Here is a 144,179-nt window from a genome sequence, read left to right on the forward strand (position 1 = left end):
TAAGATGTGTGCCTGTTTTAAAAGAGTTCATCCTTGTTAGCCAGAATTCGATAAGGGATATTATGTAATGTGTTACCTTTTTTGTTTCCAGTAAAGAAACTACTTTGTCAACCTTATCTTGTCATGCTTCTCTCAATAACCTCAAATGCGGAAAGAGTACTGTTTTCGGAAGACAGGTCACAAGAAAAAGCAGAAAGCTAGGTACAAACAAAGGCTGATTAGATAAGGATTACGGTGCAGCAGTGATTTTTACGATACATGTATTGTACGAAGAAATGCGAACAATAATCGATTTTTCGTCTTTTCGTGCTGGCATTCTGCCGTTCGGCAGCCCATGCAAACTTTCGTTTCTCGTCATTTACATTGTTTTAAATTCCATGCACAGCGTCTTATTATAACGAAGCCCATTTGTTCGCGTAGAGTGTTTTATTATCCGGGGGCCCAATATCATTAGTGACAATTTGTTTCCTTTAGAAAGCACTTCATTTAGGTGCTTCATTTAGCACTTCATTTATTTGCGCAAAGAGAAATATCGTGTTCTTAACTTCCGGTTTTTGCCATTACAATCAATGGCAAACACCAACCTCACTTTCCTTTACAGTTTCTCCAATGCCTCGAAAGTATTTTCAGCATTTTAACTGCATCGTCATTATCAGGGATTCCTCAATTTCAGGTTGCTGACTCGTTGAAAATGCACAGGTGCAACTACCCTTGACTGCAACATGTCATTTGCGATTTTGAAACCAACATTGGTCTCGCAAAATTATTTTATCTCCGCCCCGAAAGCCCCAGTGTCTTCACGAATGCCCGCAACTCCATCGCATATGTTTCTGATCAAGATACAAAACTATCATTTACCTCTGTCAGCTCAGTTCTCATGTCATGATTATAAATTACAGGTTTCAGCTCTAGTTACTTTAGATATTGCCAAGGCATACGACAGCGTAGAATACAGCATTTTGCTTCATAAGCTAGCTGGTCTACATCCTCCATTATCCATCTTTGCGTGGATTAGGGAATTTTTAAAGGATAGATCATTCTTCTGCAAAAAGAATGCATTAAATTCCAACACTTACACCCAGTCAAGAGGTGTACCCCAGGGAGCAGTCCTGTCGCCGTTATTGTTCAATATAATAATGCGTGACATTCCTATTCACCCGGCCGTCAAAGTTTATGTGTATGCAGACGATATAGCTTTTTTTTTTTTGCTTCTGCCACAAATATTCTAACTCTATATCATTTGTTGCAAGGTTATCTACATGCCCTGGAGGTCTGGCTGTACAGCCTAAGCCTAACTTTAAAGGTCAACAAATGTGCCATCCTTGTATACCACAGACAACCCCCGTTAACATTTCCTTGTCTATCATTCTGTCCTAATCCCGCAGGTTGATTCTATTAAATATTTGGGTGTATTATATACGACCCACAGTTAGACTGGAGGCCTCAAATTAGAAGCCTTGTGCTTAAAGGTGAACGTGACCTTGGCCGGTTGATAAAAATAAGCAGTAAGAAATATGGTATGCGTCGGGACACTCTGCTCTTGCTTTATAAGACCTATGTACGACCAATACTTGAATTCGGCTCCATTCTTTTTTCTGGGTGCCCAAGGTACAAGCTTGAGCCCCTGTTTGTTTTGGAACGACGAGCTCTGCGCCTTTGTTTAGGTGTGCCCAAATCAGTGGCCAATGCTTTGCTATACTTGGAAGCTCGGATACCTAACCTAATTTCGCGGTTTCAGCTTCTAACTGTGCGAACATATTTAAGGTCTTTGGAGCCAGTCCCTGGAGTGGCTATTTTACTTCAATCCCATCATACTTCTTTGATAATATTTGGCCTAGGTGTAAGCTCCCACAGGTTGTGTTTACTAATTCCGTGCTGTCTAAACTTTCAGTATCAGTAAACTCTTTAGTACAAGTTGACCACCGGCGGCCTGATACTATAATCTCATTTGATGACACCCTCCCAGGGCAGGCTAAGCATTTGTCTGCCAATGTATTAAATGCCCTTATAGAGGATTACCTAGACAATTTTCCGAGCCATATTGCCATTTTTACAGATGCGTCTCAGCAGGATGAAAAAGCAGCTATTGGCATATACTCTCAGGCTCTTGACTGGAGTTATTCATTTCGGGTCCCAGACAGTACACCAATTTTCGCTGCTGAGTTTCTGGCCATTGAGTTGGCCTTGACTAAAATTTCTAGTAATATTTATATTTATAAGGTTATTTTTCTTTCTGACAGCCTGTCCGTGCTGTCATCGCTCGAAAATTCGAAGGACACTCTGCTTTGCGTTTCCTTTATTTTTTTCTTCCTCCTCACATTTCAGATTTGCGTTTTCAATGAGTCCCTGGCCACTGTGGTATTACATATATTGAAAGGGCAGATTTTTTAGCGAAATTCGATCTTAGTGGACCTCTTGTTCCATTCATACCTAATACCGTTTACTTAACTTTAGCACGATTTCAAAATTTCCAACGTCTCCATCACCTCAGTAACGAGCCTCTCCTTTCCGCACTATGATTACCAACACCTGAGATGGCCTTAGCGTGGCCGCATGTGTGTTTCAAGGCTATGTGAAGTGTCTATGACTCTCTTGCGGTGCAGATTACTGAAACTAAATCTGTATTTATGTCGTTCGGGGCTATCCGCTACTAACCTCTGTGAGCCTTGCAAAGAAATTGAATCGATCATTTTTTTCTCTTCTGCCGGAGGTTCGCATCTCTCCGCAAAATTTGCTTAGCAACTCCCCTTTCGAGATTAGGCCTTCCACTAACCATTCCAGTTCTCCTCTCCTTCGGGGCAAGCGTCAAAAGATACGCCTTAAAACCAGTGTACGGTTTTATTCATGATTACATAATTTCCATAGGTAGATTCCTATGCTAGGTACGATTTCATTACCTTTTTTTTTTATTTTTTCCAAATTCCAGTTAAACATTCATATTTATCTGAATACTCCAGTCCTTGAAAATAAATATTTACAATCTACAATGCACCCTGGCCAATCCCCCGCCGTGGGTATGTGCCATTTTGTCTGAGGTCATCATCATATCATCACTGGCGAACAAAGAATGCTCTTTTGCTACGTTGACCCCTAAAGTGTTTATTTGGGCTAGCTGGCGTTGGCTTCCTAAATTCATTATTAATAAAGAAGTGGCAGACTTGGGCAAGAACTGGCCAAGCATGCGGCGGCCTTGTCGTTTTGGGCACTGTCGGCGCCCACAATTATGATATCAATCAATAATTTAGGATGCTGCTTTGGAACTGAATAAATTCGAGGTCCAATACATTCTACCTAGTTTAATTTCTGCTGTCAAAATAGGGAAGAAAATAAGGGTGTCACATCTGCTCTTGTGATGGAAGCCTCTTATCCATATTTATTCAATTGATTTTACTGGTGAAGTACGGCAGTGCCCCTTATTGCTTACTTGTTTCTTGCTCATTTCACAGAATAATAATTTTAAGCATTATTTTAATTAATAGGGAATGAATTATTTGATATAAGTTCTTTTTCTGAGCGAAACTGGGATATAATCAGAATTTAACGCCGAAACGAGCCAAATCGAAGTTTTACATCTTAATACAGTTAAAATTATATGCATAATTTTTCAGTACGGGCTGGTTTAGGGTTGCCCTAACTTAAAGTATATCACATAACGGTTTCAATGGCCCGAAAATTTCCGCGCACAATAAATTTAAGCTTTTTTTGAGTTCCCATTTAAATGGATTCGGCCAAATTAAAAAAAAAAAAAGAGTCCATATATTACAGTGTGGCACCACACAGCGATGCGAGCTGTCCCTTTGTTCCCCAGCATCACCTTTTCCTAGCGCTGTTTATTTGTCACTGCAACTCCTAAGCCTGAAATATTGACGAATTTCCGTGTACTGGAGTTTAGTTTCAATAAAAGGAAACGTGAAAAAGAAAACACATTCAAGTACTTCTGGCGATGAGTGGCTGTTTTTTGGGAGTTGAATGCATCACCTGCTACCCCACCGCCAGTTCTAAGCTGCCGATGTACGCAAACGTGAGGCGTATGACTTTCTGTTGCCAGTAGAGAAAAGGTAAATGTGAAAAGTTTTACGCGCGTGCGCGCGCTTTCGCCTCGCACGCGTTCCCGCGTCCAAAGAGAGAAAGAGAGATAGAAAGAGAGGGAAGGAGTCTCGGCAGGGGGAAGGGGGGAAGGTTGGGGACATTGGCTGCTTTCTCCCGGCGCGCTCGCCACGAGAATGTCTTCCTAGACAAGCCACGTGACTAGCTGGGCAGGCCACTAGGTCATGCGAGCACCGGTCGTATAAAACCCACTTGCGACTGGGGCAACCTTCCTTTAGCGCGTACCCGACTCTCGGCAGCAGCAGGGCGGCGTTTTTGTGTTGTCCGTCGCCTGCCACCAACCGACGCTGCAGCCGCCGCCGCCGCCGCCGCCGCAAGCGTGCGATTTTGCGAGACCGTTCGGCGCTTAATTTGCATACCACAAGCCCGGACTGAAATAGAATCCGCCACCACCGTTCGGCCCACTTTCCCTCTCTTTATGGTCCTCCTCCCACCACCTTCCTGCACCCCTTCCTCCTCGCCCTTTTATCCGCAACCACCAGTAACAGCCTGTGACGTGTCGACTTGATTCCTCTCCTCGCCCTCTCCATCCTTCCTTTGTGGATTGACGTGGCCCACGGCACAGTCGTCGTCGTCGGCAACGCAAGAACCATGGTGAGTGGAGCTGCTGTGCACCGCTGCTTTCGCTGTCCGTGATCACTATCGCCAATCCGCCGGTTCCTCTTCCTGCACTTGCCGCGTTCACTTCCTCGCATTACGCCGACGCAGGACCCCCGCTGCCACCTTCTCTGGTTACCGTAGTTCCACCTGGCGTACGTTCGGCGCCTGCAGACTGAAGATACCCAGCTGTGCTTATTATGGACGGTGCAGGGAAAGCAACATTTGACGATATTGTCCGAGAACATTTGTCGTGACGAAATGTAAGCTCGGTTTACTGCGCATAGTATTGGTTCAACAATGCATTTCATGTTCTTACAAGGTGAAGCGCTTGATAATCACCTAAGACATTAGTTGCATTAGTCGTATTGCCTATCTGAGATCATCTGCAAGCTGGAAGGAACACCTCTATGGGATTCATGTGTACATTTCCCACCCTTTGGTTTTGAAGTGGTTAGGAAATGGTAAATTGGGCTATCTGCGGAAATATGTTTAGATGGATATACCTTCCTCACTCCTGGATGATTCCGTCGTTGGTGACTTGTTGCAGAGTGGAGAGTCCTTTCTATGGCACATGGATTGTGCAGACTGTGAAACTTAACATTATTCTTCCATTATATTATAGCCATTTGTTGCATTCCCACATATAGATGTGAATGTAATTAACGACCACTCCCCCGGGAATGTCAAACGCAGTATATGGTTTACACATAATTCCTGTTGTGCGATGTTATGTACAAACTCATTCTTTGACGTTTGATGACGCTCCCCTTCAGTACCACGCCCATTCATGACATGTACTTACTCAGGCGAAAAGGGTGTACATGTCATCAAGCTAAGACACCGGGAGTGTGATAATCTATTTCTGTAAATGTTTCCTTCTTCCCCACGCACATAAAATATAATAAAAATCTTGGACTTAACGCACAGTAAACACGACTATCGAAAATGTGTATTGCGTGACTGCGGATATAGCTGAAAGCAAACACAGGCTCTCCTCAATCGTTCATCATTATCAGTGTTATATAACGCGCTGCGCGAACTGCCTGTTTTTCTTTTTTACATATCACATTGCGCTGTGACGGGCGTGGTTGCTTTCATTCGACCGCTGGAAACAAAATTATCGAAACTACAGTTTATATTGAATGCTGTTAAAAGTACAAGCGACATTACGCACATATCTCGTAGTAATTCCACTACTTAGAAATTAGTCCCAGTATTATACAGAGAGTTTTTTGAAGCATTCATCCCAGTTTTATCACCTGGTTAAGTAGCTTCTGAGCGCTTTTGAACAGTTTTCTTCTTCGTTCTTACCTAATTATTACGTTCGATAAAATAGAGCACGTAATGGCATGTCAGTAGAGTTAAAGTGCTACAGAAGAAGAATATTTTTTGCGTGCCCCGTTACTTATGGCCGAAGAACGCAGGATGCTTGTACTAATTAGAACAAAACAGTGGTCTGCGTGGGAACCTCGAAGCAGTCAAATTTATTAATAATTAGCACAAGGTTCCGCTTTATACTATCCCACAACACATCAAAATGATGACACAAGGTGTGCAACGTCCGGTTTAATTCAAAATGGTATCCTGAGAGCCGCTGCTACACGACGTAGCATTTAAAGAAACATTCTTGTTTTGAGGCCTGTCATTAAGCACATGAAGCTGAACTGCCAAGTTGTCTAAACCCCTAATGGCGCACGCCATTAAAATATCTTATTTTGGAATGTATCAGGCGTATAACCTAACTTTCTAGGCAAGATATTAGAAAGCAGCATGGTGTTCTAGAAATACTTAGTAATGCTATGAAGTGTCTGGAAACTAAGGGCAACGCCATCGAGGGGTGTAAACAAATTCTTTTGTTTTGTACCTTAACACAGTGAACAAAAATAACTCACCATGTTGTTGTCGCATGCATTGGAATCCTTACATTCTTCGAATGGTTTGTAAAGACGTCTGATATTGAGTGAGTCGTACTAGCACCCATATATCACAAGTAATATATACAAAATAATTTGTTATTCTTATTCAATTTCTGCGTTTTTATGTTCACTTGTTTATGCATGACTATATATTCATATTATTGTCTCCCCCCCCCCCCCCCCCCCTTGTGTATTTTACCTGTAGGACCTTTAAGGGATCAATAAATGATAATGATAGTATTCCCTAACACAAAAAATGGCTCTGCGCCGAGAATGACCCGAGAACGACGTATACTACGGTCACAGCTACTGTTATGTGCTGAAAGATAAAGTATTGCTGGCGAACAGTATTTCACTGAGCACTGATACCTTCGTTTGCAAGCGAAGGCAACAAAGCTGTTCCCTTAGATACGGCTTTAAAAACAGTGCCGATTGCATTAATGGCAGCAGCAAAAATAGCGCGTAGGTAGTATCACTCCGTGAAGCGTTTTTCGCGTAATGCATGGGAGAAGCATGAAGGCAAAGTTGGAGCAGCCGCAGCGTGAACTTTTCCGCGTGATAGGCTCCGAAGGCGCCGGTAGTAGCGGCGACCGTTATGGCCAGCAGCTTTTTTTCCCGTTATGCAAGAAGCAACCGACCACGTCGTCGTTCGTCGTTCGCCGCCGCCGCCTGGCTGCAGATTGTCTTAAGATAACTGCGAGGCAGTCGTCATTCAAGGCCGTCGTTACGACGCACAGCACATGTAGACATTTCGGTTTTAGTTTTTCCCTCATGTCGCCTTTTACACGCAACGAGTGGTTCTGGGTCACACTATAGCGGGAAAGGCTCTCTGTTTACTCGACGTTTTGAGTTATTTTTTTTTTTTTTCTGTTATCCCTCCTTGCCATCGGGCTGCCAGTGGTACCAAACGAGAGACTTTACCAAGACCGATAAGCTCTCAATTTGCATTCATCCAAGGGTGCATTCCACTTTGGCACATTTCGTGCGCTCCTGACTTCTGATTTTATTTATTTATAATTGCCATGACACGTGTATCACCCTTGCATGTTTTTTTTTTTTTTTTTCGTGATAGCTTCTGGTGGCGTCACGAAGTTGGATGTGCAAATCACTTTCGTGGCAAAAAATAGCGCCGGAGGGGGTAAAAAAAAGCCCTTTTTCCCTAGCGTAGGGTGTAAAAAGAAAGTCTGAATACGCGGTAACCATGAACGTTCTAATTAAGAAAAACAGCTAGGTGTTCTGCTTTGCTTTGCTGGCTCTGAAACGTGAAATGTAACTTTTTTTTATAATGCGATTGTTGAAAAACGGTTAGACTTGAGCAAATGGTATCCCTGCCTGTTGCCATCTTCACAAATTGCTGCATTTAATCAAAGTAAGCGCAGATATGTGATTGCTATTTAACGCGCAGTGCTAAAAGGCACGTTCTCCACAGCGACGTCGGCGTTGTCGATGCTGTGAACAAAAAATCACAAGCTTGTCTCTGGCAGGCAGTTGTTGGCAGGAGACTTGACAGGCCAGTTATTCATCGGCGGTTTGTGTGAGTGTGGCTTGGGATCAAATCCATCCGGACCCTTTGTTTATGAGTCAGGCATGCGACTCCCTGGTCTGTCACGTTTGTACGGCTACGTTATAGCGAGGCTGCATATTTATGTCGGGGGGTGTTTCACATAATTTGGTTGCTGACGAATGTATGCTAATGATCACGTGCTAGATACCGGAGGCACAAACTAAATAATTGGTGGTTAAGGAAGAAGCAAAATGGCATTTACGCTAACGAGGGTCCTCAAGGGGAGCTGTAGAAGGTAGTTTTTAACGCTATCGCGTCACCCTCTTGAAGGCGGAGCTTAAGAGTTCCCCCAATTTTATCTTCTCAAGAAAGCAATGCACCGAAACAGAAAACGCTTCGTATTATCATCCAATGCTTGTGTTTTTTTGTTCCGTATTCAAAAGCGTAAAGAAAAGCAAAAAGTGAGCATATCTCCTTGTAGAGAGAGAGAGAGAGAGAGAACGCTTATTTGTCAAACAGAGTGATTTTATCCCGTGCTTCGGGGGGATCCAGAAGGTGGGACAGTCGCCTTAGCTGTAGGCCGGTAGATCTTGGATCCCGGCGGCAACTTCAACCAGTCGAACAATTTCTCGTTAGGTTCTTGGGTCTGAGCTTCCCAGAAGGGTCTCCCAGGTGTTTTTTGTAATATTTTAGTCCTGTCTGGAGACTTTGCACATTCCCATTATATGTGATATAGCGATACCCTTTCCTTACATAATGAACATCGGTCTGAACTTATTTCCGGCAGTATATGGTTGACCAGAACTGGGTTCGGATATGTGTTTGTCTGTAGCTTTCTCCACGTTAATGCTTCTTTTTTTTTTTTAGCTTTGGTTCTGGTATTGGTACGACCCTCCTGTATAGTCTACAGTGCGTTGTTATTTCGGTATAATTGGTCAGATCCTGTTGTTTGTCTTGCCTCTGTGGCACCCCTCCAGCCTGGTGGGTAAGATCTCGGGTTAGTTTGTGTGCCGCCTCGTTTCCTGACACGCCTGCGTGGGCTGGCTTCAGCGCCTGCATTATTTGCTTTTGAAACGATTCATGATCACAAAGTTTCGAAGGAAGACTTCAGTGCAACATTTGTAACACACTTCCGGGCTGCCTGGTCTCCCGATTCATATTGCACATTATTTTATGGATGTCACAGTTCGAATTTTAAGTCGACTGGGCTATGTGTTAAAACCTTGTTAGTGACCCACATTTTTGCATGTCCATAGTGTTCAATGGTTCTTTTCTGTTAAGGTACAGTGTTTTGTAGGATTCGTGACCGAAAAACAAGACTGACCTCCTGGGAGCGATAGTAAAGAATCTGAATCTTTTCCGATATAATTTATGTCGCCAAAAACCTAATAAAGCGAAAAACTGCGGTTCTTTTTAGGTCTTATATGGCAGGTTTGAAATGGGAAACCGATTAAAGCAAGGTAATAGGATTGCTTGACCTTATTTTGGGCACAAATCAAATTGGATTTTGTCAACGGATCAAATTGGATTTTGTCAACCTCAGAAAAACTGCAACGCATTATAAAAGTGATAAAATACAAAAGTAGGATTTGGTTCTAGCTCTTGCGCGCGCGAAGGCAGGCAGCCAGTCACATTAACGTAACTAAAAAAATTGCTCAGCTATAAATGTGCAAGAGTAGTCTTGGAACAAGAAACGAAAGGGAATCATTCTTCTTTAATGACGTTCACCAAGGCATGCGGTGAAAGGAAAATTTAAACGCGCGCCGTTAAATAAGTTGGAAAAGATGTCTTAATCGATTGATATATGCTCCCTCTACTTCTTTTCATAATCTCAGTCAAGGTTTGCTTTTTGAGACTGCTTATGCAACTTTCCTGAGTTGCGCCAACTGAGGTCCATGGATATCAAATAATGCTACTTGTATGAGAAGTTGACATAAGCGAGAAGTTCTCACTAGTGCTTATTGAGTTGTCACTGCAGAGGTCGTTCTAATTAGTTTGAGATAACATTTGCACTTTTCTGCAAGTGTGTGACTTACCGTCTCTTCTTTTCCTCTTTTTCTTTTTTTTTTTTTTTTTTTTTTGCTTTAAGGTAGTGGAGGAGTTTTCTGTAAATCCCTTTTTAAGAGTAGATATTCGGCTGCCAGAGAATTGCCTTTAGTACAGCATTACATAAGGAGACAAGAGCGTGGAACTATGGAATTTGGGCTGAAATTCGAAACTGTGAGCTATTATTCTTTATTCTTGCTGAAAAGAAGAATGAGAACTTGCGTGAGCGTGCGCCGAGCAAAGAACTACTCTCCACCGATAAACTGGCTCTCCCTTTCGAGGTCACTTGAAAACCTGCCAACCATTCACCTACACGAAGACAATGCAACCTTTCCCTTTCGTACGTAGACTCTGCACACTAAGAAGTACTGAGGATGTACACCTGTTCCTACGGGGCATGGCCCTGGTCGGGGTAAGAAAGGGAGGGAAAAAAAGCAAAAAAGAACAGCAAACCGGACAGCCTTCAATAGTTCCCGTCAGCGCACCGATCCATCAGCTGATTGCGCAATCGAGAAATTCCGAGCCAGAAGTGTTTGCGTACCGGTCCTTCCTCCCTCTCCTTTCCAACAGCCCACTTGGCATGTTCTGACCCTTCGAGATCTTCGGCAGCAATGCCGTGACCGCATTGTAGCCTCGGTGCAGCGCGCGGGATGGGGCGCCTGCAAATTCTCAACGGCTCGCTCGTGGCTCTTCCGAGGCTGCGGCAGCGCCGCCGCCGCGGTGTTGCAAGCAGCGCTGTGCTGCGAGCGCCGTAACTCGACTTTACGCGTGCGCGAAACCGGCCACAGCCAGCGAGGGAAGCCGGCAATCCGCCGATGACACCCTTTGCTCGTGGCTGCTGCAGCCACGATCGAGGCGAGCTGCGGCGAGAGCCGAGTGGTAGTGGTCGCGTGGCGTAAGTGGCACGCGTTCTTCTTTCCCCGATGAAACAATTTGCGGGGAAAAGAAAAAGAAGCGACGAACGTCGTTCTTTTTCACAATGATTAATGCCGCGGCCGGACCGCAGCGGGCTCAGCGGCGGGCCAAAGGTGACGCAACGGTACCCGAGCTGAGGAACTAGTCTGGTGAGGAGAGGCGTCGCTGCAGGAAGCGCCGCTGCATGGTCGTCTTTCTTTCTTCCTCTCGAGCTGTGTGTGTGTACCGTTCGTTCCGTTCCCATGCTGGTCTGTGCATGTAGTCGATTGGCGCAGCTCGCAGAGCTTCTTCCCTTCTCTTCATTTTTTTTTTTTGTTCCTTCCTTTTGTTCTGTTCTTTTATTCACATCGCGATGCTTTACATCTCCAGTCGCCATCCAGCGTGACCCAAAGTTCTTCGAACAACGCCGCTCACGTCCTGCGAGCATACATATGCATTGATGGTGCCGGGAGCGTCTGGCTACGCGATCGGGGGTCGTGAGACGGATGCTAAAGCGGGCCTCTCCTCTTCTGCTGTTGCTTTGCGATCGGGGCTGTTCTTCGAAGTAGACGGAAATTGTAAGCCGGCCAAGTTATGGCCGGCCAGTGCGAGTACGAGCCGTATTCACGACCTCGTGGTAAGGAAACGAGGATGGTGCTCCCTCTGATCTTTGCTTTGAGAGGCTTTGGCAGGAACGAAGGATTGAAGTAGTGAAGTATCAAGTGGGGAAGCATTCGTTCTCTTTGCATACGCCTTTAAAAGGTATATCCAATCGCACTCAAACTACGGAGAACCTCCGGACGCGGCGTTCCCGCTGCCCAACGATGTCCAAGGACGACACGTCCCAATACAATAATGGATTACTATCGGTATACAGATTTCGCGAATTGCTTAACCCTTTTTTTTTTTTTTTTTTTTTTTGCGTTAACCGTGCCGTTACGTAAATGAACACCCGTACGTGTCGGTGACTGCACTCCGAATGGAGCGTGGTAGATGGTTCTCAGAATGCATCGAATTTTCATTCGGAAATAGCTCAAAATTTGCAAAAAGGTTGCCCGTTTGTTTATGCAAGCTGTAGCTTACTGGACGTTAAGGACTCCTGCACTAATGACGACACTTGTTTCGTGCGCTAACTTCTGCATAATTTCTTTTGTTCTCATAAACGTTTCTGCTACAGTTCTAAAGGACGATGAACTGTCGATTTATATATTATTCATGAGCAGTTCGATTACAGCTGGCTTCAGATGAAAAGGTAAGGATCTGCTCATGATATCGAAGTTTTTCTGCGTGGCTTAGGGAAATAAAGCTAATATAGCTGGGTAACCGTGAGGTACGCGTAGAAGAATTGACAAGAGAGTTGTTATGCTTCAGGGTCTGTCCATGATATCGAAGGTTTTATGCGTGACTTAGGAAAATAAAGCAAATTTATCTCGGTAACCGTAAGGTAAGCGTAGCAGAATTGATAACAGTGGTATCTGCACTCATTAATTTCAGTTTTATTTCTATACTTTTGTATAAATAACCGAACATTGTTGACAATTTCCTTGTGAAGATGCGATCGGCTTTTCAGCGAACAATGCTTTGCGTTTAGTTACCATGAGAAACTATATTGACTTATTATTTTATAAGCACATTGTCAAGGTTTTTTTTTAATTCCCATACACTAATATAAGGACGGCACTATTGCAATATGGGCGAAAGTCTTACTGCGGAAATAGAAATTAGATGCTTAAAAAATTAATTGCCGGTGCAGTTCACTAGTGTGATATATGTCAGGCAAAGAAGAACATTAGAGGTATGTTTTTGATTGCTGGTTTTTTCATAATTACAATGAAACACGAAATCTGCGAGCAGCCAATATCTCAGGATATATTACATGCATAAGCGATCGCAATTGTGCGCATTCTAGACAGTTATTATTTCGGTGCCACATTTTTTTGGCAAGGACCACATTGGAACCATTCCTGCTTTTCTTCCGAACGCCGTAATCTATGCAGCACATTTACCTCGCTAATGTGCAAAGCTGAATATCTTAAGCAACACTTCTGAATTATTGTAAAGACCTCTAAACGCGCCTTGAAGAGATGAAATATTGTTGAAATAGCATTGCAAATGCTCTCGTATACTACAAAAGGCGTAAAAACTCGCGCCTCAATTTGTTTTTCTTACACAGATGAATGAAAGAAAAAAATTGCATATTACACCCACAGACTGACAGACGAGTCGGCACAGTGGCTTTCTGAAGAATGAGTGCAAACTGATAGAAAGCAGGCTAAAAAACAAAATAGCGCATGCCAAATGCCGAAGAACGCTCCTAAGAACCTAGCACTTCGCGCGCATGCCCCTTGAGCCTACACCTTGTCTCGCTTTTAGAAGCAAGAGTATTACTCATGGTGCTACTTTCTGTCGCGTAGTTATGCAAATATGGCACACGAACGTTTCCTTCCATCAGTTACCGCTTATTTTTTCGCTTTATTTGCTTTGCTCCGTCTTCTCTACGGTCCGACTCACGCCAGCAGCTTTGTCTGCCGGTCTCCATCCCACCACCGGGTTCATCATCGTTTCCAGGTTACTGCAAATAGCGCCTGGCCGCTGCCTTTTGACAGTTCCTTTCTCTAGGGTGGCTCCCAAAGAGAAGCGTGGCCCCTCTCTTTCTCTGCCCAGGCACTTCCGCGACTCACGTAACTGTCTGGCGACTCCGCTTCTTCTCCACAAAGGGTCTAACGTTCGTTTCGTTTTTTAACACCTTTCAAAGCCAGCCAGGAACGGCCCCGCTGGCTAGAAAAGAGATAGATTTTCACACGCTAAGGCAGATGACACTCTCCTGGACAGCCGCAATTTAATGCCTGTCCTCTGCATACACTGAAATGGCTCGTGCAGTGTCGGCGAGCAACCGGTAGCGAAGAGCTGCTAATAAAAAAGAATACAAAAGGGAAATTGGGTACACTGGGTGCGCTCAGCGGAACAGCGTGTAGAGCACCCTAGGCAAACTCGCAGCGCGGCCAAAGAGGGCTGCCATATCAAACTTTGTTGGCGGTGCACTGATGTCTTTGACTGGCGCGAAAGGAGATTTGGGCTGGCGGCCCGGAGCAGCGCTCGGCAAAGAATCGTCTGAGGGGAAGAAAGAGAGTGGAATGAAGAAGCAGAAGAAACTGGCTGTTTTGGTGTCGTTTCCGGGGTTGCATAAGGGGTGAGGGCGTTCGAGGAAGTGGTTGCCGAGTTGGGCAGTCTTGCAGGAAAAGCAGCCCGCGTCCGGCTCTCAAAGGACACTGTCGAAAGGGAAACACTACAGGTTTTCGATGAGTTTGGCATTGTGCGCCCGGCTGGCGCACCGCTCCGCACCGTCGGCGCAGGCAATTTATGCGTCCTCTGTATGTGGGCACTTTACTGTTCCTTCCATTTCAATTTCTGCCTCCTTATTTCCTTTTGTGGCTGCGCAGGATGCTGTAATGTCAAAAATTCAGATAGTCGTCGCCGTTTCCTCGTCGTGGCCGTCAATTTGAATTAGGCGCTTTCTCTTCTTGGCTTTCTTTTTTTTTCTCTGTGTGTGTGTGTGTGTGTGTGTGTGTGTGTGTGTGTGTGTGTGTGTGTGTGTGTGTGTGTGTGTGTGTGTGTGTGTGTGTGTGTGTGTGTGTGTGTGTGTGTGTGTGTGTGTGTGTGTGTGTGTGTGTGTGTGTGTGTGTGTGTGTGTGTGTGTGTGTGTGTGTGTGTGTGTGTGTGTGTGTGTGTGTGTGTGTGTGTGTGTGTGTGTGTGTGTGTGTGTGTGTGTGTGTGTGCGTGCGTGTGTGTGTGTGTGTGTGTGTGTGTGTGTGTGTGTGTGTGTGTGTGTGTGTGTGTGTGTGTGTGTGTGTGTGTGTGTGTGTGTGTGTGTGTGTGTGTGTGTTTTATGCCGGATGCGTCGCCCGCAGTTGCGCTTTTGGAACTTCGTATGCGCCCTGAATCCATATACTGTTTGAAGAATGCGTTGGACAAGGCGAATGGTGTCAACACTTCATAAAAATGAGATTCAAAGACGGATTCAATAGAATATGCTTACGATATTGTCACTTCATCAAGTAATCAGCGTAAAGACTAGCAGTTACAAATAGCTCAACCTCATACAACGTCTCGGGAATCGGTGGTTAGTACTAACCATGTCCTTGGCGCTCTTAGTCCACAGCTGCCTTCGCGGCATAACATTCGTCTCCGTAGTAACCGTTAGTTGACGTTAACGAACCAAAAGAGAGCGTTTTGGAAAAAGAGCATAAAATAAAAGCCGTGCCATTGGTTGAAAACGGAGTGTCCCGGAATGTTCAAAACAGTATTGCGGGCGTATTCTGATCAGCCAGTATTTAGATGTTTAGGCTTTTTTTTTTTTTGCGTTATTTATTGGTTCAGCACATAGCACATAAAGGGTTTGCTGATTTCAAAACAAAATGAGAGTGCTAAATACATGAAACTCTTGAGAGACACTTAGGCACCGCCTAAGAATTCATGGCGTACGTGTTTTTCCGACACTTTTCGCGATTATTGGTGCGATGCCAGTTCACGGCAACGGCGCTCTTTCCGCAGAAGGAGCTGTGTATGCTATCGTGTAAAATTAGCTGTGGTAGTGGCTTGGCTTCGACGAGTAGGATGCGTGAAAGCATTATTTGGCATGATTTGGCTTAGTTTTGGTTGGCGGCATGGTATTCAGTGAATAGCACAGAGTTTGGAAAATGTTCAAGTGTTAAACACGTACTGATTTTGGGGAAGGAAAGGTGCGGTATCTGTCTCACTTGTGAGCACCCACACTTGCAATTAACGGCACGTAACTGGAGGTACATAAGTCGTTGGTTCGAATCCCCTATCGCCTCCAACTTGGCTACCAGATGAATGCTAACCATGAAGTGAAATGGTATGACATTAACCTAAATGATATACAATAAACGGCTGTGTCACAGATTCGATACTAAGTAACGTGCGTATTTTTTCCCGACATTTTTGAAACGATGACAAGCTGTTTTAAGTTTACGGCGAACCTTTCGACGGAAGGAGCTTTATACGCTATAGCATATTGAAATGCTTGCCGTTTTAATAAAGTCGTGAAGGAACGATGATGTGATCGCCGCGTCCAAGCAGTATATGAGAAATCGTTGTTCTGACGGAGACCCGCTGCTGTGCGATTCTTCTTGGTTTTAGCGCCAGATTATGCCACAGCGTGTGGCGAATATATTTCGCAGTAGTAATCTATGGTATTGAAAGCAGCGAAATAAAACAGAGCAGCCGTTTTTTAGACAGCTACAGGCTTATCGCAAATGCCGTAATAAATATCTCTGTAATTCTCCGTATCACCGTAAACTAGGGTAATATGTGCGCTCAAATTGTAGACGGAAAGTGAACTACGCGTTTTGAATTAATTGTTTTCTAATTTAAGCTCATGTAGTTCACACGATCTTGCCAATAAAAACGTGAAAATGTGCACTGGACCTACTTTTCTAAGGTCGCACTTGCAGCTGCTGCTTCATTTTGTGTAAAACTTTAACGATTAAATATAAGATAATGTCTGAAAACAATGCAGCTGACTCGGTGTTTTGTAATCTACTTTATTATTGTCCATCGGCGTAGCAGTGGGTAGACCATTTTCGAAATTATAGTCTGTTGACATGCACGCTGATGCACCCACAAAAACAGGCAGCGAATTGCACTACACATCTTCGCTCCGTCAAGGATCAGATGGGAACTGCGGCAAAATTGCATCCCGTTCATGAGCCTTGATGGCACAGTTTACAGGCATGCAGACCGTGCTGTCCTATGCATTCAAGCGCAGTTCTGCTGCCACCATTACAGAACTCGGACCTCAGTGATTCCAAGGCGGCCTGCTAGCTAGACGTCGGGGCGCCCTTACATCGGCAGTGTCCTTGACACCTTCCGGGGAGTTGGGTAAGGGGCCTTGTCAGATAACGTTAGAGTCAGGTTAGCGGGGATCAACCGGCAATCTTTGGCGGTTCTTTTGCTTAATGCTGTCTTTCCCAGGGTCGCTGGTTTAGGTGCATTACCATTCAATCAGGTTGCGAAAACGCTTGTACTACATCCCGGCTGCACGCGAGCCTTTGTTGCTCGGAGTTCATTGCCATTGAAGCGGCACAACACTCGCAAGCAGTTCGTTGCATGTATTCTCACAGTCATTGTCCACACTTTGGCTCTGATTGAAGAGTTTGCTAGAGCTTCTACGCTGTGATATGCAAGGAGAAAAAAAAAAGAACCAGGAACATACGGAAAAATAACCTCAACATTTTGGTGCTGCATGCACACAGCGCAGTTACCAGGCATAGTCGTGACTGGCATCAGGAGTGCAAGAAAGAGAAGGAATATTTATTCAAAATAAAGGCAGAGAGATCGGAAAGCGGCGACGTATTGTTTTGAAGACCTGTGAACGTGCGTTATCTGACCCTTGAGTTCAGCCATGTCGTGCGTTTATCGATTTTCTTTCCCCATTACCCTATTTGCTGCACATATATGACATACCTATGCAGAATACTTTCGTTATTCAGTCGCTCTTACAGCTGTGGCCATGAGAAGCAGCCTTGTGACGTAAAGTTCGATTATATCTGCAGTGTGGCCTTGTACGGTACGCGCGCATCATTGTTAGCAAGAACCGTTGTGCAGCCTAATTTACTGGTATTTTCCCAAATCACCAAGGCAAGCAGTTAAAGCACCCAATTAATTATTTCGTATAATTATTTTAGCCTACCTACTCGCACTTTTTGAAGCCGTCACAAAAAGGTTTCATTTGTTGAACCTATCGCGAACCATATCTTCACGCATATTTCCATGCAAACATTCCAGCATCTTGGAGTAAAATATCCCATATGGCACTTATTTTGCTGGAGAGCGCGTACAAACGACCTCCAGAAGTTTGTGATAAGCGCAAGAAAAATTACATGGTCTCATAGATGTCTCTCAAGAGGAGAATGGCGAAAGCCTACCCTTCCTCTCCTATCATATGCCTCTCATCGTTTGCCCCTTATCGGCGTTCGTTGCAGTGCTGCATATACTTATTATTGGTTTACAGGAAAGGAAAGGCGCAGTATCTGTCACACTTTCTCCGGCAAGTGTGAGTTTGGAAGGTACACCATCGCTCCTGTCGCGTGGCGTTCCTTGGTGGTGGTAGTGGTGAAAATGGTTATTGAATCTTGAGCCTTATTGACCGTTTTGATGGGTCGGCTCGATATGGCACGCTTTCAAGTGCGGGTTTGCAGATGGCAGGGATGCTAGACTAAAACTAATCTCGCGGAACCTCACGGAATATGACAGATCTCGCGCAAACTCTCGGACACGGGATTTCGTTCCATGAGCCTAGAAAGGTTTTCACCTTAATAAACAACAGGCGCGTTGATGGCTTGATATGTGGACCGGCAATGAACGTGGAAACTATACGGCGGTGTCGGCGGCCGTGTGAAGCCTGTTTCATGGCAGGTGTTTCTGCTGATTTCCCTCTTTTAACTTGTAGGGAAGAAAATTGAGCGGCCAGAATAAGATTGTTCATATTGGTGGGATTTAACGTCCCAAAGCAACTCAGGCTATATGAGATGACGTATAGAAGGGCCCAGAAATTTCGACTACCTGAGTTTCTTTAACGTGCAGTGACATCGCACAGCAAACGGGGGCCTTGCATTTCGCCTCCATCGAAAAGCGGCCGTCGCGTGCGGAATGCGATCAACTGCGCAGAAATGAATATATGAAGGGAATACTCATAAAAATAGGGTAAGAATAGAATCAAGATTGGAATTGGATCCCAACTGGAATAGAATCAGAATTATGACATATTGATGAGTGAAACAAGGGAAGCAGAAAGGGGATAGATTGCAGAAGTTAAAATAGATGATACGGCATGTGCTCTGCATTGAGCCAATTTACTACCTCCAAAGGTTCTGAAATAAACGCCGAAAAAGCTGCTCGTGGACATCTTCCCCTTTTATTACTGAGATGTTATCTTTTTATTCTCGACAAAGATAATGAGGTTCGAATGGAGTTGAGTGTTGTCGTCCGTAATAAATGGTTACATTTATTGCTCTTCTCGTCACCCGCAGCTTGACTGAGCAGCACTGTCAAAGACTAACATTGCTTGCAACCTCAAGAAGATGCAGAAACTGCACCAAGGCTCTTAATTCTAGATGAATCTGTAACACTTTTTATGTTCTTACTCTGGAAAAAGTTGGAAACTATTTTTTCACGACAGCGCTGAACACACCAGAATCGCATGTGCGTAAGAGTAGACACTGCCGCCGGGTTGTAACTTAAAACCGACTATAAGCTTCGACATGGAATTCAAAATTCCGGTTGCGTACGTTAAAACTTCCAGTGCTTTGCTAATGCGGGAACTTTGTTATTCAGATTCTCGCTAGAACGTACTTTGGCGACGATTTACGCGGAAAAAATATTTATGTGGATTTACACGAGATTAATTAATTTCGACTACCAATATGGGACATGTAGTAGCATGGAAGCTCTGTAGCTGCATCACAGCCCCTTCTAATGTCTCGTAGCCCCTGACCTTAGTAAACAAATTAGTATCAAATGTACTGGCAACATATACTGGTAAAACTATATTGCTAAAAAAAAATTCAGTTATAAACGATGACAAGGCCATTGCGACCATTTTTTAGAAATTGGATTAATGCTGTAATAACAATAGTTACCTTAATGAAGCTGGACTTTCGGAAGCCAACTAAGGGCTGCTAACATTTTTCCCGGCGTTCTGCAATGGTATAGACTCCCATTACCTAGTGGCACCAATTAAGTGCAAATCTTGACATGTCCGCAGAGCACCGGGAATTCTCAAAGCAAGCAATAAATGAATTGAGGATTCGCGTTTATTGCCCCATGAATATTTTAAAAATATGAATAATGTTACTTTTTTTTATTTCGCTCGAAACTGATATATTCATTTGCCAATCACGTTTTTTCTGTCGTGTTTGGTCATTTTTACTCACCCTACATACCCTACATTTGTTTATGTTTTTTGAGGAGGCCTTACTTTGATCTACCCCTTCTAAATGCTCATGTTCAGTTCTTAATGCACGTTAGCAAATTCATATATATATATATATATATATATATATATATATATATATATATATATATATATATATATATATATATATATGTGTGTGTGTGTGTGTGTGTGCATTAAAAGAAAAAAAGGCAGACCTGGTGAAGAAATAGAGTGTATTGACGTTTCGACCGCGGGACCGGCCTTCGTTGGAAGAAGGCCTGTCCGGAGGCCGAAACGTCACTTCCACGTCTGACTTTTTTTTTTAACGTGGTGACAACCAAACCCAAAGAATCATCCTCTTTTCCTATATATATATATATATATATATATATATATATATATATATATATATATATATATATATATATATATATATATATATATATATATATATATATATATATATATATATATCTGTACACATCATAGCAGTCGTACGTACTATAACATGACGTATACAATAATGTATGATTGGTCTGGTTTGGTTTTGTAAGCTTTAACGTCCCAAAGCGGTTCAGGCTGGAAGAGACGCTGTAGTGGAGGGCTTCGGAAATTTCGTTCAACTGGGGTTCTTCAAAGTGAAGTGACATTATACCGTACACAAGCGTCTTGCATTTCGCTCCAATCGAAAAGCGGCCGCCGCGTCCAGGATTCGATCCCGCGTCCTTGGGTTCAATAGTCGAGTGCCCTATAACCACTGACCCATCGCGGCGGAGCATAGTAACATATGAATACGTGGTGCTATACGCATCAGGCTTGAATTATTGAGGATGTATTCTTGCTTGATATTTCCAAAATTTTTTAACCGCGTTAATATCTAGAAGAGGTAGGTTATTAAGACGAGAGAACCGCATATCAATGTTGGTGGGACGGAGCCCGCTGTCACACATAACTTATTCCTAGTTTTGATTTAGATCTGTGCTACAGTGTTTCTACCATCTCTGTCAGAAGTTACCAGACTGTGTGGTTTTCCTCTCACTCGTATCATGAAGCTCTTGTAGGCTTCCTAAATATTAAAATGTCTCAAGGTGTGACTAGGCTTCTCCCTACTTTACACAGATTTAGCGTTTGAAGGACGGCAGATAGAGGTGCTTCAACTAGACAACTTAGAAGCAAATCATGCAGTCTCATTACTTTCGATAAAGACGACACAGAGCCGATCATGCTCGTCTATATTAGATCGACAGAGATTCGAACTTGGCGAATGCGTGCGACGCCTGACGGTAGTCAGCGGGTTTGAGATCACTTGGCCAATACGGAAAAAATTGCCCGGTCACTGGGATAATTAACAGATTGAGAGTTGAGAGCTCTTTCTTGATTCGACGGACGGTGGTGCATGGCCATTCTCAGTCGGTGGTTAATTGGTTTTACGAGCGAGACTCTTGCCTACCAATTGGTGCGGGGTTCCCATCACCTTAAACCTTCTGAGAGGGCAAGCGGCTCCCATAGCCACACGACACAGAGCAATAACAGGTCTGTGATGCCCTTTGATGTCCGGGGCCACACTCGCGCTACACTGAAGGAAGAACCATGTCATCATCCCTGTCTGAAAAGACTGGGTAACCCAGACAAATTCGCGCAGTGGCTATCGATATTCCGTAGCGGTGGCCTTGTGGTAGAGCATCTGCCAGCCTCGATCCCTGGTGCCGCCGAGTACGCACAGGTTTTCCAATGAGTACAAGAGTTTCCCTGACCTGGTGCCCGGCTTTTCTGGGGTGAAAGGCTTCAGAAAAGAGTGATCGACAAAAAAAGAAGGCTACATTTTAGTTTCTACCGTACGAGGCGGACTCACGGTTGTCTGATGGTGGAACGATTCACTGAAGCGGACCGAAACGGTGGCCTTGTGATAGAGAATCTGCCTCGCATTCAGGAGGTACCAATTCAGGAGGTACCAGGAGGTATACCTGGTGACGGCGAGTACCCACAGGCTTGGGAGAATTGAAAAGTTAAGAGCTCTTTCTTAATTTGGTGGATGGCGGTGCCTGACAGTTTTTAGCTGGGGGAGCGATTTATCTTAAGACAAATCCTTCCGATGAGGAAGAAGGAACAGCCAGAGGGCTCCTGGACTAATAGTTTCTCCTGGAAGTGTTTACATTTTTGTTATTTAAATAAAGTTTTTCCTCCTCCTCCTCCTCCTCCTCCTCCGATAACGAACGAGTTTCTAGCCTATTGCATAGGTGTGGTGTTCCCAGTGCCTTACAATCTTCTTCAAGCGGCTCCTAGCCGCACGAAATTCAGCAATGACAGTTGTGTAGTGTCCTTAGGTGTTCAGGGCTGCACGCTACACTGAAGGAAGCAGGGTGTTGTTGCTCCTCTCTGAAGACTTGGTCACCTGTGCAGCTTGTTTCATGATGGAGGCATGGACCTGTAATTTTTACCTTTTAAAAGAGGAATTTCCAGTAAGCGCTAGCCGTAAGTTCGCTTTGATTAAGCACCCGCCCTATGTACACACCATTCGTTCCTTCTAATGCCACAGCGTAGACGTTATCACATTCGCGTCCGACCGAGATAGAAGCGTATGTGATTAGCGAAGTAGTGGGCACCATCTCTCTATAACTAAAATAACCCTATAAGCTGCGGTGCAAAGGTGTCCGCGTTTTCGACGTGTTAGTCGCGGTGTCTCGTGACTTCGGACATGTCCGATAACGCCTGGAACGTGCCATGTGTTCGTACCTCTTCTGAATCTTTCTTCTGAATTCATGCTTCTACAATCGCCAGTGATCTCCAAGTAATACAGAGCCGGCGCTCCCGGCCCAAAAATCACGCCAGATTGCATATTAGTCGGCCTTGAATTTAGCAGCATCTGTGGCGCTCTTGGCCATGAGATATCGAACTCGGTTCCTGCCGACAGGCACCGCTCGCGCAGTTTGGAGTTCCAGTCGGACAACTCTCCTATAATGTTACCTAGTTTATCCTAGCAGATACCCACCCAGTGCCCTTTCTTCAGTAACAACTCACACTATATCACTTTACGTAGGCTTGTCAAGATAGCCTACACCTCCCACCACAAGGTCGACATCAAAACCGAGCGGAAACGATTTGGGATAGAGCACTCGGCAGCACGAACTGCGAGGGCCAGCAATAGTTGATCGCCTGTAAGCACTGCGCAGCCGAGTCCTGTGGACGGAGGGCCACTCGGCCAGGAGGGGATACAGCTATAAAATGTAACGCCTCCTTCGGTCAGTAAAGTATTCAGCCGCAAAAACAACACTCTCGATAAGTGTGATCAGCTCCGCACGTACAACTGCCCATAAAATTTTCTGAGCACTAAGTCGTAAAACACCGCAGCCTCTTCACTGACCACGACCGCAGCCAGACATTGGTACAGTGCAGCTGTGCTGGAATGTTCAAAGCACACCTTTCTGCTTTTGGGTGTATTCTCAGCCTACGCCCTTATTATTGCGTCTTTTTTGTTCCAAAGTCTTTTCGCCAGCATCCTCGTACTTATTAAAACAATGGAAGGTATTGTCCTACTTACAACAATTGCGGAGATTTGTCCTGACTAAAGTGCTCCTTTTTTATTATTTTTTTTTTTTTGAACGTGGCTATACGGTCATAAGGACGTTTCTTGTCTATGCAAGCTTCTCGCTCGTTTTCAGTCTCTACCTGGAGCCGATAAGGCTTTCTCTTCGCTGCTGTTCTGTATCTGCTGGATGATCGGATTCAGGCTGCCGCCTACCCCGTAGCGTTTACATTACACACTCGCACCAGCACGTACCCCAATCGTGGCGAGACTGAGCACCATAGCACCACAGAAGCAGTTGTTAACCCCCCTGCCTAGTCACGTGGTATCACATTGGAGAGCCTCCGTGCCCACAATCTGGACGATCGCTCGGGTGTCCTCGGGTAGTGCTACGGACGAGGAAGACAAAGGAGCGGACAGTGGCGTGGGCAGGAGCGCTTGCGCTATAGGCCCGATCCGGCGGGCCAAGATCAAGCGTGCAAGTGTTACTGACCTTGAGAGTTTCAGTGCGAAGAGCAGAGCTACGCGCTAAAAAGGCAAGCCCACTGCCTGATTTATGCGATCTTGCACAAACACACATAGATATGATACTAAGGTGCGTGCGCTCATGTATTTTTTTAGAGCGCAGCTCTTTGGCGCCCGTTCCTGCGTTCCTGCGTTTCGCGTCGTCGTCGTCGCCGTCGCCGTTGTCCCTCGTAACCAGCTCCGCAGCGCGTGATCTTGCCGCATGCCGCTCAGCATTTCGATAAGTTTCCTCGGCTCGCGAACTGAGTCTCCCCCTCTATCCTTGTCTACATCTTTTTCAGTGCTCATTCATACTACCAAAATCAGAATACATGAAAGCTGCCGCTCCTAATAATGAAGAACGTGTGATCAACTCTCTCCTATGTATGAAGCTTCGTAAGTCTTAGCCGATCAAGAAACTTTGAAACTCAGCAAAGGCAGTATTGCATTCATTTCTGTCACTTGCACTGCGTTTGAGAAAATTTCAGCATGTATACGAATTGTTGCGCAAACGTCTATGAATCGGACGGGAAAATTTTATGCGCCGCTAGGTGTTACGACACAGCTAGGTGCCTTGCGAAAAAACTGGATTAAAGTAAAATAAGGGGTAACCTTGATCCGCTTACTCGCAGCTTTCACGTTTATCCACGTGCGGCTTTCTTTTTCTTGTTTCAATCGCCTACGTCATATCGTCTGAAAAAAAAAAAAAAAAAAGAAAAAAAAAAAAGAAAGAAAGAAAAGAAAAGGCTTCGAAGACAGTTCTTCGTACGTACTGATCAGTGCAGTTTTCTAAGAAAGTCATTGTTCGTATTCCCCTTGGAAGTAGCGAAACGTGCCACGAAACGTAAGCAGATGTGGAAATATTTTTCCTCAATTTACTGGATGACGTTTTAAAGGTGCTCTGGGTTTCGGATAAAAAAGTTTCTTGCTAGTGACTTTGCATACCAAGTTCAACGTAATGCACCTGAACGCAAGTGTTTGTCTCGCAAATGTGCAGATGCGCACCAGTATCAGAAAGAGAGAGAGAGAAAAAAAAAAGCAGACTAATTATTTTTCTCAGTATTATTGAGCAGCCATGAAGTGAAGCGTTTGTTGAGTAACGCAGCACGTGGCTTGCACAGGGCTCACTTTAGGTGCAAGGGTACTTTTCCAGTCAGCGAGAAAGATAAGCTTTTTTTGTTTGTGTGGATTCTGCGTTTCGAACAATTTTGCGGCCTCCTATGCGCACGCTTTCGAAGGGATCTTTGCTTTGCATAGAAGCGAAATTGCTCCTGTCATTTTCCAGGTGAATGCTTATAACTTCTCATCACGCAATCAACCGTGCGCTTGTGAAGAGAGCAGCATATCTACAAACACAGATTTATATTTTTGGGTGCTTGCCATCATAATTGACATTGCTTCTTATGTCACCCCATTAATATCAGAGCACGAAATTCACGAGCGTATTAGCGCTTTCTTGCCATCCCCCCACTGGTTCTCAAGTCTCCACCGACTTCTTTGTAGATTACGAAAACGGCAGAGGCTTGACTGTCGATGTTAGCTCGGTCAGTGCCAGTGTTTGGTATAATCCACATTATCGACGATAATTAGCAACACATCTGCGCTCTGCAAGTCTCTGTACTGGTCAAGACAGATAACTACCGTTAGTACAGGCGAGCACAGGAAACACAACCGGCTTAAGATACTGTAAAAAATGCGATCATATTGGCCCGACTATAATGGGAGAACGAGGACGAATTTATCTCTGTCTCACTGTCTTAGTCTGAACTGGGCCTTATGTTCTGTAGAATAAAGTATAGAGCTCTAGTCACGGGAGTCCGATGTGTCTTGAAACAGAAATGTTTCAAAGCTTTGAATTTTAGCGCCTAAACAAGGATAACGAAAAAACAATTCATGAATAGCTTCAACCTTCGCCTTCTCTTTCTACTTTACCCAACCTTTTTCCTAGCCAACCAGAACAGTCCTTTTGTTAGCCTTCTTGCCTTTCCTTCTGTTTTTCTCTAGCTGCTGTTGTTGCCTAGAGGTAAAAATAAAATAGGGCTAAAAGCGTTTGCAGGATGTATATACTTAGAGTTTCCAAATGGCATCAGGGGTTTAGGAGGTTGGAAATAAAAAAGAATTTGCAGGTCTTACTATCAACAGCAAATGAAACGCAAACGAGACCGTTGAAAAGCTAAAAGCAAAACGATAAGATATTTACCTGGGGAAGCTCAATGGTAGTTCATCATTTATTTCTCTTGGGAGGCTCGAAAATTGTACTTTAGAAGTGTTTTGAGCATTTCTTATTTCGTCTTAGTTTGTTTTCTGTTGGCAGCTCAGTTTGTTTGTTCGCAGTGCATTTGTTGCTGATACACCGGCGAAACAGGATTTGACCCGACACCGTATACTGGGAAAATAATATACTGGTTTATATTAAGAAAATAATATATTGGACAATGACAATCTTGATATGATATAATCGTCATATGAACATTTCATGGGGTATAAATTGTTGACACTGCACTCCCTGGTTGCTACTGTAAATTTAGAGTGAATTTAGCGAATAATGCGATACTTCATTTCAAGAAGCAAAGACTGGGGGATGACAATTTATGTAACAGTAGTCTGAACCGCAGCATTTCTTTAGGCTCATCGGCACTGTAGTAATTGTATAGGGCATCGGAATATATTAAGCATTATTATGAAACTAACTATGTGAAATAATTTTATTTACATGAGAGTGCGCTCGCAAGCTTTAGCCATACATGCTCCATTTTGTTCTCGTGCACGAAAGCCGCAAATAATGTTTTTTTTTTTTCGTATTCGTGCAAGGCAATAATACGGGACTTTTCTGTTTTTTTTTTTTTTTCCGGGGAACGGGGAGGAAGGGGTTATACGAGACTGAAGGGACAAAGGCAGGAAACTGCCTGATGAGGTTACGCCACTCTGGGGAAAACAGGAGACTGCGATCAACGCTGATGGCCGCTTCATTGTCCCCGGGATTTACTGGCATGTAATTAACTAACAAAAATAAATCACTTCCGTTTTATAGCAGCAACGTAAACAAGCCTTAAATGTGATTAATCAAGTTCAGTGCCTAATCGCATAACTTGAATATTCTCTGTGTTCATATCACACTAGAGTTGAGACCAGGAAATAAAAAAAAAGACTAATGAATTTCTTACCGCTACCATTTGTTTTTCAGACTAGCACGGCACAGCGATATTACATAATGCAAATGATTATTCAGGCTAAAATACTGCGGTTTTCTATCTCTGCGGACCTTCCCATTGTCCTCCAGGCTTTTCGTGTGGAAGTGTAAAGATCAGGAATTCCACAACATTTAGTTCCGTAGATATAGTCATTATAAGTTTCGATTTGTGGCACCACTTTCACAACCTTTCAGAACGGAAGAAAGGTGAAATGTTCGGCAGTTTTATATCTCTAGCTCGTGGATGGGGCTTGCTTTAAGAAATGGCGACCAACGGAACCCGACGCTGCCTAGGACGTCTCTGGCATTCGGCAGCATTGTTTTGCGCGTAGGTGTTAAGAGGGGCGATAAAGAAGGAAAAAGGAGGAGTGCTGAAGCATCATTTTCACTCCATATATAATAACAGGTAATAGAATAACCTTCTAGAAAAAGTGCGCTCTGCTGCGCCTTCAAGTGAGCTGACTGCAATACAGGAGGACAGCAACGGAGGTGGTTTAGCCAACGTTCACCTATTTAAAATGTGGCTATTCTTATAAAGGTACGCCGAGGAAAACTCGATACAATGTTCTCGGTAAAAATCGCTTCTGCGAAACTTTGTCTTCTTCTATGTGTGTCTAGCAGGGCAAGGTGCATTTGTTGCTTTCATATATTTTTTTTTATTTGTGAAGTCTCCCCCACTCGATTCTAACTCCTGATGTCTGCGCTAAAAAGTGATCCACGACCTCCTTGTTTTCAAGTGAATAGCCGTGAATCCTGGCCTCTAGGAGCTGGCCACAACGGACTGTGTCGACGCACTGCAGTTTACATGAAATATCGGCGCCAACATTTTTTTTTTTTTTCCGTTTTATAGGTCACAAAAGTTCCAGTTATAGCTAAAGCAACGCCTTTGTCGTTATAGTGTTGTAGTCTAAGTACACGCAGGTCAGTTTAAATAGTTATTCGCAGTGTCACTTTACTGTTTTGCCGGTTGTTGTTGTTGCTTTATCGAAATGAGAAGTGGCATGTGGCCCGGGATGAACAGAGTGGGACGCTTTAAAGGGGAATGTGGGGCTAAAGGGTCAACTTTTGAACAGTTTCACAATTTCGATAAAATCATCAGGGACGCCTTAACTTCCTTTTATTAAAATATATTCTGAGTTTCATCAACATAGCTCTAAAATAGACTTAACTGTCATAATGAGTAATTAAGCGTGTCAGCCTAGGAAAACTATCATTTCATAACTGAGAAAGATGTACTAATCGTTCGTGCTTAGATAATGTTTTGTAGTTCATTGTGCAAGATAAAGCCAATTGTAGGTTCTTTGCAACATTTTTGTAAAAATCTGATAACTTTAAGCTTCAATTTTTTTATGTTGCCATTATATGCCAAATGTTTGATCAATTTTTTATCTTGGAGAATACTTAGGAATCCAAAGGGTACCTTACCTTGTTCCCAACAAAGTTAAGTGTAGAAACCACCTTGAAAGCACTCTTTGACGAAAGAGTTCGGAAGTGGTAATTTTCCTAACGGTATTTTGCAAAATGTGCGAGCTGAGAAAAATGAGTTCAAAGACGTCGGAACATGCATTGAAATTTATGGCCTAAATTAATAAATCGCAGTTGCCTGGTGCATAATTTGGAACGTCATTTCCAGCACGATACTGCTCTGTGGCGATAGCTTTCAGTTGCCTCATTTTTTTTTTTCCCCATCTTTACAGCTGTCCAGCACCCTTTTCCCTCGCGAAATACTTTCCTTGGTTGCTTGCTGAACGTGCCTCTTCGTCTAGGCTCCATATTCTATCACCAGCTTGTCGAGCGCATTGGCTAGCCTGGTTCCCAGTGGTGTGAAAACGTCGTTCGAAAGATACGGGCTGCGTTTCGATCAATGCAAGTTTCGATTTCGGCTTACCAGCCAATCCGCTGTTGCCACTGCCCAAAAGTTTCCTCTTATTTCTGTTTTTATTCTTAGTTATCTGCTATACTCTCGATGGCATGTCCTTTTTGGATAGAGAGCGTGAAAAATAAGTATTCCAACTTGTAGACGCACTCCGTGTTCAGTTTCTTGTCAGCGTTGAAATCAGCGTTGATAGGTGCTTTCGGTGGTGAGTGTACCCAAATTCACAAAAAAAAAAAATAATTTCCACTCTGCAGATGGCAACCAAGCCTGCTGACAAGTTTCTTTAATATATGCACAGTCCAAAACAACGCAAATGTAATGACATTTTTTTTAAATGAAAATTGGGATTTTAGGCCCGCAGCCCCCTTATAAATATGTTGCACTTGATTGTTCATTGGATGCTGTAGATTGCGAAATTTTCCCAGCCGGATTTTGGGTATTGTCAGTTCGTTATATTGCATACATTTGCGCCGTGCCCGGCAATTAAATAACTGGTGCGAGTGTTTCACTAGTAAGTGGCTTAACGGTGGTTAGTGAAGCAGACATTAGCATGATAAACATAATGTGAAGCTTCAGCCTAGTTATGGTTCTGTGTATGTCAGTTTTTCGAAAAATGGCGCGGCATGCTTTGAGAAAATGTCGAGCTTGAAGAAAGAACAAGCCACCTCTCATGCATACTTGTTATTAGAACTGTGCTTCGCTCTTTCTTTTTTTTTTTTTTTTACGTATGTACGTACAGCTCTTCAACGATTATTCAAGCAAGACGTACCATATGTCTTAAACATCTCTATAAATTTTTCGAAAGCACGTGCTTCATGTGCACTCAGCTAGAAACCGAAACTGCTTCCATAGTCGCCGAGGCTAACAAGAGGCTTAAGGAAGTTGCGTGCGGTTAGTCTTGAGCAAAGGTCACGCAAAGAATAAACAAGTGCTCCGACAGCCGCTTAGCGATCCTCTCTGCGCACTCAGGGAGTGCGAGTTCACGCTGCGGCCGTCATGTGCGGAAGTTATCTCGGTTTCACTGCGTACACGCAATGAGCAAAATGATGGAGAGTTTCGTTTCGAGTCGTAGGAGTGGGCTCGCCGTCCAAGGAGACGAGCCTCCTTCACAACCATCTCGCAGTTCCGCTTGACGTAACCGCAGCAGCGCCCACATTCCCGCCTCAGGGCGTCGCGCGCACGTAGTACTTCTTCGGGTACGCTCGAAAACGCCTCCGCCGTCTTTCTGCGGGCTTCGCCAAGGAGCGGTGACGCTTGCGAACCATCCCGCTCACTCGGTCGGGAAAACTTGCACGTCGGGAACACAGCGACAAAAACAAAGAACCGAACGCGAGGCACCCATTTCGGGTGACAAACTAAAACGAGCTCGCGATGCAGCCGCTTCGACATAGAGCGCGATGACGTTGAATGGTGGGATGAAGGGGGGGGGGGGGGGGGGGGGGAGACATCTCGAGTCTGCACGTGCTCTTGCTCGCGAGGTGCGTGCAGCGTCGCGAGCAAGTAAAGTCAAAAGCCGAAGCAAGGCAGCCGCCGGGCGACAGAAGGGAGGCAGATGAGGCCGGTTGCCGTGAAGGGTGAGACCTATACCGCTCACGACTGGCCTACATCGTGCAGCGGCGGCTGTCTGACGTCGTCGGGCGGGCAGGTCTAATGCCCCCGCTCTCGGCGCCAGCAACGGCAAGCTGGGCCTCCCATCCAAGGGGATAAGGACTCGCCGTACTTGCTACACCCACACGCCGCCCCGCCAGGCTTTTGTTTAGCGGAGGCCCGGGGTTTCGCGCGCTTGGAATCCGGCGGGACCACGTTTCCGACGGCGAGTGACGACGCCCCCACGTCCGGAGAAAACCCCGCAACGCTGCCGCCGACCCACTTTGGCTACGCGCTTTGTCGCTGCTGCAGCGGCAGCAGCAGCAGCCTTTGCTGGTTCGGTCACGCTGAAGGAATGCCCGTGAGAAGAAAAACAAACCACTTTTCTTGCGTGCTGCTCAGAGGTTTGTTCTGGCTTGGGGAACGCGTTCATTGCGCTTTTCTTTCGTTCTTCCTTTCCCGGAGTATTGTTGCTCAGCCGCTACGCCTTTCGTCGTGACAAGCAAGGTGATGTAACAAAAGACTCGCGCCGTAACGCCGTTGTGTTATTGCGACTGCGAGTGCAATACCCGTTCGTGTGCAATACCCATTCACTGCTTTCGGTAACTGTCTGTTATTGGATGAAAATGTCGTCGCGCTGAATGGGCCAGTCTTTGAATGGAAAAGAATGTGTGTGAAAGTGCCCATCGATTGGCTGCACCATGCTGCAATTTGAGATGCATAGATCTAATACACAAACTCTAGAGGGAAAGCTGAGCAGGGAACGCTCTTCCCACCGGTTCGCCGCCACCATCAAACTCATCATTGTGGCAAGCCCAGTTTCTGCTCGCTGCTTGAAAAATGAATAAAGGTTTGAACAAAAGTTTTAAAATCCGCTGCAGATAACACAACTGTTGGAAATTTCTATACATTGTTTTCAAGTTTCAAGCATAATAAATAATCTTTCAGGCATGTTCTTGGTCGTAAAGGAATGGTGCAGAACGATTGGAAACCATGCTTGCGAGCAGGTGTAGCAGATCAACAGTAAACACACACGAGCACCCTTTGACGTTTACTGTATGCAGAATTAGCCATCCCGGATAGACCAAGAAGGACTATTGCTGTGGAATTCGTCACTGTTGTTTTCTTTCAATATACTGTGGTCGTCGTCTTGCGTCAAAGCAAATTTCTGACATGTTTTCAGGTGATCTGGCACAGAGATCTCGCATCTGTGCTCGACAGACGAAATGCATGCGAAGCGCGTAACAATCGCAGGGATAGCCGTCCTTACTATAACAACTCAGAAGAAGCAGGACACCTAGGTGATGTTACAGTAGGTACGCGACGCAAAATACCACCAGAAATGCTCCAGACGTGACGATTCTGCCATTGTTTACAGCGCTTACTGTACAGTAGCCGCCGGTGAACTGCACGTCGCCATCTTCCCACGATCTACGTTGCCAGCTTCAAACCATCTTCATGTGCCAGATTTAGCAAGTAAAAATCATCTGGCAACCATTAAACAGTATGATGATGGCGGCAATCACGCGGTCACCACTCGAATGCATTGGCTGAACGGGCAGCTTTCCTTCTAGAGCCTTTTTATTAGCTTTATGTTGAGATGGAAAGCAGCCTCTTTTGCATACTTGAAATAGTGTTACCTTCCGGAGCTGGTGTCTACTATTTAATAGGCATGCGAGTTAAAATACGGCTTACTTTGGTTATTTCTGGTGTGTCGTACCCTAAGCAAACATTGTAGTGCTGTATACTGACCTCCTGCAAGCAGCTTCCTATTATTTCTCGAACTTATACTTTCGAACCCCTCCGCGCGCTAGGATTCTTTGCGACAAGCATAGCCTTTGTTGTTTATTTACTTTGCCTGTATCGCCTTGGTGGCAGTAAGACCCTGACCACGGTTTGGGGGGGGGGGGGGGGGGGTGTAGATATAGGTGCATTGCGGTAATACAGAAGAGAGTCTTATACAGAAGCAATATTTGTGCACAAATTGGTACATTAAGCTCACAGCACGTGGAAATATTAGCTGTTTGACGAGATTGAGGAAATTCCAGGCAATATCTGCCTGCACACACAAACCAAAAATGCATGAAAAGTTTCACTCCTAAATGGAAACGCGCCTTGACGTTGTCCCGTGGTTCCTATTCTATGATATAAATGTTGGTAATTTTATACTGATCTTCATCTGCAGAGGTGTATTTGTTTGGCAATGGGAAGTGCTTGGAGAAAGCACTAGGCCACCCGAGTACTCGTTTATCAGTTCAGTTCAGTCGTTCAGTCGTGTCCGACTCTTCGTGACCCTATGGACCATTTCATGCCACGCTTCCCGGTCTCTCACTATCTTCCTAAGATCACATAACTTCATCTGCAGCGCCTCGAGGATGCCATCTAACCATCGCGTTCGCTGCCTACCCCTTCTCCGGTGACCCTCAACCTTTCCCAACATCAAATCTTTCTCCAGCGACTCCTCTCTTCTCATCAGATGACCAAAGTAGCTGAGCTTTAACTTTAGAATTTGACCCTCCAATGAGCAGTCAGGGTTTATGGTCGACAATATCGACTGATTTGATCTTCTGGCAGTCCAAGGAACTCTCAAGAGTCTTCGCCAGCACCACAATTCAAACGCGTCAATTCTTCGGCGCTCAGCCTTTTTCATAGTCCAACTCTCGCATCCATACATCACAACTGGAAAGACCATAGCACGAGTTATACGGATCTTGGTTGGCAGACTAATGTCTCTGCTCTTTACTAGGCGGTCAAGGCTAACCATTGCTCTCTTTCCCAGAAGCAGGCGTCTCCTAATTTCGTGGCTGCAGTCTCCTTCCGAGGTAATCTTGGAGCCCAAGAAGAGAAAATCTGTCACAGCTTTTACTTCTTGTCCATTGATGCTCCGTTTATACAATCATAATTAGGTGCCTGGCATAATTACAAGCTCCAAGCAAGCTGCCAGGTTTCGAAGCTTTTTGAGGGTACAATTTTCTTTCTTGTATGGGTCCCAGTCAACGCAGGCGTATTTAAGCACTTATCTTGCGTATGTAAACATAACTGATGTTTCAAGTTACTGGGGATATATTGGAAACTGCTCCGCAAGAAGGAAGTTGTAACTTCTTTATTCGCAATATAACTTACGTGTTAGTCCAACGTAAGTTTGTGTTACAACAGAATACTTAAACTCTATGGCTTCATGTAAGATAACATTATTTATCCTACGCCGCCTGATTCCGAGCCTTGTAATAGGGCTAAGGTATATCATCCGTGTAGGCCTTGATGATGGCAGGCAAGATAACGCTAGCTCTTCTCACGTCCAAGGCATCTCGAATTCTGGTGGGCTCACAATGAAACCGCTTGGGCTGTTTACTTTTGGCAAAGACTGTACCTGTTCAATGGCTACATCGGCGCATCGGCGCATTTTTTCCCCTGCTGATGTGTGTGGTTTGATTCTACCAGATGAATATACGAAAGTGTTTCCTTCTGTAGAACGGCACTGAATAGATTCCACGGATGCGTTTATCAGATTCTTGGACTCATTTCTTGTCCTGTGAATTAGACAGCATGACCTTGTGCACGTCTGTAAGAGCAGCTTCGACCCCCTTTTTTCATTTTTTTGGCAGTGAAGTTTCAGTGCGGGATTACAGGTGCGCTTTTAATGCTGCATCGACGCGTTTTATGCCAGAATTCCGTGTGCCGGCACATGCCCACGGAGATTTGACATCGTATCTTTTTTCTTTTTTTTTTTTTTTATGCGCGAAATTGAGAGTGAGCGATCTGTGGTCAGACGGCCAGTATGTTTCCAGGGCATAGGCGCGCAACGGGGATAAGATTGAGGGAGGGGGGGGGGGGATACTCACACCGCTCAGGAAAGCGTTTCCAGTGTCTAGTATTTTGATTTAGGATAACCAGGGAGTAGGAGCTCTCAGCGGGAATGGATGGTGGGAAAATTGCTGTAGTCGCGAATAACGTGCCTCTAAAACGTATCAGCCAGCCACAAATCTCGTCCACATCGGCTCACAACACGCTGAACTTTTTAACGCACATTCAGCCAAGCCCGCTGGTATCATTCGAACCTAATGGATGCAGTGGACATGGCATGAAGTTTTAATGGTAAACATTAGAGGTTTCGTTGTGATGAACACACCTTAAATAAACTAAAATAACTGAGGACTATTGTGTTAAGTAAACCTATTTTAGCCGAAGTCACTATGACGCGTATGAGAGAACCGCATGTTGGTTGGTCTTAAATGATAAAATTCAGGCATTCTTTGCTGGGTGACAAGAACTGCATACATGTGTTTTATTTCACACCAACTATTACACCTAACCGTGTAGGCGTGTTTCGATAGCTGCCTTATGAGTGTCCTAAAGATAGAGAATTTCTAATGTCAAGTTGTTCAAGAGCTGTGCCTTCTCTTGTACTGCATAAAATGAAAGACGTTGATATGTTTAAAAAGCACCATTCTCTTTTAAGCGATTACGTTATGACGATTATGTCCACATTCGCTTGCATCTGTTAATAATACAAGCACGGTACAGCTATGCCTTCCATCCCATACCTTCCTGCACTGACTATGAATACCTTTAGCAGTTGAGGTATTCTAATAGGCTGGGGTGTTTGCTTTGAGAAATGTACCATAGTCTGGTTTCATACTTAAAAAAAAATTAACCACAGTTCCCTTCTGAAACTCAGTAAGCATCTTTTTAAATGTTATCATCAGATTTCACGCACATTCATGCACTAGTAGACAACTCTTTGTCTTAACCCGTCTCTTCCCTGCTATCCTTTCGCAGAGGACACCGGTCCTGCTGCTGTGGGCAGTGGTGGCGCTGGCCGTCATCCTTCCCGCCGTCCGCGCGCAGAGGAGCCGCGGACAGAGTCAGGCCCGGCGACCGAGCACCGAGGCGCCGTCGTACGATGACTACTACTACGACGAAGAAGGCGCCGATGAAGAGGCCGCCGCCAAAAAGCCCGAGAAATCTTCGTCGTCCCAGAGCTCGTCCCGCGGTGGCAGCTCGAGTGGAAGCAGCGTGAGCTCGCGTGGAGGGAAGCCCGAGCCTCCGGCTGAAGACGACTACGACGCTCCACCGCCATCCTCCAAGTCATCGTCGTCATCGACGGCCAAGCCTTCCCCATCATCTAAGCTGAAGTCCGGATCGAGCGCTGACTCAAAGCCTCCGCCTGCTGCCGCACCCTCCGACGCCGGCAGTGAGCCCGAGGGTGATGAACCACCCAAAAAGACCGGTCCGATCTCTCCTTCAGCCCTGTTCCTCACGCCGCGAAAGAACAGGCTGCACCGTCCCAACGTTCACTTCGCAGCGAGACCTCGACCCACTCTTCCCAGCTTCATCAAGCACCCACCTCCACTCGGTGCCATTTCGACAACGGTGACACCAAAGCCGCGTTCGGCGGCGGTCGCAGTCACCGAGGAGCCCAAGGCCTCCCGGTCCACGGCCAAGCCGAAGAGTACATCGGCATCTTCCAAACGAGCATCCAGCTTCAGTGGTGGTGCCTCTGGGAGGAAACGCGACCGCAGCACGACGGAGTCACCAGCTTCGACCGAAGGTGAACGAAGTAACAGGAGGTTCGGGGGCACCGGCAAGAAAAATACGGCCAGGCCCAGGTTTCGCGCTGGAGCAAACTCATAGGCTGTGAGGAGAGATGACCCGAGCATTGCTTACGGAGATGTCTGCTGTTTTTCCTTACCCGAAAGCCAGCCGGGAGAGCAAGACACCTTCTAGGGATCGACGCTATGGTCTCCCGAACGACGTTCCGTTTTCTTTTTTTTTTTTTTTTTTTTTTTGCATGGTATAAGACTGTTTGTGTGTGCCCGGTACGTGGAAAGGTTTTGGGTAGGGAATACGTTCCTGCCTGTCCTCCGGAAGAATTGCTTGCGTGCGCCCATGGCGACGAGGATACGCGACAGCCAATAAAAGTGTTGCAGCTGTTTTTTCATCGCGGCATCGGCTTTTGTAGGTGCCGGGTACAGGTGTCGTGAAATGCCTTCATGAAACGCCTCATACAAAACCGCATTGTGATTTGTTTCTCGTATGCACGTGAGCATGCTACATGAAACGATTGTCAGCTTAGCACGCCGACAGAACATGTTCTGCACCTGCCTCAACTTTTCAGCCTGCTCGTTCGTCCTGCTTCTCGACCTTAGGAATGCCGTCATCTGACACAGAATGGAAGTCGCGGTAAAAAAGCACTGCTTTCCGTTCGAAGCGTTTGTACTTTTTGTGTTTTTATGTGACATTCATTAAACTTTAAATACACTTCAAATGCTGTTTCTAAGCGCTGCTACTTGCAAAAGACACGAGCACGTGCTCTCAGACGTTCATAATTTCTTCCGATCCTTCTGACATGTACGATCAACAGGCAGCTGCATGGTTGAAAACACCATACGCTAACTAGACCAACTCACAAGGGGTTAGAACGCATAAGCGAAGCTCGGAACTGCGCTGAACGGCACCGAACAGCAACAAGTGTATGCGGAATCGACCAATTCCAGTTTTCTCGATAACGGACACCATGGGTCGTAAGTTGATCTGTAGAAGAAGGTAAGTTATATTAAATTGTAAGAAGGTGAAGTTTCAAGGTCAACAGAAACAGGTAAGTTGATTTATCCATACAAGGTCAGCACGGTAGGTTTTTCTATTCGCGCTGTATTATTTCTTTACAGTTCTTAAACTTTAAAATCTGCGAATATTTTAGTGCGAATTAAAGGAGGAGCGAAGAAAAAGGAAGGATGGGCTCTTTAGTGGGCATTGGAGGAGTTAGCATGCTGCATTAAACGAGGTCGAAGATGAATTCTCTGGCTCACGAACGCACGCGGCACATACACTGATTGGGAAGATGAGATTTGCCAAGTTTTCTTTAAAAATGCATGATGTATTAGATAGAGGTTGTGTAATGACGACCCATTTGCTGCGCCAGTATATGTTTACATATTGCCATCAAGACCTCTATATATGTATGAATTTAGAGTCAGTGTTCACAGCGTTCCGATTGTAAGAATGACGTAAAACGAAGCGTTCTAGTGCTTGATATTGCACGTCAGATGTGCATGCGATATTTACCCCTGCCGATATCGTTATCCTTGCACGCATGCTCAAATATATAAGAAGGATATTGGCTGCTATTGATAGAGTGTCATTACGATCACAATTAAAGCCTCTCACAAAGGGGCAAAAGGCAGGGCTCTATAGTTTTCGGTGTATTATTACATTTCTCTGAAAGGTATTTAACATATATGAAATAAGAGTAAGAAGATATTACAAATACCTTTTGAAGCTGGAATCGTTTATAAAATAGAAACAAAGACAAAGTCATAGGAGTAGAATGAATATAAAATGAGAAATGTAAGTACAGGGGCCGTATTACGGACCACTCTATAATAGAGAGCGCTCTAAAACGCCCGCTCCTATTGGTCGCCGTCGCCATCTTGAAAAGTTGCGTCACGGGATGCTGCGATTGCGTCGCGGAGGCGAAAAAACAGATGACGTCGCGCACCTAATTATGCCCGTGGTTTTAGACTATTTTTGTAGAGCGCGGTGAGACGGTCTAAAACGTTTTAGAGCGAGTTATAGAGCGAAAATGGCGGCGGCGTCCGCGGTGGAGTGGTGTGAGTGGTGGCTGCGGCGCTGAAGCGGCAACGCCGGCGCGAGCAACGACGGAGGGCGGTGTGTGAGAATGCGTTCTACTTGTTCGGCGAGTTGTTCCGACGCCTATTTCGACTTGAAAATGCGAAAGCGGAATGGTGCGATGAATGCGCCGATGAACTGTGATGAAGCTCGCAGTCGACCGCTCTTGACGGTGCGGCTGTCATGCGTGCTTCGATCTTTTTTTCTTTTTTTTTTTTTTTTGCCTCCGGAGGATTTCGTCTCCACAGGTAGTCGGCCTCTCATAACTGACGGTGAGCAAGTGCGTGCGTCAAATGGCTGAACTCAACTACTGCAAAGTTGGCGCTGAAGGGTGGTTGGGCTCCGCAGTGCGCCCAAAGCAAAAGGTGGAGGCGAAGGCGACATACAGTGCAAAACGAATGAAAACGAGCGAGGTTGGTAGTGTACGCTCATCCGCGTTGCTTTTCCCCGTGCTCGTTCTAACTGAAGCATTTGTGTGTGAGACGTTCGTGTGGACATAAAAGTTTATTTTGCCTGTGCTCCGCGATCGATCTTTCTTTTGTTTCTGTTTCCTAAAGAAAAATAAACAAAGCCCCGATTACACTGTTTTCGATATGATTTATCCGCGAATTTAGGACCATCACACAGTACCTTGACATCAGACGATGCGCAAAAGCCGGCACTATGGCCGTGGAATCAGCTGTTTTACTGAAAATCGCCATTTTTACGGTTTGTTTACCTCTGCCAGCGCGCCCTCGCGGCAAAAGAAGCTACCCACGAGAGCGTTTAATTGCAAAACTGTAGCTGCTTCTTGATTTTTTTTTATAACATTGAACTTTAAATGCGGCTTCTTGAAAATATAAAACTTTAGTTAATTTATTCACACGCTATATCTATAAAAAAGTTAGCAAACGGCTCCTTGACGTGCGAATAAACCTGTTGCCGTGAAAATAAGCGGCCCGGGGCGGCACCCTGGCGATCATTGGTTGATTCCGATTTTCGTCACGCGTTGACGTCTCGCCGAGACGTCACGGCGTCGTCATTTTGACGTCACGCTCTATAACTTTAGAGCGAGAACGAACCGTAATTCGGCCCCAGGTCTTTGTCATATACAGTCAGTTGGGTTTCCTTATAAGAGCTACAAAAAGAGTCACTGAGCAACAGCAGCGTTCGCAATCTCCCAGATGATGAGAAATATTGTCCTCACCCTTCTCGAGCTTAGGTATCCTATGCAGGAATGCTTAGTTCACTATATCGACGAGCATCGTTAAGGGGCTTAAAACCAAACCGCTTGAGCTGTATGTTCCTGACAAAGTTTTTACATTCTCTAGCGGACATACATGTTAATCCTAGAGCGGGAATTGAAGTAAACGTATGAGTAGTTATGAAACGCATAATTTCATTAATCTTAGATGTTTCGAGAGTCCGTGTACAACTTCCCTGCATGGCAAAACTAACGGCACCTATCGGCCGACCGACAATACCGAACACTGCTAAAATGAACGAGCATTTTTCCTTTGTAATTTAGAAGGCCGAAGCCCTCTTTAAAAGTATGCATGAAGAAATTATACTAATTACTTACTTTTCCGAAGCTCTGCTGAATTTGACTTTCTATAGAATGATTCCATCCTGCACTCTAACCGAAAAGTTTTGATGCCGTATGAAATCAATGTTGTGAGCCAAACATTGCAACACTGCAACAGAGCACGTAGTGGCAGCCTCGGAAACACACACACACACACACACACACACACACACACACACACACACACACACACACACACACACACACACACACACACACACACACACACACACACACACACACACACACACACACACACACACACACACACACACACACACACACACACACACACACACACACACACACACACACACACACACACACACACACACACACACACACACACACACACACACACACACACACACACACACACACACACACACACACACGCACGCACACACACACACGCACGCACGCACGCACACACACACACACACACACACACACACACACACACACACACACACACACACACACACACACACACACACACACACACACACACACACACACACACACACACACACACACACACACACACACACTGACTGCGGCTAATCTTTTGGGTTCGTCTTTGTAGTTTCTTTGCAAATATAGACAAGCAACCCAAGCTAAACTACTTAGGCTGTTCACTACCTGTTGGCTGGTGCGACCTTCCCCTCGTGATGGCATGTCCATGCGTAGCAGGCGTGGCCAAACGTCTCAAACACCTCTCGAGTACTGTGAGTGCGTATATGTAGGGGTTACTACATAGAAGGCTTAAGAAAATATGCGGGAGCAGCCTTGCATGGGTGAAAAGTATCCCGAAGGAAAGATGTTTAAAGTGGGAAAAAAGAAATGGAAAATGGCACACTTTAAAAAGCAAGATTTGTACGCTTGCTTTCGCAGAGTTACAGGTAGTTCGGAGTAGCGAAAGCTGATCTATTTTCCGTCCAAAATGAGTAATTAGCAAAAAGAATCGGTAATTGGAGGGTGTTGGCCGCCGGTTGTTTGCTATCTTCCGGATCCTCGGACGCTTAATACTGGGTTTCATTCAAGGTTTTTCCTCATCCTCCTCTCTCTTGTGCAATTGTTGCAAACGAAGCAAGAGGCCCTCAAAAACACTTCTTTGCGTTTTTTGTCGTCTTTGCTTGCACTGCCATTCATCCGAATGTGTTTCGCTGTTTTCGCTACAGATACACTTGGTTAATTATTTGACATGGCCGGAAATACGACTAGTTATTATGTAAGGAAAGGGGATCACTAGAGCACATAATATGGGTATGTGCGAAGTCACCAGGCTGGGCTAAAAATATAACTAAAACACCTGGGAGACACTTCTGCGAAGCTCAGACCCAAGAGCCCAAAGAGAAATTGTTCGACTGGCCGAAGATGTCTCCGAGGTACAAGAACTATCGTCTTGCAACTAAGGCGACTGTCCCACATTCCGGGCCTAGCCCCCGAAGAGCGCGATAGTCACTCTGTTGGACAAACAAAAGTTCTCTCTCTCTCGACTTAATTATTTTGCGCCACCTGCAAATAAAGACCCAGGAATGTGCGCTTGCACGGATAGATGAAATGAAGGAGAAGACTTTCAAAGGTTTCAATGCTATTTTCGCATGATACGAATTATAGCTATTTAAGCTCATCAGTAGTTTTATTTCTGTCACTTCGCGTCTTAACCCTAGATAGGACAATGACGAGCACCGGTCGTTATCAAGCTTGCGGTCAGTTTGCCCTTGTGAGGGTTCCAGCTTGTCAGGCCTTTTCTGGTACTGTATACCTCGTATAATACGCGTTCAGTTCTTCCAATCTATGTGAGACCTAGGCTAGCAGTGCGGCGATGAGTAAACCGGCGAGTCTGCGAGGCGGAAGCGCGCTGCACCGTGGGGCACGGGGGAGCAGTTGGGAAACCGGAAGAAAGAAGGATCCGCTTCTGGGTAAACAGCGATGTTGTTTTGAAATGCTAGGCGAGTTCACAGCCCTCAGTCATGTTTTCTCGCGAACTCAGCTGGCACGAAGCAGATGCTGCCAGAAAACTCGCTTTGAAGTCTCCACCTCTCAGCTGTGGCACGGAAGGATTTGAATGTTCTTTGTTATAGCGCATACAGGAAGATGCCATTCTTGTTTTCTTGTTACTTTGCAATGCACAGGTTATCGAGGAACAGAAATGTATAAAATTGAAAACTTTCTGGCAGTAAAAAAGTTACACAAAAAAGAAAGGCGCGTTTTAGTGTGGAACTAAGAAAGAAATGTTAGGTTATTGTGGTTAAAAAAGCGCAACTAGCCCAGCCTCAAAGAGAGTGGTAGCACCAATCGAAGGATGATTACGAAAACCGCTTTTAATGGTTGCGAAATTTGTGGGCGGTTTTTCTATTCCAGTGCCCGTATTCCGAGTATGCGTAGTTATCGAAGTGTCGCTGTCTTACGTGTCCTCGAGTCATCTAATTGGTCGAAACGCCGGAACCGGGTGTTGTCACTGCGGAACCGGAAGTGGTGGCAGCATCATGTTCCGGCGTTTCCGCCAATCAGATGACTCGAGGTCGGGTAGATAGCGACACTTTCGATAACTATGCAAACTCGGAATACAGGCCTAGGAGTCCATTGGATCCTGCGTGCCGGTCTCGCGCCTTTTCGCGACACTGCTCAAGGTTTTTAACGGTAGAGTCGCCTGGCGGAGGGCAATCGGAGCTTCGCGCCAACAGGTGAGCGAGCTCAAACATAGATGGCGCCACCACACATTAAAATGCCTCGAGGCACCCCATTAGATGATTGTTTGCCAAGGTTATAGATACGAAAACCACTTAGCCGACGCCGAGGGTACTAAGTATGACGCTAACGTCAAGGCATGTAGTTTGGAAGTAGCCTGTACCTGCATGCATGATACACAAGGCGACTTAGAAACAATTGCTGGGTTACAATATAGACGAAACTGTTTATTCATCGTCACTTTATTCAGTCACGCGGTGTTTTTATTGAACATACTGTTAGCCCCTTTTTCTCAATAAAATAGAAGGAGGGATGCAAAGCAACATAAAAGCGATAGTATCTGCAATCTTTATGAAAAAAAAAAAAGAAATAACCAGACTTCTGATGAGCGAGTAAGGTCATCGAAAGTCTGAAGTAGCGTGCTTCAACATTATATTTTGACTTTGCTGGTTTACGGTACAACGCCAGCCTCTGCCTCAAATAAATCTCCGCTTCATGGAGACGTTTTTTGTTTGTTTGTTTGTTTGTCTACAGTGCAAATAGCAGCAAGAATTACCGCAAATGTTGGAATCCAGCATTATCTCGCATGTGGATCGGCATTTGTTTTCATTACAGAAAGCAAATCATTTCCACGTTCATTCAGCTCGTGCCCAGCAGACCAGTTACCAGGCAGATGGCGAAAACATATAATGGCGGTAGCGATCGCTTTGGAGGCGTTACTTTATCGCAGTTGCTCTACTTCAGCCCGCGAAGATTCACCAGCTGTAACGCGGTCATGCGTCAATCTCTGTGGTTTAATTTGTTCTTGAAATATATGTAATCGTTCGGGCTCTATATATCTGTTTGTTCAAACGCTTGCGACGTAATTTTTTTCAGGAGTGCCCGTTTTTATCTCTATGTCAGAAATGAGCAGCATTGTCGAGTTCATATCTCTTATTGATAACTTTCCGTCCCAGTGATAGCCGTTTTTCGATATGGCATTGGCCCCGTGCAGATGTTACGAGTAGAAGCAACGCTTTCGCGTTTGCGCAAGGCGAGAGCACGCGACTGCCTGACTGCCTCTCGTCACCCTCGTGTCGAGAGGAGAGGCTAGAGAAAGGGAAGGGCCGGGAGAACGTTTTCTCTCACCCACTCATATTGCCGCGAACTGCACAACGGGGCGGCGGTACTGGAAAGGGAAGCCAGTGCCGTGTGCACAGACTCCCGCGCCCTGCGCTTTTGTGCTTTCCGCTCCGCCCACCGAACAAGCAGCAGAGGCGGCGAGCGGGATACCGTTCGAAGCTCTCAAACGTCAAACCAGTAAAACTACTCGAGCCCGCCGCAACATTCCTTGCTTCATGCCGCTTTGTGAACCGATTTCGGCTTCCCGTTGTTGTGAAGGTAACGTCAGCAGCCGGCTTTCACGATGAGCTTTCTGAGGCATTTCGATCCGGCGAAGATTCCACGCACCAGGGTAAGTAGCGTTGTTTAAAATCCGCGTTCTGCGTTGTGCTGCTTGACACACGCCTCCTCTCGGTACACATCTCGCCTACTTTTCGAGTGTGTCCAGCGATCCTAGAGAAGTTGCTGCGGTTAGGTCGCTCACTCGCCGGGCTTCGTAACTTACCGGTGTACTTGTGAGGCTGCAAGCGATTTGAAAAGCGGGGCATCGCGTCGGCTGTTGTTGCCAGACTCAGTCCGTGTCCCCAAGCGCGTTGTCTGCTAGCCAAGCAGTCACTGATGGCGCTGTAAGCGTTGCTGCACCTCGTTTTTCCATTTCATGGCGGCGGCGAGGACTTCTTGGATGAAATTGTGAAATATGAGAAACCATGGAAATACGCGTGTCTGTTTTATTCCCTGCTATTCACCACACAATCCGCACGTTTTTGTTTGCAATTTTAAACACCGCAACTGTAAATGTACTTACATTATTTTGTAATCACACGTTGAAGGGTAGGCCTCAGTGTGAAGGACCCGTGTGCAGAAAAAAGGAAGACAGTTAAAGATCAACTCATGCGCCACCCTTTCAGCCTGTCTCGCTTTACCGTCGCAAACAGCTTCACTCATGCGAATGAGTCATAATCAAAAGCAGCCAGTGGTGGAGCTCGGGAAAACTACATAGAAACAGCGCCTAGCCACAACGATACATGCGTGTCGGTATACTATCGGATAGAACGTTAAGGAAAGGTGTTCAAGTGCAAAATGGTTCATGTATGTTAATTAGCGAATTAATTAGAGCCAGGTAAGTGTGTGATGGGGAGACAAGATGGCCGCCAGCCAACTTCTAGTTTCGGTTCTCAGTTTTAGGTCACGTGTCTCAGTGCAGAAATGCGAAATCCTGAGCGTTGTTGCTGCACACGGCACGTCACGCGCCCTTGTCGAACACACGCATCAATTGGTTTACAGTGAAAGCGTATTATTTTTTAAAGAACAGGAAAATGCGTTCAAGAGGTGTAACTTGAAATGCGGTAAAGCTAGCGTGTAATGGAAAAGGTAACTGCGCATTTTTTAAGGCGATAGCCTTTCTAGACACATAGAATGAAATCCGGTGCGCGCGATCTGTCAACAACTCCTGTTAGGATTCGTTTGATCTGTGCGAGATTTGTTCTTCTTTGCTAGCGTTCCTGCTACAGTAAACTGTTCCTGTGGTTGTTGTTGTGGCTGTAGGAAGAAGGAAAAGAAAATGCACGGGTCTGTTACTGGCTCTGTAGCTGAGCCATCTCCGCTGCTTCGTGCGGACAGAATAAAAAACATAGAAGAAAGAAAAAGAGGGAGAAAAAGACGCGCGGCGCAACAGCCGTCCACCACCGAAGCGGTGGCGGGTGCAATGACGGCCTACAACAGATAAACATTCGGTGGCTGGCTAGCCCCCGCCGCAAGCGGCGTTGACCTACCGTTCCATCTCCATAGGGCCAGGAACAGCCACCTTTCACCACCTCCCCCCCCCCCCCCCCCACACACACACACTTGTTCCTGGCATAGCCCCGCCGGGGTGGTGCAGTGGTAAGATGCCCGACTACTGTGCTGGAGTACCCGGGTTCGATCCCGACCTCGGCGGCTGCGTTTCGATGGAGGCGAAACGAAGAGGCGTCCGTGTGCTGTGCGATGTCAGCGCACGTTAAAGATCCCCAGGTGGTCGAAATTACTCCGTAGCCTTCCACTGCGGCTCCTCATTCTCTCTTTCCACTTTCACTCCCACCTTCCTCCCTTCCCTTACGGCGCGGTTGCGGTGTCCACAGAAAACAAGTGAGACAGTTACCGCGCCTTTCCCTTCCTATAAATAAATCAGTTTAAAATCAATCCCACACTTAACCAAGGAACACCACGCGACAGGAGCGATAGTGTACCGTTCAGACTCACACTTTCCTGCGCCTTTCCTTTCCTGTAAACCAATTATAATTATATGTAGCACTGCAGTGAACGCCGATAAGAGGCGAATTATAGGAAAGGAAGGGTAGGCTTTCGCCATTCTCCTCTCGACAGACATTTAAGAGATCCTCCAATATTTTCTGTTGGCTAATTTGTTAACTACGTAATTTTTATTGAATAATTTAAAGAGTCCTACATGTGTTTGAATTCATATTACGGGACCTAAAAAGCACTTAATTCGTGCGAGATGTCAGTCACGGGTATTGCTTACTAAAATTTATCAGGAAGTGAAACTGCTGCAATATGACATTCTATTGACTGTGTGATTGTTAGTTTTTTTTTTTTTTCAGAAATTTCTGAGACTTCTGTGCTTGTCGGGAAAGTAATGCCCCCAGAAACAATGCTGGACATGACAGTTATAAAGGCCTAAATCTTGCTTCAGCGACGATACCGCCTCGTTGCAGTGCTGGATTGCATTCGCACATACACCTATGCTTTAGATATATAGCATAATTAATATGCGCTTTCTCGTCTTTTTGAAGCATATAGATGCCTCTTCACAACAGTTGGAGTGGGATATGCAGTTATAAAATTTAGGCAGGCATCGTTGTATAAAACTGGTAGCCATGAATCTTAAATATACATACTGACTTTAGCTGTTAATTCTGATCGAGCTTACCTATAAATGTTGTTTGGGATCTGCTGTAAAATTTCGTTCGCGTACGCTTTATAGGCTTTTAGAAAGTAGTACACACTCCCCCCCCCCCCCCCCCCCCCAAAAAAAAAAAAAAAAAAAAAACTCTTGCGAGAAAAATGCTGCTAAAGCAACAGAAAAATCCTCCTTTTCTGCTCAACGTAATCACAGATAGGATAGGATAGATTTTAAGGTCGCTGTAATGTCCAAATGTAATATATTTTCTAAGAACTTAAGAAATAATAATAATAATAATAATAATAATTAAAGAGCACTGCAGAATCTGCATTGGAGCAATGCAAAAACACGGATGCTGCTGTTGGTTGCTTCTAGTTTCTTAATTCACTTCTTGTTTGGCATTTTAGTCTTTGGTACTTTCAAATTGTGCGCCAATCCCTTCCTATGCACTTTTTCGGCTCTACTTCCGGTTGCGTGACGTCACATCATCTACCTCACATTAATTCACTGCTTGTTTACCCATTTTAGTCTTTAGTACTTTCAAATTGCGCGCCAATTCCTTCATATGCCCTTTTTTCGGCTCCATTTCCGGTTGCGTGACGTCAGATCCTTGACGTTATATCCACTACGGTACCCCTTTCTCTCTTTCCGCTTTCACTCCCACCTTCCTGCCTTCTCTTACGGCGTGGTTCAGGTGTCCACAAAACAAGTGTGGCAGATACTACGCCTTTCCTTTCCTGTTAACAAGTTGTTCTTATTAATTACCTAATTAACTTATTGGCCTAAATATTTTTCCGGCAGCAACATTAGGTCATCGTCTATCGATTGACACCACTCATTAACCTCTACCACTTGTCAATTACTCACAACTTCTGCGGACACGGTCTCCGGACACGGCCTGCGGACACGGTCTGCGGATAGAAATCTGTGAACATAGCGAAGTAATGCTGTCTCATTAATAATAATAGTTGGTTCAAAGGGAAGGAAAGGCGCAGTATCTGCCACACTTGCTCTGTGGAAACCTGAACCGCGCCGTAAGGGAAGGGAGGAAGGTTGTGCTGAAAGCAGAAAAGAATGAAAGGGGTGCCGTAGTGGATGGCTCCGGAGTAATTTCGACCACCTGGAGATCTTTAACGTGCAGGTTGTAAAGCATCGATTTTTTTTTTTCTTTTTTTTTTCTTTTTTTTTTTACACAAGAAAAATGCAGCCAAGGTCTTAAAAAGTTCGTACAAGCTTTACCTATTTCCACTATAATTGTTGCGTTACTTCTGCAGTGTGTGAGCTTATCTCTAGTATAGGGAAAAACGTCTGCCGCAGAAAGCATGACAAGCATTCAGTCGGTGATCGATCGGCTTTCGAAAGAGTGTAAAACTGGTCATGCGTTCCACCGTGAAGACATGAAACCAGAAAAAAGCCTGTGGCGACAGAAGCGTTCGCTTTCTGGCCTCACGCCCACTAAGATACGGTCGTTATGGCCTGTAAAATTTCCACAAAAAGCCTACGCAGCGGCGTCGGTGGTCGTGATTTGGGAAATGTTGGCGGGAAGGAGGAAAACAACGGACTAAGTTGTTTGCATTCTGCCTGTTTTCCCTTACGCTGGCTTGTTTGAAACTAAATACTCTCAAGTTTGACGAATCTGGACATGTAAACATTTTAAAATAAGCGTTGTCTATTATGGACTCTGGTGTGATGCGTAAGTTTATGCACCTTCAGTTAATTCATTCGGTAGTCCTGTACCGCAAGGACACTGACGTCTTTTTTTTCCCCTTCTGAGTGTCTAATCCCCGCTTCATCAATCATGGATGTACGGGTGGAAGGGTAGCCTCCCCCCCCCCCCCCCCCACACACACACACCTAGAAGAAAAATGTTCGGTGGGAGAACAATGCGAAATTACATTTTATTCGTGCGGAGAAATCCATAAAAACAATGCGCAAATAGTACTGCCGCCTTTTCCAAGGGGAACCAATGAATCCGCCTCTGCACCTCCTCAATCATGGTTTTGGGAGGAGCTACATGCTGACGAGCTCTGCCCAGGGGAACAGCATTGGCTAGCAGAAAGAAAGGATGGACATAGGGAGTACAACTGAGGAGACTTCATTTTGAATCAGCAAATATCGTTTTCACCTACGGCTTGCGCCATTAATGTTATTTCGTACTTTTTCGCACAGGTGGAGCTGCACCTTCACCTGGATGGCTCCATTCGACTTGAGACAATTTGGGAGCTGGCGCAGTAAGTACGGCACATCGCAAGATAACTAGCTTGCATGGCCACTTCTTAAACAAAACTAGCTGTCTTTTGTGGCCTCCAGTTTCTCTTAAGACCATCTCGCACGTTAACGCTAATTGGTGTTCTTCGCCGTTTCCCGCCGTTAAATTTGTGTGTGTGTGTGTGTGTGTGTGTGTGTGTGTGTGTGTGTGTGTGTGTGTGTGTGTGTGTGTGTGTGTGTGTGTGTGTGTGTGTGTGTGTGTGTGTGTGTGTGTGTGTGTGTGTGTGTGTGTGTGTGTGTGTGTGTGTGTGTGTGTGTGTGTGTGTGTGTGTGTGTGTGTGTGTGTGTGTGTGTGTGTGTGTGTGTGTGTGTGTGTGTGTGTGTGTGTGTGTGTGTGTGTGTGTGTGTGTGTGTGTGTGTGTGTGTGTGTGTGTGTGTGTGTGTGTGTGTGTGTGTGTGTGTGTGTGTGTGTGTGTGTGTGTGTGTGTGTGTGTGTGTGTGTGTGTGTGTGTGTGTGTGTGTGTGTGTGTGTGTGTGTGTGTGTGTGTGTGTGTGTGTGTGTGTGTGTGTGTGTGTGTGTGTGTGTGTGTGTGTGTGTGTGTGTGTGTGTGTGTGTGTGTGTGTGTGTGTGTGTGTGTGTGTGTGTGTGTGTGTGTGTGTGTGTGTGTGTGTGTGTGTGTGTGTGTGTGTGTGTGTGTTTCACGAAGTAAGGGATTTAGTGGCCACACTTCATATTGTGATGTTCGCAGTAAGATGCGTTGGGCAAATTTTCTATTAACATTTGTGTTGGAAAAAAAAGTGGAAATGCACTCTGGTGTGACAATATCTTGGCGTCTCTGTATGGGCCTTCTGTGGTCGCTCAGACAATAATTAAACGTTCACTAGATACTTTATTGAGTATTACTTGTTGTTGCTGTCGGCGATGCGGCGTGTGGTTTCCTTGTCTGCTTCTCGGCTGACAGAATACCTAACCTGCAGATTTAGACAATTGTTAAAGTAGCCTGATGCATAGTTAAATGCCCTACGAAACCGGAACTTCAGGTGCCCGAGGTCAACATATACGCCGAGGGTAATAACCGTCCATGTAAACGTAGCTCTAGCAACCACGATGCGTCTAGCTGCTCTCACGCGCCGCTCTTTAAGTAAATATTTGCGGTAAATCAAGGAGGAATGGTACTATCACTAACATTTTGTTCATATCTGCATGCGGTGCACTTTGATTAGAAAGCAAAAAAAAAAAAATCATTGAACTTTACATTGCTGTAGTTTACTGTAATGTTGCTGAATAGTCACTTGAACTTTGGTACACTACTCGAAGATGTTCCCGTGAATGTGTGGCTCACTAAAATCTAACTTTTTTTTTTCTACGGCTAACGCTGCTCGAGTGACTTAAATATCCGTTCTCTATATTGAGCGCTACATTACAAAATCAGCCTGATTGGTCAAGCTCTGATCTTAGCAGGGACGACGAATTATTTGGTAGTCGGGCACAACACGAGGGGTACGTAAGAAAGCAGAGACAGCGCGCTGCAGAATGCCTCATTCGCAGTTAAGGGGCAAACTACGCATTGCATAAAACTGCATTCTTCTGCAATACATCAGTTTCGTGGGTCGGCAATGCACTGCATTAAGCTTGCCTCAGTAACTAATTTTATCTTCGTCTTTTTTTTTTTTTTTTTGAAGCAAGAAGCATATTGATCTTGGCTGCTCTTCAATCGCTGCTCTTCGGTGGCGTCTTCAGAAAGTGGAGTCATCGTCTCTGGAGGATTTCCTGAGCCGCTTTGCGATATTCATGCCCACTGTCGTGTGAGTAGAACACTCTTGCCCCATGTGTCCAGAAATATATTTCATACCAACGTCCCACTTCGGTGGTACTGCTTTAGCTCCATGTTATGCGCTTACGGCTACGAAGTCTGTGAGCCCAAGCTTATTCGGCAGCTTTTTATTGCACGGAACTTAGTCGTTTAGTATTTTCCTAAGCTGTGCAAGCGTTGCAGTTCACTTAAGTTCAAATTATCTTTAAAGATGTAAGCATCAGCTTATAGGCAGCTGCCTGCAGGCCTTACCGTTCTCCTTTTCCTGTCTTCCGTAAATCCTGATCAAGGTGAACGGCGAGAGGAGAATGGAAACGAAAAGTGCGAGTATAAGAATGGAAAGAGTGTAAATAAAGCGCTTCGGAATGTTTCCTCTGAGAGCCTCACAGAGATATCGAAGGCTAGGGCCAGTAGGCTAGCTGGAGGTAACGATGGTCTCGTTATCCCAAATCGGATGCAATGTGGCTCCTTTAAACTGCTAAGTAAACAAAGACAAATTGTATAAACTACCCAAGAAAGCGGTGCGCCTTGTGGCAAACGAGCCCTACGACGCCCATACCGAATCCTTTTTCCAAATAACCAAACCTTTTACCCATAACTGCTTCATATGAGACTGTGCTGTTAAAACGCTATCAAGAATCACTTAAACGGAATGATACGTTCCTCCAGTGCCTTGCAGGTCTGAATGTGAATGAACTCGTCCGGTCGTAGCAAATGCATGCGCAGCGGCGGGTGCCAAGAGGCCGCACAAACTATGGGTATCAGATATTATCCTTTAAACTGCCAGCTCTGTTAGGTTCTTTTTCATTAGGCATTGTATAAATATTACAAGTATTTTCAATATTCCTTTTAATATCTGTATCAGAAATGATCCTCTATAATTATCATGCGCGAATGTGTCATAATCTTACGTACATGATATGCTATGTTCCTTGTAATGGCGCGCCGACTGCGTCTAGCCAGTACGGTTTTTTGCCTGTGTATTCTCAGTATTCGCAATGCTTAAAATTCATTCAATTTTGCAGAGGAGATTTGGAGGCGATCGAACGGATTTCGTATGAGCTCTGCGAAGACCAGGCAAGAGAGGGCGTCGCCTATTTTGAAACGCGCTTCTCGCCTCAGCTGATGGCATCAGAGGAGAAAGGTGTGACGCCGTCGCTGGTGGTGGAAGCAGTGAGCCGTGGCTTGGAGAAGGGGCAGAGAGAATTCAAGGTTAAGGCTCGGTCCATAGTGACCTCCGTCTGGGGAAAAAATGGTAGGTAATATTAGTCGGTCCTTTATCGTTAAGAACAGATTTACAACGTTTTCTATTAAATTTATTGTCGCGCACCCCAAACTTTGCTCCAGCTCACCCCCCCCCCCCCTCCCCCCCTCCCCCCCTCACACACACAAAATGACCACGGCCAAATTAGGTCAAAATTGATATCCAGGTATAATGTGTCGCGCCCAGCTTGATCGAAGTTGGCCGAGGTTATCCTCAGAATTTGGCGTGGGTCAACATATGATTGATCGCGACCGAATTGGACCGAAATCCATATCATTGTGTAAGAGGCCACGAATCATGCGCACCCATATTGGGTCTTCTTGCTTGGGACCGCCCACAAAATTTCACGCGAGTGACTCGAAAGTTGACCAACATAATTCATCGGGTGGAGGGTGCATACACAAAAGTTACCGAAGTAACCACATTATATGCATCTGATTTTTTCCTTATTTCTTCGTTTCTTATAGTAATGTCTTTAAGCAATGTGTTGTTGTTGTGGCTGTAGGAAGAAGGAAAAGAAAATGCATGGGCCTGCAACTGGCTCTGTAGCTGAACCACCTCCGCTGCCTCGTGCAGACAGAAGAGAAAATTAAGAAAGAAAAGGAAACGTTCTAGCCTCTGTACCGCAATACAGCCGTCGTCCACCACCGAAGCGGTGGCGGGTGCAATGACGGCTTACAACAGATAAAAATTCAGTGGCAGGCTAGCTCCGCCGCAAGCGGCGGTGATCTACCTGTCCCAGCCCCATCAGGGAAGCTACGTGTAAACGCATCGCCGTGGTATATAGCGTTAAGAAACGCCCAACTCAAGCATTTCCGTGTTTATTCGTTCCGATTCGTTCCATTCACTTCACCTAGAAATCGGAATCCCGAGAATTTGAGAAAAATACCTTGCGACCAAGCGTTCGTGCTACGTAATTGCTGCCTTTTCAAACGCGCACTAAATGTGTGCTATAGTTTCCGGAACACGCGGAGGGTTTCCAATATCTACGTGTGTTCGTTTGGCGGTCATTTTTCATTCTTCTTTACTATGCAGCGGTAGATTAATCGGCTCTATAGCTTACTGTCCAAACTCAGCTTTGGAGTTCAGAGGAACCAGAAACGATAATATTTTTCAACTCAGTTCTCACTGCCGTGCCTCTCCATGATCTGCGAGCATGCAATGCTCACGTTTTCTGGGTTCCGACCTTTTACTCGACGAAGGCAATTACCAGGCGGGAATATCGCACATGGAAACATTTATATGTGGTGTTCCTCGACGCCACTTCGGTTTAAAAGCGGTGGTTTGTTCGTGGGATGTGCTTAGGCCGAATTATAGCATCTATATGCTCCGACATGGTGGTGCAGGGGTTACGGCGCTCGACTACTGTGCCCATGGATGTGGGATTGAATCCGGGCCGCGGTGGCCGCTTTTCGATGGAGGCGAAAAGCTAGACGCCCGAGAGCTGCGCGTTTTCAGTGCACGTTAAAGAACCCCAGGTGGCCGAAATTTCCGGAGCCTTCCACTACGGCGTCTTTCATAGCCTGAGTCGCTTTGGGACGTTAAACCCTACAAACCAAACCAACATCTATATTCTGGTGCACCGAGTTACCCAAACAGGCGTCACTCGACTGGCGCACAGATCTGTGAGGTGTAAAACGCGGGGGCAAGTTATCACATGGGGAAAGAAAAGTCTTGACAAGCCTGCACTGTTAGTAAATGTTAGAAATGTGCTAAGAATTTGTGGCAGATAGCAGGCGGTGTTAGGGTTAATGTAATGCCCTTATTTGTTTTTATGTGAGAACGTATTTACAAAAGCTCTTACAAAAAAAGGACAACCAGCCATCTCCGCTTTTTGGCGTTTTTGCGGCGTCTTCTGAGTTATATTTTAGAGCCTCCTTCCCTGTTCCATCATTAGAGCTTAAAGTAGACACTGGATCGAGACTAATGATATAACGCTAGTGTCCTTATCAATGTTTCAGATTGGACGGTCGAGTGCTTGAAACTTTGCGAGCAGCATCAAAGCATTGGTGTTGTTGGAATCGACATTGCCAAGGATGAAGTGCACACACCAGGCTACACGGCTGTTGAAGCTCAAGTTTTCCAGGTACATCTCCAGCATTACTTTCTTCGCCTTTATTGCAAGTGGCATGCATGGTGCTGTTTTGTCTGAAACTTCTTCGCTCCAGAGTCTGTTTACTTCGTTTGTCTCCGCCGGAGACGAACAGAGAAGGGGAGAAAAGGCGTTAAAAAAAAAAACCTTTTTTTTTTTTTTTTGGGGGGGGGGGGGGGGGGGGGGGAATTGCCCCTGGTTGTTTAAATTGTACGTTCCTGCAGTCTGTTTACCACCCGTAGTGCGTTTAGGATTAGGTGCGATAGCAAGCAGTGACTGCCGTTGGGCAAAGCATCTGAAATGGGACGGACCACTGCTATCTAAGTCGAAAGATGGGTCACAGTAAAAAAGCTCTTACCAAATATGGCTTATCTGTTTTTTCAACGGCAAGCAGACTGAATCCATGCATTGGCTCCAGCATTGTGCAGCTGAGAAGTCTACTTTGAATGACCAATTCAATTTTCAAGAGGCATTTTTCGGGAGTGGTTTCAGCGGAAAAAGAAATGAAAGTTGCGTTTACAAGCGCTGCATATCCTTTGGCGTCAGTTTAATATAATTCAACAGCCCATTTTGAACTCCTGTGGTCAGGCATGTGAAGATCATTGGGATTACCATGGATGAAACAATGACAATACCATACATGATAGCAGTTTCAAGTGCATGGATGAGAAGTTCTTACTGTAACAGCATCCCTTTGGTGGCTTTCGAACCTGTGCTCACCAAAATGATACTCGTTGAGGGCGCAAACATCGTCGCACTGGCTTGTGACCCATCTACAGCACTGCTTCTATTCTCCGCATCCTCTTTGAAAGGTGGCACGCCAGCCGGCTAAGCTAATCATATCGAGCACCGAACGTGCAGCTTATGGTGGAGAACGCTTGTCTGGCTTGTTTCTGTGCATCTGGCTTGGACGAAGACACGCAGCGGAGCAAATTCCGGCGTGTCAGAAGAGGCGTCGTAGTGGAACAGACTTGTAAGGAATACCTTCTTTGACGGTCGCTCAAAAATTAGTGCACACTAATAATCAGCACTTCTCCCGTCTTAATCATATTAGAGCGCGCCTGTCGTAGGTTTCTGCAGCGACGTCGGAATGACGTGTTAAGCATGGGGCAGTTGCCATGGGAACCACACAGAGGGTGACTCCGTGGAGGAAGTTGGCCGGAAGATGTCTGCTATGTTTGGAATAAAATTTTATTGCTTTGTATTGTATATAAGCGTGGCAAAGTACATCTGGCCCTGTTCTCGTACCTCGATGAACGAGGCAATAAATGCCCGGTTAAGCACGCATCGTTGTAAGCTGCTCTTGAAATCAGTCGCGTTATCTCAGCAGCAATCATCAAAGGAACATTTGTCAAGATCATTGCAAGTGAGGGATTTATCTGAAATGTTTCCTTTCCTTCGCTGCCTAGCCGATAGGCTGAGCTATTAACAACGACGGTGCAGCATGCCGTCTTCGGGAGCATGCGAATAATGACCAGGCTTGGTCGATAACTATGCTATTTGGCCCCACTGTTTTCAGTCTGTGGCGCTACTATTTAGCAGCGCAGCACTGTTTATGTTGCAGAACTAGTAAGAAAAGTATCCGTCTCGCTTTCGGTAACCTCACTACAGCAACGAGTTTGCATGAATGTGGCGTACGTAGGAGCCTATATTCTTAAGAAAATAAGTCTCGCAGCTAGAGCACTGCTGCTGTTTCAAAGCTTCGGATGACGAGGACTAATCTTCGTACAATCTAGAGTTTTTGAATAGCTTTTCGAGGTTGGCATTACAACGTAGTTGCGAAAGTTTAAAGGTAAAAATGTCCTTGTCACTCTGTGCAACCTCATTGTCCCGCTGCGGTGGCTCAGTAGTTAGGGCTCTCGAGGGCTGAACCCAAGGATGAGGGTCGAATCCCGGCCACATTTCGATGGAGTCGAACAGCAAGGTGCCCATGTGCTGTGCGATGTGTGTGCACGTTAAAGAACCTCAGGTTGTAGAAAATTTCCGGAGCCCTCCACTACGACGTCTCTCATAGCCTGAATCGCTCTGGGACGTTATACCCCTCAGACCAAATCAAACCAACTCTGCCACCTCCTCGCAACAACTTGGCAGGTGGGTCGCAAACTGGCCCAGATGATTAAGAAAATCATGTCTTTATATCGTTGGTAACTTTATATTGTTTTCTGTTAAATGCCAACATGAAAATGGAGGCACCATTTCGGGCAGGAAAAGCTCTTTTCCAGTTTCATTTCCAGTCGGAGGGGCGAGGGATGACATTTTCATTTTGACGTTTTCGTGGCAATGGAAAAATTCCAATCGGGGGCGTGCTGGAAGTATGGATCTTCGAACTGGAACTGAGAAATATTCCGCCTGTATACGATTTGCAGAATCCAGCTGGTTTCATAATTATTACTTGTATTGTCGGGGCGCTTCTTAGCGAATACACTTTTTATTTTAATTCTTGGCCACGTGACTTCCTTCGTAGAGAGCGAAACAGCTTGGTATTCCAAGGACGGCACATGCCGGTGAGAGCGGTGCGTACACGACCGTGCGAGAGGCCATTGTAGACCTGAACTGCGACCGTGTGGGACATGGCTACCGCATCTTCGGAGATCCGACGGGCGAGACGTACCGCTTGGCACGAGAGCAGAACATCCATTTCGAAGTGTGCCCTTACTCTAGCGTCCTTACCGGCGGCTGTACCTTGGACACCCGACGACATTCCATAGTTAGGTGAGTAGCTCACGGCTGGTAGGGTAGTTAATGGTTATCTGCACTTACCTGAAAGTTGCAGTTTTAAGTAGAGCTACACATTAAACAGTACTATGAATAGCGGAAAGACCTTCAAATAACATCAATATGACGGTTTTTTTTTAAAGCTTCGGTCCTATATTGGCCTCGAATATGATGCCAAAATGAAAACATAATTTAGAAATCATTTCGTGAACAGAAATTAGGAGTTCTATGATCTCTTTATTATAGCAGAAAACGTTTATTCTCTTTATAATTTCGGTATCATATCTTGAAGTGTGGCTTTGACAGCCTGAAAAGTGCCATCAAAATCGTGAGCGCCTTCCGATTGCTCAAAGAATATCTATCCTGAGCCTGCTTTTAGGAGTGCGATACGCTGTATGCTTTATTCTACGATTTCCTGGCTGTCGAGTGGAACCTATACCATCCTCTGGCAGATGCATAGGCAAATATCGATGGCACTTCTAAATCATGATTCGAAACTGGTTCACATCTATGACTTCGACATTGTATTAGCCGAGTGTACGATAGCCAAAGAGGCGGTCGTTCACACAATTTCGGCGTGTGAGCATTTCTTACGCCCACTGTACCTCCCGCTTCATCGCCCGTGAATATCATTACGCAGCATGCAGGCGGCGTTCGGTTCTAGGCTGCCTATAGCGTATGATAACCGAGTCAAGCTCTTGAATTTACACTTAAAGGGCAACTCCGGGGGTTTTTCGACATTCGAATATTGTAGTGAAACTTTTACCACAGGTTCTTCTCTCCGTCCTGACGCATTCTACAAAATTTGGGTGCCGTACGATAATTCGTTCACGCGCAATACGGCTTTAAAATAAGCCGTTTTCATGGCTTAAGTTGAGAGTATTTCTGCGGGCAACACTGATTTTCTGACGTCACAAACAGTATACAGGCGTTAATGTCTACTTCCCGCGTGATTATGAAATTGTGAGGTTTATATTGAACATACCTCAGACATTTTATGCAGTGCGTCATGATTTCCATACTTTATTTTCACCATCCAACGCACGTACGAGTGTTTTTCTAATACTGAGTGTGACGTCACCATTTCGTCAAATGTGACGTCGTTTCTGGCCGTGAAATCAGTTTCGGTTTCGATTTGATGTTTTTCTTTTTTAAAAATACTTCTAATTGGAATTTTGGAAAACGGTTTTTTGTGTTGGAGTCAGGACGTGCCGAGGAATGTAATTCAATTAAAAACACAAAATGATGAAAAAAACACCGGGAACGTAGCACAAATTCATCCCATGAAAGGAGTCTTTAACAGGGATTATTAATGTTGTAAACCACTCGCACATCGCGTACCTATTCTCGAATGCCATTGTATTCGCTGTTGTTTACTGTCTAGATATTCAAAATTAGACAGCATGCTCACCCAGACTCCTCAGTCAGACATCGCCGTTGCATATGTCACATCCACGTACGAAATTTTAAGATCAAGAATGGATGGCAGGCATTCTGTATACCCTGATTATTTCTAGCGGGCAATGTTGCTGCCACATAAATAAGCCGCACATACTTTTTGCTTTCAGCAGCCATATTTACCTTTTAAAGCTTTAATTGGACTTCATTCGCTGTGATCTTAGATACTCTTTTTTCAAGTACTTACATATCTGTACTGTTCGTTATGGCCATTGTTCAAAAGGATACATGAAATGGTACTTATAAAGTGTTTTCGGGTATATCGAGGCAATCGTGATGCCTCTTTGGCATTGCTCTCGCGATTGCACCGTATGGCTGGACAACTAGTTGGAACAATACGCCTTTAGTATACCTCGTATCCCTTTTGTTACTGCTGCTATGGTGCCAGGAGTCCACTAGCGTCCAGTAAGTGCGCGATCATTTGTCCAGCCGTGGCAGCTTGCGTGCAACTGAGGAACCTGGCTCCACCTGAAACCGTGAAGATGATATACGCACACTGACGGAGCGCAGAGTCTTTGCAGTCAGGCAATGTCAACATGGTACAGGGTATGCAGAAGGTGTCTGCTAAGGGTGTTTTGCATAGAGCGTTTACCCATGGCCTCCGAACGTGCACGCGGAAGTGATCTCGGAGGCCATGGTTTACCAGGAGCAGTTCACACTTTCCCGACAGGCGGCGCCACTAGACCAGCCTCCATTCTTGGACTTTGAAACTGCCGTAAACAGCACTGGTGTGCAGTGCTAACTGCCGCTGCTCGGCTTGCGCACGAATGCCGACTGACTTTTAAAAACCACAACTTTAGTGCGAATGTCTTTTGTACTGCTGACGAAATCTGCGGGGAAGTCGAGCTAATATTCCTAAGTTCTATTGACGGAAAAAAGACGACGCTTTTTACACATGGTGCACATCATGGCCAATACCCCTGCTTTTCTTTTTTTTTTGTTTTTTTTTTTGTGGGGCGCATCACGAGTTCGCGCTACTTTCTGGGAGGACGTAACGTCCGTGATTTGTATGGGGGAAAACATCATAAAGCCAACACGCCAGCTTATTTTAGTGCCGACAGCAGCTGCGAAAATGCGAGAACGATCTTGATGTTTTCTCAGCAGTTATATATTGCATCGTTGTACTGCTACCGTGTTATTTTCTCAGGGTATTAAAGGTATCTTGGTTTCTGCTATTAATGTCGAGGTGTTCTTGATGAATTCATTGCGCAGAGTGGGAAGGTCAGTGTGCACATCTGTGATCTAGCTCACTTTATATAAGAAATGACGCGATATCTATAATAATACTGAAACTTTCTAGAACTAATGCACGGCGCATTGGGGAAATATACCACCATAGGATTTTGAACATTTCCGCTTATTCAGTCTCGTTCTATTGCTGAAATGCGATACAGTTTGGGATCTTACTTTTGCCAGAACGCAGGCGAACGCTGCTAAACGCCTGATGCAGCCCTTGTGCAAAGGGCATAGTCTTCCTTTGAATCCAGAGAGATAACGGGTGGTAAAATAATATCTGACAACTGCTGAGGTAACACGCGCGCATCCGCATTCAGTTGTAAATGTTTCGTACCGTGCTGCACGTTGAACACTATTAATACGTCTTAATCACAGTGGTCTGAGCGCATTTTAATTTTTTAGGTAAGAATATGGAGGTCTGGAAAGAAAGATTTCAGGCGATACTCCGATTGTTACGTATACTTTTTTTTTGTCAGTAAATTATGTCTTTAAGGAGGCGTGGATAGGAATGCGCAAGCGGCTGGCGGGTTTTGTAGACACGTTCGAGCAAATGCAGGTAGTCAGAAGGGCACGAGTAAATGAACAAGGTAATTAAATCAAATATGCATTTGACAGTAACACCACATACTCTGTGCATTCACACGAAGTTCTTTTGTGATCTGCCACCTCGTTGTTCCTAGCGAAAAAGGGAATAGCGCCTTGCAGCCGAAAGCCAGCGCGCCGGCAGCCGTCGAACCGTAAGGCCCGACGGCCGGGGATGGCAGAATAATCAGATGAAAAATATAAAGAGCACTACAGAATCTGCGCTGAAGTAATGCGAAAGTGCACTCACAACGTCTTCGGTTAGTCACTCTTGAGTCACAGCGAGTAGGGGCATGCACAACTTGAAATCTGAACCGAAGAGGGCGCTAACAATCCGAACAAAATTTTTTAACGAAGTAGCCATGCAACAGAAAATAAATCTGCACAGAAACCGTTAAGTCAACACCGATCGGTTATGACGCTGTATGAATTCACAGACGCAGTAGTGATTACTACGAACTGGATGTTCAGTGAAACTGCAGCACAGTCCCTAATAAGAGAGCTGCTTCCTCTACTGGGGCTACTGGCTTATGTCAGAGGTGCTACTGGTATTTAACCACTCAGGCGACGTGTATAGAGAGCTTCATAGGCCTCTTGATCAAGTTGAGGCTCATAGTCATGCAGATCCATCCGAAGATACTAGGGGGGCCCAGTATCTTACAACAAATTGACAGATGGCGTTCATTGTAATCTATAGCGCTCTTAAATGACCGTGTTTAATAGCACTGGGCTGTACGGACATAAGTGTTCTCCAGCAGATTTCTTTGTTTACATACCACGGGTTCCTTGTGATTTTATCTGCACATCTTTCAAGGTTTGCCGAAGACAACGTTAACTTCTCAATCAGCAAAGATGACAGCACTATTACGGGAAGCACTTTGGATGATGAGTACGCCTTCCTCAAGCATCTCGGCCTGACCGAAGCCCATCTTGTCAGAGCGGTGGGTGGCTTTTCACTGTCATTGACGCAAGCGGTAAATTGGATGATCACTAATAATATGTCACTTACAACACCCCTGTCTGTGTTCGTCAGTGTAATCATGTATGCCAAAATTGAAAAGGTCTTTTTTTTTTTTTTTTAATCAGAATATAAATGCTGCTCGCTCCTGTTTTCTGCCGCAAGGGGAAAAGGAAGATCTGCTTCAGCATCTGTACAAGGAATATGGAGTCTCGTCGAAGGCAACAAGCTGAACGGAATAAACGCTTTTGTGTACTTTCGCTACTTATTTTTTGTTCCTGGGTATGTGCGCAGTACACATCGAAAGAAGAGATGTAAGATACTACTCGTCAAGTTATATAGTTTATTGTAGATTATGTTAATTTCCTGCACTGCTTCTGACTTAAAGAGCTAGCTGATATCATTGTGCTTTGTTTCCAAAGTTGACAATGGAATAAAACCAGCAGAATGAATACATGTGTTGCTTGTGGCAAGGATACGAAACATCTGTAGTAAATACAAGAGCACAGGCACAATTTGAAGCTTAATTAACAGTGCACAAAATAACTTTCGAATGGGTTTACTTGCGCATGAAAATGTGAAGACAATGCCATCAAAAGAAGCAGTTCCAGCTTGCAGATATCTTGTAAGCTGTTTGAGAAGCGCTGAAAACTTTGTTAAATGTTGAAGTGTTTGTGTCTGTGTTTTTTTAAGACAATCCAAAGGGGCTAACCACACTCGGAGGATGCCAAGTTTGCACTCGGCTTGCGTAGTACCTGGCTTGAGGATAGCAGTAGGCCAAGAGAAACATGCTGAGTGACCTTTATTCGACAATATTTCATCCCTGGTTCCTTGTGAAGTCTGGCTAGCTATTTGGACCTCACGAAGGACGCAGTCTTTGCAACACAGATCGCACATGCGGCGTCAGCCCATGCTTATGCGGTGAGTCTTGTCCATACATTGATCGACGTGTATTCCGTTTTAGAAAAAACAAAACAAAAAAACGATGCTTTCCTTGTTTCTTCCAACTCTTACACAACAAAATACACGTTATGTTAATGTTTTCTGCCCGCTCACTTGACATCTACTATTAAGAGTAGTTGTCATGCACCTTTATAATCACAGTATGAGTGGAACGTTATTTTGCCCGAGAAAGACCATTTTTTTTTCTGACAAAAACATCACAAGGTGCACAAGGATTAATAGACTGATGCAGTTCGCTTTTTGAGCACTTTGGACTGACTAACCTGACCATACTGTACAAATTGCGTCCTTGTGAGCACCTTGATACCTACTTATTACATATCTCTACAGTTGCAGAGGGGCAATGCGTAAGTGTACCGAAAGCATTGTTATCAGAACAGCATGCTAGGCACTTCTGCTATGTTTGCGATATGGCTCAGGGAAAACGATAATAGGGTGCTCTGAGCTATGTCGTTGTCAGATGTTTGTTTCGCTGACGGGCAGTGGTTTGCCTTACCGATTAGATACGATGCCCTTTCGCAAGTGTGGAACGTGCAGTTTTCCTCGTTGTATAAAGTTTGAAAAACTGTTTCACACCTAGATCCTTAATAGCAACGAACAAATAAGAGAAATCACGTATCAAAATTGTTCTCGTCCTATGGTCCTCTTGTGGCAACGGTCTGGCCCTTGAGCGCGCGCACTTGTGCACAGTTCACGCATTGGAAGTCCACACACGAACACCCAGCCGTCCAGAAGCAAGCTTCCATTCACACTAGTCATCCTCTTCCGATTCCTGCGGAAAAGGAAAGGTCCTGCACAAGCTCGCATCAAATAGCCAACAGGACGCTGTTCATCAATCGCAAATAATTTAAGCGGTGAAGTTGTTAGCCGGGCAGCTTCGGCCAGCCAAGTAAGTGTTACATATTTTATGCGATGCAACGAAATTGAATTACCAGAACAAAGCGCACAGCGTTGTTTCCAAACAGTTACTGGCTTTTGAAGTAGCTGCACTGGACATTATTATAAGGGTCTGTGCGTCTAGTGAAATAAGTTGTCTCTTGGTTCTGGTCATCAGAAATTTTAATGACCTAATTGCTCTTCAGCCGAAAGGTATAGCGTGTTTGTGATTATGATCATTTCAGGGTTCGTATTTGAGATTGTTATTATTACAGTGGAGCCTTAAAGCTCCCTGTAGTACGCAATGTGCATCGTGTCTGTAAAATCTTACTATGGATGGTTTGGTCAACAACCCACGTGTCTTGCGGCTGAAGGTTTAACTTTAGTGCTTTATAGGACAGCCTGTGCTAGTCTTGTCAGCGAGCCATTGCACAGTTTAATGACCGCGGCCGAACCTCGTTGTGTCAGATGATCATCCGCTGCACGTCGTCCCGGGAAAGATATCTCGTCACGTTCCTTTTGTCAGAGGTTGTCACGCAACTGCTTCTGCCGCTCCCGGCGCTTGGAAGGAATGTGACAATGCGGTGACCAGGTCCTCCGGACGCGCTGCGGGCGATGCGAGTATGCTCCGGGGGTAGGTACTCCTCCTGTTGACCACATGAAAAGACGGATAATATTGTGATATTAAGGCGCAGGCATCATTCCTTCTGTCCTATCCAGTCCCCACTTCCAGCATGAAGAAATGATGGCACGATTGCCTGGCTACCCACCCTTTCACAAGCGATTTCAGTTAATTGTTTAATTTTATTTTTCATCGCGCGATAGGCAATATCTTGACCGAACAGGAACCAATATAGCGAAAGTGTTTCTCGGTGGTAATCAACAGCGCATGCGTCATTGATATGGGTCAACTATTCCGATCACAAGTACAGATAGAAACTTGGTCTGCATGCTAGTAAACAGGGGTGGTGTATCGAAGAAAAGAGGTTTCTGTGTTGTCGCAAATTTCGGAGGGACAGGCACAAAAGCGTCAACTGTAAGAATTTTCTTGACTCGGGTTCGTGTGTCATCTTCAGAATAGTTTGGCACAGCGTCTTAATCGCCACATGAATTGGAGCGCGGCACTAAATCATCGTTCTTTATAAAATCCCAAAAATGTTTTTAAAATATGGGAGGCGCGTTTATTTCGTGGGATAAAATATTCAGAAAAGTTAGATTTTATGACAGCCATAATAGAGGAGATGTTTATTACCTGTAATGCATCCACTGGGCGGGTAAATACGCTACCCTTCAGCTGTGTCAAAAGTGAATAACGTTGCCGATCAAAGAAAGGCTCAAATTTGCAGCCTCCAAATCTTGCCTTAGTGCCACAGGTTAACATAAAATATATTTCTTGTAAGCCTCTAGGCTACGTACCGTCAGCTTTAGCTCAACTCCTTGCTAGCCACGCTTAAACAATGTGGTATTTACCAGGGTACTGCAATACACTGGGAAGAAACTGTCAGCTTTGTTGTACTCGCACGTCTTACCTCGACTTCAAGGGCCTCCATGTCGTCGATCGGCATGTCGACTTTGGTATCCATGTTCTCTTGGATTTCAACGGCTTCCCCTGTTTCTGTAATAAGCTGCCTGGCGCGGAAAACACCTCCACTGTCTGGGGAAGGAAGAATAAGATGCGAACTCTGCAGAAAATGTGGCAGCATTCAAAATTTTAGATTCACCTATTTTTGCTTTGGAGCACACTTAGGACGAATAGAAATGGGCCTGTGTCGATAAGGCACCGTTATCTAGACTGCTGTCGCTGCATAAAAACATGTTTGCACTGACATTGATTTTTCGCCCGGTTCCCAGAGGCTACACTATATTGCAATTGACTTCGAAACGATGCCAATAGGTGCTTTTCGGTAAGTACGTCATGAGTTTGAAGCGACTGGTGGGAAGCTAATTGAATAATATTTCCTCAATGGTAAACGCGTCTTTAGTCGCCTAAAAGCGTCAACATATATCCCGAAAGAGCGACAAAGCAACTTTACCCAGAGCATTAACTTAATAGGCGTCCACAATATCCCTTGAAGTGCGACTCTGAAGTCAGGCGCGATGCTATGAAGTGCCGTAACTGCCTCTAATGGACACTCACTCACTCACTCACTCACTCACTCACTCACTCACTCACTCACTCACTCACTCACTCACTCACTCACTCACTCACTCACACACACACACACACACACACACACACACACACACACACACACACACACACACACACACACACACACACACACACACACACACACACACACACACACACACACACACACACACACACACACACACACACACACACACACACACACACACACACACACACACGCACACACGCACACACGCACACACGCACACACGCACACACGCACACGCACACGCACACGCACACACGCACACACACGCACGCAAAAGTTTATCCGGAGAAAAGGTGTTCCATCGCAAAGTTAGAACAGGCAACCAGTTTCTGTCATAGTAAGGTCTGAGAGGCTTTGATTATGGCGCGCCTATTACCAATCATTTAGGCCATGTCTTCAGACGTTTCATTTTTATTTTTCTTTGGTCACTTGCCATTGGTCGCGAATTATTTCTGACGTTGGGTGGGCGGTCGACATCGATGACAGATGACCAGAAGAAAACAAAATACTTGCCCAAATATGTGTTCATAGCCTTAGTCACTTGCTCATACACTGATCACTATTGTATACGCTGAAAAGCTTGCGCTTATTCGCGCAATTACTCGGCTCGTAATTCGGCACCAAATAAAAGTACGCTAAAGACGACGCACCCTCATCCAAATCTATCTCCCTGTAGGCGTCCAGTTTTTTCCCTCGGGAGGACTTGGCATAGAAGACGTCGTCTTCTTCAAGGATAGGGTATGTGTCCGGTTTCCACTGATTTTTAGTAGCGGACGAGTACCTGAGCGGCGCGGAAGAGTAAAGTGTTTGGCTTGCAGGGCTGCCTTCTAACGTGGGGTAGTCATAGCTCTGGGTCGCCGGCTTCTCCTGTAGAAGGTAGGCATATGTTCTTATAGGCGAATGAGGGGGCGAAGAAGCGTAGTAGGTGGAACTCAGCTTTTCTTGATTGACCTTAGAGGAACTAGCCATGCCTTCCGTCCTGTTAGTTTCTCTGGTGTCTTTGAGCCGGTGAGGCGCCTCGGAGCTGTCTTTTGATCTCTCGGAAGCAGGGGAGTAGCCGCTGTCTTTGTTGGACTTTAACGACTCGACAGATGATGACCGCGACCACCCTCTGCTGTCTTCCTCTGGAGGCCGCTTGCTTTTTGTTCCAGGCACTTTCTTTTCTGTGCCATTCCTGGGCATCTTTGACTGCGTTGATCGCCTGCCGTCTCCGTTAGTTTTACGGGACGTATGCGAGATGCTGCCGGAAGGGTTCTTCATAGCAGATTTCTCCATAACGGAAGAAGCTGGCGTACGGTCTTGTGATGGTGGACGGCTTTGCTTAGACGCTCGTTTCTCGGAATTCCTGCTCTTTGACTCGTCCAAAGAAGGCTGCTTGTAAAGGCTAGAGGCTCGGTTACTAGAATCTATAAATTGATTTTGGCCTTGAGAGAAGACGCTGTGAACCGAAGACCGCCGCTCTCGGCGACTGGTGCTGTCGTTCAACGAATCCTTCCTTGCAGCGGAGGATGTGCTGTTTACAGAGGCACGTGTGTCGTTAACTCGTACACTCCTCTGCGCCGAAGGACTGTCGTTGGCTGCGACTTCCTGGTCTTTCCCAAGAACTGAGTTTGTTGCGTTAACAGAGCCGGATGACTTTCTTCGAGCTGCTGGGCGCGGTCTTTCTCCGCTTGCGTTAGCTTTAATGTCGCTGTGCTGGGCTCCAGCAGAAGCCTCTATTTCTGGTGGAGCACCCGATGTCTCAAAGACCATACCTCTTTCCTCTGAGGAACCTGCTTTCTCATCTCTCAAATCTTTTGCAGTTAATTTGTCTGTGAGGTTGTCTGGGGACTCCCACTGATGTTTTATCGTGTCGGTTGATTCTTGTCTTGCACTGTGACGGGATCCACTTCTTTTTTCTGAACTTTTCGATGCTTCCGTTTCGGCCCTGAGTATCTGCTGCTCATTCTCGTAAAAACTGTTGAGCGACGCCAAGCTGATGTTATCACCTTCCTCTGGCTTGCTGGTTCTGTCCGGGTTCGTTTTTAACTTATGATTACTGTTCTCGGATATACCGTGCAGGTGTTGTTCCAGGTCTTGTAAGTGTTTGGGATCTTGCGGTGGTGTGGTGTATGCGATTTCGGAAGGGTCATCGTCATCAGCCTCTTTGGTAGGAGGTGATAATGTCGCGTCTGCCATGATGCCCACCGTCGCGTCTTCTGTAGGTAGCTGCGCAGCGCTACCGGAGTCTGAGTGCTTGGGCGTCATATTGGGTTCAAGGGAACGAGCACTGTTGCTCCGATTTTCTGCATTATTGCTGGTATTATTTGCTGTGTCTTGTGAAGGCTGAGCATGGGCTGTTGATTGGTTTACATTCTCACTTGGAATGCTTTGGTCAGGCATATCCTGAGTATCGTCTTCTGCTGCAACTTTTTCCTGGCTATTGGTCTGAATGGCACTGTCTTCCACTTCTTGATTACTGTACAGGGACATTGTAGTAGCTGTTTCTTTATCTTCAGTGGTTGACGTGGACGCTTCTTTCATGGCGATGGCTGTCATTTCCTGGCTATGGCTTTTTGTTGCTGCTTCAGAATTATCGTTTTCGTCCTGTGCTTCGGCAATCTCACTTTGCGAAGCCTTTCCTGATGCATTCTGGGCAAGTGTTTCGTACGTTCGCCTGCAATATAAAGAGAAAGCTACGGTGAAATATTTACAGTAGATGTCTGAACGTACAAGATCGTGAAACTTTCTATTTAATGGCACAAGTTCTGCGTTAGTTTTAGAGAATCTAGTACTAACTGCCTACAAGTTTCAGATATATAGTATTGGAGGGGATTCAGCGGTATTGGTGCCTTCACTCAGCAGTGTGAAAACAATGTTGATGAAAGCAAAAATGACGTGCGTATTTTTTCATACATGTAATTGTTTGGTATCTTTGATGAAGGTTTCTTGAACGACTCGTGAGGCAGCAGTGCCACGTAATGTCCGCCATGCTTGAGGTCTTCCACGTCAAATAATGGGTTTCCTTCAGGAAAGCACAGTCTGAAAACGATAGGGAATAAACATTATGAAGTCCTAGAACGATCATTTCTGAAGTGTGACGAAACCTATATAATGATAAAGAAATTTTTACGGGCATTATTCAGTGAAGTAATTGCCCAGCAGTAGTTCATACCTTTTGCTTAAGCGCCAATTAGGGATGGGAGACTGACACTAGTAACGACAAGCAACAATTATTTAACGGCTCTCACCGGCCACCAGTATGCGAAACAAAATAGTCGACACTGCAGAGTCGAAAATTAGAGCTCGGCAAGATATAACATCACTGGGAATTGAATAACGAAATACACTTAGTGTGCTAAGAACTTTAGCAGCAATATATTTTTACATCTATATGACTGAAGCTACGGAGTGCATCAAATAAAGCTTTGTATTGCAAAATAAACGTGATCAGTTCATACATCTTATTTTTATTGCTGTTGCAGATACCAATCATGACAGCAGATTTTTTTTTGTTGCTTCATCTCATGCTACACACAGAAACACAATATAATTTTATACATTTCCCACGCAGGGCTAAAAAAATTGCTTCTTCGATGCTCTTAGGTTAACCTTCATAGGAAAAATCTGACATACCAAAAATATTGTCCAGTTTAACCGCATTGATTATTTGCTGCTAAATTTGATGCACTCAGAGACGCGCTAAGAAGGCTGGATATTTGTTTTCAGTTATTACCTGTCAACCATCGCTCCCCGACTGAAATGGGATGCATGTCAAAAAATAAGAAAGTGCGACTTATCAGCGACACAACCGACACATCCTGCTGCAAGTCGCTTGTGAATGATAGCAAGGAGCTGAAATTTGATCGACAAATAAAAAAACACGAACCACGGTAATAAAGACAACTGTCTCTGTGGTAAGCGTAATCTTATAACAAAACTGCAAGATGCGTGTCAGCTTAATTGGAAATGTATGACAAATTATCAGCTGGTGCTTCACCCAAACAGGCGTATAAACTCATCCCTGGTATCATGCATCGTGAACTATACTTCGGGTTACCACATCGATGGACAGCATATATGAATAAATGCGATGAGCGTAAACCTGACAGTGCAGACAACATGAAACTCTTGACTTGTAGGTAAGTTTTTGCACCAACATCAAAAGAACTGCATTGCCTGGCAGCTAACTGTACATGAACACGCGTTTGGGGTGTTGCCTCTTAAGGGAAGAGCGAAAGAATTTCAACACGGAACCGCCTGCACACGGTACGCGGAATGTTTTGGGCTGATAGTCTTCCTACGGATGAAAAAGGTGCCGCTGTTTGCCTAGTGCCTGCTGTACAATCTCCCTTGACGCACACGTGTGAAACCTACTGGCCATTAGAGATGGAAGACTTCCAAGTCTCGAAAAACTGAATTCCATGGGCAGGAGTGAGTGTGAGAGAATTAAAGGCTTTATCGTGAAAACCATGTTTCCGAAGGCCAAAGGCAATGTTGATTTTTGCTAGTTGCTCTGTGCGTGTGCTGTTGTTGCTGCGATGCCGGTAGTTTTGTGCCCTAGCTATGAACCGTAAGTGCGCCAACGCGTGGCTAACCATCATTCTTTAGGAGACAGGCTATTTTTAGTGTGAATCTTGATAATCATTTTCGGCTACTAGAGTGTATCCCCCCCCCCCCCCCCCTTTACGCTATTGAATCAATTACGTTTCATTAATGGACTTTTTTTTTTGTGCTAGACAGAGCGTATTAAAGCTAGAGCTTTGCGTTTGCGACTTCCGTTCAGCGAGGAAACCGAGTCTTGTAAAAAAAAAAAAAAAAATATCCAGACTCAAAAGGTCAAAAGCGCTTGACGCCCCCGTAGAATAGCGGAATTGAAAAGTGAATAAACATCGCACACGTTGCGATTACATGGTCCCAACAACGACTCAAATGTTATTGGGATATAAAGTTTGTAATGTAAATGAACATCAACGAAAAGAAGATTTGCGGTGGCAGTGAAATCTAACACAGAGTCCTTGAATCCCTTATCAAGCACACAAAGCTGTTCATTCGCATTTATTAAAACGAGGCTCTACATCCATGTCGCGTGGTTTTTCAGATTATGTGCTAACTTACAACCAATGAATATGTGCGAGACTAGATGGGCGTAAATTAAGGGCTTAGTGATTAGGCGAGTATCAAAGCGCAAATCGGTGTGGGTTCAGTCTACGCGAACGAAGAACCTCAAGAGGATTAGCTGACGGGAGCCATTGAGGCTGTCTTTTATTTCTTTCCCCTAATCTCTTCCCCATGCATAGCAGGAAGCCAGCGAATCTAAAAGCGAGCTCAATTATCTGTTTCTTCATTAAAGCTTCGCTTCCTCACTCCCTTAAAAACGGAGCCTAGGTGCCCGGAACGTTTTGGCACTTTTTGTTAAAATTAAGCCTCCTATTCATCCTGCACCTGAGTATATAATCACGTATTTAGTTATAGTCCAGCGCGAGAGGAAGTATTCAGGTGGCTACCACGTGCTCTGGCTTTATGCATGTTCAAACCGTTACAAGAAACCAACTGGTTGGCAGCTGCTGCACTGAGCAGCACAATGGCTGCCATCTCCACAAAAGGAAGGGGACTGAAAGAATGCAGGGAATTTTAAGAAAGCGACGAGCATTAAGAAAGGAACAAAGGAAAGCGAAACAAGCAGAGGCTGTGCAGAAAGCAAAAAAAAAAATAACCGGAAAGGGTAATAGGCTGATAAGCCGACAGTGCCAGGGGTATGAAACTCCGAGGTGTTTCGGTTTCAGCTACTTCGGCGAACCTGGCGACTGAAGGAAAGTGGTGTTTATCAACGAAATACTCCCTGTTCACGCATGCGGCGCGATAAATGGGTGGTGGCCGAGCTGTCTGAACCGCCGGTATCGGTAAGTGCTCCGTTTTTCGCCGGTGGTGGCTCTAATCACGCTCGAAGACGCGGTCTTTGTTACGACGCTTCAATGAATGAATAAAATGAATTGGCGCTATCGTCTTAAATGGGGAACAATGGGTTTTGTGGAAGATTCTTTCCCCTGACAGTACTTTAATATATTCGGCACAGTGACAGCGCAACTTTTGTTTTAAACTGTAGGAGGGCGCGGCGTTCTTTCACATCAGTAGCGACGAAAAACTTCGTCTAGAATTAAAACTCCCGCTGCAGAAACCTTGTACTGATATTTATACCAAAGCGAATGCATTCAGAAGTGCTCCTAATAAGTACGTCAATGCATGTTGTATCAGCATGATAATTCGGTTTCCCGCCTTTTCTTGGCAGAGTGGAGTTACGCAGAGAAAAATGGGCCATACATAAGCTCCGCCTTTATGGGTATGACGCGATAACGTAAGCCACCACCCGTAATATAAAGCCTCGCTTTAAATCAGCCGTTTGAACGTCTGCTATAGCCTAGATGCAGCGTGCCTGACTTGGCATCTAAGAGCACTTGAAGGGCGATTCTTACATCACCTTCCCACCTCGAATAAACAATCCGAGTTGGCAGCTCCTCTTCGCTTTCTGATATCACGTGGCTCGTTAAGTCACACAAACTACATCAGAATCAGTGGCCGGCCATGCCAGCTGCCGGCTATAATATACCAGTTGCCAGCGCCATGCCAGTCCCTTGTCGCCATTATGATGAATGCCGATGCCGGAGTTTCTGCGTAACGGTATTTATAACGCCGCAGCGTTAAAATAATTATGCTAGAAGAATGAAAACAGCATTAAAATACTCCTACCTCCGTGAGTCTGCCTTATAATCTGTCATAATAATATATACAAGTAGGTGTTTACATAGGTTTGAAAACCAAGCCTCAGACTTAAATGAGCGAGAAGCAGCTGCCGAATCAAACTTAGTCGAAGTAAATGCTAGAAAGTTGGTGTACATAAAATCCGCTTTGTTTGCTCTCCCACGTGCGCTTTATATGCTAGAAAAAGAGCCGTGAATGTGCAAAATTTTTTTCTCGGTTTATGGGGAATACTGAATAATTCGGCTCATGACCAGGACACTGTAGATACTCATACTCAAGAAGCATAAGGCTCATGTCTGAACGCGTGACTATCTTAGCGAAAGTAAATATGCTACAGAAGGGAGAAAAAATATGAGGCTGGCAATACTTTCCGGATGATGTAAACTTCAGCAAATATCTCTTTCGAGTGCTCGAGTGCGCGACGTTGAACACAAAGGGCTTAAACCGAAAGAACCTGACTTGCCCGTGTTGGTCCGACATTCCACTTTGAATAGTTCCTTGCGTGGCCAAGTGACCAACCCAAGGGGCTACAACCGAATACGAGAAAACAAGCATGTCAATTTCTGCGCTATGCTGCACTCCTATCGAAATATTATGCGGACAGTGGTTACGAAAAGCGTGAGTAAATAAAGTAAGTGTGGGTGCAAATGTCGGGGGTAAATATTTGCAGCGCGCTTACGTCCTGACGTAGCTCGCTTCCAGCTTCATTCGCTGTCCCACCACTTGCAGCACTCGTATCATGCTGATGCGATCCCTGCCTACAAGAACGCAGCGTATGGGCGCCTCCCGCGGGGAGTCATTCTTGTGAATGCTGAAAAAAAAAAAAAAAAGTCCCACGTAACGATCAGGGTTGCACCTGTTAACGTTAAAGGTAGTCAGCTGTGTAATATAAGCATTATACTTTCCATATAAAAGCATATTTAACTCTAATTTGCACGGCAAGAGCAACACATAGCGACACTTTTTTGTTATTTCGCATTTCATCTTCTCTTAACTAGTGTGTAAATATGATGTCGCCGCAACAATTAGGATATTGATAATTATTCTTAAACTTCAGTTTATTTTGTTGTTTTCCAAGAATATACCTTTTAGAGAGAAGTATACTGTCTAGATATGCACCGTTCTAGTTCAGTATTCTTACACCTGTGTGTCAATAGAGCCAAAAAAGAATCTAGCTTCTCATCTTTTCCTAATTCTAAAAATATGAGAACTAAAAATAATATTTTTAAGTATTTTAAGTTAAAGAAAAGACATTACATATTCAAAGAAGCCATATAGACTGAAATATCTGTTTTGTCGCAATAATTTTCATTTCGTTTGATTACCAGTTTGTTTCCGTGGCCTTATTCGTGATCTCTTCTATATATCTTCAAGTAAGGCACTTTCTACGACTCTTGACCTCTTGCACTGCTATCCGCTATAGCAGTCCGTTGATATCATCAAAGATTTCAAGTATCACCGGCAAAATCACAGGCTCCTAACCAGGGTGATGGCGCCACTATTTCGTGCGGTTGGTAACTCTTATATGGAGAACCGACTAGATCACGTAATAAATGGTATTTTGTACACAAAATAATTTTCACCCTCTGGCGTTTGTGCGCACACTAAGTACCTGGGGATTTTGAGCACCGTCCATTAGTGGTCGCTGCCGGTGGCCAGCAAGCGCAACTAAGGGGCCTAAACAGCCTTCCACATGTTAGAAAAACAAAAACGAATAAAAAATTGCAAAATAACTGTACAGATGCGAAGAAGTCGCGAGCCTCTCAAATGGCAAACATGCACCGAAGAAACCAAGCCAGCGTTCAAATAGATACTCAGTGTAAATTTTTTACTTTGCTGTACTGCCGTTAAAGAACTAGCCGAGCTCAGAAAAGATCCCAGTTTTTTTTTAGATAAATTTTTCTTTTAAAATGTGAGTGAGGAAACCCTGAGAAAAAAGCCGGCCTATACGCTTTTCACATGATTTTTGCAAATGGAGCTGTCCTGGCTTCGCTGAAGGGTGAAATAGCTTGCGAATCACTGAAAAATGGTCGTGAAAGGTGCGATATTAGAGATTGGTGTCCAATTAGAAAAACAAAATTTGAAGTCCAGCATGCTCTGCTTTGTTAATGACATTTTCCGCGCAGATCTAATGACTACTAACTTTGTCTAATGATTTGGACATCTAAGTGGCGGAAACGAAAAAAAAAAAAAAAAAGCCACAAAAGTGAGTTTTTTTTTGTGTGTAAAATTTGTCCATGACTTTACGCACGCCATACTGAACGCGCACTCCAACAGTCATAATCTTATAGTCACAAAAATGATTACTGGGAAAAGTAATCCCACTGCCCGAACGCTTCTTAGGTATGCATTCTGCTAAGCGTACTTCTCTGAGTCGTGGTACTTGGGACGTAACTGCCGAGATTCAAACGCTACTGAACTAGTGAGTTTATACACAGTCTAGAAACAATGTCGAAAACCTTGTAGGTGCCGCAAATGCATGACATGTATTTGAGCAATGTGATCTATATTCCATCACTGTAATCACTGATGTGAAAATTCTGGCTTTGGCGATCACCACGCGCCTTGAGGACATTCGTGAAATGGCATCATGATGGTCTTCGTGCAAAACCGGTTTGGTTGTTTGTTTTGCATGAATATACAGGAGGCGGGTGGCCACTAGTGGGCTCTTCCGATTTTCTGCGGCGCCTGTTACAGTAAAGCGGCGAAGTAAAGTGAAGAACAAATAAAAAGTTCAAGGGATATCATAAATAAAAGCTGAAAGGGAGGTGCCTTATGGTAATATAGATAAATTTTATAAACGTTTAGCATGGCGGGGACGTAATAGCGTAGACGTATACCCGATTACTGCACCCCAGCTTCGCACGAGATAAACTAAATCTAAGCGTTATGTTGTGCCAAGGTGCGGCCAGCATCTGCCTCCGCGCTTTCCCAACCGGTGCGCGTTAACCTAGTATACGTCTCCGCTGTTCTAAACCTTAGTAATAAATTAATTAATCTGTAAGTGAGCATTACTGATTGACGCAGGTAGGTACACATGGGCTGATTAAACCATAAAGACTTCGTTTTGTCATGCGTAAAGTTGGTTATTTTATTTTTACTCTGTTCAGTCTTGTATTTATTTAATCTTTTCTAGAAACTAGGGAAGACATTGTTGCTTATCAAGAACCATTTGACGGGAGCGGGAAAACTTAGCTGTAAGATTTTTAGATTACGGTAACTGTGATTAAAGCAGCGTCAACTCGACGATGGGCTGTATATAGAAAGGGGATGTACGTGAGCGCCCTCTATTCTTTCATTAGACACCCGTTTTGAGCTCCCCTAACCATAAATAGCCACCAACTCCCACAAGTATACAACACCACCTTGCTTATAAAATATATTTGAATCACATTGCGCATGGCGGAAATAACACGAATATTGGAAGTAGTCTGAAATGTATATCCTAAACAAATTTCCTGTGCGCCTCTTCTTCTCGCAACAGCACATAATAACGGCCGTACTGCTATATGTTGAGGTTCCTCCGCCTCTTGACCCGGAGGTCGCTTGAATGCTTATGGTGGGTTTCGTAAGATTTCAATGATGGCAGTAATCACTCCTTACCAACCACCTTATAGCGCAGTCATAAGGTTGTAAATGAAAGCTACGCTCTGTTGGGAAGTCTTGTAGAGTTACATAGTTAAAGGAATCATACCTCTTTACTAGCATCATAAAGTGTATTTCCGAGTAAAGGCATCTGTATATTAACTTCAATAATTTTGCGAAAGCTACTCAGCTGCACTTCTATTCAACTGATTGCGTTCATTTGGGTGCTGATGAGAAGTTACTCCCTTAACTGCAAAAAATCTGCCCCATCCTGGAGGCTTCCCTAGAATACATTGGAAAATAAAGAACAATGATCGCAAGACAACACTATGCTTGCTTTCTGGGCGCAGTTATTGGGAAACTAAAGGTAGCATGCAAGTACTCACAAGACAGTGATTGGTGCTTCGAACCGGTTGAGCTTGTTCAGAGTGGGAAGACCAGTGCTCTTTTTTGAGTTTTGTGTCATGTTTTGAGCCTGAAAAATATTAACCAAATTTCTCGCGCACATTCCTTACAAGTAGAAAAGCTGTTTAAGAATACCTTTGCGTTCCGCTTTCGAGCTTGGTTTAATCTTCCGAGTTGGTCAACGTCAGGGTACCTAGAAGAGAAAAAGACAACACATTTTTGCCACCGAATACATGTATCTTGGGCAAGGTTAAAAAGAAAGAAAACTTTGTTCCAAAGGTTCACTCGTTAAAATTAGCCATGGGGCTGATGCAAGACCTACATTAAATTAGTTCTCGCTTCCACTTCTTGTCCGCACTGACTACGCTAATGCGAGTTGATGAAGGTATGCAAGTGTAATGTACGAATGCCGCCAAAGGACATGTGATGAAAGACGGCGTTCAAACTGCCACCAATACTAACTAGTAGCAAAAAAAAAAAAAAAAAAACAAGTCCGGTCTTTTCTGTAAGAAAAGGCTTAATTGCGCTCACATTATTGTACTGATTCCAGTTCTCTTTTACCATGGAGGTACACGCAATGGAAGGAAATGGCCAGGCGTCAAGATCGAGAGGCTTCGAAGTTGTTTAGGTTGTCTCTTTTTTTTCCTTTAAGTATCTCATATTTGCCAATACTAACATATACCCAGGATATAAACTGTTCATTACTGACAACACCACGATGAAATGAAGATCTACAGACGTACTGATCGGTTAGTAGGGCAGTATAGTATAACTGAACGAAAAGAGTCACCAGCAGCGGTAAAAGGGTAATATTTAAGTTCCTTTTTCCTACTAAAGTCGAAAACAAAAAGTTACTTGGAGGCACACTAAGGCTTAGCCTTTAAGGGTGTGACGCCATAGCATTTTTTCCAGCATGGCATTTATTACATGCTTTTAAATTCAGCGTAGAGCTATATACATTATCTACTGAGTAATCAGCCTGTAGGCGAAATGTCCAATTGAAACATACAACACAACACCACACAATTAGAATACGACTTCACACAACTTCACTAAAACGGTGGCAAGGAAAGACAACACATCAACAATGGCACCCAGTCCGGTTGACGGTCACTATCCTCGTGTCTCTAAGCTGGTGTACCATCTGACCGAAATGAGTAGCGTGGGACACTAAAGGCTCAGCCTTCCGATCCAACATACGCGTTTTCCACAGGCTGTGCAGTCCAAGGAGGAAAATCATGTCAAAGGGTTCGTGGTCATGTTCGGTGGTTATCAAGTAACACACACTGTGGGAAATGAAAATAAAGTCTTTCTTCAATGTTCTTTGCAGAACGTCCCAAAATAATACTGCATCTTTGCAGGCAATAAAACAGTGTTCGATGGTTTCAGGTGTATCACATAACCGACAATTAACAGAAGAAACGAAAATATTTTTTTCTGAAGCCACACTTTAACAGGTAAAACCTCGGCATAAAGTTTAAAGAAAAACGTTTTAGTAGAAGGCGAGATCAGCATTTTGCGCACCCTTTTTAACACATAATGCCCCATACAATTAGAATAGAGTGATGGATATAAGGGAGGCGGGAACAACATAGATATCAATTCTTGGTATAATTTTTTCCGTGAAACAGAGAATAAGTACTCATAAGAGAACCAATCTGCCAGAAAACGCACTGAATCGTAAACTTCTTTCATAAAACCAAATAATAAGGGCCGATCGGTAAAATTGGAGGAGACCACTAAGTTTGGAAGAAGGTTCACAAGGTTAGTTTGCAGGGATGCTCTAGTAATTGGATTGGAGCTATTACGAAAAAAGAAGAAACGAGCAACTAACTGTCTGACATATAGATGTGTCAAACCTCAGTTCAGTTCAGTCGTTCAGTCGTGTCCGACTCTTCGTGACCCTATGGACCATTCCACGCCACGCTTTCCGGTCTCTCACTATCTTCCTAACATTACATAACTTCATCTGCAGTGCCTCGAGGATGCCATCTAACCATCGCGTTCGCTGCCTACCCCTTCTCCGGCGACCCTCAACCTTTCCCAACATCAAATCTTTCTCCAGCGACTCCTCTCTTCTCATCAGATGACCAAAGTAGCTGAGCTTTAACTTTAGAATTTGACCCTCCAATGAGCAGTCAGGGTTTATAGTCGACAATATTGACTGATTTGATCTAGTTCGCCAGCAGAAACAGGCCTGAATAAGTTATCGCGCCGCATAGGCTCAAAACTGTACGACCATATGAACGTCGCAAACGTCCGGTGAAAACTGTGGATGTAATTCCTCGCGCAGTGGAGTACCTATAAAACACAATAAAGTTTGTGGCCAGAAACATTTTACATGCCTGTGCTCGGCGAAAAATTAATAGGCGGTGCGGAACAAAAGTCTGAGCATAGCTTTGGAGTGCCGTGACCCGCTCTTTCCAGTAACACCCACTAAACTTGAATGCATGAAGGGGAACTCCAAGGTATTTAGGGGGAACACAAGACCATTCAATTACAGCATAATGAGTCGGCATTTCTCCACATGAACCGAACCACAGACCCTAACTTTTAGACTTATTCATTTGAGCGCCAGATACAATGCCAAACTGCTCAATGGTGGTTATAATGTTGTCAATGTCTGGGTTTGTCTGTGCAGAAAAACGCCAAATCGTCGGCGTACGCAAGCACTTTGACTTCATTACTGAAGGCAACATAACCACGGATACCGTGGTTTTGTAGTACACTCAAACAAAGTAGCTCTAGGTAGAGGGCAAAGAGTAGCGGTGACATAGGACAGCCTTGCTGCACGGATGATCAAATTAGCACAGGCTCTGAGAGATGGCCATTAACAATCAAGCGAGTGGAACAGTTGTCGTAATAAAGTCGCACCCCTTTCAGTACAGTTGATCCAACATTTGCACGCTCAAGAAGAGGAAATAGAATAGAAAGCCGGACATGATCAAATGTCTTCGCAAGGTCAATTTGGAGTAGAGTAAGCTGCTCATAAGAGCCAGAGCAAGATTCCAGAATTGTACGTGCAATATGTATGCTATTTTGTATGCAGCGTCCCCTCAAGCCACACATCTGATGAGGGCCAACGAGAACCGTCCGTAAACGATTTGATAGTACTTTCGCAAAAATTTTGTAGTCCACATTGGCCAACGTGATTGGCCTGTAGCCATCCACTGAGAGCAATTTTTCTTTATCCGTACTCTTTGCAGTTAAGACTGTGTGATTTCTAGTAAAGGACTGAGGAAGGACCCCCTCATCAAAACTTAAAGCGAAAATCTGCAGCAAGACAGGGCTCAGCAAAGGCTTTAAAGTTTTGTAAAACTCGCATATGCCATCAGGGCCAGGTGTTTTAGAGAGGGGTAATTTGTCAATTGCGTGTTCTATTTCTTCCAACGTGAAAGGACCATTGTTAACAGCACGTTCATCATCTGACAAAGCGTTATAAGAGCTTTGAAGTTAGCTAGTAACTAGATCCGAATTAGAAGTATCAGAAGCGTCACTGAACAGTGTCGTGTAAAGCTCACAAACACAGAGATGGTGTCACACGTTTTCGTTACTAGGGTGCCATTGGATATCATCCCCGGTATCAATTTGGCAGTAGCATAAAGGTGCTCATCAAGTAGAGCTTGTCGCGCAGGGGTTTCAGAGTGCAAAGCACAATTTGTACGAGGTCGAACTCAGGCACCCCTGTATCTTTCAGCGTCCTGTTTTTGTAGGCCACACTTTACCCTAGCAATGTCGTCTAAATATACTCCAGGTGCCTCACATTCTAATTCATAGAGGTTATAGAAACTCTTATGCAATGTCCTCTCTTGAAATTGCCTGTAAAATGACCTAGCAGACCCAATTTCAATAGCTATCACTCGCACCTCCTGTTTAAAGCAGCTCCCATGCAGCAAGTATTGACATGACACCTGTCAAACACACATGTAGTTGGGAGCCTATATGAAAGGCAAACTCCTTATCATTTACAAGTGAAGAATTTAGCTTCCAAAGCCCCCATTGCGGCCTAAAGTTTGAACAGTAAGTTCTCCCGAGCCGAGCAACCACCATACAATGATCTGAAAAGGAAACCGGTACAGTTTCAAACCACAAATCACGGGAAATCAGCGTGGAAGAAACATAAATCCCGTCTAGGCGCGCCTGGAACCTCCCCTGATATGCGTGAATAGTGTAGTTGCATGACATGAGGCCCCTGTATCAATGAGTCCTGAGTCATCTATAACACGCGACAACACTTCACCACTTCTGTCTCTGTGTACGCTAGGCCCAGCACGATCATTCAGGTAACATACACAATTAAAGTCTCCCATTATCACAACAATCTTATCACAATCTAGGAGGTTAGCCATGGAACACGCTCAGCTGCACTATTGAACGCATAAATATTGATAAGTCTCCATAGCTTCCTGTGGAGCAAAAAATTACAGCTTATTAGCCGCCCTTCAAATGGCTCCCGTTTTCGAAGTCTCTTTGCGGATCCTTGTTCGCGCACATGAACTTTGTTACTCGACCTATCAGTAACGGCTTAACTTCTTCATATAATGTCTCACTCATGCTATTTATCACGTAGTCGTGTGTGAAGGGTCACCCGACATAGGTAGACCAGGGCTTCTTAATATTGCCAGTTGCGAAAATTCCAACGGGGCTCATGTATTTGCCCCAAACGTGCAAACGGGATGTAGCGATAGCCCACATACAATGAAAAAAAAAAAAAAAATAAATAAAAATAAAAACGGATGTAACGTTTGAAAGGTTCCAGCCATTTTCACATTCTTCATCGGAGTACTGAAAATGTTTACTGGAAAAAATTACTCCTTTCTGCCAGCAGGTGTACATTGTACAATTAAGCGCGATAAAATATGCAGCGTAATTGCAACTAGTCAATTGCCTTCCGAAGACTGCTATGTTGTGCGAAAAGCAAAGCAGCCATATTAAGCATAGCCTGAGAGGTATTTGTGAGAATAGACGAAGCGCCCAGCGCTTACGTTACTAGTTGTTCGCGCAATGCGATGCTGAATTTATGCTTCTTTAAGATTCGATTCCCCAAAGCACTCATTTTTTTTTTTCCTGAATGATGTGCCTGTTATGCAGTAATCTATCGCAGCGTAGCTAAATAAACCAGATTGAAAGATTCATTATGCTTGATTGCATGAAAAGATGGCACTGAAGAGAGACATGTGTTCTTTTTAAAGGAGTGTGGTAATTTTAAAGGGTGCAACTTGTTAATACATGATCAATTTTCTGAATATGAGCTCTTAAAAAAAGAATCTTTTCTGCACTCTGTTGCCGCATTTGAATTCAAGGCAGCCTAATTATTCAAAGGGTGAGCTTTTTCAATTTCTTTTCGCCTTGCTGCAGGTACTCCAATATTTAAAGTATTCAAGAAATTTAAAGCGTTGTCCTATTGTGTATAACTGCGTATACCATCAGGGAAAAAAACGACCACGAGGGGTAAGTATTTCGCTCCATAATCTGCTAGAATGGAAAGCACCAAAAGGTAGATTCAAAGTGGACGCGGCACAAGAAGAAAAATAGCGATTATACCAAGGTATGTGAAAGGGATTGCTTTTCTTTCAGTGCTCTCGGTTATGTCAATATCGTAATACTCATGAGGGTTCTAGACAGGAGACGATTATTCGAGGACCCGGAAGAACTAAGAATCCGTAAAACAAAACTAAATTTTCTTTGAAGCGTTAGATAATGTCCTCCTCAAATGCCCTAAACGTTTTGAGTACTTTAATGCAAATTGTCCAGGACATCTCAGGGGTAAATATAACCCCGAAATACTTGTATTCGAAAGTCCTGAGCAATGATGAATCATTGAAAGCATAAATAAACAGTCAAGGGGAACGTGCATCCGTAGAATGCATCACTACAGTTTTAGTAATTTTTTTTTTTCATTTACCACGTATTACACCAAGCGAAAAAGCTAGTAAATCAGGCATGTGTTTACAAGCGATCTTAGGTAGTATTATTACGTGGTGTAAAAAGCAGCCGTTTGCGTATGGACGCATTTGTGAAGTTATATGGCGAGGTAAGTCATTAACGTTTATTAGGAATAATAAAATGCCAAGCACGTAACATCGAGGAGGAGCGCCAGATAATAAATGGACAGGAAAAGAATTAGTTCAGTTATAAGAAGCGAACTCTGACCTGAAAGAAAATTAGCAATCCAACAAACCAAGTGAGGATTGTTTAAAACAGCCTTTAGATTGTACGCAGTCCGTAATTAATAATGAACGAAAAATGAGTTGGGTGTGCATCATCAGGCCCAGTCGATTCTTCTTGTGTGTCACGCTTCAGTATTAGACTAAGCATACCCTTTTCGCTAATTGTGATATCGCCAATCGAGGTCACAATGTCTATGAGGATCAAAGGAAGGAACTTCGTCGGTGTCAGATAGAAATACAAATTGAAAATAAGCTCTGAATGCATTAGGCTCATTAGTGGCTTCATTACTGACGATGAAACATGAAGATGCAGACTGTTTCGGCAAAAATGATTACCAAAATGTCCAGAAGATCGCCAAGCTTGCAGTTCAGAAAACGGTCTTCCGCCTGATTAGTTAGCATTTTCAGTTCCTCCTTTGTTCTGTTGAATTTGAAAATTACTGAAAGATCACTGAGGCGTTTTGTGCGCCTCAGGCGTCGACCATGGCGTAATATCTCGACTCATACGTTCCGGTCTTCCGAGATATAAAATTTCAAGAAATTGTTAAACTACGAAAAGAAAAAAAAGAATGCTTTTGCTAAGTTCCTTTTTTCACGAAAATCCGATATTAGGGAAATAACGATGACGCACAGTTACATTCAACACATACTGTAATACCCAGAAACACATAGATTATCATATGGTTCCATCAAAATTATCGGCTGCAGAGCATTTTGAGTAGAGGGTGGCCAAGCATTCTGTTTGTAGTGCAGTTGGCGCAAATCGTTGCAAAAGTCTGACCCTATACTTGTAGGCTAAGAAATACTTTCTTGTGCACCGTTCCAAATGCTGGAGTTGAAGTGCACTTCAACAAATTTTTTCGCAATCTGTGCTGCAAGCATATCAATTAAGCAGCTTTCTGTGAACATTACCGAAATGCGATGAGCTCCTTTCACATGACGCAAACGATGGAGAGAATAGGAGTAACCGACTTGTGGTGGATGTCGGCGGACCGATGCTGTAAACACCTTGACATTATACAGATTGCACCATATGGTTATTAGCATCATTATCAGCCGGACTAGACCATCGCAGCACAAGTACATCTCCCACATCACCCCATTTAATTTGGTCCTGTGCTAGCTGATTCCCCTTGACCTGAGCAAATTTATTTATCTCATCCGTCCACATAACTTTCTACCGCCCAGATGCTTATCAGACTGCTAAACGAATAATACGCACAAAATTTTAAACTGTGTACTCAGATGACGCTGTTCCGGAAACTATGCTTAGAAAAATTGGCGTCTTCTTTCCTTCTGCACAAGGACTAAAGCCGAAAATATTTCCTTTCATTTTTCAATTCTTTTTCTTTTTCATAAAATTACATCTAACATGTGGATGGCCCACACAAGCACAGTCTCGACTGTGCGTAGCCTGTGAATCAAAATCATTTTGCTACATTTTTACATAATATCGCTTCTTTATTTCTGTAAAAACAAAAAAAAAAAAAAAAACAGCCTTGGTCTCTACATTGGGCCTCTCCTAAGCGTGCCTTGAAGAAAACGCTCCATATATGCGCCAAGATAATTTATGCAAGTGACGGGATACCCGCTCGGTTCAATGATAAATATAGGATTCGTAAGCTACAGTATATAAAACATCTCAATTTACGAAGTAGGCGTTACAGCTGAAGGCCATGCAAAAGTGTTTGCGACCACATTGACACTCTAAAATAAAAGGAAGGAACGTCCAATAACCACAGCACAACTTCTGAAAATTTTCATGTGAGGTCACAAAGGCAGCTAGCGTCTATGTAGCAAAGTTGAAGGTACCACTGAAGAATATCAGTATTCCAGAGCTTCAGCAGAGCGTTCTTGCACACTCCTGTGACAAGAAGAAGGAAGAATGGGAAGAAATCAAATAAACTTCTTGGCGTCTAGTGGGTCCAGATGTGGAAATAAATTAAGTAAATATAAGTCAATGCTTCTAACGGAGTCTCCACAACTGAGTGGAATTAGAAGATGTGATTGCAGTTATGGAGCCATTCTTACAATAATTAAGCTACTGAAATATTGACCTCAGCAGCCACACTATATTTCTCGATAAAATTGTACTGAATGGCAGTCTGGGGGCGCGTTAATACTCCCGTTCATTCAAACGTTTCCTACTGAACACAGGACAGTGTCTCTACCAAGAGTCCGGTCCCTGTCGAACTACAGAACACGTAAGTTATAGAACCATTATGAATCTTAGCATAGGGGGTGCTAACTACATTGCAAACGAGGCGACGCAAGAGAAAAGTCCAAACGTTCAGAAAATTTATTTTCGACCATGGGTATTTTTATGTACTACTTAACTTGACACAAAATTATACATATATATATATATATATATATATATATATATATATATATATATATATATATATATATATATATATATATATAATGCCACCTAGCGTTGCCAGGTGGCGCATGACTGAGTGAAGGACGACGAAGCGTCGCTTGCACGTTTGCGTCTGTGCTGCTGTGTTCTTGCTCCTGGGCTACCCCCTGCTATCATTGGTATCCTTAGTCACCGTGTACGTGACATTCTGGTGGAGGTGCTGGGTAAAAACGATCGCCTATGCAAGAATCTCCATCTACAAGACGTCGCGCCAGCCCTGTACCATTGGACACCCCCGTGCATCGCTCCAGTCGACGGCTCTAGGGACTGTCTCCGGAGTTTCAGCCATCACCCGCCGCCATGACATCTAGTGCTCCTGCGCAGCAGGTGACGGGCGTCGCACCGGCCTGTAACTACACCTTGCAGGCCCCTCGGGTACCGAAGACTTTCCATGGGGACCTCTTTGAGGATGTGGAGGACTGGTTCCTTCAGTTTGAACGTGTCGCTGCATTCAACCAGTGGGACGATGCTGCCAAACTAAGGAACGTCTACTTCAGCCTTGAGGACGGCGCCCGTATCTGGTTCGAGAACCGAGAGCAAGCATTAACTTCGTGGCGGGAATTCCGTCGTCAACTGCTCGAGGCTTACACTAGCGCAGATCGTCGCGAGCATGCAGAACGTGCCATTCACTCTCGCATCCAAAGGCCGAATGAGAGTGTCCAAGCATACGTCGAGGACATGACGCGCCTCTTCAGGCGAGCCGATCCCGCCATGTCCGAGGACAAAAAGGTCAGGCACTTGATGCAGGGTTTGAAAGAGCAGTTGTTCGCAGGCCTTGTGCGAAACCCACCGTCGACTGTAAACGGATTCCTTGCGGAGGCCACCACAATGGAAAAGGTGCTACACCAACGTGCCGTGGCTTATGACCGACCTTTTCATACAAGCACAATCGCGGAATCATTTGCATCTTCAGAGCGGCATCCCGATGCATTGCGCGAACTGATTCGCAGCGTCGTGCGCGAAGAACTAAGCAAGTTCTGGAGCCCTCTGCAGCAATCGCCATCTTCCGTTTCTGCTATAGTGCGGGAGGAGGTGCGGCAGGCACTCAAGAGCCCTCTTTCGCCTGTAGTTCCGAGCCCGCCATTGCTGTCGGGGACCGACAATCGTCCCACATATGCGGAAGTTCTGCAGAGTCAGGCTCCCCCTTCACCACCGCCCATTCTCGCGTCACCTACAGTTCCGCTGCCCTCGGTGCAGCCAGTGCAGAACTTCGACAATCGTCCGCTGCCCCGACGCAAAGCCGACATTTGGCGCACGCCTGACCGCCGTCCGCTTTGCTTCCACTGCGGTGAACCAGGACATCTCTACCGGGATTGTCCGTATCGACGCCTCGGTCTCCACGGCTTCCGCATCGACTCGCCTCCTCCCCGGTTTGGTCAACGACCCCGAGTTATTGAGGAGTACCTGGCGGAGCAGCGTTCTTCATCTCGTTCGCAGCGTCAGCCCCGCTCCCCTTCGCCAAGGCGCTCCTCCTCGTTCACTCACGGTTCCTCGCGAGAGGACCAAGGCCGCTCGTCTAGCCCTGGTCGGGAAAACTGAAAACAGCGACCTTCGGGGGCGAGGCCGCTGGTAGTCGCTGCGTTGAAGACCTCCCGTCGTCGTCGCTTCGATCCGACCGCGAGCTGCTGGTACCGTCACCTAGGGAAGCAAAAAGCGTTTCTCTGGACATTCCGGTTATTTTAGACGGTCGCACTACGGTCAATGCATTAGTGGACACCGGTGCCGATTATTCAATTTTGAGTGGTCGCATGGCGACTGTTTTGAGGAAGGTGCTCACTGCTTGGCCAGGTGTGTACCTTCGAACCGCCGGCGGTCATATAGTTACTCCAAAGGGGATGTGCACGGCTCGCATTCAGATTAACGGACGTACGTTCGTCGTTAGTTGCGTTGTTTTAAGTGACTGCTCCCGTGACCTTATCCTCGGCATTGACTTTCTGCGGGAGTACGGAGCAGTTATCGACCTGCGAAATAGACTCGTCGCGTTTTCGATGGGACAATCTACCGAACAAGATAGTAGCAGTCCTTGCAATACCGCACTTCGTGTTTCCGCTGAGAGCGTCTCGCTGCCGCCGCGAAGCAGTGCTCTTGTGGAAGTTACCTGTGACGATTTCCGTACCGGTGATGCTGTAGCGGAGGCGAACCATACACTCCTGCTTGCTCATGGCATTTGCGCTCCCCGAAGTTTATTGTCGTTTCACAATGGCCGGGCTGCACTCCTTGTCACAAATTTTTCTAATGAGTACCGACACTTGTTCCCGGGGACTGCTATCGCTTTTGCTGACCATGTTGCGCACGATCCGGTCTGTTTTGCATCCACGGCAGTAGAAACTAACGAGCCATCTCTTGACAACATCGACATTAACTGCCACTTGTCGAAGGAGAAACGGCGGGCTTTAGAGCAACTGCTGCTAGACTTCAAGCACTGCTTTGCTTCTTCCTCGAAGGTTCGTCAAACGCCCATCACACAACATCGCATCATTACTTATGACGACGCTCGCCCAATACGACAGCAGCCGTATCGTGTGTCTGCCAAAGAACGAGAAGTGATCCAGACGCAAGTTCAGGAGATGCTGGATGATGGTGTTGTGCAGCCTTCACAAAGTCCGTGGTCTTCACCAGTAGTCCTTGTCAAAAAGAAAGACGGCACTCTTCGATTTTGCGTCGACTATCGGAAATTGAATAATGTGACAAAGAAAGATGTATACCCGTTGCCGCGCATCGATGACTCACTGGACAGATTGCGACGTGCGAAGTATTTTTCATCTATTGATTTAAAAAGCGGCTATTGGCAAATTGAAGGCTATCATTGGTATCCTTAGTCACCGTGTACGTGACAATATATATATATATATATATATATATATTATCATCATCAGCCTGATTATACCCACTGCAGGGCGAAGGCCTCTCCCATATTTCTCCACTTAACCCGGTTCTGCGCTAGCTGCATCCACTTGACCCCTGCGAAGTTCTTAATCTCATCCGCCCACCTAACTTTCTGCGTAGGAAAGCGTAGCGTATGCATATATATATATATATATATATATATATATATATATATATATATATATATATATATATATATATATATATATATATATATATGTATATATATGCACATACGAGGAGAAAGTTCAAGCTACGCTTCAAATGTACACGCGTTAGGGTCATTGACACCGCCGTTTCACTCCGCGAATACTTTTATATTCTTATATTGCTTAAGTTGGTTTTTCTGTTTCACTTTTCAGTGGACGCCAGCGCTTGCCAGAGGGGCATACGTCGTCGGTTTGCATCTATCGCAAACTAGTCTCTACTTTGACTGGAAGATGGATGCTGAAGCGAAATGTATGACACCGCCTGAACGCTACACAAGGAGGGTTGCGTCATAATTTTGGCATGAAACCATGGGCGCATTTTTTCCGACGTCATTTTTCTGAATTTGGGCCTGGGCGACGGCTCTGCGACTGAGCGAGCTGTACACGCTGCGCGTAAAAGTCAAGAATATGGAAGTGTAAAACAGCGTAGCAAGGATCAGACAGATGAAGTTTTTCCCTGCCTTTCGGCGTTTTTTTTTGGTCTGCACTACTGAAGGGCAGCTCACATTTTTGTCCATGATCGCAGCCATTGAAAGGGAATCTACTAGTTCCCGGATTATTCTTTGGTTCGCTTTTTTATGGTAGTTACCTTTTCGCACAAGATTTTAAGTTTCTTTGGCGCTGAAAAAGGGACCGACACTTCGTGCCTTTCTGCCTGTTTTTTCTTTGCGAAAGAGCATGAACTTGTATATACGGCAAAACTATGGATACGTTGCCCCTTTATTTCCCCATTGTAGATTTTCCTTTCAAGGTGGACTTAAGCACCTATTCGGCAACACATGCTAGTAGTACCTGGTTCGGAAAACCAGCTGCTTCAAACCATATGTAGCCTGGAAATCGGCCCTCTCATGCATGTTAGGATTCCGTGACTGTTAGCGCGTCCTTGAGGCATCCATCTGGAATATTACGCTTGATCAGCTTGGAGTGAGCTGAGTTGTATGTTTCGTAACGAATCAAGTCTTTTCTCTTCGTCTTATAGGGCCAGCACACGTGGCAACCTATCTCAGGGTCAATGGCCAGAACCTGGAGGCACATTTCTGAAGGGGCTTCATGTGCAAATGCTGGGTGTGGACGAGTCAAGTGAAAAGCGAATAAAGTCTTTTCCACATAGCAATTAATTACACCGCTACCATCGGCATGCACAAGAATATCATCGACATACTTGAAGCATGCTTTAACTCCTAACGATAACAATATTTTCAAAAGCGAACGATCAGGTTTCGCAAGAAAATTGCAACAATGCATGTGCCATCTCTCCGCAAAAAGACTGCTTCATCGAACTGCACACACAGTTCAAAAGGGTGGCTTGTTGGGCTTGTTGGTGCGTGAACATAGCGAGACTGTAGCGCAAAGCAGACAGGACACACGAGAAGAACGAACAACACGAGCGCTAACTTCCAACAATCTTTATTTCAGACATGCAGCACATTTATACGCCAAAGATAGGAAATCACTTGTGCTGACAGTATCACAGCCGGAGAAAAGAGAGTTATTTATCGCATAAACTAATAGACGGAGTGCTAACACATGTCTCTCCGCAAGAAAACGCTTTGTTGTTATGCCGTATATGCACAGAATTTCACATAATCTAAAGAGAATTGAACGTAAGGCAAACACAACTGTCGCATTTTCAGCTCCAAAAAAACTCGCTTCCTTGTGCAAGATTGGCAAATCAAACAGTAACGGAGCACGAGCTTGCACGACTCGTCATCTGAAGCCTTACGTCAGTTGCATTGAAGGTGTTGTGTACAAGATACCTTTATCATGCGGTGGCCACTACATCGGACAGACAGGACGGTGCCTAAATCAGCGATTAATGGAACACGCACGTAACGTCAAGAATGGGAAGGGTAGTACTCTTGTTGATCATATTCTTTCTTGTGAATCGAAAACTTGCAAACCGTACTTGGAACAAACAGTTGTGCTAGCAAGAAATTTTGACATGACCACGCGAATGATAATTGAAGCTGAGAAGATAAATGCTTGCGGAGAGACTTGTGTTAGCACTCCGTCTATTAGTTTATGCGATAAAGAACTCTCTTTTCTCCGGCGGTGATACTGTCAGCACAAGTGATTTCCTATCTTTGGCGTATAAATGTGCTGCATGTCTGAAATAAAGATTGTTGGAAGTTAGCGCTCGTGTTGTTCGTTCTTCTCGTGTGTCCTGTCTGCTTTGCGCTACAGTCTCGCTATGTGCACATACAGGACAGTTAAAGAACACTTCAACAGAGCCAGAATACGTCTAATTGAAAAGCGCATATATTTTGGATGTACGGTCTGCGTCACCTTTCTGTAGAGCGCTCGGTCGGCGCACTTTTCTACATAAAAATCGATCCCCTGTCGCAGTTTTTATTTTTTAGAGGCAACGCTTATGCGGAAGTAGATCCAGACAGGCCTGCGGAGAAGGTGAGCCCAAAAATGTAGCCCGTAAACCTTTAGTTTTTTTTCGAGATGGGCACTGTCAGAGTGCTCTGCACAACGATGACGCAGACTCTACTGTAAGCATACCTTAGACAAGGTCTATCGAAACGTCGGAGAAAAGTAATCAAATCCCAGTACATCGCCATTAGTGGTCCTTACATTGCATGCCACGTGACAGAAGCTCGTAGATTAGGAGATAAAAGGGCAATGGCCATATAAATAAAATGCACAGATACGCATAGCTTCGACATGTAGTAAAATAAAAAAAAAAGAGATATATTGCCATTCGCCAGTATACGTCTACACTTCACCATGGCTCTGAAATGTCAAAGTTTAATGTCAATATTAGCTTTCTTCAGGTGGTTCCTACTTCTCACTTATCTGACACTTTAATGCTGTTGCAAGAAATACGTTGGGAAACGCTCTTTCTACAGTACTGGGGTGAAATGCACATTTTTGCACACAGGATGGAAACAATTAGTTGTGGTTTAGCTCTGGCTAATCCTAATTGAATTGCGAAAGCAACAGCGGAAGCTTTTTTTGCCTGCTACATTATTCCCCTATTCCTCTATAACACCCTATCAGTGTAAGGTGCCACATTATTATGGACACTTAAGATCATCCTTTAAGGGTATGACGCGAGAGCGTAAGACCAGCCCACATATAAAGTCACGCTTCAACTAAGCCGTATGGGCGTGCCTGCGTGTCGTAGGGGTAACGAGAATGGAAACGGTTCTGGCAGGCTGATTCTGATATCACCCTCCCGTATGGAAGGAGCGACCCGAGTTGGCAGCTCCTGCTCGTAACATTGGGGTAGCGTGAATTCAAATATCATGGCAGGCTAAGGCGTAGCTATATACGCTTCTTCACGGCGTAGCTGCCTCTTCACGGCGTAGGTGCGGCCAGCCGTGGTCTCGCTTTGGCTGTCGGTGTATTGCTTTCGCAATTAAACTATTGCATGTTTTCAGCCAGCACCTTTTGTGAAATGCATGTCAGTAGGGTTTGAGCCCGACAGCTTTGATGTCACTTCTTACCCGGTATTATCTAGGTTCGAGATATATACGTCGAAACACAGAGGAAGGAGATAATAAACAAGGCGTGTAAAATGGACGTGTGGCAATGTGTGCTCGCGTCGTATCACGGAGTTTATTGTGCGTCAACATCAAACAGCACAGTGTAGACACTGGGCGCAAAACACGCAAGTGAAAAATCAAACATGCCGATGATGGAATCAGGAAACAAACGCCATCGTTTCTGCAGATTTAAAGCTTTTCGTCCGTCCGCAGCGAAGTATTCAGCAGGAAAATAACATATCCTGGTCTGTTTTCTGGATCGAGACTGGGGAACAAATCTTAGGTAATATAAATGTCAGCTGTGGTATTATTCTGTTTCCAATAGAACAGCTGACTCGCATTTCCGCTGAACTTCGCATAAAGGTCAGTATTAGAAGGACGGAAAGAAAGAGGAAGAAGAAAGGCGTAGGAAAATAAAAGCTTTGCCAGATGATGGGTTAGTCCGTAATTAAGTTTGGTTGGACGCAGGCGTAGGGGTTGCCGCTCGAGCTGTGTGCGACAAAAGCTCACTGGTCTGTAAGGCGCCATATGCCGGGCGTTATGAGACGGAACCAAGATGCAAACAAGAAAAGCGAACAAGGCTGTTGCACCGTATCGATTATCTGAGAGGTCTTAGAAATGCGATGTCAACACCTGGCGCCGGGGCTGTCCATTGTGAATGTTTTGGGCCGACCGACGGAGCAAGCCGCGCCGCGTGATGACAGGCTGCAAGGCTGTGTAAAACGCAAACAAAATAAAAGAGGGAGATGCCGGAGTCCCCGTACACGTTCAAGAAAGAATGCCGCCCTTGGCTCTCTTCGCACGGTTCATATGGTGGTCGATGTAGGCGCAGTTCGATGCGAAAAAATACCTGGTAAATGTCAGAAAGTCAGGCGATATTTTGGCATGCATAATGAAGGCACGCATTTTGAGCTTGATTTTTTCGTCTAACTTGGAAGTCATGAATAAGTATTGATAGATGTTCTTTGAGTGGTACAGTGCAAATATTAGAGTTATCCTTCTTAGGTGTTAGAACAGGCTAGAAAAACGGAGAAACCAGCCATGCCGGCCACTCGTGGTGTTAAGGTGGTTGCGGCATTTGGCTGCCATCGCCTTAAGTCCCGACTTTCTATTACCAGAGTAGCATGTGTATTTTTACGAAGGGTAATTGTGAAAACGCCTTTTTTCTCAGATTTTGTTGGTCTGTTGTTCTAGTATGCAAATATGATCTATCCAGGAAAGATAAAGCACCTGCATCAGGAGAACGGTGAGGGCTTGACCATAAACGTACACAATGTTGTGTTTGCAATATAAACACATTACTACCTCATGCAGAATACTACTTTCACTAGCTACCCTAAAAAGCATTCTTAAAGTGAATTCAAGAAATTGTGTTTTTTTTTTAATTTATTCATCGCAATTATTTATATGAACTTCGGTAGGTAACTGTTATAGATGTATATAACATCGTCATTGTGCTAGAGGCGTAGAGGGCCCGAAAATGCCAGAAGTTGCAATTATGCCTTTTGTCTCAGACAAACATTTTCTGCTGACATGCTTACAGCTCTGTAAAATACACGACTGTACATGTGCAATTCGAGTTTGTTACAGAAGCAGAATACTTTACGCTTCGTAGCGAGAAAGACTCTAGCAAGAATTAATCTTTTTCTTGCACCGGGGCGAGTCATTTTGGGCATTCAATGAGATCTCCCTTCGTGAACAGTTGCGCGCGAACGAAAGGCAAAACGTTGAATATAAAACCATCAGTTAGCAATATTTCTTGTTCTACTTTCCCGTCGGCCTTCCATTATAAAGCCAGTTGAGACTCAGTTGCAGATACGACAGGGAATTTTAATTAGTGCTCTGCGTAGGAAATCAGCTTTTCCAAGGCACTCTACATTTTCCCATTGCACTCGACTTTTCGCTCGCTTATAGGACACGAGTACGGAGAATGCTGCTTGCGATTTGGTTTGCGCTGACTACGCATGACAAAAATAATAAAAAAGAATAAAAACACTACATGCTGTCATGCAGCTTAAGTATTTTGTCTTTACCACTGGCCGATTTGTTTAGCTAATCCAAACCGACCAATCATATGCATGAATATATTATGCTGCCGAAAGGTGGTATTTGCCGATACTATAGTACCGAAAAATACCCGTTCTTGAAACAAAGTAAATCAGAAAGGCTGACTGAAGGCATTTTCGACCTAAATGTTTTCATCTAATACAGAGATTCTCTAACTTCTTTGCCTCAAGGAATTCCAACAGCCACCAATATGTGTCCTAATCCAATGTGTATGAGCCATTGGGAGCGCAGTTTCACGTTTAAAGTTCAACTTTTGAAAACAAGGAGAGAATGCATAAAGTCGTCTTTATGCCTCATAGTGTGGCTTTTCGGCGCATCGGTATGATACAACAGCAGTACGGAAAAAGCACGAAATGGAGTTGCAACACGCAAAAGATTATCTTTAAAAATTGATAAGGGTGCTTATTGGCTATATTAGCAATGCAATATCATCAGAAGCTGTTGATGCCTTTACCCTGAGTTTTGAATAGTTCATTTATGGCTGCTTTTGCAAATCCACATGCGCCTGTTTGCACATAGTCATCTGTTCGGGTCATCCAGCTAACGTCCAATCATTTCCCTGCATGGTGCCTAAAAATGGCGATACGGAAGCAATGGAGGTATATGCACCTAAACGCCCAGAGGAAGACAAGTCCACTTGTCCAAACATTCGCTCGACCTGCGAACTGAGGCTCCCCCCTACCCTTGTTCAGTGCTCTTTCAAACGCACAGTTGACACTTTCAGTCTCGTGGCTTCACAGTAGGCTCTGCGAATTTTGTGACTGACAGCTGTATTTTTTTACACTCCTAAGCATTACTGTAGCAAAGCAAAAACGCAGATCGCCTTAACGCGCGGCTTATCTGAAAAATAAAAGTAATACCGCCCTCGACATACTAATGCTATACTTACAGTGAAACCACCCTCTAGTGATTGGCGATTTTCGCTCAAATTAGTATTTGGTATGGTTAAGGATTTCATTCGTAATAATTGATAACACAAGAGGTGGATATTAGAGCTTGCCCAACAGGCGTCGGAAAACATAACGCTTCGCTCGGGTTGTTAGCAGCAAGGCAATCAATGCGCAGCAGCTCTTAGCTCAACGCACTCACCCGTGGGGAAGCTGGCGGAACTTCTCGTATCCAGCCGCCACGTAACGCTCGTTGCCGCGCAGGTCGTCGATGGACGAGACTCGGTGCCCGTGGCGCGGAGTGTACAGGCTGCGGATGGCACCGAAACTGGGTCGTATCCTCTCGGTAAGCTTCTCGAGGAGGGACTCGAGGCTGCGGTAGTGCCTCTGGTTCACCAGAGTCTTGAGAGGCTCGAAGTGTTCGTCACCGTTGAGAAACATGTATACCCAGCGCGAGTCCGGCTTGTCAGCCACCGCGACTCTCGGTAGCCGGTGGTTGTCGCTATCGTCCTCGCTACTCGCCGTTGCCATCTGATAACTTGTCCACTGCGCCGGGTAGGACCTCTTCTCTCCCCCTTGTTCCTTTTGTCTCTGACGTCGATCACTGGGCTGTCACCGTCGCCTGTGCCACTGAAGCGCAGGGTAAAACACGAATTGGACAATTGCAACACTTTACCGTGTGATCCACACAGCGTTAAGAGAGACATGGAAGCGTCGCATCAGCTGTTGCTGACATCCTTGCGTAAGCTTCCATCGAGCACGTTTCATATCCCACTCACTGTCAAACGACACCCCAAACTGTCGGGTCAGGATAGAAGGGCGCTTCTGTCTTTGAAACAGCACGGCAGCCAGTAAATGTCCCGCCGGTTACCCCGACGTAATACTCTTACTCTTGTTAAATAAATGCCGCCATGGCGACGAATCTTTTTTCGAAGCCTTCCAGCGCACTCCTGTCGGGACCTCCACGCGGCGATCAACGGCCACGGGAGCCGAAACTCCAATAGTGACAGGCGCTACCCTCGCCGCAACTCTTTGCCCCTTCGTTCCACGGCGGCCGGCCGTGGTCTCCTAGGGAACGGAGGTAAAGCTACGCCGTTCGGAGGGGGCCCTGTGCAAGTGGAAAGGGAGAGAGCAGAAAGCGATTGGGAAAGAGTGCGCTCTGCACTAAAGTGGTCTACGACAAGGAGCCATGCACTTTTCTTCTTCTCTCATCCAGTTTTTCTCTCCCCTTTTTCCCCTTCTCTACTTTCCTCTCTTCCTCTTAGGGTTCCCGCTGCGGCTCCCAAACTAACTTTTGCTGCGCGACGAGCGAAACTGCGACGCTTGGACGCTTCACGGCACACGTAGAACGGTCGCGCTTCTACGGTTTTTCCGTCCTTCCCACAGCGGCCAGTAGCCCAGTTGCTTTCCGAGAAAGTCGTGCAATTATTGGGCGCGCTCAGTTTCTACGCGACTTGGCCTAGTTGCGTACTCCTGGAATGAATTCTTCTCGCAAAATTTACGGTGAACCGCAGCTAGGCTTTTTTCAGAATGATCCACCACGCTATCTCATGGCTACGACTTTCAGCCTATACGGGCACGAGGTCGCGCACTGTGTGCCCGCCTGTTACAGCAGCACTTTCGCTGACGGAAAATGTGAAAATATTTTCACTGAATTTAGTTAATTGTTGGGGCAAAACGGTGTTGAAGTAAATTGAGAGGCTTCTATTCTATGGCCATTGAAAGACTGGCTCAGAACTTCGTCAAACTTGACAGCGCTGTGGTATAGAGCGACGAAGAGTGGCTAGTTTAACTGGAAGACACGAGTGGATTAACAATAGTATTTTTACATTAGCCGATGCTTCTTAGCGAAGACGATGATTTTGAGTGGAGGAGGCTGAGTAAAACATTTAAACGTTGTCGAATTCCATGGGAGAATTTCGAGAATCGCCTCTTCATTGCCGAAAACGATCATTTGACCTCCCCGTTTTCTACCCTAAATTATGATGGTTATTACGCTACCTGCAAGAAATATGTTATTCATGAAACAAAGTGGCTGATATACGGAACTAGTATATCAGATAAGCGGAACGAAAATAAACATCAAACCTGTCAAGTGTGTTCTATTCAAACGGGAACACTTGCGAAACGAATATCACATAAGTAACCAAAACGGAAGTACACGTGCTGTTACTAGCCCAGCCTCAACTCTAGCGCATCCGTATGAATACTCGCGTTCCGCTGTGTAGCGTTACAAGAGCATTACATCGTTGTTACTCGCTCGGTCGCGTATCGGAATCACTGAGCTCATCGCATTCGCTTGCGCGAGCAAGGAAGTTCACGCTCGGTTACACTAATGCATGACTTCGTTCATTCCCTATGAGCTCCAGCCGATTCAGCAGAACACTATAGGAGAACAATAAGTATAAGATAGAGAAAAGGCTAAACTAAAATGGTGCCCGTGGAGGTGGAGCTGTGCGCCCGTGTTTGGCGCAAGACGCGACAAGATTCATCATGACTCCGCCAGGCAGCAGACCGTGACACTGTGGCTGGCGACTCCGCAGAAAAGCCCTCTTCTCTTCTTTTTTCCCCAAGCATTTTCCAAGACTACCGCAACGGCCAGCATAACGAACTATGGTGGCAGAGGGTTGCCGCCGTTCGTCCAGGAATATAAATAACAAACAATTAAGTAACAAAAAGACAATCGCAAGCGACCATATAAAGTTGCCGGCAAGAAGGAAAAAACCGAGAGGAAATTTAGGTCAGGGGTCAATGAACTCAGCTACCTCCAGCTACCGGTTTTCCCCGGCTCCCCACGTTCACTCCCTTCTTGCCATTCCCTTTTTTTCGGTTTCCAACTTCGTTTTGATGTTCTTTCTTTCGTTTTGTCTTTTATTTCGGCGCTTCTTCCTCAACGGCTAGGCTCGTAGCTGTGGTTGAGCCCATTAGTGTGATCACACAGTGGAAAGAGAATGGGGAGGAGAGGGGGACGGTGGCCAGCGGCAATGAATTGCGTGGGAAGATAGGAAAAATAATAAGCGATTCGGTGAGCCGCTAGCTGTGCATGGAAGTCGGGTGATAGTGTCAGCGATAGGAGCTGTTCAAAATGCGCTAATAATTATGCTCTTTTTCTTTTTCGTGAAGCAACTACGAGCGAGTTCGTCGGTATACAGATAAATGCTAGGTTTCAGTATTACAGTGGTGTAGTATACGACTGTGCTATTGGGAAATGAGACGAAATCTGTGGGTTCTGCACGAGCGGCGGATGGATGTTTAAGTGCGCGAAACAAAAACTACGGCGCTGACTTTTGCTTCTTGATATTCTTGGAAACGTTTGCTAGCTGGTGCGAGAAGGTAACACGGCTATTCATGAGCGTTTCTCTTGTGAGTAGATTTTTTAAATGAAATTATGCTGTTATACCACATTAGTTTCGCTCCATGATTCTGTTATAGCTGCAGAAAAAATAAAACAAAATAATGCCAACAACGTGGCATCAAAAAGGACATACATACAGCCTTCATTGTGAGAACACTACTAAAATTGATTTTTTTTTTCTTTCAATGGACATCGCCGGTTTTTTTAGCCGAGCTAAACCAGGTGTTTCTCACAGCTGTAAGTTTTGTCTAGCTCAGAGCTCTCCAACACGGTATTAAAGAGATATGCTTCGTGGCCGAATTGAATGCGTGAGAAATTCACTACATTGATAGCAAAATGCACTGCAAGTTCCCTTTGCCGCAGTCAAGAGCTCTAATACATAATCACCAACATTATTAACTGTACTGATGTTTTGAGTGCCATAAAGTTTAATGCTTCTAAATGTTGAGGCCTGCGGCCCTGTCTTAGCTATGAAATAAATTACTACGATACCTGTGGCAATGTCCCGCCAGCAGATTACAGGGCGTCGACAGTCATGCTGCTCGCCATCGGTCATCGCCGGCTTACAACTTTTGGGACGTTAATCCGGACATTTTAACATAAATTTCTACTATTTTTCAACCTGGAACGCAATTCCAGTTACATATACAGGTGGAATTACTAGGGTTCATCATTTCATAACAACTTCTAATTGCCATCTGTAACTTGATTCAAAACTGATTATAATTATCTGTAACATTTGTACATTTGTATTCTTGCCCTCGCCTTCGCCGGTGGAACTACACCCACAGCCGTCGCTCTTAATCACGCTTAGTGAAAGCTGAAATACTGAATAAGGCTTCCAAGGCATCCATGCTTTCGCTCTTGTTGAATTTCCGTACAGGTAGGTTTTACGTCACAAGTTACTTAAAAGTTATTCAAAATTTGATCACAGTTCTTATAGCATATCAAAGTTTTTTACAGTCATGACCTCTGTGGTTCTGGTGCCTCTGCGCTCTGTGCTCATGCCGAGGTATATAACCATAACTATAATATGCATCTAGTTTCTTTGAAAGGATAGCATAAGCACAATTATCTATTTCCTCATCTTCCCGAAACCTCTACTTTGTGTTTGGGGAATGATGACGGTTAGTCAGCTATGCACCAGTAAACTAGCATAATTAACTCCCCTACCTTCGAGACGACTATTCATGTGCGCGGCGCACCGCTCGGGTTTAGGTTGAGTTTAAACTTAAACTGACAAGTTTGAGGTCTCTCACATCTACCCTGATCCATAAAGGTCGCCGGTCTAAAATTCTTTTCCTGTATCGACGCTGGGAAAGCAGACTCCCGTGTTCTTGCCCGAGATGCCCAGGTATGACACACGATTTCATCTAAAGCTTTTGATGTCCGTATACTGTAAAGGAACGGATAAGGAGAAAATGGAGGGGAGGAGGTGGACTTTAGCGGTACTGGCTTTGGTATCTCAAGATAGGAAAACTGACGGTAAACAGAGGAGCCGATGTACCGACCCAGATCAGGTCTGAGCGAGACCCACATAAGCAGCCTTGCTTATACCTCTTCTCCTTAGGATGCTTAACGACAAAGAGCACGCACGCAACGCACATGGCAGGCCACTCCGCCTGAAGCAGGCACATTCACTGCGAGCATTCGGTGAACGATTAGGCGGAAAAAAATAAACGGGCCCATACTATCGACCTTGGAGGTAGGTTGCATGTTCAGGGGCAATTGGGCTGCTGCTGTCTCCTTTTACGCAAAACAGCTGGGTCACCGCATGATAGCAGCTAGACCTTGTAGGGAGCGCTGGGTCGTTTCTCTAAGAGTAGAAGTGCCGAGGTTTCAACATAGCGGACTGCTTCTGGTTAAAGTATTGCGGAGCTTAATTTTGGCACGCATTTATTTGAAAGGAAGAAACACGTCTGGTTATGGCGCCCTGCTGGTATTTCGCGGAAGAAATATTACAACTGCCTTCGTTTACTTTAGTTATTATTATTTTCGTTTTTTTTTTTTTGCATTGAGAAGGACAACAATAATTAAGACTTCGGTGGACTGTTGTAAGCGCAATGTGCATGGCCATTCAGGTCCTCAAACCCAAGCTTTCGGGCGAAAAAGGCAGCGGCCAATATGATCATTACAAATGAAATCGGCCTCGAACACCTAACCTTTCCACATAGTAGCGCTTATGAAGTGTTGTCTGACGTGACAAGTTACAAGTGAGTGAATGCCAAGTTTTAGTTTGCTTTGCTCTTCCCTATTTTTTCTTCGTAGCCTCTTTCAATAGGAATTAGAATTGAATTCGTTTTGAACTCGTTTTACCGAATAGTTTAGCTGTTTACTGCCGCATCTTTTCTGCCGTAACATTGGCTTCGCTTTTAAAATATCTCAAAACCGAAAGCAGCAGCTATTTGTATTCTATATTTAGCCATTAACCAAACCCACACTTGTTACAAAGCACTGGCGAACTTAAAACCACGAAGTAGCCTTGAGCTGGCCTTGTTACTATATTTCCTACCTGGATTGGAGCTCTACGAGTCCTTTGTTCGAAAAGCTAGGCGTCGAGTAATGGGGAAGGTACCCTGGGGATGTGATTAATAAAAATTTAAGCATTGCTCTAAGCTGTTAATTTGCTTTTGTCAACGCATTATGAAAAAATACGAACTTTATTTTTGACGGTGTAGGTTTATTTTATACTTCACGAGATTTGACAGTATTCGTATAACACCCATAGTGGCTTCGTGTACAACAGAAACTTCACTACTGCTTACTTTATCGCTAATGAAAGTTTTCAAGGGCACAAAACAGCAAATCCCCCCCCCCCCCCCCCCCCCCCCATTCCCCACAATATTCTCCTCATTGTACAGTGCCACTGTCAGAGTTCCATTTCTTGTTTTGGATTCTAATGCGCCTTTAGACGCTGTAATTTTGAATGAACTCCTTGCCTGTCCCCAAGTTAAGGAAACGCAAATGTGTGTTTGGAAGATTTCAAGGCATATTCGCTAAAGTTACGCGCTCATATATTCTTACGTTTTGCATGGTGATGTGAAAAACATCGCATTTGTTCTATTTGCTTTGCACGCTCTTGGCGAAGTGTATTCGCCTCACCTGGTGAACACGAATTGGGCATGCCCCCAGATACGTTGCTGTTGCTCTATATGTCAAATGATAGCTTTTCTCGCAATAAAACGAGAGTGGACTTTCTTTGTGAGTACTTCATCTGATAAATCTCACTTCTGGCGGGTCAGCGCAAAATTATGACACCAAATTCACTGGAGCAAGATTTGCTTTGACTGCAGCCATAACCTGCTCTATTTCATAGGCAAAAGGGGACGTGCTGTGCAAAGATCAAGAAAGGCACAGCATGGCGCGTTGCCGAAAAAAAACAAACATATGGATTCCAGAAAACAAAACATACCTCTTCCCATTGCTTTGATGCGAGGCTCTGCAAGCATACATTTTTTGCTGTAAGACTTTTTTAATATCTTGTTAGAAAACGGCTCAAAAGCAGCGGACTTCCTCACCGTAAATAATTTCACCTTCTTTTCGGTCTGACGAGCCTTGCCGTCGCTCTAAGCGGCATACAATGTTGACCTATTGGAAGGTGCGCGCCATTTTCTTTTTTTTTCTTTTTTAATTTGTGGTGCGGACACTGGTAGGGCCAACATTATTGTGTGATTTTAGCTTCATTACATATTATCTAAGAAAATAAAGTTGAATTTTCATGTGACCGAAGTCGATAGGCTCAAAGGCTATCCTTCATTGAGCAAATCGAGAAACGGCGACTCCGACTCGGTCGTCAACTCCTTGGCCGAGGGTCAACAGCTAGGGTTACCTCTTGCTCTCTGAAATGGGCCATGGTGACAGACGAGAATAACGCAAAGCAAACCGATCCCGCAAAGAAGGTCCAATGTTGACACCGTGTTGGCACAACCGAATGTAATCAATGCTTGCGAAAAGCACTGGGTAGCCTTCGGCGTTCGAAGGTGCGCAGACGCTGACCACAGCACGGCTCTGAGAGTGCATTATTTGCCATTTAGGTTCCTCGCATGCAGCGCCGACTTCTTCAAGGACCGTTGTGGCCGTCTAGTGCTAGGAAACTGACTTCATTTGCGTTCGATACGGTCGAAACATATTTTGAAGATATTATTGCTGGCATGGTTATTGCCCGGCAGTTGTGCTGTTCGCTGTATTTGGCTGCTCTACTCCACTTTGTTTGGCGTAGTGTTAGGTTCTAGTAAACAAATGACTTCCTAAAATTTTTATTCCACATATGTACAGCTTTTTGCGTTTTGTCGATATAAAGATTTATTGCGGCCTGACGCTAAGTATATAGAGTGGCTGGATAGCAACCGAAAACAAATAACGGCCGAGAGCTATGCGTGACAGTGAACGCCTGCGGAGACACAACGAATAGCGCGTATGCACGAGACAGTAATAAAAAATGTAGAAAAAAAAATGAAGTTCATGTTTACAAAGTGAACACGGCAATGTTTAAAGCTAGAAACTTGTCTAGTCCGGTTAATCTATCAGTGCTTTTCGAGAAACCAGTGGGTATAAAATCGGGCATGTCATAGGGCTTAGGGAGGTTTTGTGAAGCATATAGTGTTGAAACACAGGCATGCACTACGCTGTCGTGTTTCAGCAGACAAGTGAGAACTAGGCATGGGATTCTTTATTAATAACGAATATGACTCCCAACGTGAAGAAATTATATAGCATTAACAAAGTGGGGCAGTTATCATATTTGGGCTTAGTATAGACGCACACGTCCCTTCATCCTACCACGCTGACCAGGTAGTCTAATGTACTTTTATGGAGACACAATGAGTCAAGTAGGAATTCATATACTATTCTGACTGGCAACTTTAACGCCAAGGTAGACAAGAAGCGGGTTTCAAAGCAGAGAGTGGGTGATTATGGCACAGACTCTGGGAAAAGCAGAGGATCGAGAGTTAGTAGAGCTCGCGGAGTGGAATATTGTACAGATCCTGAACACCATCTTCCGCAAATTGAGAACCGAAAGGGGACCTGGAAGAGCCCATGTGAGGAAAGTGAAACTGAAATAAACTGCTTATTTCCTGATATTTATATAGTGCAGGACGGCGAGGAGCTCGGCTGGACGCTATGTGCAACAACGAATGTAAGAAATGGTTAGAAAGAAATTCATCAACGATAGCTGGCGATGAAAAGCAAATTAGATGAATTCATGATATCGCTGAACAGCAGATATTCGGCTTTGACCATGAACGGTGACTTTGGTGTTCAAACAAATAACTATAAAACTCACCCAGATAGTTACAGAGTATGCACATGAAGTAAACGGTAGGATGATTAGACCGGATACAGGTAATTTTTGTCGAGATAATGAGATTTTGTTTCTCTCAGGAGAAAAAAAAATGATTAAAGATATCAATGCATGAATACATCTAAAGGCTTAGAACGACTAAATTGGCAGAGCTATAAAAGATAATCAATAAATGTCAGGAAACCGATATATGGAAGTATAATATTGTTACGTGGAAGATTTACAGTCCCAAAGCTGTCCGCACAACTAACGTTGATGAGGGCACCGATTTCACAACACTCAGCGTCGTCGTCTTCTCGGAGTCTGTTTCACTTCATCCTCGTCACGAACAGCGAATACAGCTAAGTAACACTACCCCCCCGCGGGAAAAGCACAGTCCCGGTGCGGTCTATGTTAGCGAAATAGAACGTTGATGATAGGGCTTCAGACGGGACACATGCACTATTTGGGAGGTTGGAGCTGTGGACGTGGACTTCGGAACCACAGATTCAACTTCGTAGGTGACGTCGGTCACGGGGCGCAAAACACGGTAAGGGCCAGTGTAACGGGGCAAAAGTTTTTCACACAAGCCCACTCGACGGCACGGGAGCCACAGCAAAACGAGAGATCCAGGAGTGTAGTGGACATCACGGTGGCGGCTGTCGTACCGGATCTTTTGAGAGTCTTGGGATGCAGAGAGCCTGGCATGAGCTAACCGGCGGGCATCATGAGCACGGGTGACGGCATCACTGGTGTAAGTACTGGTGGCGTCTGCCGCGGGTAGAGAGGTGTCGAAGGGTAGTAACGGGTGTCGGCCAAATAATAAATAAAATGGGGAGTATCCAGCGGTAGAATGGACAGATGAATTGTAGGCGAATGTGACAAAGGGGAGATGAACGTCCCAATCTCGATGGTCGTCAGACACATACATGGCCAGCATGTCTGTGAGGGTACGGTTTAGACGTTCCGTGAGGCCGTTGGTCTGGGGGTGATATGCGGTGGTGAATTTGTGGCGGACGGAGCACGAACGGAGAATTTCGTCAACCACTCGCGACAGGAAACAGCGGCCACGGTCAGTTAGTAGTTCGCGAGGAGCACCATGATGAAGAATTACGTTTTCTAGAAGGAAGTCAGCGACGTCTGTGGCGCAGCTGGTCGGGATGGCTCGGGTAATAGCGTACCGAGTAGCGTAATCGGTGGCGACGGCGATCCATTTGTTCCCCGAGGTGGAAACTGGAAAGGGGCCAAGGAGGTCAACGCCTATACGGGAAAATGGGTCAGTTGGTATGGGTATTGGCTGCATATGACCTGAAGGCAAAATTGTGGGCTTCTTCCGACGCTGACACAGTTCACACGCGGCAATGTACTGCTGGACAGAGCGGTAGAGCCCCGGCCAGTAGAAACGTTGGCGCAGGCTGTCGTATGTTCGAGAGACACCCAAGTGGCCAGCCGTGGGAGCATCATGGAACTGTTCAAGGAGGGTGGAACGCAGGTGTTGTGGAACGACGAGCAAAAGGTCTGTGCCATCTGGTCGCATATTACGTCGGTATAGGGTGTTCTCGTGGAGCACGAATAAGGCGAGAGATGGGTCAGGGCGGTCGGAGGTAAGACGGAGGATAATGGAATGCAGAGAAGGATCTAAGTGCTGTTCCTTGGCAATGTTGGCAAAGGCGGAGACAGATAAGACATATGCATCATCGTCAGAGTCTGTAGGACTAGGGGAGTCGACGGGATGACGTGACAAACAGTCGGCATCTTGGTGAAGCCGGCCGGACTTGTAGACGACGGAAAAGGTGTATTCTTGTAATCGTAGCGCCCAGCGCCCCAAACGGCCAGTAGGATCTTTGAGAGAGGAAAGCCAGCACAAGGCATGATGGTCTGTTATCACAGTAAAGTGGCGGCCAAACAAATAAGGGCGGAATTTCGTAATAGCCCAGACAAGCGCCAGGCACTCTCGCTCTGTAATAGAATAATTTTGTTCGGGCGTTGACAGGAGGCGGCTGGCATACGCAATCACCCTTGTACGGCCGTGTTGTTGCTGAGCGAGAATAGCTCCTATTCCATGGCCACTTGCGTCGGTACGGAGTTCAGTATTGGCGAAAGGGTTGAAGTGGGCCAAGACTGGTGGAGTAGTAAGAGCAGCAATAAGCTTTGAGAAAGCTGCAACTTGTTCAGGCCCCCAATAGAATGAAACGTCTTTCTTGAGGAGTTGGGTGAGCGGATGAGCAAGGACTGCGAAGTTCGGGACGAATCGTCGGAAATAGGAACATAGGCCAATAAAGCTTCGGACATCGCTGGATGAACGCGGAGTGGGAAAATCTGTGACGGCACGTATCTTGTCAGGGTCAGGCTGAACACCGGAAGCATTAACCAAGTGACCAAGCACTTTGATTTCCCGATGGCCGAAACTGCATTTCTTTGAGTTGAGTTGAAGGCCGGCGCGGCGGAATAGCTCGAGCGGCCGCTGCGGAGATCCAGTTTGTGACAGGGGATCGAATAGATTAACCTCCACCAAGAGATGTTACGTGGAAGATTTACAGTCCCAAAGCTGTCCGCACAACTAACGTTGATGAGGGCACCGATTTCACAACACTCAGCGTCGTCGTCTTCTCGGAGTCTGTTTCACTTCATCCTCATCACGAACAGCGAATACAGCTAAGTAACAATATGCAGAATCAAGAGCATGCGCTGAAGAATGAGAATGAAGGTGTGTTCAGAGGAAACTAGGCATCGCCAGAAACCAGACATGCGTGCTAGGACACGAGGAAAGATATGTCATTACGAGTGTCAATAAGGTTGCTAATGTAACCGAGGAGTTGTACAGGTATGTTATACCAACCGATAAAGAAAAACTCAGTGTTGAAGAGGAACTGGACCTTCCGGCGATAACGAAGAAAGATGCAAATAAAGTCTTGCAAAAGGGAAGAAGCCGCCAGTGATAATGTGAGAGCAAATATTTTGATGGACGGTGGGAAATTAGCTAGAAAAGCTAACAAACCTGTACTCGCAATGCGTCATCACCATGAGTGAATGGGACTATTGGAGGAACGCTATTATTATGTTAATTCATAAGTAAGGGGACCTCAAGGAGTTCTAAAATAAACTGACTAAACCGATCATCATATTATTAGTAGTCTGCAAGGTACCTGCTGAAATAATCGGTAATAGAACCATAGCGATCAGATTTCGCTCAAGCTTTCATGAAGGCCATTTGACAATAGAGATGGTTTGTTTTAGTTTGTGAGGTTTAACGTACCAAAGCAACCCAGGGTATGAGAAACATCATAATGAAGGACTCCTGCAATTTCGATCACCTGGGGTTCTTTAACATGCGCTGACATCGCACAGCACACGGGCGCCTTGCTTTTCGCCTCCATCGAAAAGCGGCCGCCGCGGCCGGGATTCGATCGCGCATCCTTGAGTGCAATAGTCGAGCGCGCTAATCACGAAACCACCACGGTGGGGCCGACAATGGAGAGTATTCATAATATGAAACAGGCGATGGAGAAACGTGTGAAGTATAACCAACTTCTACATATAGCCTTCACAGAATCCGGGAAAACATTCGCAGGCATTGTAGCCTATAGCAGAGGCTTGCTCAAAAATAGTGGAATATATTTATGGCGCATTCAAAACAACGATAGTCCAGACCAGGTTTAAAAAGTAATAAAAACGTAATAATGCAGTGTGTTGGGCAGGGAGGCATGGCCTCACCAGCGCTTTTTCTTGCTAGTTTTCAGGAATCATTGAGATTCCGGGATTGGCAACTTGGGGAATGCGAGTTAATAACCTAAAATTCCCCGATGACTTTGACTTACTAAATAACTTATGGGACGACCAGCAAAAGATGGTCAATAATCTAGACATGCAATACAAAGTGATGAGACCAAATTTAATAAATACAGAGGGACGCTCATGCTTTGTCTTTGAGAGTACACGGGAAGAGCCTTTAACACTGCCTTTTCATTCCGCGAATACTTTATTTAGTTTGGGGGAAAGGCACAACGCCTGTCCCGTATTTGGGTTTGCTTGGTACGGTGGCTCCGCAAGGGTCAAAGCAACAGAAGAGACGAAGAAAACAGACTGTTCCGACTAGCATCTACCGCCCCCAGGAGCCGAGCAGCCTAGCGATTAGCGGCGCATGCTTTTTCAATGGGCGTCACGTTGGACGCGGCACTAGCTTGAGAGAGCCTATAATACTACTACTACTACTACTACTACTACTACTACTACTACTACTACTACTACTACTACTACTACTACTACTACTACTACTACTACTACTACTACTACTAAAACTACTACTAAATAATAATAATAGTAATACACAGCATTATTTCTCTGCGAATTATTACTATTATTATTATTATAATATTATCATTAGTAATAGTAGTAGTATAGAGGAAGACTCGTTTCACGAAGTTGGGACTGAATTGTCTAGTTAACGGCCGAACTAACTGGCTAAATATTATCTTCACAGTTCTTATAACAATAATAATAATATTAATTGGTTCGCAGGAAGGGAAAGGCGCAGTATCTGTCACACTTGTGTCTGTGGACACCTTCATCCCTTGGTGTCCACAGACACAAGTGTGACAGATACTGCGCCTTTCCTTCCTGTGAACCAATTATTATTATTATCATTATTAATTATTATTAATTAAAACTGCGAAGATAATATTTAGCCAGTTATTTTGGCCGTTACCTACAGACAATTCAGTGCCAACGTAGTGAAACGAGTCTTCCTCTATACTACTACTACTACTACTACTAATACTACTACTATTACTACTACTACTACTACTACTACTACTACTAATACTACTACTATTACTACTACTACTACTACTAATACTACTACTACTAATAATAATAATAATATTATTATTAATAGTAGTAGTAGTAGAAGTAGTAGTAGTAGTAGTAGTAGTAGTAGTAGTAGTAGTAGTAGTAGTAGTAGTAGTAGTAGTAGTAGTAGTAGTATAGGCTTTCTCAAGCTAGTGCCGCGTCCAACATGACGCCCATTGAAAAAGCATGCACCGCTAATCGCTAGGCTGCTCGGCTCCTGGGGCGGTAGATGCTAGTCGGAACAGCCCGCTTTCTTCGTCTCTTCTGTCGTTTTGTCCCTTGCGGGGCCACCGTACCGAGCAAACCCAAATACGCGTCTGTCCCACCTGTCAGTAGACGTCTACACTTATCCATTTGGCTCTCGGAGACGACGACGGCGACTGCTTTTCGACCAGACGAGCTGTATACGCTTCAAGCAATATGAAGAAAGCTCAAGCAGTGTTAAGCAGCCTCGGAAGGAAACGCCTGTTTATGATATCTTACGAGGCGTTGCAAGCAACAAAGCAATATATGCATATAGAACAGGTATAATAGGATGGGGCATGGCATGGAGGGCATTCGGCAGACCTTCCCAGATCGTGATTGACCCTTTGCCGGCACCCTTCAAGTGAAAAATATATAAACAGATGCATTTTACCGGTATTAATTTCTGGCGTAGAAACCTGCAGGCTTCCAACAAAGGAAACGATGAAATTAAGGAAAAAGTAGCTACCCAAGAAAGGGAAAATGGTAGATGTACCGTTAACAGTGAGAGTAGAGGCGGTGGGGTTACAAGAGCCAATTAGTAGTATTCTGGTGAAAATCGCGAAGAAGAAATGATCAAAGTCAGGGTATGCAATGCGAGGGGAAGATAATCGATGGTCGTTAAGTGCAATGGGCTGGGTCAGGAATGAAGGGAAGCAAGCGAGGGGTGACACAGACGTTAAGTTGCATGAGATGAGGAGGTTTGCGGGGTTTAGGTGACCGCTGGTAAAGGAGAGAGTTAATTGGAGATATATGGGAGAGGCGTTTATCTGGCTGTAGACGTAGCCAGGCTGATCATGCCCCCCGGTTTGTTTGTTTTTTCTTTTCGTGCCTCAGAATGGCCGAGGCATTACAGCAGAAATTTTGCACCAAAATGAAGATGCACATACCTACAATTCAGACACGGTGTTTGGTTCTAAGCTCTTTTAAGTGCAGTTCTCGTAGCATTCTTTTCCTTTTCGCACGGAAGACATGGACGTTGTATTAAACGAAATCATACACCCATAAATTATGGCTTGCCCGCAACTTTTGCGTCGTAATTGGTTACACCTGGACGGTAGTGTGTCGGGATTGGCTGAACCTTGTACTCTAATCTCTGCAAGAAACCTCGTACAACTGCTGCGAAGCATGTAAAACGAGCGCGGAAAACGTTTTAAAAAACTGGATGCTTTCTCATTTCCCTGATACGCCAGTGTGCTTATGGAACTTGTGCATATCAGTTAACGTTTACTGCGCTCATCAGCGTCTGCAAAAGACCCATGATAAGTTGTCCAAATAATATGTGGAGAATATTTCAAAAATTGGACGTTTTCACATTCCTCTAAAACGTCAGTGCTACAGGGGGGTAACGGAACTTGTGTATATCAGTTATCTTGTTTTGCATGCATAAGCGTTTTCAAATGATGAAAGATAAGAAGTTACCTAAGTAATATCATTTAAGACATATTAAAACAAGTACAACCAACATCCCGAAAACAGTGCAGCGACATGACGTCACCGCAAGACGAAAATATATCATAATTATCAGGGAGGGTTGAATTGCTTTACTTCTATCAGGCCGCAGTCATCAGAAAAAATAATAAATTCTGAGTTTTTTTATGAAATTGCATAATATATCAGTGAAACGTACAATAATGCTTTAATAACTTTCCCGATTCGCCAAGCTTTTGAATGCAGTCTTAAAGAAAGAAAAAAAAAACGAGAAAGCTGTCGGGGACATGATCTAGCTCCAAAGTAATATAAATTACACGCAAGAAATCATCGGGAAGCGCCAAGTAAACACCCCTTTGCACCCTGCAGCGACAAAAGTTGCGCCGACTACTTTCTGGGTTTGTTGTGGGGCGCGATAATATGAATCAACGGGTACAGCCAGCTAAAGAAAAGTGAGCGGCGGACGGCGAAGGCGATAGAGAGAGAGAGAGAGATTTTCCTATCAATACCGTCGCGGGCATCGTACGTCTCCATACACCAGCGAGATTACTGGAACTTGTCTCCATTAGGGATTAATTTTCACGGCTCGCTGACATCGAAGCGGCCTTTTAATTCAGTTCACAGGGACAGGCAGCATCCTGGTGCTACAGCGATCGCCGCACTGCGATGAACCAAAAGAGAAAGGATCACTAGAACACCAAAGGCAAAGCGGGGTAAGGGGAACGGCTAAAAAAAAAAAAAAAAAAAAAAAAAAGAGTATTAAATCGGTGAGCGCGCACTAGTCGTTCTAAATGGCTGCCGCAAACCCAACTAATCAGGCGAACGCTCGCAATGTCGTCTCGAACGGACTCCATCCAAGCCGGTTTATTATTACTATTATTTTTTTTCCCCGGAGTTATTTCGCTGGGCTGCAGCTATGTTTCTTGGTAATACGTTCACTCGGGCTAGGGGTTCCAGTGTTCCTGCAAAATCTGTCCGGAAGCAGGAAGTGGCCGAGCACCAAAGCAACGGTGAAGTGGCGTCGGCGTTTGAAAGGGGGGGGGGGGGGGGGGGGGGACGCTCGCCAGACCGCACGCTAGTCACGTAGCACGGACAGTGTCGGGCGCTGCTGGGACGGTCGATGACGCCGCGTCGGCCATCATGCTCTCGACGTCAGACAGCGTCGCTGGCGGCCACCGGGTTCACCTCACTGGGTGGGGCCACCTGGGCTTCCCAGACGACTCGCTGACCGCCAGAGACCGACGACCGACGTCGAAGTGCACAAAACAAAGACGAGTGCAAAAGAGACGTACTGCATCTTGTAGTGAACTTTCACGGTTTCAGCCGCGTCGGCGGCCATTCACCTTTGCGTGCGCATTTAGGTGCTATCATCAAGAGTGATACGAAAAAACAAAACAAGAAAACAACAACCTGGTAGGGTTTGAAAGCGACAGCCTCAGTATTCTATTTGGAAAATTTCAAACTGAGGCGCACATAACAAGACTAGAGCAGTTTTAATTATTTATTTATTTCAAATACCCTCATGGCCCTGCGGGCATTATTGAGGGGAGCGGCAAGCACAGATAACGAAAAATGATTACAATCATGGGTAACAGCACTACATATATTGTTCACTACACTGAGTTATTACAAATTTCAACAATTCATGAAAACCTGGACGAAGAAGAAAAAATAAAAAAAAATAAGTTGGGATCATACAGTACTAATTATTGCCATCACCCTCCCCCCCCCCCCCCCCCCCCCCCCCACCTTTTTTTTTAACTGCGTATACATGGACTGACAGGATGAGGTGAAAAGTAACAATTCATAAAGTTCCTTTGTAATGACTAAGTTTTCTATCTCCCATCGTATTCTCTATAACTCATAATTTATTCAAGAAGAATGCATTTTGCATGCAGGGCTAGCGACAGGAACGTCCCGTAAATGTGTTCAACTGCTAATACAACTGTCCGAGTATGCAGTAGGCGAGAAAAATATTTCATGCGTATGTCTGTGCCATTCGTGACATTACTAAAGAACGCGTTTTATATGCCGACCCGAGAATTCTTGAAGTCACGCAGATTGGGGGCTTTATACTAGAACAGTTATACTGAGACACCTAATAATTGGTCACTCCCCTCCATCTACTGTAGAGACTTTTTGGCCTTCCTGCAGTCAAAAAAGTAGCAAAACCCACTCAAGGGTGCATATCTGGATTTCTGGAGTTGATAAGCGAAAGAAAAAAAAATGCGCAAGATAAACACAAGCACACGAGCGCCTGTGTATGTGCTTTAAACCTTTCATCGTCTTCCGTTACTGGGCTATTTTTTGGCCATGCGTAAAATCCGTTCAGTGGTTTAGCGCTGTGCTCCGGATTCATACCACTGCTTTAGGACCGCACAAATAGAATGCAACCACTGAGCACATTGGATAACCTTTCGGTCGAGTTTCAGCGCGCGTTTTTAACGGAGTTTGCTTGCTTCGAACCACCTTCTTTGTCACTGCTTGCAGCTTCGCACTTCTCGCTAACAAAACTTCGCGCATGTTGGGGTCGCCACCTGTTAACTTACCAGTGGCGCCCTCTAAGCTGAAGCTCAGCCGGGGGCGATTTGAATAAAGCAGTTTTGTGTTTGGTTCTGGAGCGACGTGGTTGCTTGCTCTCTCTCCCGGCCTTCGTGGCTGGGGGTCACCTCCGGGAACTACAGCATGGGAACGCCCACACAACGGCGCACACTGTGACAGCTCAAGAACATAGAATGCTCTTCCCCAGACTGTCGTGTTACGTAGACTTGTCAATTAAGTTTTGGCCACTTTCTTCTTTGGCGTCCATCTCAATTTCCAATGTAGCGTGCACTAACGAAAATTGACGTGACCAAATTATTTTAGCGTCGGCTGGTGTCGAAACCTAATTTCCAGTGCTCGCTGCTTACCACTTTGAGCGCAGCAATACATGTGTCCGTGTACTATCGCGCTAAAAAGAAATGAAACTGGTGAGGCGCCTGCGAACTTTGTTGTTTGAATTTTGTTTATCGCTGCGCTTTTACATTAGTGGCAAACCAGTTTTCACACTAAAGTCGTTCATAATACAAAACTAAATGACTCTAGCGTGTGTTTTCGTACTAGCCAGGCGCGAGCGCAAGGATAAAAAAAAATCGAACACAGTTCACAGGCGCCGGGTTGTTGGCTTTCTTTCTTTTTATCATCCGTGTGTTTACATTCCTTAACCATGGAGAGCAAAAATCTTGTGCTTTCTCCGAACTATAACCGATGACGGGCGAAACTGTTTAGCTAGACCGCAAACGGCCCATAGCCACTGAACGCCGCTGCCCAGTTATTTATTAAGGAACGTTCCACAGCGCCAAGGCATTAAAGCGGAAGGGGGGGGGGGGGGGGGGGGGGGAGGGGAATGTACAAAAAGAAGAACACATGATACCTCTGCTCGCAGACAGAGTTACAAGCATACAGCATAAAAAAGGCAGGGCCGTTCGCCATGTACATGCATCTACAACTTCAAAAAGAACACTCACAACATCGCCTGGCAGTCTGTTCCATTCCCTAATGGTTTTCGGCAAAAAAGACATTTCGAATAATTCAGTTTTTGCCGCGAATTCACGGACTTTAAAAACATGGTCCACACGGTTAGATTAGATTAGTTATATAAGTATCCCTTGGTAAGATAGTGGTGTGGGCGCCTATTTTTAGTCACAGATTCTCGAAAAAGGCCTCTCACGCATGACAAAATAATCAGCGGGTGACATAGCTCTTAGCAACAGCATTGCACTTTCATATGCAGCAGAGGTCCAAGCAGTTTTCAGCATTAAATACTGTTTGACGATATGGATTGTATATAGCTCTTTGGGAAAGTTTTGAAAGACTTTTTTTTTTTATCAGTGGCTTACTTGGATATCATACTTAATTGATGCAGGTGTGCTGCTGTTAAAGTGAGATCCTACACTTGGGGGTTCACGGATAGTAAAGGTTATATTCAAAAGCAAGATGCTTTATTTATGCTGGTCTTAGGGTAACAGCAGTTACTCCTAGCGTTAAAATAAACTAAGCAAAATGTCACGTGAAGTCTGCAGTAAGCACGAATAGCACAGAATTGTGAACACCGTTTGTCTGGGTGTTATGAGGTTTATGTGATAAAGCGGAGCACAACATACCAATCACAGTAAAAAAAGTCATCAAAACAAATGACACTGCTCTAACAGGACTGTTTGCCGTCGTATAGGCATTGCTGCAAATTATATCAACTACACACACGCAGGAATGTTTGGAGCTGTCACTGTATAAACTAAAGATAATGGTTGCTGCGATTTATACAAACGTGCATTTCTCTACCAGCTACTGAAAAAGGAAAAGAAACAAAGCTACAGGAAAGCTTCGTGCAGAAGAGCGGGGCAAGGCATAATTGATTTCGTGTTTACGCTTTTGTATAACGTTTACAGGCTTGCACCAGGACACTTAATACGTAGCGCTGATTTTCGTGATCTAGAATCGCTGCAAAGAAGGCAACCTGCAGGACGGAATTTAGTGGTCTGACCATAATATTGGAGGAACCAAAAACAGTCTGCCCTAATTGTGAAAGAAATATTTGGCCATAACATAAACAGCAAAGCACGAAAATTGCTTCCGCGTCAATAAGCAGTATTGCCATGTGCTTATGCACATGGAAAAAAATATATATTAATACGCCCATAGATAGCTTACTTGAGATCTTCAGTATGCCAGACGTATTCCTCCAGCTTTGGCTGGCAGAATTCACTAAGCTGGATGGCCGAGTGATGCGGAATCTCAGCGCCTCAGTACCTCAGGCGCAGAAATCAATGTAAAGTTGGAAAGGGCATCTACAGCTAGCCTCTAAGATGAGAAACGGCTAACAGTCACTGTCGTCACCCAGAAGCCAGGTTGTCGGGAAAAATGTTAACACAATGTTACATACAAATGTTACAAATGTTCCTAATGGAGTCTAGTCCTGGAAGAAAAAAAATATCGCACTATTTGTTCTCGCGCTTTCTCGGCCCAACACTTTCTGCCTCTGAAAAGGCGCAGGAGGCGTCACTGCGCGGGCTTGATGCTGGATGAGGGCGGGCTAGAGAATGAGTTGAAGTTGCCTACGGCCAGCGGGCTGCTGCCGGCCATGGAGAGCGTGGACCAGTTGCACTGCTGGCAGGAGCGGTTCCACTGTTCTCGGTACGCGTCTACCGAGGTGATGGGCACGTCCATGGCCCACTCCTGAGGCTCAGCCGATCCGAACAGCAGGAAGAGGAGTGCACCCACGCTGTAGACGGCGGCCGTGATGTAGAACACTGTCTTCCAATTCTCCACGTTGTTCTGAACAGGGAGGGATGTACACAGGGAGTGTCAAATTAGCGTATGCACTGAACCTCTGCAATAACTCCAGGACAATTAAAGATGAAAGCTCGGCTTCAATTGGTACGGAGTAAAAAAAAAAATGCAGCCAGTTTAGATAAATTGGACACATGCGAAGCATGTGCCTTAGCACGGCGCGTTTTATTCCGCTCTCCGTTCAAGGCTAATGTTTCAAGGTCAGTTTTGAGGCAAAGACGGGTGAAACCAGTTATTGGGCACCTTAGTGGTAAACATATTAAAACTTCGGGGCCGTTTAACACAGCCTGAATTCGACGTGGCAGCACTGTTTTCTATGCATAGCGGGTGGGTGGAGGCTGATGAAGAGGACGGGATGCAGTGCACAGCACGAGAGAGTGACAGTTTATCACGAGAAATGACCAATTACGTGCAGCGCACTGCAAGCGACGCTGATATGTACGCACCGCCGCTGAATCGAAATTGAGTTGCGACAGAGTCGCAGTAAATACTTATTTTCATTCATTTAAATTTATTTAGGTAGACCTAGCCACAGACAACGACTTTTTCAATGGAGTGGAAACCCCGGAGCCAGTGCTTTAAAATCTAAGCTGGGGAACAGTAAACAGAACAGCACAGGATACTGTTCACCGTAATGTGCTCGACCTCAGGTTGCTGCCCACGGCGTCATAATTTTGTATACAAAAGGCAGAATGCGAAATGTGTACCGTTTCGCGTACTCGCATCTCACGAGAACTCATCGCGCTAATTTTCTGTTTCTGTGCCGATACGGCGGGCGGCACTTGCCTTTGAGCGAGTCACTGGCTACCTGCAAAAAAATCACCAGAGAAGGTGCCGTTAACGGAATTCTAGAGAAGGGGAGGGGGGCGCTGCTATATTATTTTGTGTCTATGCAATTGCCTGTCTTATCCAAGCTGTCTTCCCAGTCGTTTAAACGACCTATGCGCTGGCTGTACTTGTCTTCTCGGCCATAATATTTTATTACCCTTTTCTTGTCACTCCAATCCATTATGTTCCTGCTCACTGCGATTGGAAACAAAAAGATAGGAATTGCATGTCTATTTTACACATTGAATTATTTTTGTGCACATTTAAGCGACAGTTTTCTGAGCAGTCTAATATTTTTGCACATTAGGAATGCGTTGGGTTCTTAAACAAGGAAAAAAAAAAAAGCGGCTTAGTTCTAACCAAAACAAAGGGCAAGCGGCAAGCCTTTCTTAGCAATGTAGACTCAATTCACAAAGCAGGTACATCAGTTATTTATATAAAACCGTAGCAAGGCAGCAGTGGGCATGGTGGCTCAAACTTCACATGTCAGAAAATGAGTCTAAATGCTGTGCCTTGTGAGAAGGTGCGTCATAACTTTCCGCGCGAAGTGGTCATCTACTGCTTTCACCGAGCTAGCAACATTTTCCTGAACACACTAAACGACTTTGCTTGCGGCAAACGAAGTGTTTGCAGGCCACCCGTATTTGCACAGAAGGCGCATTTTCAGACATTATGTAAATGAAGGGCGTTTACCCTTTCATGCAAGTCCGCTTTGACAGTCAAGAAGGGCTCTACAGGTCCATTAACCGCGATTAATGCTGTACTGGCCGCTATTGTCTTAAGCCCTCATTCTCGGCACCCTAACAACATCTAACTGAAAACTGTTCTCCTCTATGTACTTAATATCAACGCATTGCTAAAAAACTAGGTGAGCTCATTTGCAATAATGGAGAGAAAGTGATGCCCTAGCGAAGCTATTACATAGAACAAGCTGAAAATTGGCAGACACGAGAAAACTTTTTTTAATTATGCATAAGTAGTGAGAAAGGAAGTTCAATGATCAAGATTTTGTTGAGACGGAAGAAAAAAATTAGGCCGATATGTAAGACCCGCTTTTAAGGGTATGACGCGATAGCGCTGTCGCTCCCGCCTGCGGCCCCGATTTTGACTCCTCTTTATAAGATAGTATATGCATTTTGCAAGTCGCTTAATCACTAATACCTTAAGTTGTGCCTTTATTTCCTCACAGATACTCATTAGCACATTAAGTTACCCAGCTTGTTACTGTACTACCAAGTAAGCTACCAAGTTACGTGAAAGGCCAAACGATAGTACAAAGCGCCGCTTAACGAAATCAGTACGAACGTGCCCGCGCGTCGAAGGAGTAGCGTGCCTGACACGGGATACAAAGTTCCCAGAGGGCTAAATTCCTCTCACCCACCCATCTCAAAGGAGGCGTATGAGTTGGCTGCTCCCGCCAACTTTGCCATTTCATGTGATCTTGTGACGTCACACAACCCGCCGACCAATCAGTACTTGGCGATGCCAGCTGCTATAACTACCACCTGCCAAATGCATGTCCGTGATTTTTCGCTCACAGAATTCGACGCCAACAATGTCGATGCAGTAATTCCTGACGAACAGGCTATTTTTCTATCAAATTAGAAGTGATAGTGAATGGACGCTTTGCGCTTTGAATAAGACTGTTGCAGTGCTATACCCACTTATGTACGTAAAGACGGTTAGCTAATTTCACTTTTTTATTACCAGATGGCAGCCATCTTATCAGGTGCTGTAGTGAATGACAAACTATAGGGCGAACCCTAGTCGAGAGTTTCGCGGCGTCTAGATGGCGCCGCCATCCATGGAGCATGGAGGGTATATAGACGTACAATCGCGAACACCCGACTTCTTCATTGCATTTTTTGAGCAGGATCTTTTTGGCATGTATGATTGCATGAGTAGAACGTTTTCCTCAACGGGACAGTTAAAGGCACTGTTCTGCTGAACAAACGGTGTTGTCGGTGTGAAGTTGGGAGCGAAAAAATCACGAGTATGCCAATAGGAGGCGTTTGTTGGCATGTGACATGTCCGGGTACAGACTGAACGGCGGGCTGAATGACGTCATAACAGCGCGTGACATGACCAGTTAGCCAGAAATTCCCGACTGTAGCACCTATTCATGAGATAGGAGGTTGACATAAGAATCGAAGCCTTTGATCTAGAGTCATGCCACGCTATCCCTAGGAAACGTAGACACGTTTTTTGGGCTTGATTCAAACGAGGCTTTATATATATGCTGCGTGGCTTATCACGCAAAGTGAGAGCTTATGATTGTATGCTAATCAGTGTCGTGTGAGGCACAAATTAAGTGACTAGTGACAACGGGAGCAGTAGATTGGAACCCTCAGTGATGCGGAGCATACATTTAAAGACGGAACTTAAGTTGCGGAAAGAATGCCAAAGGACCTGCGTCAATCTGCATAAATCTCACTTTCCAGAACCAAGGAGCAATCAAATACGTTGGAAGCACAAGTGTTCGCCTTCCTGACTGCAGGGCAATGCCTCTCATTTCTGCTCACTAGTGATAACACAACCGTGCAGCGTGCTGCAGAAAAGTAGCCCAGACGCATATAGCTGCAAGAATCTCGTTGATCGTTTGTAAGTTTCTTCGCATGGAGGATCGAGGTGCGCTAAATAATTTCAGCATCGCTCTTCTACGCGACGATGAAAGTGAATGAAAGTCAACGTTATTCCAAACAACCGTTGTCCTGCCTGGCGCAGCATCGAGCAGGTTGAGCTATAGAGACATTGACAGTCGAGTGAATGAAGGTGCTCGTGCGCACTTTGATAATGCATGTATCGAAGGCTGTAATTACCCTTAGCACGAATTCGGCACTCATAAGCTTTACGGTGCAGTGAGATCAGTGAGAGGGGAGGGGGGAGGGGTGATCTGTTTTTAGCTACGGTGACAGCGTATACACGCCGACAATACAAATACGCACACAGGCTGTGCGATGGGATCAGACGTGAAGGAACCGCAGGTGGCAGGTGTTTGAATTGTGCTCAATTATCGTTTCCTCGTAGCCGAGACTCACCGCCGGCACATAAATTTCAATCTGCAGTAATTCATGCAATTGTACTGTAACTGAACGCACGCTAGCTGCCTAAATTCTGAGGCTCCAGTCAAGCATAAGAAATGTTTGCTTTTTTCTTTCGAAGCAACATAAATACCTTTCAGAGTTTACTGTAAATAAAAGGCGCATAAATTAAAGCTAAGTTAGCAAATATACAAAAAAGAATACACAATTATTCGACACACTTAGCGTTTAACTTGTATGATCATAGCGTAGAAATACGCTGCGGCGTTGCCTTAGCAGCGAAAGTGCCGAAAACAAATAACTCAGGTGATTGGTTTTATTTGCACGCGTGCTTCACTGCTCCGATTGATAAACTGGAAAAACAGACTGCATATATTCACGACAGTCATCTCCGTGAGGTTGAACCTTCCGTAAGAATAGAAAATAGATGGACCCCGGGCGCAAGTGAAAAAGCTCCTGCAACCACAGTTCAAAAACGTGTTACGTAGAGCTCCTGTGGCTGCGTGATTCCGTTCCCTCAACGGTAGGGTCCTCTGAGCAGCGTCACCTGGCGACAGATAGCAGAAATATTGTAGAAATGAATAATAGCGGGTTTGAAGCTTGCCATACTCGTTGCTTCAGTGGCGCAATGGATTGACACTACTTACCACAGCACTAAGCGAATAAAACATCCTGTAAGAGCAACTTCTTTTTTTAAATTTTTTATGAAACTTGTTTTACCCGCAACATTAAAATAAGCTACTAAGATCATTCTTGGGTGTGTTTCCTTTTAGGTTGCAATATACAGTGTTTTTATTTCTTAATAGCCGCAAAACCAGCCGTGAACAGAGCCACTAGGTGATGGCATGACAACGGTTACACTATTCAGTTACCTTCACCGTAATCATCTCCTGCCTTCAGTGAGTGTATGTTACCTTTAGGTTGCGTTCAGAGACACCTTTCGGTAACTATCGCCGTTTAACCCGCTGAGAGGCAACCAGTGAGGAGAAAGAAGTTGCGGGAGCCTACCGTTGAGGAGACGGAATTACGTCATGTGGCTCTATAAAGCTGAAAAAGATTATATTCGCTTTTGTGTTTGATAAGACAACAGTGCGGTGTTTATCATGTAAAGTAGCATACCTGAATTTCTTAGCAAAAGGCTTACAATTGAGAAGTGCTGTAAAAGCCAGTGCTCCAGTTTTTTACCGCCATAATTTGCATCATTTAAGTTTAACAGCGTAAGGACATTATTTACTACAAGAAGCATGCAAACAAGGCGCAAATTGGCGTGTTAACGGTTAAACAACGATTTTAATGGAAATGCCCACCATTCACCTCTGTCAAGGCATTTCACCGTGTAATGGCGTTTGCCGACACGCATGCATACTAATAGAACAGAATATCTGCATATGAATCAGAAGTTTATTTTCTTCCATATAGAGTGATTTTGGTCACTTGTGAGTAAATCATTTGGCCATATGGGTGTCGAAAAAAATTGGAGAGGGCATTTTGGACCGGTTTCAAAGTGGAGATACAGCGGTGCTTTAGTGGAGAGCTATGGAGTGATTTCGATCACCCGGGGATCTTTTATATGCACTGACAACGCTTTCTCACGTGCCCTGCGTGGCTGTCTGGATGATTGACAGCTATAGTGGGACAGGTTTTGCCGACGAACGGGCAACAATGAGCCATTAAAGGTTTTCGCCTTAAAAAGAAAACCTATCACACACGATAAGCACATTCAACATAGCGAAAAATTGCTAGGGGTCACTTTGGGCCACTAAAGTGCGATGAGGTGAAAGCCTTTATAGCGCGGTCGACTATTGCTGTCCACTACCGTCATCTCTCTATCTCTATCTTTTTGTTCTTTCATTCCCACCTTCTTCCTTTTTCTTTACGGTTCGGGTCAGGTGTCCGCAGATAATTGTGACAGATACTGCTCCTTTTCTTTCCTGTAAACCAATTTGAAATACACGCCGCTGATGCCTGCTGTTATTGTTGCGGCTGTAGGAAGAAGGAGAAGAAAATGCACGGGCCTGCTACTAGCTCTGTAGCTGAAACACCTCGCCTGCCTCGTACTGCGTCTGCTTGTATGTGCTGTGTGACGTGGTGTTCGATGAAGCGCTATATGAAAGGCGCCGCACGGACGCCTGGATCGTACACCCGGCGTGATCAGCTTCGCATATGCATTAATAATTGTCTGGTGGCGTCATGACTAGTCGTTACGTCATGATCGGATGTGACGGTACATTCTGATAGGTGCGCGTTCGTTTACTAATCGTTCAGTTCCTGTTCTCGCGACGTGAAGCTCAACTTCTTAAAGTTACGCTGATTACGTGGACGAATTTACCATCGCGATCCGAGTTCTTTAGGAAAAAGAAACAAGGAAGAAATGGTGAAAACTTAGCTCTGTCAGATATACTCACATGCGCCTCTGTCAGAAAACCAACAACTTGAGGGGCTATTATTCCTGTAGTGTTCCCTATACAGTTTGTGATCCCATACAGGGTGCCTGCAAAAGTAAATTCACATGATTTTGTTTCCTCACTAGAGGGCGAGCTAACGCATAAAATAAAGATTTTCAGATGTAGTTGTCTAGGAATGTAACGCCACTGCTCATTTGAATAATGGAAGCGAGCCTTTCGTAGTTAAACAAAAACAAACAACCGAATTTCCAGCTGCGAGGGTACAATATCGACGGAATAAGTGGAATAGAATAGACTAGAAGGAAGCGTGCTTGAGGATTTCAAAATTTTCACGCGTAAAACATAAAAAAAAACATTAAATAGAACTATCGAAACAAGATACGATTCAGTTGGTAGCCGCATATATGTTTTCGCGCACTAACTGCTCTTACTTCTCTTTACCGGAATTTTTATCAGGCACCTTCACGCTGTCAACAAGCCTCGCCCTACATTATTTTCCCTCGAATTTTAACCCGTGTCAAAGGAAAGGGGAATAAAAAACGGCAAATTATTTGGTGCTTCATAAACAAGCTATTACGCTACGCAATCAGAAATTCCTTTACGATTAGGTCAACGCCAAGACTGCGCGTACCTGCAAAGGCAGGAGCCATGTCGACGTGGGTGCAGTTGAAGCCGGAGTTTGCGAACGAGATGAGGGATATGGCCATCCAGAACCAGAAGACGGCCAGCATCCGCTCGCAGGGCGCTATGGTCACTGCTAGCAAGCACAGCGCCGGCCCAAACGCCGCTGGGCGCGTGAGAAGCAGTTAAGTATGAAGAATTAGTCAATGGAAGAGAAGCTGCGCAGGGTCACTGAGCTAAGAGAAAGATGACGCGAGAAAACTGGCAGTTAATTGAAAGAAAAGAAAAGAAAAGTAAGCCCTATGCTTAAACCTTCTAATGTTTAATCGAAACCTATAGATATGTACTAATGCTGATTATTTATTCGGCTCATGACAAGTAACGCATAAGGATGTTGTTTTTTTCTCTGGTTAGAAAGGGCTTTAGGACTTGACTGAATGCAATCCTTGTAAGGCCAGCTATAACACTGAACGGTCCTACTCTGCTATATATTAGTTAGTGGCACGAAGATCAATGTAATGGATAAAAAGGCTCGCTTCATAGCGGTAACGGTAAAAACAGGCTTTACGCCTGCTAAGATTTAAAATCTGTGTGCTGTAAATTCTCTCGAGTTTGAACTCGCAACAAGAGATAAGAAACGTTTTGCGCTGGTATCGAAGTTATCTAAATGCAGTAGATGCTGGAAGAGCGTGTGGAGTTCTTTCGTTCGAAAACTTAAAGGCATCCTTGTGCACTATGGGTGCTGCACGAATTTCGCTGCTCATCGCATGTATATAAGTTTGAATCGTTTCCACACTTTAGACATCCCTGCGTCAGTCCAACAGCTGAGAGTGCACTTGAACTCCTTCACAGTATTTAATGCGATATCATTAACAGTGGCCTGAAGGCGAAAAGCGTATGCGCCATTGTCTGAAGCCTCTGCACTTGTCCTTTGGAGGCTGGAAAGAGCCGCCTGCCAACTACCATGGTTGTCAAATGGCGAAGTCGAGGTGGGGAAATCTAATTTCTTGTCGTAAGGGAAAGGCGGCATGGACGAAGGACGGGAGGCTCGGATATAACGAAAAACAGTGACGTGCTGCTCATCACGACATAGGTAGAGTCGATAAGACTTATGCTCTCGAATTTTTTATACATCAATGGAACTAATCGGGCGCCTTAATTTTTTTTCATGTTTGTCTTATATGCTTGTTGTTAGCACGTGCACTCGTGTGGGTGCACGTCACTAAGTGTGCTAAGTGTGCATGCTAGGTGTGCTATGTGTGCACTATGTGTTCCCTATCTCTTATAGGCCTGTGCTAACCTTTTCAATACATTCTACTAGGTAATGTTTTCACAAGATAGCAAAGGAATAAGCAGAAAAGGGAAAGACTCCATGAAGGAGAGTAATGGAAATATTAACATATGTTACATTGATTTTCTAGTCTTTTGTCAAGCTGAAAGTAGTGAAGTTTGAGCAGAGTAAGTTCGAGTGAAAATTTAAAGCGGCTACAGCACATGCCGATAAGCATTAAGTTAGGCTTACAATTTCCTTTTTTTTTTCTTCAAAAGATTAATAGCAGGAGGCATATGTGACATTATCAGTGTTTCCCGCTATTCACAAAACCGCACAAAACTCACATTGAGAACATTACCACGAAAGCATTTAATAAGCTTTGTTTTCTTCGCCGAAAATTAAAAGGTGCTACTCTTGGCGTCAAACTTTAAGCATACAGCTCTCTACTCAGACCAGTTCTCGAGTATGCCTCGGTAGTTTGGGACCCGTGCTATAATAAGGATAGTATCAAACTAGAGCTCATTCAACGTCTTTCAGCCAGATTTATTTTTTTCTGATTACCGTTCAACATCTTCGGTCTCTAACATGCTGAGCCAGCATAAGCTAGAATCCCTTAAAGTACGCCGTCAGGTCTCTAGGCTGAAATTCTTTCACATGCTGTATAACAACAAGTCTGGTTTGTCACGTGATACCTAAATTTTTGCTGCACCCCAGAGATCTAGTAGACTGAAGCCCTCCAAAGTAGTAAGCCCATATTTCGCCAGGACCAGAATTCATACTTTCCCCTCACAACACATCAGTGGAATCGTTTGCCTCAATTTATTGTTGAATGCACCAATGAAAATATGTTTGCTGGACTGTTATTGCAGAACATGTAACCCCTCTCCTGCTTGGGCAGCGCTGCTGCCTGCAGTATTTGTAAATAAAATAAAAATAAAATAAAAATGTATAGCATGGTACTGTGTACATCTCTCTTGAAACTACTGTTACAATGATTATACTGACCAATCTGTATTTATTTCATTTTTTTTGTTTGGGCTTGGCTAAATACTGCCACGTAGCTACAAATATGTAATGATTTTCCAGGAGAGCGGCATATATCTTGTCATCGCTAGTGGCTTATCGTTATTTTTTTCTTTTTGGGGAGGGGGTTGGGGAAAAGATCCCGTCATGCACTTGTTTACAGTAGTCATAACCAAGTACTAAATAGACATCGGTTATGAGGAACGCCGAAGTGGAAGGCTACGGAAATTCCGATCACCTGAAGAACGTGCATTAACATCCTACAGTCCGTTGGCGCATTGCCACGTGTTTCACTTCCATAAAACGCGGCCGTCGCAGCCTAAATCGAACCTGCGTCTTCTTAACCATTAGTCGAACGTCATAATCACTGAGCAATCGCAGCGGGCTTGTGAAACCGAAGGGATGAAACAATAGACTTGTACCTTTTGATAGAACAAGCAATCTCCCTATTGCGCATAATAAGAACTAGTTGTAGAAGATAAAAGTTCTGTAGAAATGAGAAATTTCGAGACTGTTTATTACGCCCCGTAAAACGAGTTTCTCAATGTAAGTTTGTTTATTTACTGGTAGTTAAGACATTAATGATACTGCAATTATAGAGAAAGTTTTCGCATGGTGGAATACAGTTTTATGCGTTTTAGAGTTTTACAGGAAAGCAGAGAAAAGCAAAAGAAAAAAAAATAAGCACATTGCCCCAAAATGAATTAATCATGAGACGGTTAGGCTGACGGTCATAGTTCAGGGCACAATAAAAAGGAAATGCTTAGAGAAAGTAGTAAAAAACGTCATTTTTTTGCTTATCCCATAATATTCATCACATATGCCCCATCATAAGCAAATAAAAGTCGTACAAAAGAAATTGGTAATGAAAAGAATCCCCAGAGAGCTGGTTTCTAGAGAGAGACATTTTTTGTTTGTTTGTTCGGGAACAACCTTTATCAAAGCCCACACGTTAGAGACCCGTGGCCTTCTACTAACGCGGTACGCCGCATATGTACGGTATATATAGCAGATCTACGTGACGCAGCCAAGAGGAAACTAAGAGACCGGCTCTGTTGCCAAAAGACGTGAAATGCGCGCACGTGGTCAATATGCATAAGGTATAGGGAAGGGTGCGTAGAAATGCTTCGCCATCAGCCGCCAGCAGTTTATCAAAACACGGATAATTTTCTCAATAGAGCGGCTGCCACATGTCGAATGCATCATTGCTATAAACATTCTGCGCGCGCCAGAGAAAAAATAAATGCACCAGCGGCACATTGCCGAAAAGGTGGCCGCTTAGTCACCTGTCGATTTATCGAGCGGAAGATGCCGGATGCTAGGGGTGAATATGCGTCAAGCATGAATATCTCCTGCCGTTCCACAGTACATTTATCTTCTAATATTTCTTCCGAGGTTTTAGTTAAAGTATTTAGTATGGTTTAATATAATATTATAGCAACATTGCATATTTTTTGTCTTTGCTTACATGAACACTTCTTGCGATTCCTTGAACGCCTACGTTATCTAAAATAAGGGGTTAAGATCATAAATAAATTTCTGAATTCTTTCTGATGGTAAACATGTACAAGTTTTAAGCATACTTCTGGAATCGAATTATATTTAAATGTCGATGAACGGTGAAAAACTAAATCACGTTCAACCCCGCCGGGGTGGCGCAGTGGTTACGGCGCACGACTACTGTTCCCAAGGACGCGGGATCGAATCCCGGCCTCGGCGACCGCTTTTCGATGGAGGCGAAAAGCAAGGTGCCCGTGTGCTGTGCGATGTCAGTGCACGTTAAAGAACCCCAGGTGGTCGAAATTTCCGGAGTCCTCCACTACGGCGTCTCTCATAGCCTGAGTTGCTTTGGGACGTTAAACCCCACAAACCAAACCAAACCTAAATCACGTTCAGTTATTGGTGGAAACGTAACAAAACATATTCAGACCATAAAATGGTTACAGCAAAGGGTGTTAGTTTTCGTCCCCTAATCAACGGAACTAGGGCACAAGAAAGGCGTCCTCCTGACAACTTACAGACTGAGTCACATATTTTGCGGATGGTGGTGGCCGTCGCGAAGTTGCGTCGTCTGATGGCGTCCGAGATCCAGCCGATGCCTAGCGACAGCACGGACAACGCCAGGTACGGAGCCCCATTCAGGATTCCATTCTGCGGGCCACCGTTAGGTTCAACATGTGCGGACACATCGAGCTGTTTCGGGATGAGCGTTATTACTGTATCTAGAGAAGATGGTTTTCTTTATGGCGTTTAACTTCTCAAAGCGATGTCTTGAGAAGAATGCTAGTCTGTAAATCATGGCATAATGTCTTTGTTGCTCCAGTAGACAAGAAGCTATTTGCTTGCACAGTCTTCTCATTAAAAAAAAAAAAAACGCGTAGGAAATAATCGTCCACGCCACTTCCTCGCCTGGCCCCACATGCCTGTTTAAATACAAACATTTAACGACGCAGTTTATCATCAAGAAAGAGTGCGGTTGTTTAGATGGGAGTATGCGCCACTACAATTGAAACTAATGCTCTAAATCGAGGTCGCTACAAGACAAAATAAATTAAAGACGTCGATGCGGGTGAGCATCATTGATACAGTTTGCAGAGTGGGTTAACCGCTTAAAGCTAGTGCTCCAGTTCAAGATAACGGTCTCTGTCGCGTGGCTGGTCTCGCATCTCGCCCGTACGTGCGGGCAGGGCAGGCTGACTACTTACCTGCGTAAGTCCAAAGCCGAGTATGTTCTTGAGGTAGTTGGGAAGCTCAGTCATGAGCGTGTAGGAGCCGTAGGCATGCGCCCATTGAGTCGCCGCCAGAGACCATACAGCCGGAGACGTCACGATGGCCTTCCAAGGGATCGGGACCTTCTGCACGCGCCCACCGACGCCGCCGCTGAGTGCACCTGATAAATTGACTGATGATCATTGCAGCGCCATATTAATGTGTAGACGAATAAAGTTGTTGAGCACCCCACTGAAAGTTTAGTTCGTTATAAGACGAAAAGAGCTTGTTTGAAATCGACACGCCATTGAATTCTTTATTCTGAAGGCGCATCAAAAGCCTTCAATAAGAAAAAGAAATGATATTCCCGTTCTGTCATCTTCACTGGGTCGAAAACTGAAAGTAAGGGCCATGCGTACATAACGGATGCAAGTCTAGAGTGGGGCGACTAAATTCATATTGAAAGCATCGCGTCTGCGTAGCAACAATGGAGAGCACATGATATGGGTGCAGACACTTATAAGTATGTCGTTAACCTGCCAGTACCACGCTTTGACAACCCTGCTGTGCTAATCTTAAAGGTAGTTTACCAGTTTAGGTGAGCTGCGAAGTCGTACTTTCTTAATCAGTGTTAAAAAGCCAAAACCATGACAAAATCTTTACATGTATCGAAATGGGAGCGCCAATACGACTGCGCTATAAGCACCTTTCCACTATAATTATAAACAGATATGACTATAAACAGCTACAACGGAGCAGCATTGCGACACACTATTGACGTATTTAATCAAGCACTCATGAATCGCAGGTTGGCCGCTGCAAAACGAGGCAGACTTAGAAATGAAAGTTAAAGAAGATGAAAAGTGCTTAAGGGGTGCTTCTCTTCGCTCAAACTTGGGCTCTGGTGGAAGAGTGAAGTTTTCTCACGACTGCTGATCCCTGCATAATGACGCTGCCGCCGGTGATCAGCATCAGCTCGCCGTGGCTGATCCTCGGGTGCTCGACAGGCCTGTTGTGGATCAGCAGGAACCACATGACGCACCAGACGCACCCGCTTAAACCTGCCGGGTTGGAATTGGAAGCAGAATTGAAGGCCCTGAACTCCAGCGCGCACATTTCGAAAGCAGGGAATGATTGCTCGCGATAATAAAATGCTCATAAAACAGAAGGATATAAGATAAGAGAAAGCTGACTGTTACACATGGACATGTAAACAAATCAGAGACTCTATGATAAGTCTACTCAAGAAGTTATAGCTTAATTTGGCGCTGCACTCACATGGGCGATTTGAGGGCGCAGTGATCCAGAGGTCAATTAAAATGCTCTTCGATTTGGTGGCAAGCTGAATGGCGCATTTTTAAACAGCGAGAGACGAATATGTATAAATAAAAAATAAAATGCACGTACCTATTTTTTTTTTTTTTTTTTGTGCGGAAACGAGTTGCGATTTTTCATAACCATCACGAAGGCAGGCTTTCAAAAAGAACAACCTAGCTAATATGCGTACATTCTAAAGATAGTCCACGACATATTACGCGAGCTGAAGCTGAAAGGACTGGTCTAAAGAAATTGCGACTTTGGAACACATCACGCGGTGCAACTAAAGCACTCATTCAGCTGCGCAGATAATTTGCTATCCTCGCTCTTGTTTGCTAAAACAAATAAATTCGCTTCGATTATCACTTCATGATCAAAGTACATGAATGTCAAAGCAGTAACACTTCCTAATAACAGTTTACAAAAGCGTGAATTGGAAGGTAAAAGTATATTTACGCGTTCAACCTGCACCACGCAGAACCACTAGCTGCATGTTGCTAAGAGTAGGCAAGTCGAGAACGGGGATTAGATGGTGGTTTATAGTCGCGGAACCAAATATGACTAAATATGCGGAAGTACAATCGAACGGCAGAAAAACACTGCGCGTTCTTGCGTTTTTGCTGTGTATGTCTTGTGTACGCAAAATAAGAGCGCGGTGTCACTAGCATGTGAACAGCAGGAGGCCATGCTTTCTTAGCTTGAAATAGTGTTTTGTAGCTCTCATAAACCTCGCCCAAAAAACAGCGGCTGACCACAGACAGAACATGAAGTCTAACTTTTTTTTTAGAACTTTCGAACACACCCGTCGGAATGGCAAAGTGCGAAAAGCAAATATCTGCACAGTGGAGTATTCATGAGCGCTGGAGCTAAAATAAAAGTTTCCACTTCCGATACCCTGTACCAGTAATTGCCGAGTCTCTTCAATAGAAACTTCACACCCTACGGGTTTTAAAAAGCCGTCCTCCTCATCACTGAGCCGTTTGCTCTGAGCTTCTAAACGCTTGGAGACAGCAGTGATGCCGCTCATGACCATCATCATCATCGTCATCATTAACCGCATTATATGCCCACTGCAGGGCGAAGGCCTCTCCTATCCAATTAACCCGGTCCTGTGCAGGCTGCATCCACTTGACCCCGACAAACTTCTTGACCGCATCCGCCCACCTAATCTTTTGCCGCCCCCTGCTATGTTTTCCTTTCTTGGCACCCAATTTCCTACCCTTAGCGACCATCGGTTATCCTCTCTTCGCACTACGTCCTGCCCATGCCCATTTCTTGCTGATTGCCACTAAAATGTCAAACTCGAGTTATATCTCTCACTCATGTTGCACGCATTCACCTACTATTTTCCTTTCCATGACTCTCTGCGTTGTTCTCACCTTAAGTAGAACCATTTCGTTAGCCTCCATGTTTCAGTCCAACAGTTGAGTACCGGCAAGATGTCAGTATGCTGTCGCTATGGTTGCACAATTTGATCAGCATAGCGAAGACATACAGTGACTTTAATACGTCGCCAGTAGCTTTATGTCACCACACACGACAAAAGGGAAGCAACCAAGGAGGTCAAAACCTTTGCTAAGGTCGACGAAGCTTTGGCGAGCAAAGCACTAAACGGGGAGAACGACGCCACTTAGTGCCCATCACGAAAATCAGGGCAACTGAACGAGCCCGAAAAGCGGTAAAGGAAACTTAGCTGGGTGGTTAAGGCTGCTGAAGACAGCAAAACTACGTGCGCTTCCTAGCGCGAAGGGCAAAGGCCGAAAATGGACACGCACAGCAGCCAGAGACCCTGACCCATACAAGTGCTTGGTTACCCCAATCTATAAGCAGTCCTAGGATGCGCTGCACCTTTCCGGCTGTGTATTACATCTTACTTGCCGAAGAGAGCCACTGCAAAAATTTTCCAGTAATAGTTTTGCTTTGAAGATGACCCTCTTTAAGAGAATGGCGAAAATGCTTCGGGTATGCGGTGACAACTTATATTGGACTTGTTTTGTTTCTATTGTAGAGCCTCTATGAAAAGGTTAAGCCCTGGGCGACTGACCTAATCCGCAAGCCTCTTGTAGCCTCCATGGAAGTCCTGAGCTTTTGGAGAGAGTAGAGCTGGGCTCATCTTGCCGTAAAGAGGTTTCAAATGCTAGGGATGCACAAAGAGCCATGAGTGCGTTGCTCCGAATCGTACGCCCCGGGCTCAATACTTTCGACAAAGGGTATATGGCCATAGAAAATAGCTTACTGGAGACCAGTGCACGAAGAACGAAATGCCAACCGTCCAGGTAAACAAGCTCATTAAGCTTTCTGGGAACACGATACCCCATGCATGTTACGTCGCCCGGAGGGGACGCCAGTTCACAATTAGGACGTCGGCGCAACGAAGCAGTAACGTTTTTTTTCCTACGCAACCCCACCTAATGAAATGTAGTATACATCATTGTGCTCTATATGTGTTAACGAAGAAATCTATCAAGCATTCAAGCAAGTTTCGGGATTGCGCCCACCGAAGACGTAGAAGGCGGAGGGCCAGCCGCCAAGCTCCTCCGAGTCACTCATGACGCCTGTTGAGGTCATGGCGACGACAGTGCCCGTGAAGGAGCCGGTGAAGACAATGTTGGAGATGATGGTGCGCTCCGCCTTGGGCACCCACTGGGCCAGCATCGACTGCATAGCAGGGAAGCAGCAGCCCTGCAAAAGCGCCAGCCAGCATGCTGTTGTTGAGACACCTATCGTACTAGGTGCGCTCACGTCTTGAACCGTACTGCTCAAGAGGAAAGTACATGGTAGTAGCTACCTGCCAGTTATCACATGCGGACTGTAACCATGGAGATTGGCGAATGAGCTTAAAATAAAATTGAGGAGACTGCAGCAAGCAAGGAAAAGGAAAGTAAGATCAACGTCAAGAAACAGGAAAATAACAAAGTTCAAGACATGTAATGCGATGGCAAGATAGCTGGCGCCCGTATATGGTAACGGTCTGTGTCACGAGAGAGAGAACGAGCAGTAGGAGGCTTCGGTGAATCAGGTGGGTGAGTAAGATTACAATGTTCATGCAGCTAAGGAGCTGCTGGCCACAGCTGTTTTGTATTAATAGCTGTATGGCTGCTTCGACTGCTGCAATAAATGTGGCACATGCTGGTTTATCAACCTGCGCCACCAAAGAGTTCAAAAGTAGATTAATGATAGAAGTCACCCTGTCCACGGCTGCCGTTTTGTGACCATTCTAGAATCCTAGAATTTATCGGTATAGTTTCTTCCCTATAGGATTACTGATGACTGAAATTTTCTGCCAAAATATAAAGATTTCATTAGCGAGCTGGAACGCGTCTTTACAAAGTGAAGTTTATATACTGCTAAATAATGTATGTTTTATTTTTGTATTAATTGCAAACACACACGAAATCCCTGGCCTTATTTTATTAACTGAATAAAACTCATCATTTAAACAATTTTCACAATTCTCAGCGTGCATACCTCCCCCCTCCCCCCCCCCCCCCCTTCTTGAGATAGTTACTACAGGCTACCGAAATGGTATCACTGCACACCGTTGTTCAACTTAACAACGTAAATAGTCCGGGAGGTGACAGGTGCTACCACGGTTAGAGAATTTCAGTCTGCATGTCAGTTAGTACACGATTTTGAATCAATAAATTAGTCATAAGACGAAAGGGATGGAAGAGACGAGACAACACACGGCAACTTGACAAGAGTTTATATGCGCGCGTCCTCATTTTTGCCCTTCGTCTCGGGATCATGGTTCTCGATCCCAGGCCCCACCCGGTACCCACTGGTGATAGTGGCCTAAAGCTTTTCTTGTCCTTGTGCTGCGGTTCTGCGGGATGAAATGTTTGGAAACGGGTTTTTGAATCCACCTAGAATAAAACTGTGTCTTGTACCATAACAGTACCATTACCATTATAATATTTCGCTCGTCGCGTAAGCGCCCAGGGGGGAAATAATAAAGTATCCATTCGCAGCTAGACAATGGTGAGAAGGCACCGCGTACCCCTGCGACGCCCATGAGGAAGCGGACGAGCATGAGCGCCGTGTAGTGGAGTCTGGCTGCGGCCGGCGAGAGCAGCGTGAGCAGCGACGAGATCAGGATGCCGGAGCCCATGAGGTGCTTGCCGCCGTAGCGGTCTGCCAGCCGACCTCCGGGGAACTGGAGGAGAATGTAGCCGTAAAAGAATGACGACAGCACGGAGCTCTTGGTCTGCTCGTCCCAGTCGAAGTCGCCCATCTATCCACGCAAGCATGAAAGGAATCAAGTGCAAGGCGAAGTTAGCTTGGTAAGTTGGGTCGGATTTTTCGTCAGAAAAATTTCATCGCTGACTAAAGCAAACCGTAATTCAGGAAAGCTGTCTCTTGGATAAGTTGGCAGAGTCTCTCTCACGTCCCAATCTTTTTTGTTTTGCGCTTCAGGCTTCGCCAAAATCAGCTAACCGTGATGTTCATCCTTGTTCTAGATTCTTTTAGCCACCTGTGAGCAACTTTGGCTGGGGTAAAACAGCATCGTACACCTTTTGTTGCTTGTGCGTGTGATTATGTGCCATTTGGTGTACCGCGTATACAACTGGCAAATGAACTTTCTTGGGCATGGCATCAAGGGTGCCTTTCTTTATACAATTAAATAATCTTGAAACCGTAACTATAGTGATAATATGTAATAATTAACTTGATGACCTACACAATGTTGCTTTCAAAAAGATACCAGCAGCAACGCTGAGACGATTCTTCCACTATAAATAGCTTAAAGGGTTCCGCAAGTAGCTTGAAAAAAAAATTGCTTCTAAACTACATTGTTGAAGTTATGCAAATCACACACTTTCCCCGACTGTCCACGGAAACTAAAGAACTAGACTTGGCACTCTGTACCAGTTCCCTGGTCGAAGTGTTGCCCACGTCTTCGAAGTTGCAGCCTGTGTCCCGAGTGAGGTTCTTGTCACCCGTCATGCGCACCATGGCGACGATGGCGACGCTCAGGTTGAGCCGCTGCACGTACAGGTGCAGCAGTCCGAAGAAGCCCGCCACGGCAAACACGTAGCGAGCCGCCACAATGTCTGCACGCATACAGGTCTAGAATCAACATGTTTCTCTGTCGACTTCTTCGAGGCTTACGATCTTGCACTCTATTTAACCGAGAAATGCACAAAATCTGTCTGTGCTGGTTCCAGTTTTAAAGGACCACTGTCCACCCTCCGGTCGAAAATATTTTCTTCCCCGGTGACTGTGAGACTTCGCCCCTAGAACGCAAGGCCGCAAAATGTTTTTGAAAAGAGTAACTAATAAAGCAGTTACAGCCACCGCAATCACCCGATTCTGTCATGCTTCTCTCCTTCCGTTCCCTCGCAAAGGTTTTTCACTCTCCTGCCCGAGGTCATCTAGCCTCCGCAAGACAAATTCCCCTTCCTCCTCCGCGTTTGGCCGCTGGTTTGGCGGGAGGTGGGGCGTGGCACTCCGCGAGCGCGAAAAGAAAGAAAAAAAAAAAAAAAAACGGCCGAGGGAGCGCGCGCCGCTGGATTCAGTCTGGCCGTGGCGAGGGAAAAGCGCGCAGCGAGCGGTAGACACCCATCCTTCTCCCGTCAGTCAGCGAGACGGACCAATGGACGTCGTTCGCGGTACGTACGTCATTACTGTGGCCCGTCGGGCCAGCGCAGGAAACGGGGAAGCTGGCTTCCCAAAGGAGAGCATGAGTGAGCTTTGAATTGCATTTTCGATGCTTTGCGGCGCGCGTGTCACTGTAGCATTTCGCACAGACTATCTCCGGTACCTGATCGAAGCACTGGGCTCCTTTGCTTAAAAGGGCCTTCCCTGGACAGTGGCCCTTTGAAGAAAGAATTGTTGGGCAAAACCTTTTTTTTTTTTGACTAATTGGTTGGTGTCCTCAGGCACTAGTTTCACACTCCTGTGAACATAACGCCTCACAGCAAACTCCCGGACACACACACACACACACACACACACACACACACACACACACACACACACACACACACACACACACACACACACACACACACACACACACACACACACACACACACACACACACACACACACACACACACACACACACACACACACACACACACACACACACACACGCACACACGCACACACGCACACACGCACGCACACACACACACACACACACACACACACACACACACACACACACACACACACACACACACACACACACACACACACACACACACACACACACACACACACACACACACACACACACACACACACACGCGCGCGCGCGCGCGCGCGCGCGCACGCACACCCACTATTTGCTCAGTGGGGCGCTGATATGGAAAACTGAACAAAGCCTTACGAGTACTGCAAGACAAAATTGTCTGGCATCTTTAAATCAGCATTTAGCAAGATAGTTATTCCTCTTTTTTTGGAAGAAGGCGCAGCTAGGAAGGTTTTACACGACGGAGACCCAGGAGACGATGTCTATGACAGAACTATTTATTGACACACCCTGAAGACATTGAAGCTCAAATCGAATTACACCACTTGGAATATGCTTACTCCTTGATATCCAGTAATACATACTTACCGGCTTCGTGTCAGGAGCTAAAGTGGAGTATATCACTACTTCTTTCCTGGCTCGGTGCTAGGGGGCGTCCTGGCATATTTGGCAGTCAATAGGGCTATGAGTCAGCATGCTTACCGACCTGTCTGTGCGTAAAGATGGTAACGCCCTTACCTCTTTTAAGAGCAGGCGCTGCAGGAAATGGCTCGGAAATGCAGTGGAACCGAGGACCGACAGGTATACACCACGTTTGCTCCCGACACTACCATACACTGAAAATAACTCTTACCTATTTAGTGAACTTTCTTCGCAGAATAGGAAGACTTCCTTTTTTTTTTTGCTTTCCGAACGGATGCAAGGGTGGCTAGTGACAGATAGCCTAGCCATGCGCAGAAAAATGTGAATGCTTCATGGTAACCGAAAGATGCCTTTGTCTTGTAGTGACCCGAGCAGTGATTGCGATAATGTAATGCTGACGATGCTAATGTTATACGGTATGCACAATCAGTATTTTAAAATTTCTTACAATGCTATTTGCCTTCTTATAACAGAATTTTCTGCGTGACTGGTTAGATTTCTAACTGTTAATTAAAATTCTCAAAGTGCGAGTTATGAAGAGCACTTATTAGGAGCAAGCACTTACCTGCCACATTTGGAATGCTTTGCCTTTGGGAGGACATTGAAGCCATTTGGATCTGCAAGGTGTCCTGGAAAAGATTGTCGCTACATAATGTAAAGGCTGTTGTCTGGAGCGACGCATTGTATGTAAATAAAGCACAGAAGAATTTCAGAAATTCAAGACCAGAAATTTAGGACCAAAAATTCAGGACCACAATTTCAGTACCACTGCATTAACAACGTTTTCTTACTGGACAAACCAGTAACAAGAACGTGCTCAGTAGTTTTAGCATTTGTAGGAAGTTTACTAAGATATTTTTTTCAGAGCGTAATCAAGATTAGTAAAGACAGCGAGCTCCTTAGTGCGACGCTGCAATTGCAGCAGCAATGGCAAGTGGCCAGAAGTCTGTACAGTCTACAACAGCAGCTTTCATCAAATGCGTAAATCTTGACGGCGTTGGACTACAATGCAAGAAAGCCAATTTTGCTACAGCCCGTTGGTACTGGTTAAGTTCTTGTCTCTCTGCTAGGATACTTGGTATATGTCGCTCAAAGTATTGTAAATGAGGTTCACGCCATCTTGTCTTTGCTACTGTGTCATTACTGTCAGTTACGAAGACAGCAGCACGTCCTAACTCTGCTCTTCAGAATCGGTAAACATTCTGGAACGCACTGTAATGATAACCTTGTTTCATGAAATATGTCGCAGGAAAAGCTGTGGTTAAATTAATATCCCCTGAGGTTTATAAAAATAACAGCACGCCTGCACTTTTTTTAACTTTCCTGCATTGATTAGCAACCATTGTACCCTATAACGAAGAGTACAGAATGGCAGCATTAGGACAAAATGCACTGTGGCCTTTGCTTCTAAGTGATTCATCTGAGGAAGCTAAAAGGATGTACAGCACACGCATTCAATACGAGCCACATGCATCACTAAAACAAAACGATTTGCATTTCTGGCGGCCCATTTCTATTGCTCGGACGCTGAAAAAAAAAAAAAAGTAGGAAGGCACTTAAGCAGGGCTAAGGTATAATGAGACAGGGCTAATGGCCCCTTCGGTGGCTCCCCTTATATATCCTCGTTCTGGTGGATACGATTTGCGACTCGTTTAAACACTGATCCCGTGTGACTAATATACCCAAAGGCAAAACGAGAGAGAGAAGGTGGCTACACAGTATGAAAGGGCACAGAACAAGGGTCGAGGGGGAACCTCAGTTCGCCAGCACAGGTGCAGTGTTCTGTGCGCGCATAATGAAACACCACAACTTACAATTACAAGCAGCTCCTCCGCTTCAAGTAACAGTCTCGGGACGACCTGTGCACGCTGTGGCCAGGAACAAGACCTCCGGAAACAGAAGGCCGTCTCAGCATGCAAAGGACGGTGCGCAAGCGAGATGCATTGCGAAGCGTTCCGAGTGGGTCCCGCACGTTCTTCCTCCTCTTCTACGTGGAAGCAGCACGGGTCCTAAAACGATCGCACTCTTCCTCGCTTTTCATGACGATTCTTGCAACATGGGGCTATCCGCGTTAGCAAGGCGAAACGCTGAGAAGGATTTTTTTTTTCCATATGGCGAATTAAAGATGAATATATGGCAGCGCGTTTATGCTGGAAAAAAAGCTCCTTGAAGAACAAGAAACTGCTCACTTCAAATCCCTGACTTCCCCTTCACGTTCACTTTACGTTCGCTTCTTGATTTCCTCTCTAAATATAACCTTTTCGTGCGTTCTTGTACTTTGTGCTGTCATTTGACTGTCAATATCCTTAGTAAGGCGGTCGGTGCCTGTTAAGATAGTTATCTATCTCTCGTAAATGTTTGTCATCTAATATGAACCGTTTATCTCCCTATGGAGCCTCAGTTCAAGGTACATTCGGTCGTCAAGCGGGAGAGTTAGGGCGATGAGAAATTAAAAAACGCCCATGTAGGATTCGGTGCGCCCTCAAGAAAGGCAAATGATCAAGATCGTAATGGAGCCCTGAATCCTGATATTCCTCTTTCTCTCTCTCTCTCTCTCTCTCGCGCGCGCGCACACACGCACGCACACAAACACACACACACACACACACACACACACACACACACACACACACACACACACACACACACACACACACACACACACACACACACACACACACACACGCATACGCATGCGCACACGCACACGCACTCGCACACATATCAATGGCTGTCATATATACGCTTGTATATAAATGATAGTGATAATGATAGCTGCTCACCGTATATGGTGTTGCCATAGTTGCTGATAGTTTAGGTATAGGTGGTGATAGTGGTGCTTAGTGGTTGGGGTGATGTTGATATTTTCAATGACGATGGTAGTCAGCGATTGTGACTGTGATAATGATGATGACAGTGGCAGCATGACATCATCAGTTTGAGAGAAAAGAGATAAAGCTGTCGCATTTCCACTCTTAGGCAGACCTAAGTGCAATCCTACAATTATTTTTCTCAATGCACCAAAGTTGTAGCCAAGACTCATAGGGCAATATAAATGTAAAATTATGTTCGCGATAGTGATGATGACAGTAGAAAGAGAAAAAGCTTTCACATTTACACTTATTTGAGCCAGGATTTAAGAAACGGTAGGTCACTATAGGGCCAACCAAAGATATCACAATTTGTTTACCATCGCGAATATTTGCCCTTAAGTTCCATGCTAGATCGCCTGATTAGGCCCTGGGACATGGTCAATAGGGTCACGAAGAGTCGGACGCGACTGAACGACTGAACTGAACTGAAGGTCAATTACGCAAGTTTCGCAATACTCACACTCAATTTATTTAAAGCCCAGTGCATTCCAGTAACGGCATGGAGGCTCAGAAACAGCGGTTTGGTTTTCTTTTTCTACTTTTTTAACAATGTACTGGTCGCATTCTCATAATGCGGACCCGAGAGCAGGTGGTCACATTCTTGAAAGCGCCTTTGCGACTGATGCTGCCAAACATCGAAGTAAAAAGGCATAGGCACACGATGACCTGGAGGCGGTACTTCCCAAGTCAATGAAAAATAAGTTAACTGGTTGTATTAAGCTATACCGAAACACTTAACGATGAACTACGCTGCGTATATCTTGAGAACCCCCAAAATCTAAGCGAAGATGAGGTTTTTCTTTATTGAACAGAATTAATATGCACACGTTGTCTATTTTCATCTTGTAAAGCATTGTAAACACACACGACAGCACGAATGCTGTTGTGTGCGCTTCTTCGTGTCCTCGTTTTTTTTTTTTTTTTTTTCATGCTGCAAGCTCTTTACAAGATGGATCAAAATCAACGGGCTCAAATATCAGCGTTGTTGTCTTTTTTTCAAAAGCCTTTTTATGCTAAGTTCAGTGAAACGAGCGTCCTACATTTATATCCTGGTGAGAAGTAGTTGGAGCATATAAGATTTCAAGTTTGAGAGTGGCACATCCCCTATGGAGGACGCTGTAGCAAAGCTCCCTCACCGTTCTTTAATTTGCATTATTATTCCAGAACAAACGGCTGTTTCTATATTTCGCTTGCATCGTAATCCGGGTGCCACTGCCGGGATTACATCTTCCATACTTCAGATTTGCAGCCGAATGTCAAGAATATTGAGTCACGATGGCTTGTATTCTGATCGGAAAGGAAGAGTGCAATCGCGAACAAACGCAGGACAGTGGCACGGACAAGAACTTACCGCCTGTGTCCCTCTCTTGCAATTCACTTTTCGTTTGTGAAACCTGCCCTAACTTCCATCAAAGAGTTCTGCTAATATCCGGGACAGAACACGTTTCCTTAATAATGCTTGGAATTTCTGCCTTTTGCAGACCCTTTTCAACTCATTTCTGCAGCTCAAATGCCATTGTAATTCAGAGAATATCCGCTCAGGTCCGAAGTAATCAACTCTTCCTGATTGCGCAGCAACAGGACACTGAGCAGCAATTCTAGATGGTTGCTTTAATTCCTCAGCTTCTTCCTTCAAGGAGGCGAATAGCTCCGTGCTTCTCTGGAACTTATTTGCACTCCTTCTTGAAATATGTATCCTCTATGCACAAAGAAGCCATGGTGCTCCCAGAAGAAAAAACAGGCTTTAATTGCCATTCAAAATGCCTTGACATGGTACTCTCAGTCGATAAGGGCTTTGGAAGATAAATTCAGTAAATTGCTTCGCGCGAAAGTATTTACGTAAACGCAAATATATTTCATTAAACCGTTACAATATACAGGCTTTGAGTTGAATTGATTATACATGCAGCAGCGATTGCCAGAAAGTTTTAATGTTTGTAAATAAGTCCTTGTCCTGTACATAGATGAAATGAAAGTTCAATGCTAGCCACTCCTACAAAGAGGGGCTGTGACTAAAAGCATGTTCTGACATTAAAGGTGCCTTGGAGTAACATAAAACATTGTTTCATATTTCTGAGAGTTCAGAGTTTCTATACCACAGCTCACAGAGAGATGATGAATTAAGAGCAGCTGAAAATTATGGTTGCAGAAGGTTTAGTGTACATTTACGGAATCGCCAAGCTATGAGAAATTTATTTTGATTACGGCTGCTAAGTAGAACATCTTCTCATGATTGGAAGAGACGACACGCAATATAGAGCAAGCGATTGTTGCAGTACTTTCTTTCCAACTCATCTGAGTCTTAACACCGTCTGCATTAAAACGGTGCACTCTGCAAATCAGTGAGCCGCAGGAGTATTCATTCTGACCAGCTGGCTGACTGCCAATAATAATCAGCAGGAGGGGAGGGAGGTCAAAAGGAGAAAGTGACGCAGATTCCGTGCTTCGATAATTCTGAAGCTTGCAGTCCATAACTAGTTTGTAAAGAATTTATTAGGTGCTTGCAATTGTTTTCAGTTAAAGCCAAAAACAAAAAAGCTTAAAGGAACGTTGGTCTCTGCCTTTGGAAAAACTTGCCGAGTGAATACCACAGCTATAATCATGCCTATAAGGGAAGCACTTCATGTGGGCTCCACTTCGCATTTTAGGAAATATAATTTTAGGGTGCTCGTTCGTGCGTTTCTTTGAAAATACACAAACAAGTTCAGGGTTGAGTATACAAATAAATCAATTTTTTATTTAAATACGATTTATTTGTTTTGTGAGCACAAAATACAACAAGCGCACGAAACATGCGTCGCGTTTGAACGATACACGTGTCTTTTTAACCGCAAATATACGACTATATACATACAAACAACATGGCGTTGTTTTGGTCATCACTTTCCTATCACTTTTCATGTCATGTAAATATGTACTATAAAACTAGTCATTTAATTTGTTCAACAACGTCATTGAATGACAAACAATTTTTTACAATCGCTGAAAAGGCAGCTTAAAGAGTTGTAACTTCTTGTATTCTTTGGCACACTCGAACCGATGAAGCGTTTATGAAAGAAAAAGCACTAGACTCAACTTAGGTTTTCAACACCTGTACACACTGGCTAAGCAGGCCTTATTCAGCCTACAACAGCAATGTTAAGAGTGCTTTGTCTTAGTGACTAACCCACCCTTAGAGCGCCATTCATCATCCTTTCTTGAATTCCAGTCCATAAAAGTGTTTCATGTCAGAAAGAAACACGTGAACGAAATCGTCATTTAACGACTTTGGGCCAACGTTCATAGCTTTCTCTTTTTTTTTTTTTGCGTCTGATAACCCTGCACAGGGCTCACACCGCATCCCGTCAAAGAAATAAAAATACAGTTGATACAAGGCTGTCTACTAAGTGTATACGTTAGTTTTAACTACATGTACATTGCACATACTATGGATCGAAATACACTTAACATGGTCATGGCTAAAAACAATGTCACTCATGTTTTACTTTCTGCCCGGATAGCACCTCTTTATTTTTTTTAACAGTGGGTGTCACGATTAGTTGATAGCTATAGCACAACAGTTTGTTCTACATGGGACAACCTAAGCGACGCCGAGAAAACACATACGTATAGGGAACACTGCTTATGTTAAGTCTGAACAGTAAGCTTGGGCAGCGCGTAACAGCTATGTTTTGTATCTACACGGCGCAGCCTCGGGTGCAGCTGCCACGAAAATCATCAAGTCCGCAAAGATGGAACAAACCTTCCCGCCTGGGACACAGTGGAATCACGAAAGACGCCGACAGTCACTTTGAAAAACTACAACTTCGAGCTTTCCATCTTTTCGTCTTCCTTTCTTGGCTTCTCTTTCTCGACCACAGGACCAGGCTGTTCTGCGTCGCAGCCCTTGCCCCAAGGTTGCAGCTCGGCGGTGCCAAAGAACAAGAATGCAGAGGCGCATATTATGCCCACAGCCGCCGCAATGTAGTAGAAGTAGCTCCAGGTTCGGATTGAGTTCTGTAAGAATAGTAAAAAAAAAAAAAAAAATGGCGGTGTATCTCAGCACTGGCGTTGCTTCAGGTCCAAGTAACACATCACCGGAGCTCATAACACACTTTCATCTGCTTGGACACGTTCCAGTACTGCTTTCAACACTGTCCGATGGGGTTCGTGCAATCTGAGTAATAGCTGCAGTTCATGCGGTACCGATTATGATGAACCGAAAAAAATGTGAAACGGTTTCCCTGGTTGCAATGTGATTGGATTTACAGGTGTTTGACACTTATAAGAGCTGGAGGCGTGGTAGCATTTTAAACATAGCGCGCAGAATAGCCGTTTTTACGCAAAATGGAAGTGGTTGTTTAGTAGGATGCGGAAGTAGAGGGCATATAAGGATCTAATCTAGATAAACCTGTATTATATAAACCAGAACAAAGATTATGTAAACCGCTAGGTTCGCTCGCTTACCTCACTCAGTCTGTTACTGACTGTAAAACACTGTCAACTACGCACATGAAATGACAGAGAACCCACAAACTCGGAGCGCCCCCGATTGTTGTGTTATTTGCGTATGTCTTCGAAGATGTGGTAAGTAAGGCAGAGGGCGCACAGAGGTGAGCAAGGTCGTTTAAAGTGCTAGAGTGATATACCGAAGGACGACAAAAAGCTCCGCTTTTAGGGGTAGGACACGAAAGCCTAACGTGGCTTCCGTTCGCCGGCTGTCTCTGCTATCTGCTATTTTCGCTGCTTTGGTCTTTGCTTCTTACCCTATAGCTACTTACACAATACTGTTTTATTTGTACATCTAATATGTAATCCATAATCATTAGCATACATTCCTAAGATATATTTTGTGACAGAGTATCTGCCCTGCGTGGTCTTGTGGCAGCGTTTCTAACTCTGTATTGAATCCAAAGGTCCCAATATTTTGGATTCCGATCTCCCCCTCCCTTCTCAAAGGGGAAGCGCAGTTGTCCGCATCTGCAATCTCGGCCATGCAATGCGTTCTTGTGACGCAACACTACGCGACGACCAATCAGTGCACGGCAATGCCAATTGCCAACTACCATCTGGCAGATAAATTTCCGTAATTTTCGCTCACAGCACTCACACTATCGCCGCATTTTCTGCTGAAAGGGGATTTCACGCTATCGCATTAAAAACATAAGCCCTTTCGGTAGTTTCTCTAATTCGGACACTGTGCTTTTATTTCCGTCGTTCGTTTAGGTATAGGAGACAGCGCACTAGAGCAAGGATCACATGTGCAGACCATTAGGCCTTCTAAAGTCTCGCATATTTTGCTCCGCCGACCCCGCGCCTAGAGCTGTCTGTGTATACTATATGAGACAGCTCACGTCTGTACTCAGAGTGAGGCACAGGAAGAATGCCAAGCAAAAATTTAGAGCACAAAGCGAGATCATGCCAATTCTGTTCGCTTCGTTATATTTTCCATGACAGTATTACGCGAAACGAGCTTATATATCTGTAGTCCCAAAACAGCAGTGTGCGTGCATTAAATGAAACTTACGCATGGAGGCTAAAGCCAGTTGTAAGCCCTTAGGCCACAATTCGGACCATATTGGAACATGCTTCAACTGCCTTTTTATATTGTATTTCTTGTAAGCGTTCCAATTACCTCGCAATTAGCATGATGTGTTAAAATTTACTCAACTAAAATGATGCGCTGAAATCTGCAGCTTCTACCTGTCTGGCTCCTATGTGAGGCTTCCGTTTATTTTATCATTCTCATGTGGCGGAGTGAGATAAACTCTTTAACATACTCACTTCTTCACTTGTCAGCACTCCAGCTACATATGGCATTAGAAATCCTGGGAGGTTCCCAATAGTGTTCGTGACGCCAAGAAGTGTTCCTGGTGAAAAAAAAAAAAAGTGTTCCAAGTACATCGCTGTGCTTTAGTCGGTTTTGTCTACGGATTGGTAATGAAATACACTCCACGTCTTTTTCTATAGTCTAAGCACATTCCGTTTCTATGACTTCTGTAATTAAACGTGCTTACTTCTTAGTTGCCGGTTTTCACCTCGATTTATTGCCGAAGTTTTTCATAAGACCATTAGGTCGGATTTTGTTTCAAGAACACATTCGCGACGTGTATAATGTGACAAGCGAACGTGGCCATTCTACTTATTTCCAGTATAATTCCCTGGAGAAACTCGCCCGGAGTCACGCGCAGAAGCTCTTGTTTCCCACTGTCAAGAAAGTACAAAACAAACTGCATTTCCAGAAGGGAGCGGAAATTAGGAGCGGGCTTTGTTTGCCAGCGGGGCCCGTGATAGAACGGCATCCGCTCTGGCAATCACGGAGACGTTCCGCGGTCGCAGTCCAAGAAGAAATGAATCCACAAAGAAGGCACCACAATCGTCAGCTCGAACGGCACGGCACGAAACTTTTCCGAAATGTGCTGCAACTGACAGCACGAAAGGCGCTTGAAGCATCCGCGGCGTCTCCGTTATTGCCTTCTTATCGCTTGCGCAAAATTTCCGTTCGTGAATGCCTGGACGAAACGCGTCGCCAACGTGTCGTCAATCAGCGCGAAACGACGAAGTGCAGTACCTTCAGGCAGTAAAGGGCGCAAGTGCACGACTGTTTAGTGTTTGCACAGTCGCGAGTATTTACAGCATCTTTCCGAGATGCGCTGGAGGCTGCGACAAAGTCCCTTTTTGATGTTTTTTCTTCCGTGGCACGAATCGAAGGGTAAGACATGCTACAAACATCTATGGAAGATGGCTTGCGAACCAAGATACTTTGTTGGGGAGTTGGTAAACATCCATTGTTAATATAAACAGCGCGAACAGGAAGACGCAGGACAAGATAAAAGGAAGCCACAGGACAAGCGCTGACTAACAATTCAGCATAAGCCTTTACTCCAAGGCCCAAATAAAAACAAATATGACGAAAACGAAGCCTCCGCGTGAAACAACCCCTGGGTTCACCTGCTACACAAAAAGTCACTAAAAGAAAAAATCTGTTTGAAAGAGCAATAGAAGTCTTGCTGACGTACCTAATGCCCCTTGAAATAAAGTATGCTTCAGCTAGTTCTGTTGTCAACTTTTCTTTGTGGCGATACAAAATTCTAACCTGGTCAAATAGGGGAGTACACTTCTTCTCCTTCTTCATTGTCCCACAGCATTGGCAATGCGAGACCAGAAATGTTTTGTCCTTGCACTTTCCAAGTTGTT

The 144,179-nt window shown here is 44.8% G+C and overlaps 5 protein-coding genes across 7 annotated transcripts in view; 2 read left to right on the top strand and 3 right to left on the bottom strand.

Moving 5' to 3' along the window:
- The first annotated feature begins 4,339 nt into the window (after positions 1-4,339).
- On the top strand, positions 4,340-36,971 carry LOC146190687 (uncharacterized). Its single transcript, XM_084601069.1, has 2 exons — positions 4,340-4,701; positions 35,483-36,971. Exons 1-2 carry the CDS (start codon positions 4,699-4,701, stop codon positions 36,335-36,337), a joined length of 858 nt encoding a protein of 285 aa, XP_084457195.1. The 5' UTR covers positions 4,340-4,698; the 3' UTR covers positions 36,338-36,971.
- A 6,788-nt stretch (positions 36,972-43,759) lies between these two features.
- LOC146190688 (adenosine deaminase-like) lies at positions 43,760-61,185 on the top strand. The gene is made up of 8 exons (XM_084601070.1): positions 43,760-44,043; positions 48,760-48,821; positions 50,482-50,604; positions 51,638-51,867; positions 53,838-53,962; positions 56,433-56,680; positions 60,774-60,900; positions 61,046-61,185. Exons 1-8 carry the CDS (start codon positions 43,996-43,998, stop codon positions 61,148-61,150), a joined length of 1,068 nt encoding a protein of 355 aa, XP_084457196.1. The 5' UTR covers positions 43,760-43,995; the 3' UTR covers positions 61,151-61,185.
- A 2,035-nt stretch (positions 61,186-63,220) lies between these two features.
- LOC146190689 (uncharacterized) lies at positions 63,221-94,336 on the bottom strand. The gene is made up of 8 exons (XM_084599830.1): positions 94,008-94,336; positions 75,803-75,860; positions 75,649-75,737; positions 72,357-72,488; positions 67,835-67,960; positions 65,590-67,595; positions 64,286-64,410; positions 63,221-63,403 (listed from the first exon to the last, which is right to left on the bottom strand). Exons 1-8 carry the CDS (start codon positions 94,334-94,336, stop codon positions 63,221-63,223), a joined length of 3,048 nt encoding a protein of 1,015 aa, XP_084455956.1.
- A 19,664-nt stretch (positions 94,337-114,000) lies between these two features.
- LOC146190690 (putative inorganic phosphate cotransporter) lies at positions 114,001-130,163 on the bottom strand. The gene is made up of 7 exons (XM_084600228.1): positions 130,007-130,163; positions 127,143-127,252; positions 126,188-126,334; positions 125,501-125,633; positions 121,197-121,352; positions 114,223-114,276; positions 114,001-114,143 (listed from the first exon to the last, which is right to left on the bottom strand). Exons 1-7 carry the CDS (start codon positions 130,161-130,163, stop codon positions 114,001-114,003), a joined length of 900 nt encoding a protein of 299 aa, XP_084456354.1.
- A 9,571-nt stretch (positions 130,164-139,734) lies between these two features.
- Positions 139,735-144,179, bottom strand: part of LOC146190691 (sialin-like) — a 54,460-nt gene continuing 50,015 nt past the window's right edge. For all 3 annotated transcript variants that reach the window (XM_084601071.1, XM_084601072.1, XM_084601073.1), the window contains exons 10-11: positions 142,767-142,852; positions 139,735-140,999 (exon numbers count right to left, since the gene is read on the bottom strand). In XM_084601071.1, the coding sequence (XP_084457197.1) occupies positions 140,802-140,999; positions 142,767-142,852 (284 nt within the window). In that variant the 3' untranslated portion in view covers positions 139,735-140,801. The remainder of the gene's footprint in view (positions 141,000-142,766; positions 142,853-144,179) is intronic.

Source organism: Amblyomma maculatum, chromosome 4, assembly GCF_055883805.1.
Source record: "Amblyomma maculatum isolate TAMU_Amacu chromosome 4, ASM5588380v1, whole genome shotgun sequence".
Taxonomy (NCBI): domain Eukaryota; kingdom Metazoa; phylum Arthropoda; class Arachnida; order Ixodida; family Ixodidae; genus Amblyomma; species Amblyomma maculatum.

Bases quoted from the DNA above. Each gene is read 5' to 3' on its own strand.
- LOC146190689 (XM_084599830.1), bottom strand. From the start codon at position 94,336: ATGGCAACGGCGAGTAGCGAGGACGATAGCGACAACCACCGGCTACCG. The intron at 75,861-94,007 runs GTGAGTGCGTTG...TTTCTCTTCTAG, and splicing joins TTCCGCCAGCTTCCCCACGG to GTACCCTGACGTTGACCAAC. The intron at 75,738-75,802 runs GTATTCTTAAAC...AATATTTTTCAG, and splicing joins CTCGAAAGCGGAACGCAAAG to GCTCAAAACATGACACAAAA.
- LOC146190690 (XM_084600228.1), bottom strand. From the start codon at position 130,163: ATGCTGGCCCAGTGGGTGCCCAAGGCGGAGCGCACCATCATCTCCAAC. The intron at 126,335-127,142 runs GTCATTATGCAG...CGCGTGCAGAAG, and splicing joins TGCTGATCACCGGCGGCAGC to GTCCCGATCCCTTGGAAGGC. The intron at 114,144-114,222 runs GTGGGTGCACTC...TCACCTCGGTAG, and splicing joins TCACGGCCGCCGTCTACAGC to ACGCGTACCGAGAACAGTGG.
- LOC146190688 (XM_084601070.1), top strand. From the start codon at position 43,996: ATGAGCTTTCTGAGGCATTTCGATCCGGCGAAGATTCCACGCACCAGG. The intron at 44,044-48,759 runs GTAAGTAGCGTT...TTTTTCGCACAG, and splicing joins CGAAGATTCCACGCACCAGG to GTGGAGCTGCACCTTCACCT. The intron at 56,681-60,773 runs GTGAGTAGCTCA...ACATCTTTCAAG, and splicing joins CGACGACATTCCATAGTTAG to GTTTGCCGAAGACAACGTTA.